The 137,181-nt window shown below is 39.3% G+C and overlaps 19 protein-coding genes, 1 long non-coding RNA gene, 2 other non-coding genes and 1 pseudogene across 28 annotated transcripts in view; 10 read left to right on the top strand and 13 right to left on the bottom strand.

Annotated features, from left to right (window-relative positions):
- The window catches only part of LOC116197813 (probable membrane-associated kinase regulator 5), a 1,670-nt gene extending 489 nt beyond the window's left edge, over nucleotides 1-1,181 (bottom strand). The window contains exon 1 of the mRNA XM_031528064.1: nucleotides 52-1,181. Within this exon, the coding sequence (XP_031383924.1) occupies nucleotides 52-967 (916 nt within the window). The 5' untranslated portion in view covers nucleotides 968-1,181. The remainder of the gene's footprint in view (nucleotides 1-51) is intronic.
- Nucleotides 1,182-7,875: 6,694 nt separating this feature from the next.
- LOC116195316 (reticulon-like protein B4) lies at nucleotides 7,876-10,379 on the top strand. Its single transcript, XM_031524420.1, has 5 exons — nucleotides 7,876-8,218; nucleotides 9,279-9,459; nucleotides 9,536-9,677; nucleotides 9,814-9,883; nucleotides 9,984-10,379. Exons 1-5 carry the CDS (start codon nucleotides 8,026-8,028, stop codon nucleotides 10,151-10,153), a joined length of 756 nt encoding a protein of 251 aa, XP_031380280.1. The 5' UTR covers nucleotides 7,876-8,025; the 3' UTR covers nucleotides 10,154-10,379.
- Nucleotides 10,380-10,894: 515 nt separating this feature from the next.
- On the bottom strand, nucleotides 10,895-13,386 carry LOC116195315 (F-box protein At5g52880). Its single transcript, XM_031524419.1, has 6 exons — nucleotides 13,039-13,386; nucleotides 12,338-12,492; nucleotides 12,158-12,245; nucleotides 11,826-12,025; nucleotides 11,559-11,704; nucleotides 10,895-11,394 (listed from the first exon to the last, which is right to left on the bottom strand). Exons 1-6 carry the CDS (start codon nucleotides 13,221-13,223, stop codon nucleotides 11,275-11,277), a joined length of 894 nt encoding a protein of 297 aa, XP_031380279.1. The 5' UTR covers nucleotides 13,224-13,386; the 3' UTR covers nucleotides 10,895-11,274.
- Nucleotides 13,387-13,523: 137 nt separating this feature from the next.
- LOC116195314 lies at nucleotides 13,524-19,298 on the bottom strand. Its single transcript, XM_031524418.1, has 16 exons — nucleotides 18,946-19,298; nucleotides 18,370-18,667; nucleotides 17,592-17,713; nucleotides 17,398-17,486; nucleotides 17,265-17,300; nucleotides 17,042-17,175; nucleotides 16,795-16,892; nucleotides 16,637-16,704; nucleotides 16,016-16,512; nucleotides 15,808-15,895; nucleotides 15,583-15,720; nucleotides 14,911-15,479; nucleotides 14,616-14,751; nucleotides 14,437-14,505; nucleotides 14,175-14,330; nucleotides 13,524-14,079 (listed from the first exon to the last, which is right to left on the bottom strand). Exons 2-16 carry the CDS (start codon nucleotides 18,582-18,584, stop codon nucleotides 13,966-13,968), a joined length of 2,529 nt encoding a protein of 842 aa, XP_031380278.1. The 5' UTR covers nucleotides 18,585-18,667; nucleotides 18,946-19,298; the 3' UTR covers nucleotides 13,524-13,965.
- Nucleotides 19,299-38,308: 19,010 nt separating this feature from the next.
- Nucleotides 38,309-41,172, top strand: LOC116197562 (S-type anion channel SLAH2-like). The gene is made up of 6 exons (XM_031527736.1): nucleotides 38,309-38,562; nucleotides 38,656-38,819; nucleotides 38,934-39,374; nucleotides 39,500-40,270; nucleotides 40,349-40,380; nucleotides 40,486-41,172. Exons 2-6 carry the CDS (start codon nucleotides 38,673-38,675, stop codon nucleotides 40,886-40,888), a joined length of 1,794 nt encoding a protein of 597 aa, XP_031383596.1. The 5' UTR covers nucleotides 38,309-38,562; nucleotides 38,656-38,672; the 3' UTR covers nucleotides 40,889-41,172.
- A 4,097-nt stretch (nucleotides 41,173-45,269) lies between these two features.
- On the bottom strand, nucleotides 45,270-46,198 carry LOC116197742 (probable membrane-associated kinase regulator 6). Its single transcript, XM_031527975.1, has one exon. It carries the CDS (start codon nucleotides 46,060-46,062, stop codon nucleotides 45,427-45,429), a length of 636 nt encoding a protein of 211 aa, XP_031383835.1. The 5' UTR covers nucleotides 46,063-46,198; the 3' UTR covers nucleotides 45,270-45,426.
- Nucleotides 46,199-52,367: 6,169 nt separating this feature from the next.
- Nucleotides 52,368-53,614, bottom strand: LOC116194672 (probable membrane-associated kinase regulator 6). Its single transcript, XM_031523540.1, has 2 exons — nucleotides 52,797-53,614; nucleotides 52,368-52,674 (listed from the first exon to the last, which is right to left on the bottom strand). Exons 1-2 carry the CDS (start codon nucleotides 53,446-53,448, stop codon nucleotides 52,667-52,669), a joined length of 660 nt encoding a protein of 219 aa, XP_031379400.1. The 5' UTR covers nucleotides 53,449-53,614; the 3' UTR covers nucleotides 52,368-52,666.
- A 3,002-nt stretch (nucleotides 53,615-56,616) lies between these two features.
- Nucleotides 56,617-60,922, bottom strand: LOC116195703 (protein CURVATURE THYLAKOID 1A, chloroplastic-like). Of its 2 annotated transcripts, XM_031525014.1 has the most exons (6): nucleotides 59,449-60,922; nucleotides 58,738-58,856; nucleotides 58,369-58,476; nucleotides 58,209-58,280; nucleotides 57,775-57,858; nucleotides 56,617-57,062 (listed from the first exon to the last, which is right to left on the bottom strand). In XM_031525014.1, exons 1-5 carry the CDS (start codon nucleotides 59,606-59,608, stop codon nucleotides 57,793-57,795), a joined length of 525 nt encoding a protein of 174 aa, XP_031380874.1. In that variant the 5' UTR covers nucleotides 59,609-60,922; the 3' UTR covers nucleotides 56,617-57,062; nucleotides 57,775-57,792. The 2 variants fall into 2 exon arrangements, with proteins under 2 accessions (XP_031380874.1, XP_031380873.1); XM_031525013.1 differs by lacking the exon at nucleotides 56,617-57,062 and having other exon boundaries at nucleotides 57,547-57,858; nucleotides 59,449-60,915.
- A 715-nt stretch (nucleotides 60,923-61,637) lies between these two features.
- On the bottom strand, nucleotides 61,638-65,169 carry LOC116195702. 2 transcript variants are annotated; one of them, XM_031525012.1, is made up of 4 exons: nucleotides 64,719-65,169; nucleotides 62,912-64,142; nucleotides 62,580-62,768; nucleotides 61,638-62,405 (listed from the first exon to the last, which is right to left on the bottom strand). In XM_031525012.1, the coding sequence occupies exons 1-4, from the start codon at nucleotides 65,137-65,139 to the stop codon at nucleotides 61,847-61,849; spliced, it is 2,400 nt and encodes a 799-aa protein (XP_031380872.1). In that variant the 5' UTR covers nucleotides 65,140-65,169; the 3' UTR covers nucleotides 61,638-61,846. The 2 variants fall into 2 exon arrangements, with proteins under 2 accessions (XP_031380872.1, XP_031380871.1); XM_031525011.1 differs by having other exon boundaries at nucleotides 62,912-65,169.
- Nucleotides 65,170-65,478: 309 nt separating this feature from the next.
- On the top strand, nucleotides 65,479-67,330 carry LOC116195704. Its single transcript, XM_031525016.1, has 2 exons — nucleotides 65,479-65,945; nucleotides 66,945-67,330. The coding sequence occupies exons 1-2, from the start codon at nucleotides 65,551-65,553 to the stop codon at nucleotides 67,048-67,050; spliced, it is 501 nt and encodes a 166-aa protein (XP_031380876.1). The 5' UTR covers nucleotides 65,479-65,550; the 3' UTR covers nucleotides 67,051-67,330.
- Nucleotides 67,331-68,703: 1,373 nt separating this feature from the next.
- LOC116194843 (hydroxyproline O-galactosyltransferase HPGT1-like) lies at nucleotides 68,704-85,451 on the top strand. 2 transcript variants are annotated; one of them, XM_031523742.1, is made up of 13 exons: nucleotides 68,704-69,014; nucleotides 81,727-81,935; nucleotides 82,089-82,152; nucleotides 82,545-82,594; nucleotides 82,774-82,967; nucleotides 83,159-83,222; nucleotides 83,343-83,415; nucleotides 83,624-83,747; nucleotides 84,186-84,273; nucleotides 84,373-84,423; nucleotides 84,534-84,605; nucleotides 84,690-84,802; nucleotides 85,009-85,451. In XM_031523742.1, exons 2-13 carry the CDS (start codon nucleotides 81,823-81,825, stop codon nucleotides 85,029-85,031), a joined length of 1,029 nt encoding a protein of 342 aa, XP_031379602.1. In that variant the 5' UTR covers nucleotides 68,704-69,014; nucleotides 81,727-81,822; the 3' UTR covers nucleotides 85,032-85,451. The 2 variants fall into 2 exon arrangements, with proteins under 2 accessions (XP_031379602.1, XP_031379601.1); XM_031523741.1 differs by lacking the exon at nucleotides 68,704-69,014 and having other exon boundaries at nucleotides 81,497-81,935.
- Nucleotides 68,753-72,585, top strand: LOC116194841 (hydroxyproline O-galactosyltransferase HPGT1-like). The gene is made up of 12 exons (XM_031523740.1): nucleotides 68,753-69,192; nucleotides 69,345-69,408; nucleotides 69,790-69,839; nucleotides 70,002-70,195; nucleotides 70,394-70,457; nucleotides 70,578-70,650; nucleotides 70,861-70,984; nucleotides 71,370-71,457; nucleotides 71,557-71,607; nucleotides 71,719-71,790; nucleotides 71,869-71,981; nucleotides 72,184-72,585. Exons 1-12 carry the CDS (start codon nucleotides 69,080-69,082, stop codon nucleotides 72,204-72,206), a joined length of 1,029 nt encoding a protein of 342 aa, XP_031379600.1. The 5' UTR covers nucleotides 68,753-69,079; the 3' UTR covers nucleotides 72,207-72,585.
- Nucleotides 72,715-74,813, bottom strand: LOC116194845. The gene is made up of 5 exons (XM_031523747.1): nucleotides 74,525-74,813; nucleotides 74,339-74,394; nucleotides 73,933-74,097; nucleotides 73,462-73,569; nucleotides 72,715-73,134 (listed from the first exon to the last, which is right to left on the bottom strand). The coding sequence occupies exons 1-5, from the start codon at nucleotides 74,688-74,690 to the stop codon at nucleotides 73,000-73,002; spliced, it is 630 nt and encodes a 209-aa protein (XP_031379607.1). The 5' UTR covers nucleotides 74,691-74,813; the 3' UTR covers nucleotides 72,715-72,999.
- On the bottom strand, nucleotides 74,970-75,041 carry TRNAM-CAU. Its single transcript has one exon. It is a non-coding gene; the product is annotated as a tRNA-Met (tRNA).
- LOC116194846 (transcription factor bHLH90-like) lies at nucleotides 76,693-78,383 on the bottom strand. The gene is made up of 6 exons (XM_031523748.1): nucleotides 78,102-78,383; nucleotides 77,844-77,988; nucleotides 77,557-77,739; nucleotides 77,394-77,472; nucleotides 77,171-77,252; nucleotides 76,693-77,094 (listed from the first exon to the last, which is right to left on the bottom strand). Exons 2-6 carry the CDS (start codon nucleotides 77,975-77,977, stop codon nucleotides 76,961-76,963), a joined length of 612 nt encoding a protein of 203 aa, XP_031379608.1. The 5' UTR covers nucleotides 77,978-77,988; nucleotides 78,102-78,383; the 3' UTR covers nucleotides 76,693-76,960.
- Nucleotides 85,452-85,645: 194 nt separating the features above from the next.
- Nucleotides 85,646-87,602, bottom strand: LOC116194844. 3 transcript variants are annotated; one of them, XM_031523744.1, is made up of 5 exons: nucleotides 87,301-87,602; nucleotides 87,136-87,188; nucleotides 86,728-86,892; nucleotides 86,259-86,366; nucleotides 85,646-85,915 (listed from the first exon to the last, which is right to left on the bottom strand). In XM_031523744.1, exons 1-5 carry the CDS (start codon nucleotides 87,464-87,466, stop codon nucleotides 85,781-85,783), a joined length of 627 nt encoding a protein of 208 aa, XP_031379604.1. In that variant the 5' UTR covers nucleotides 87,467-87,602; the 3' UTR covers nucleotides 85,646-85,780. The 3 variants fall into 3 exon arrangements, with proteins under 3 accessions (XP_031379604.1, XP_031379603.1, XP_031379606.1); XM_031523743.1 differs by having other exon boundaries at nucleotides 87,136-87,191; nucleotides 87,301-87,601; XM_031523746.1 differs by lacking the exon at nucleotides 87,136-87,188 and having other exon boundaries at nucleotides 86,728-86,873.
- A 116-nt stretch (nucleotides 87,603-87,718) lies between these two features.
- TRNAM-CAU lies at nucleotides 87,719-87,790 on the bottom strand. Its single transcript has one exon. It is a non-coding gene; the product is annotated as a tRNA-Met (tRNA).
- A 4,200-nt stretch (nucleotides 87,791-91,990) lies between these two features.
- On the top strand, nucleotides 91,991-98,349 carry LOC116194048 (probable inactive receptor kinase At4g23740). The gene is made up of 7 exons (XM_031522768.1): nucleotides 91,991-92,422; nucleotides 92,673-94,005; nucleotides 94,112-94,872; nucleotides 95,320-95,634; nucleotides 96,285-96,343; nucleotides 96,652-97,019; nucleotides 97,130-98,349. The coding sequence occupies exons 1-7, from the start codon at nucleotides 92,408-92,410 to the stop codon at nucleotides 97,681-97,683; spliced, it is 3,405 nt and encodes a 1,134-aa protein (XP_031378628.1). The 5' UTR covers nucleotides 91,991-92,407; the 3' UTR covers nucleotides 97,684-98,349.
- Nucleotides 98,350-99,430: 1,081 nt separating this feature from the next.
- On the top strand, nucleotides 99,431-100,278 carry LOC116194047 (putative inactive receptor-like protein kinase At1g64210). Its single transcript, XM_031522767.1, has 2 exons — nucleotides 99,431-99,593; nucleotides 99,752-100,278. The coding sequence occupies exons 1-2, from the start codon at nucleotides 99,431-99,433 to the stop codon at nucleotides 100,276-100,278; spliced, it is 690 nt and encodes a 229-aa protein (XP_031378627.1).
- Nucleotides 100,279-103,965: 3,687 nt separating this feature from the next.
- LOC116198277 lies at nucleotides 103,966-104,067 on the top strand (annotated as a pseudogene).
- A 3,541-nt stretch (nucleotides 104,068-107,608) lies between these two features.
- On the bottom strand, nucleotides 107,609-110,415 carry LOC116196949. The gene is made up of 3 exons (XR_004154934.1): nucleotides 109,975-110,415; nucleotides 108,381-109,891; nucleotides 107,609-108,303 (listed from the first exon to the last, which is right to left on the bottom strand). It is a non-coding gene; the product is annotated as an uncharacterized LOC116196949 (long non-coding RNA).
- A 144-nt stretch (nucleotides 110,416-110,559) lies between these two features.
- Nucleotides 110,560-112,752, top strand: LOC116196948 (ubiquitin-conjugating enzyme E2-17 kDa). Of its 2 annotated transcripts, none has more exons than XM_031526918.1 (5): nucleotides 110,560-110,705; nucleotides 110,816-110,894; nucleotides 111,693-111,820; nucleotides 112,175-112,279; nucleotides 112,420-112,738. In XM_031526918.1, the coding sequence occupies exons 2-5, from the start codon at nucleotides 110,825-110,827 to the stop codon at nucleotides 112,561-112,563; spliced, it is 447 nt and encodes a 148-aa protein (XP_031382778.1). In that variant the 5' UTR covers nucleotides 110,560-110,705; nucleotides 110,816-110,824; the 3' UTR covers nucleotides 112,564-112,738. The 2 variants fall into 2 exon arrangements, with proteins under 2 accessions (XP_031382778.1, XP_031382777.1); XM_031526917.1 differs by having other exon boundaries at nucleotides 110,593-110,705; nucleotides 110,811-110,894; nucleotides 112,420-112,752.
- Nucleotides 112,753-126,561: 13,809 nt separating this feature from the next.
- LOC116194257 (ethylene-responsive transcription factor CRF3) lies at nucleotides 126,562-128,730 on the top strand. Its single transcript, XM_031523022.1, has one exon. It carries the CDS (start codon nucleotides 127,213-127,215, stop codon nucleotides 128,239-128,241), a length of 1,029 nt encoding a protein of 342 aa, XP_031378882.1. The 5' UTR covers nucleotides 126,562-127,212; the 3' UTR covers nucleotides 128,242-128,730.
- The last annotated feature ends 8,451 nt before the right edge of the window (nucleotides 128,731-137,181 follow it).

The following is a 137,181-nucleotide window of genomic DNA, read 5'->3' as shown; positions in this document are numbered from 1 at the left end:
AACACTCGAGCTGACTTCTGTATATATATTATAGGTGGAAATGATTCAAACCTCTGGAAGAACTGAAAGATCTCTTGCAATGCAAAATGGCGCTCTCGATCCCATCGTGCTGCTGCAACAGGGAATCGTCCCTCCTCGCCGGCGACATGATACCCGTCGCCGATGCCGAAGCCGACTTGCTCTTCCCCAGGTGCCTGCATGCCACCACCCGGAACCCCGCTGGCGCCTTCCCATGCAGCTCCCGGTTCTCCGTGCCCGCCGGCGAGAGCTCTCCCGCTCCGCTGGTTTGCCTCCTCGAGACCTTGACGTACAGAGGCTTGACGAGCCTCAAGTACTTATGAATCACCTCCCTCGAGAACCGCTTCGAGTTCGACTCGCCCAGCAAGGGACTGTCGGAGCAAGAAGCAGGCCGGTTCCTCCTCAGACTGGAATCCCTCGAGAAGGCCGGCTCGATCTCCTTCAGCTTGAACCTCAGGGTGAAGAAATTCCTCCCTCTGTGTCTCAGCTCTGTCCCCTCTGTTTTCTCTGCGCTGTGGGCCGACACTGACTTCGACTTCCTGAACATGAAGACCCGAAATTTCGGAGCGGATTTCAACAGGGAAGCCGGGGACTGGGGCCTGGGAAAGGAGGATTCGATCGGGAGGATCTTCCTCTTGGACTGTGAAAAGTTGAACTTGGGGTCAACCTGTGTCTTCTCGATGCTCTGTTTTCCTTGGAGGGCGCCGGAGCTCGCAAATGCGGGACCTTTGGGCTTGTCATTGGACTGGGTTGTGTTTCTTTTATCATTGGGGGTGGGGGGACTGTAGATTTTGGGGTCAAAATCAGGAACAGTGAGCTCCAACTCGAAGAATGAGTCTTCTTCTCCTTCCTCATCTTCCTCTGGCTCTTTTCTCCTGGTATCACGGGGGCTTTCGCTTGAGAAGGAGGTGATGGGTCGCCGCAGCCTTTGGGAACTGAGAGCTTCCATGGCGGGTTGAGGAGCGAGAGAAAGGATGAGTGCGGTTTATGAAAGGTTTAATGGGGGGTAGCTTTGGTTTTAAGAGGGAAGGAAGGAGGGAGAGGGAAGACAGAGACAGACAGAGGTAAAGGTCTGCTCTGCCCAAAGGAAAGGTAAAGAAAGAGAAGAGAGTAGGGAACTTTTGCACGTCGTTTTATGGTCATGGTCTTCGCCGTATTGGAAGGGGGAGAGAAAAAAATTGCCCCCTCGAGGAAGAAGTTTGATCAAAACATACATATCCATATACTCATATAGTGTCACCGATCATCGATCAAATGTTACATAGACCAACCATCACGTATTTTAAGCGCATGGCAGGATGCTGATGTCTAAGGAATGATACATCAATCGTGGATTACCTCTCTTTAACTTATCTTACGATATTCTAAATTTATTCTAAAAGGACGTTCAAAAGGGATTTTTATTTATTAAAGGGTTGCATTTTAAGAGAAAAAAAAATGAATTATGATTTATTTGCGAGGCCGGCGGGTTGACTGAATGTTATATACATTTGCAAATCCAAAGCATAATATTGATGGACCCAAAAGAGCTTGTAAAATGTAAAGTTGAAAGTTGAATGGAAAAGGAGGACCATGGAATGAAAGTGAAACCATGCTCCTTTGAAAGCAAAATTCTTTTTAAAATTTTTTTCGGTGGACCTTTGAAAGCAAATTTAACAAACCCTTTAATTTTTTTTTTCTCTCCTTTATGGAAGAAAAGGAAAAAATACCAACCATACCAAAAGAAAGGTAAAGGGAATGTATGCATCCAAAAAAAGGGCAAATTGTTCACCGAGATAAAAGGCCAATTTACTGGCAAAAATTGCTCACATTTCACAAATTTCCAAACACCCATAATGCATCTTTAAGCTTACACGTTATCTATGCAAGGAAAAGAAGTGGGTGCATGAGTTGAAACTTCGAAAGTTTTTGAAGGTTTGAAAAAAAGAGCGGAACAATACGTTTTCATTTAAAATTAAATTCGATTTTCGTCGATAAAATTTCTCTTGTGCATCTATTTTCTTTCCTTTCACGTTATGAGACTAATCGATCTTCCTTCTAATTGTAAAGTCCCGTGGAGATTGAACACGTATATCTACCATTTGAAGTATCCAGTAAAAAATATCTGCCGTTTGAACTTATATTATTGCAATGAAATTTGAGGGGACGGAAAATGACGAGAAACTGCCAAAAAGAGGAGAGAAAACAAAAGGCCAAAAAGAAAGACACACGCATAAAAGAAAAAAAAAAAAAGGAACAAAAGCAAAGACATGTTACAATTCTGAGACTAGGACTAGAGACTACTTTATCTTTTCCTTTGTTTTCTTTCACTTTACTTTTTTTTTTTTTTACCGTAGCATCCGAAATCTAAATACACCCGACTAATTTAATTCGAATCGGTTCAACTTATTAAGAAATAAAATTCTTTTGACGTGAATTTTTTTCATTTTTAAGACTCAAACTCGAGATATTATTTGAACAAACGAGTATTAAGTCACTTAAATCAATCGAGATCAATTTTTTTCGACTTTACTTTGCCCTTTAAATTCTTTTTTTAACATAAAAACTTTCCTTTTGCAGAGACATTGCAGAGAGAGAGAGAGAGAGACAGAGGAGAGCCCTTCAAAGTTCAAAAGCTGTGGTGCTTGGGTCAGAAAAATCTGGGTCTTTTACAGGGCAGCTGGGTCACGCATGTTATTTGCCTTTTTAGACCTACATTACCCTATAACATTAATTTCCACATGCCCTTTCATATAAATTTTTCTTCTTTATTATCATTTTTTGGGGCCATTTCCTTCCTCTGATTGATAAGCTTTTCTTCTCATTTGGCTCTGCAAAGTTGCCCTAGTTTTACTACTAGGGAGAGAGAGAGGAAAAAAAAAAACAGAGAGAGAAAGAAAATAACCCAAAAAAACATAAAAGAAAAAGGTTTGACTTGTAGTTACAGGGTTGTTGGCCATGGCCTTCTGTTTGCTTTTCCCTCTTCTCTTCTCTTTTCCTGTGGTTACAAAAATGTTCATATACAGGATAGAAGCTCATAAAAATGGAATATATATATATATATATATATGTTGCAAGTGCACATATATACCATCCACGAGAAGTCTTTCATTCATGAATCATCTGATCTATATCCCTCTGAAAATGAGAAAGAAAGAGATCAGTAGGGTTTATCTACATGCGACAATATCGTTGGCCTACCCCGCACGACGATTTACAACTGTTGATTGTAGTATAAACTATAAGGACTGAATTCAAATGTCTGCGTAGACAATGAGAATTGTGAAAGGAGATGAATGATCCAAGGGCATTAACATGGACAATTAAAAGGACCTTTGAAACGAAGAAAGAGGACAAGGAGTGTGCATGGATAGAAAGTACATGCACGGATGATATACATTATTATCATTCTAAGCCAAGTTGTGGGTGCGTAATTAAATCATACATGACCGTTCGACAGTCTACATGACACGTCTAACCTTCAAGTTAATTAGATAACATTCCATAGGAGGTAAATATCCCCGACGCAAGAAGCCAGACAGAAATGGCAGAGAATATTTTGCAAAAACTGGAAGGCATATTTGTATTGATGAGTAACGATCATCGCCATATATACTATAAATTCCAGGGACTGCTCAAAAGCAAATAGCGAGTTGAGTTGGACCAATTTTATTTCACAGATAGGGACGTATGTACAGCAAACGGCAGCCTTAGACCTTCTTACATCGTGGTCCTAAATAACTGCACGTCTCAGCCTTTTAATAAGTTTTTCTAATTAGTAGATCATTAATCTGCTTTTCTTTCAATTTACAAAATGCAGCTTTTTCGCACGAATTATTGTAAGAATTTAGAGGGGAAAAAATCAACAAAAAATAAATAAAGGAAATCAAGGGCAATGATTATATAACGCTAAATAATCACAGTTTTTTTTCCTTTTTCTCTCGTTTATATGGGAGGAAGAGGATCAATCGTCTAGTACAATAGTAGAAAAAAAAAACGGAATAAAGAGGCACGAAAAATTCTATTAGTGAGGATCGAACTCGAAATCTTTTGATTTCAAAATAGTGACTGATACCATTGCAGCAAGTGATATTTTTCAAAATATTTCAGATTTTTAATCACAAAATATGATGCAATTGACAATAAACTGTACTTTATGTGAAATTATTTTACTTGCAAATATCAGAGTTCGAAATCCACTAAAAAGTCTATATCGTGTATAGTGTCAAATCGATGCATGAGCGATGATTAGTAGGTGTGATACTTGCATTCTCATGGAAAAAAAGGAAATCCTAAATTTCTATGGGGAGGGATGATATATAGAAGAGAGAGCATCATATATATTGTGGTTGTTCGAATCTGCGCCTAAAATTTATCTTTGGAATTTGATGCTTTACTTTTACTTTTGGAGGGCCACACCCCACAGCCCACCCTTCTTCATCATCATTCGTTCCTTTAATTCTCTTTTTGTGTTCTTGTTGTCATCGCCGGTGGGATGATACCCCCCTTCCTTTCCCTTCCCTTCCCTTCCCTTTCTAACTAAAATTCCACTTTTTAATCGATGCCATGCCATGCCAATCCCCTTCTCTTTCTTTTCAATTAGTTAATAATTATCTTTTCGTACGAATATATATTTCATGTTTCCTCGGTATATCATCCAGATTATGTCTAATAAATACACTTTTATTTATTCCCATATAATGTAATAAATAAAAAGTACATTTGATGTACAATGCATGTGAAGAAGTACTGTTCGTTGGATCTCGATTACGGGAGAGATGTGTAATTTCTTGGATATTCTCATCAATTCTTTCGGTCGGAGTCTCCTTATTATGAATTTTTCCGAAATGGCTGGCGGGTCAAACGATTCGTTGCCGGAGGAACTTTTTGTTTGTTCTGGGAGTGGGGCTGGGGTCTGGTCTATTTTTGGAATCCTGAATCATAATTGCTGATTGATACAAATAACCATCGCGACATCGATAAAGAAAGTACCGCAATTATTAGCATTAAGGAAAACAAGGAAAACACGACCAAGACCGACTCTGCTCCTTTCCTTGTCGACTGCCTTGGTGATCACGATACAGCTTGCATCGATGTAACCGGACTCGGGTATTCATTCGTCAATGCATGGAGTAAATTGGGCCGAATTGTATTGTGCAGCCACAAGGCCCAGTTCAAAGCCCAATATCATGCCTGAATTTGGGCCGGGTCGTATCGTGGATGTATGGAAGACTATGGGCCCCCAACATTGAGACAGACAAGATCAGGCAAAGACAGACTAGGACAGAGCAGAAGCGGAGGGCATATTCCTTTGAGAATGTTCGGATTTAGCGGGAAAAGGGTCGTCTTCCCCAAAATCCACACCGGCTAATGGCGATAATGATGGAGTTCACTTGTTTTGCCGAATTCCAAGCAACTGCGAGGTTTGCTTCACTTGGACGCCAGTCAAACTGCTTCTCGAATCTCGACATCCTCGGTAATCGATCTCTCTCTCTCTCTCCGAGCCGTCATTTGACACGTTCCAGGATTTCTTAATTACATCGATGGTGCGATCTTAGTCCGTGGTCTGTAGCTGCTTGAGCTTACAATGAATCATCTGGTCTGAGTTTGATCTTATATGTAACATTCCGTCCCCTCCCTGAAGCTCCTCGGAAATGTTCCACATCTGTTTCTGCAGTCAACATTGCATATCCGGGACTGTCTATTGCTGGTGTTTCAGTTGTGGTGACCTAATCAAGGACAGAGATCTGCGAGAACTTGCAATTGCAGTACTGTTTCTAGCTATGTCAGGTCAGGGCTGTGGTTTGAAAGCCTATGGATGTATAGACCGACTTTCGAGGATAGACATTTAGCAGATGAAAACAGATCGGAAACTCTCCGAGACAAGAAGGCTGATGGTATCATTAGTGTGTCCTCCACCCTTCCCTTTTCAGCCTCAGCGTCGTCATGCCGCCCGTGAAAGATCAGGAACTCTGATTTAAGACATGTGGTCTCATTTCACTCGGGAGCGTCCTGTCTTGGCTTCGCCTCTCTTTTGTTTGTACCTCATATAATCCTTTGCTTCGAACATTAATATTTGTCGTTTGGTTTCGATGATCAGTAATCCATCTCAGCCTAGTAATCACGAAACAATCGGATATTTTGTACGATGACAGGAAATTGCTGATATAGATGCATGCATGTCACGATATATATGATGATCTTGACGTAAGTTCCTTTCTGTTGCTAGGTTATTTTAAAACAAGGAGCACAATGAAGCAATGTCACGATCAAACACGATTGGAAGCCGAGCCGGAAGGAACAACTCATTGGACTTGCTGAGGTAAGTTACAAGCAATTTTCGCCTGCCCTTCTCTATATCGCGGTGAATCTTAACTTATGCTCATGCTCATGCTCCGATTTCACGTCAACTAAGACACTCTAATAGCCCATTAGGTAAAGATATAATGGCTTGAAAAGAGTAGCATAGCAACACAACTAGTATCGTGACGAAGTTGTGTTCTTTCCGCTTCTAACTTACGATAATATGTCGGATCAGCTTATAATCTATGTGACTGAATGATAGTATAGCTCTGATTGTGGGATCTAAATAAGGAACCCTCAACCTTCTCATCTTGAAAAACTAGAAAGAATCTTCAATAAGTTCCCATTTCGTAATTCAAACGATCTTTGCTCTTACACCCGTTTTCCCTTTTCGGTTTCAATGCTAGCCCACGGATCTAGTACAATAAAATAGAAGTCTTCTAACTTCCCACTTCGTTATAAATAGCTATAACCAGAACGGGAGTCGTAAATAACACAGATTGTGGGAAGAATTGGACATGGCTTGGTCCTTGGTCTCCTCTTTGCTCAAACATATGTAATGATGATACAGTTTAGAATTCTCAGCTCAATTTGCAGTTTTTTTTTTTCATTACAAGGACTCACGAGTCTAAGTGCAAAGAAATAGAACCCTAATAACTAATAAAAGGATGCGAACAATCTCCCAAATGTCGAACTCAATTTGCAATTTTTTAGATTTAATAATCAGGACCAAATTGGTGGTGCAGTTGAGCCGGCACGGCAGGTCTACCAAACCAAAGTACCAAACACCTTTAAAAAGAAAAAAAAAATCATAATTAGTGGCTAAATGCCATCTCACCCGTCGCCCTCTTTGGATCTCCTGCCGTCCCCGAGGAGGATTGCCCCGTTTCTGCCACGTGTTTTGGTAGCCTCCCTATCTCGCCATGACACCGTCGGTATCTATTTATTCAGAGAGCATTAATAATAATCCTCTTTAATATCCCTCCAATACCATTTCCTATAAAAATTGGTATTGCTTCCTCTTCTACAATGGCCGGCCAGATCATATTTTTAGATTCTTCGATCAAGTAGTTCAGTCCAGTGTTCAGAAATGTATCCCATGATCCATCCTTCCATTGAGTCATAAACTGTATCATCTTAAATTAAGGTCATTTATAATTATTGATTCGAATGCCGTGGACTTGTATTAACTAATCTCATTACGAATTGATTTCCACTAGAATTTTCAATTTAAAATATTCAACAAATTCTTAGTTACTAATAGGATTGTTTGTGCCAATAAGTCTTTTTCTTTCCGTAAAATTATAAGCTATTCTCAATCTATTAATTGAAAATTAAACATAATTCTTATTTGAAGGTCAGCTGTGACTCTTTCACTCACCCCACCTTAACGCCTGGAATTAACGTTCTTTTTTTTTTTCGATGATGAATTAACGTTCTTTAAATGATGGCACTTGTCCCCTTCATCTGTTTCCGTTATTTCCCATGCCCAAAGCTACAGGTTCGGTGCTCCGAACCTCAGATTCGGCTTTTAAGAATCGGACGGACGAGATTTCATCTCTGCCCGTCCAATCTCTCTCCTCCCCGGGTTTTTCTCTTCTTCGTAAACCTCGAAGACGCGCGCTCACGCACTTCGTTTCGCTCTCCTGTTTCATTCTCTCCGCTGTCCTTTCTCTCTCGCTCTCTGTCCCTGTGTCCCTCTCTCTTCTCTAGCAGCGGAGATCTATGGCGGATCACGCCGGTGAGGCCGAGCCGTCTCTCATGGAGAAGGTCTCCGAGATGATCCATAACCACGACGGTTCTTCTTCGTCTGACTCTGACGATGATAAGCCCTCCGCTGTCGATACCATGAAATCGAAAGTCTACAGGCTCTTCGGTCGTGAAAAGCCCGTCCACAAGGTCCTCGGCGGCGGCAAACGTACTCCTTTTTTCCTCCTCCTTCTCTCTCTCTCTCTCTCTCTCTGCATTCATCTGCATAGGTGGACTGTGATTTGATTGTTTGATAACTGTATGCAACCGATATAAGAGACTCTGGCCGCAAGATCTAGCAGCATTATCTCGATATAATGGTACATTGTTATTTAGATACGATGCGATTTTTCTGATGTTTCTTCAGTAACAGTTTGATGCGTAATAGAGATCATATGGCTGTTTCTTCCAGAAAGATCAGCGGACCAGATTAGATGTTGCTTCTAGATTTAGTACCAATATCATAATGGTCATTAGCAAATTAAGAGCATGTGATAATTGCAATGATAGGATTTTCAACGGCAATGGCAAGGCGGATTGAATGAATCCCTTGTCCAGCATCTGTTACTTATCTAAGGAATTGCGCAGGAATCATTTAATGGTTTGCTATGTGTCCGATTTCCTTGATGATGGTTGGCCATCTTTTGGATGACGCATTGGGCTTCTGATGTTCCATTTGTCAAACATGGAATCATTTATTTCCAATTGTATACTTTTCCTGAAGGAATATTCACAATTTCTGGAGTTGCTAATATATGAAATCTACGTGTTTGCTTCAGCTCAACTTTAAAGTTTCTCAACGAAAACAAACATTAGGAGCAATAATTTACATGAATGCAGCATATAGTTTATTCAAATTACCTTCGTTTCTAGTGAAGGATATTTTGCAGTTAATTTGATTACATTTTTGCACTCATTGCTTTTGATCTTTGAGCAATATAAGGGTATTGTTCTACAATCTAATGGTGGTGTTTCATTGCTTAGTTAAGTAGATCTAACAATGATTTGGCTTGGAAAGAAATCTCTTATGTAGATAGCGACTATGATTTGGTATTTGATAATGGCTTCTCACATTAAGTGATTCTCTTGCAGGGAAAAATGAAAAAAAGCAGCTTTGCTTCTATCATTATCTCTATTTACCTCCCGCTTTGGCAGTGATTGTTCTGTATCATAATTTTCGGGTGTTCCTTACTATCTTTTGTCTACTGAATGATGATTTGCTGTTGCAGCTGCTGATATTTTTCTCTGGAGGGACAAGAAAATTTCAGGAACTGTGATTGGTGCTGCCACTGCAATATGGATTCTCTTTGAGCTGCTGGAGTACCATTTGATTGCTCTTGTTTGCCACATAGCAATTGTTGCACTCGCTGTTCTTTTCGTGTGGTCTAATGCAACGAACTTTATCCACAAGTACGCTATTGAACTTTAGCATACATTCCTTCCTAGCTGAAATGGCATATTGACTTCACTGCTCATACATATTTAGGTCCGCACCCCACATTCCGGATGTTGTAATTCCTGAGAAATGTGTGCTGGAAGTGGTCTCTGCGCTAAGATTTGAAATTAATAGGGGGTTAGCTATCTTGAGGGAGATAGCTTCCGGAAGAAATGTGAAGCAGTTTCTTGCTGTGAGTTGATCCTGCTCATAGAATTACATTTCTAGCTTACAGATCTCTCAATTTGTCTCTTTACAATGCAATGCAATTAATACATAAATTTTGAGTGCTTATTAACGTTTAAATCTACCTTTGCTGCTGATTTCAGGTTGTTGTGGGCTTGTGGGTCGTATCTGTTGTGGGGAGCTGGTTCAACTTTGTTACCTTGTTCTACATAAGTAAGGGGCTATATCTCTTATCATGGGCGCTACTGCCCTTTTAGGACATTGTGGCTGCTTTCATTCTCAGCTTCTGATTATTTTTGTGCTTCTTGAACAGTTTTTGTCTTGCTGCACACTGTGCCGGTGTTGTACGAGAAATTCGAGGACCAGGTTGATGCCTTCGGTGAGAAGGCAATGATTGAGATCAAGAAGCAGTATGCAGTCTTTGACGAGAAGGTCTTGAGTAAAATACCAAAAGGACCGTTGAAAGACAAGAAGAAAGATTAGAGTCGCTCCCTTGGTATGCACTTAGGCTTTTAATCACCAGAGAGAGGGGAAAGGAAACTTTAGATATGTCCAAGTTCAAACACTCATGCTACTTGGCACAAGGCATGGAGCCGAGGCTTTTATCTTATTTATGACCGTTGGATGTTTGTCTTTCGCCGGTGCTCTCTTGCTATGTAGTTCTCTCTACAATGGATAAAATGTGAGTTTGGCTCGTGTAGTTGATCAATCGCAGCTCCCATTTGAGACATAAACCCCGAAAAGTTCTATTAGTTTTGGTGAAAACCGACAATATCAATAAAGTCACACTTGACGAATCAATCAAATTATGGCTAGTCACCCCTCCCGGCCACTTCCGGCCGTGAAAAGGCGTAATAGATCGGTTCATTAGGGGGGGGGGGGGGGGACTATAGAGATATTTGTCGGTTTTAACCGATCTAATATACCTTTTCAGACTATGTTACAGGGAGCCGATTGGGCTTGGGTTTAATGAACAGTCCTAGGCCCAATTCCCAGAATTTGAATACGTACCTCACTGGACCGATGTAGTCAGGCCCTGCACACAGCAGTGGTTTGTGAAAGGCGCAGCCCATGCCCATTAAGGGCCCATACAGGTGCGGTCAAAATTTCTAGCCGAAGCTTAATCGTGGGCTCCAGATGTTATATGTTCACCAGGCCTCTCTCTCCACATACCTTACCCCTAAATAATTTTCTGGCGAACTAGGCAGTATATATGCAGGCAGATTCAATCGCAATCGTACAACTTATGGAAAATCATCGGAGGGATCATATCTCATGTATCACAATGTGTCGAAAGTTCGTAATGACGATACAATAATATTGATCTCATCACTGTGGCACTGTGATCTCTATAACTATTGCATGCTCCCCTTACTTGATATGTCCCAATATAGCAAACCAAATTGGTTTGGCGAGGAAATCTTCATGGTTTTTTCATGGATTTTCCTCCTCTCTTCCTCTTACTTCACCGATTTGCTGAGACGAGTTCACAGCCGTAAAATCAGCCAGGTATGTACTCGTATATGTGAAAATTTTGCTGCGATCGAAGTCCCATGCATATTCATCCAAAACGCCGTACACTTTTTGCATTCCAAATGAAGGGCTTAGGATCTGTGATGAGTGGCCTTGCTATAGGCCCATAACCTTGAAACGGGATGCCCCTCTGTATCACTATCACTCTCACTATCCGAAGACGAAAACTCATCCAATAAATAGTTTACAACCTGTTCATCACACAAGACCAGATATCAGTCTACGAGTCAATTCGGAAAATGTAATTCGGATTGTTCCAGAGATGCAATTCCAATCCTTCCGGAAGAGATAATAAGTGTTGCACATCTAAGCAGCTCGACAGAATGCATGATGCCTTTGGACAAAAGGAAATTACCTGGTGGGGTTGCACAGGCTTGATTTGACTAATGCCAGATCTATGTTCTGGGTGTTGACTCGAGCAAACGGTGCACCTGAGCCAAACAATTGTTTTGCAGTGTCTACAATATCCCCTGTTTGATATTAGTCTTCTCGAGGATTTCCCTGGACAGTAGGCAGCAGTGAGAGAGACTCGATAAATTATTTGGAGGCCACGATATATATAGGGAAACAACCTAATTGTAATATATGGGTGCTACGCCTTTGTCCAACCGATAAGACATACCTGTATATGCCTTTTTAAAGGCCTCTCTCCAATTGATAAATGATTTATCAGAAATCTCGTCTAGCATGGCTCTACGATGAGCACGACGGGCAGTCTCATTACAGCTATTCTCAGTCTTCAAACTTGCATCTTGATGACCAAATATTTTCGTGTATTGTGCCTTCCATAGAGAGTCATCACCGGCTGCTAAATTCCATGACCTTCAAATGGAGGACCCAGTGGTATGTTAAAATGATAGAAAGCGATGTATTAGACATGACAATGCTCAGTAAATGTGCTGGCAACTAGAAATTCTTCTCAAAATTGATTGACAAAGGGAAACAAAATAATACCAGCAGATGACTCCCACAGAGACTAAAGACTGAAAATCAAGGAAACTCATTATGTGCATAAGAACATCTTGAGGCAGCTGAGCACAATCTGAAACATGGAAAACTTATAAGTCTCAGCAAAGGCTACATCCAGTCTGAATAGAAACTACTCAAGGACTTCGGTCGTAGGAGAAAACTGACCTTTTCCTTCCTGCTGCACTTTTGATTGCCTCTTCTGAGCAATTTTCGCATGCTTAAATTCTTTTGCAGCCAAGCTCTTCTTTTGCTTCGGCAATGCCACCTCTGCTGCTTGAGCGAGTAAATTTGATGCTGATACTGCAGTCTGTGTCTGCATCCTGAAATTGCGATTTGAGCCACACAATCATATGAGAAGTTAAAGAATTAAACGCACCAACTAAAATGAACAGAAAATTAGTATTGCCAAATTCACGGCATCATAAACTTCTCCAGCATCCAACCGGACAATTTTGCTTCAATTAACACGAATGTCATCAAGTTAACAATGTTCAAATTAATGCCTTGGGCATGGCTAACATCAATCCTAGACAGTCAAAAAACTGCTGATTTTCCTTCGGGGAGACTCCTCTGTTTTCTAAACAATTGCCCGGGACATGTACCTCTGAGTAGGCACGTAACGATGGCGATCCTTCCCCGTGAAGGATCATCCAATAGCTAGACTTTGGGTTCGATTCTGTCTATCAATTACTGATCGAATTAGGGCAGTAATCACAGCCCGACATATATCCCGTTTAAGAGCTTGAATTCGCTTCAATCAATTAGAGGATTGAATTTCACCCAAAATCATGAACAGAATTTCGAGGGAGGAACACGAATCGGACACCGGGAAGAGATGGAGACCGATAAATAGGAGGAGGACTCACCGGGGAAGGAGGCGAAAGGCGGCGAGGGTGTCTTGGAAGATGAGGGACTGAACGTTCTTGGGGAATTTTTTGTAAGCACCCCTGAGGATGAAGCTCAGCTCCTTACAGGCAATTGGGTATCTGTGGATTCTTGGCAGCGACTCGCCGATTCCCAGTTTCTGGTATCTCTCGAGCAGGCTCGCCATTGATTTGATCTCGTCCGGAGGCTTCGGAGCTCAAATGCTCGACCTATTTAACGTGAGACATCATCTATTACGGCCGGGCCGACAATGATCTATGCTCATGCGTCCCATCTTAGGATATGATTTCAAAGACATTCTTAGCCATGTCGGTGTAAATTTCTACTTTTTTTTTTTTCCCCCCACGGATATAACAATAAAAAGTGCACGAATTTGGTAATCCGGTTGGACGAGGTTGAAGCAGTCCAATGACCTTTATAGTCATCAAACTTTTGCAAATTCCGGCCTGCTGTGGCGTATCGAATATAATGAAGCAAACCTAGAACATCTATGTACTCTATTCAACATCACCCAAAATATACAATTTACAAATCTTCCACTCTTTCAAACAACGTCTTCAATAAGCCTATCTACAAATCGATGAACCAAAGAAAGGGCAAAAAAAAAAAAAAAAAACCTTCCGTTTGTAGCATTTCTAAGTTTCCCACACTCATAATCACATAGAATTAATTAACATCACCAAACTCCATAGAGTCCAGGCTAAAAAAATCTCCCTACTTAATGGCGTCTATGAGGGTCTGTCCTCTTCTTGCTGCAGAATTCTTCACTTGCTGCTCTATGTTACTGCATGAGATACATCTTGAGTTTGTTCTTTAAGGACTTTCTATGGTCGCTTGCTCGCCAAGGCATAAGTCGTGGAAAGACGTGGTTGCCGTGCTTACATTTTGCATGATACTTGCCGGAGAACCTAGAGGAAGTAAGATAGCTGTTGCTTCTTCCTGGATCCTCCTTCCCCGTACAGATCGTTCCACTGCTTCAGCTCACTCATTACCGAGCCTTCAGCTGCAAAGCTTGCGGCCACCTGTAAAAGGATCCATAATATATAAGCATTCGAAGTTCCCACGCATATAGAAATGTTATTTGTTTCGATATAGCTGATAAGCGTATTTCAATGACCTGATTCTTGGCCTGCCTCATATCTTCCATGTTCAGGGGCCTCAGCGTGATCACTGCTTCCTCTTTATCCTCTTTACTCTCTTCTTCTTTTTCCTCTTTCTTCTCCGTGGAATCCTCTGAGCTCTTCCCTTCATCGGCGGCTCTTTGCTTCCTTTCCTGCAGGCGGTAAACACGAATAAAAATGCGAGAGACAATCCAAGCATTACAAAATGTCAAGTGGACGACAAGGCGTTTAATATTGAGTGCTTGAGAGTTAATTTACCTTATCTTTCAACCTCTCCTGCTGAATTAGCTCCCTAACAGGACGATATGCAGCTGTCACGCACAGATTCTGTTTCCAGGAAATAAGTAATTAAACTTCATCATCTTGTAAAGACGAACAGGGACAAGAAATGAAAAGATACCAAGTATACTAATGCATTTTTTCAGATCAGAACGAACCTTGAGGTCGCTTCCGCTGTATCCTTCTGTCATGGTAGCAAGCTCCTTATAGTCCAGATCTTCAACTTTCTCCTTTGACAGAAGAGTTTTTAAGATCATTTCCCGGTTTTCAACTGATGGGAGACCGACCATTATCCTGCTCGATAAGAAGACGGGGTTGAGCTAGTTTTCCATCTATGTAATTATTGCTCAATGTATCAAGCTAATAGGAAAAAAAGCAGATATTTTTCTTGGAACAATATGACGGAATCTTCATGCTTTGCAATAATTAATGCATCTATAACAGTGAATATACCTCCTTTCAAACCGCCTGATAATAGCCTCGTCGAGGTCAAACGGCCTGTTTGTTGCTGCAAGAACAAGAATGCGCTCCCCTGGCTTTGTCAGCAAACCATCCCAATGCGTCATGAACTCGTTCTTGATCTTACGCATAGCTTCATGCTCCCCAACCCTTGTCCTTTGTCCTAGCATGCTATCAACCTCATCCACAAAAATTATTGTGGGTGAAACTTTAGCTGCAAGCGTAAAGAGCGCTCTCACGTTCTTCTCATCTTCCCCAAACCACTTTGATGTGATGGTGGACATGGAGACGTTTATGAAGCTTGCTCCTGCCTCATTTGCGATTGCCTTTGCGAGCATTGTCTTGCCTGTGCCAGGGGGGCCAAAGAGAAGTATGCCTCTGCAAGGCTTCAGGAGGCCGCCTTTGAAGAGGTCGGGCCTTCGGAGCGGGAGCATGACGAGCTCTTGGAGCGACTCTTTGATCTCATCTAAAGCACCAATATCTGCGAACGTGACTCCGATCTCGTTCGCTGGGATGACCTCGGGCCTTATGCGCTTCTCGAACTCATTATCTGGAGGTACTTCCTGTGCAGTAATATGCTTTGTTACATTCCGCAATGGATCAAATGGAGTTGACATGCCAATCTCGAACTTCAACCCACTGAAAAGATTAATAATTTAGATGTACCGGAGCCTTGGGAGGGGGATTCTCTGAGTCTTTCTTCGCAGCAGAGCCCGATTTCTCTGCCTCAGTCTTGCTCTCAATTGTCAAGTTATCAGACTTGAGATCAGTTTTTGCGCCGAAAATATCTTCCCCTTTGGTTGCCTATGTCAACATGGTAACAGCTATTAATGCACAAATCATATCTCCCCGATTTTTCAATTAGTCAGAACTTCCGATTCTCGAACTAACCTTAGAAGATTCAGCATTTTGCTCCATCTTTAAACTCTCCTTGTCCCCGCCTTTCCCTTCCTGGAAGATATTCAGCCCATGGGACAAGCTGTTCCATATTCAAGGCAATTAAACATACAAACTTAATTTATCTGCCACAAGAACAATACTTCTCTGCAAGAACTGACAAAAGGAGACTAGGGGAAAAAAAAAGAGAAAATCTTCCAACCTTTGTGAGGTTATGACAAGCTTTCCATTTCGATATTCCGGATCCTTGTTATTCATAAGATGATAAGAGATTGCAGAAACAACGATCTCTTCAATGTAATTGCTAAGAGAGATCGTGTCTGAGTGACAGAATGATACCAAATCATCGCAAACAATATCATTTGCTGCTAAAACCTCAGCAATGTGGTTCCTGTTGTCTTGGACCTGGAGCATTTTCATATCCTCTTCCAACTGAGCCTTCCAGCTCATGAGATGAGTCTCATCTTCGGGTGGCTTTATCACGATGTTGTAAGGAAACAGAGAGCTGAGCCTCTCATCAACTTCCGCACAATCATCCTCCTCATCAAGCTTCCGAGAACCAAGAATTAATACAGATCCCGAGAGTCTATGAATCATTCTGTGGAACAATTTGTATAGCCTTTCTGATTGAAGAAGAAGCCTCTCAGCATCTCTGAGGTACAAAATGACCGAACTTATCTCTGACACTGAAACCAAGACCTACGCAAAGTAAATAATCCAGTCAGCTGAGTTTAATTGAGAGACAAGCTATCCTGCTTTCATCGGAAAAACGCATCTTCCGAATTCAAACCCAAAACTTTGAAGATGCACATGAAGTTTTTACCTTGTAAAGTGATTGTAGAAACAGTTTCTCATCAAAACACCATCGACTAGTTCGCTTGGAGAATGATGCTGAAAGAATGAAAGCAGAAACAGAAGTAAGAATCTTCTAACTACAAACTGGATAGATCAAATATTTTGCAGAAGAGAGTTTGCTACAACCTGAAGTCATAGGATTGAAGTCAGAGCAAATACTGCTCTCAGACGTCATCGAGGTGTTCCTACGATGCTTGGAGGGATTACTAGATTCTTCCAGACCCCTAAGCATGTAGAAAAATAATATCAACTGCTGAACATGACAATTAATCCAACAAAAGGGATCTCAAGAGGGAACTACTTCAATTTCAATTGAATTTAGCCATTAAAAAATCTTTTTCTTCTTTTTTTTCCTCTCTAATAGACAAGCTACCTTGATTTAACATCGAAGCTGCTGGTTTGCCTATGTAATGTGCCTCTTTTCTCCCTTGAAGGTGAAACTGAGAAGGAACTGAACAAGCTGGACATTCGCTCCAAGGTCACCTCCGAGATAGACCTCTTGAAAGACTATATAAAGGAAAAGATTGATTGAGAAATTACACTCTCAAAGCCTTTGGTTTCGGTTCCACTGGATAATCAGATATTTAGAGGCCTACCGGTTCTTTGGTGGGACACCCGTACTTGTTTTGCATCTATAGAAAGGTGAAAAGAGTGTCAGCATGCAGATTTTTTTTTTTTTTAAAAAAAAAGCAGTGTACTAATGATCCAAAATCAAACTAATCTAGTCACCTTAAGTGAAAACTCGGAGATATCCAAGATCAGCAGTTTTGATCCGAAGTAGTGAGCTAAAGCCTTGGCAAGCATTTGTTGGTAAAGTTCTGCAGACAAGAAAGCATCTTATAATTGTTAGGTCAAAGTGGGTCTAGATTCATATACATAAGGGAAAAGAAATTTTCAGGGGTAATACAAAGAAAAGAAATTACCAGCTGGCCCAGAGAGCAGTATAGTCCTACTCGCAGCTGAAAGGTTCCGAGTGTGCTTAGACAAGTCGGCATGCTTTAGGTGAACAAATGCCGCACTCGTCAACAATGCCCAAGTTTGTTGGCTGTGATCAAGTTCGAAAAAAGAACTGTTATCTACCGGTTCCAAGAGTATTCCGAGCCACTATTGCTGAAAAGATGTACGGCGAAAGAACTGCAACTTCTAGAGATTCCAACTATCCAAAAGCAGATAACTCTTAACTACTGGGAACCAGCATGAAGAGTTGTTAAGAGTTTGAGCTGATTTCAAGGAAGCAACAGATATGCCGTATAGAATCATAGTTCCATAAGAAATGGCCGAATTTGAGTAGTGTTGTATGTTTTCTTTCAGCGTCAACATCAGAATCTTGGACGAACCCTCTCAAAAGGGTTCCGTGCTGGCAGACAAAATAAAAATATGTTGGAAAAGGGTCAACCAGAGATACGATGATACAAAGGACCAATAACTGATTTCTGAATCAGGTGTAAGAATCTCAAGCTGCAAAACAAGATGATGGATACCTGGACAACTAGTTTGGTTAAGAAATCAACATTTACCACTTAAAAATCCTATCTCTGGTTGCAAGACACGCCAAAAATGAAGAGAAATGCACTTCATATACCAAGTGACACAAACGAGGAATATAAACATGAATATTCTGGCTGAAGAATGTAACACGATGAACACGCGGCAAGCTAAGACAGAGGATTCTGCAGGAAAGAATGGAAACATCGAGTTTACCTCAGGTAATAGGGGAACTCGTCGAACTTAATATTGGTTTGTTTGCCATCAATGATCTGTTTCAACAACTCCTGTTCAATCTGCTGAGACGTGATCTCATCAGAAGAGTTCCCACTCATCCACCTGCCCACCTTTTGCCCGGAAGCCAAGCCTAAGCCCACACCGACCCCAACGCCGACGCTCAATGCCGACAAGAGGACATTCTTCTGCTCCATTTCTTCTGCAGAGATCCCTGTTCGCTTCCAAAACCCAAAGAGCTTCACACCGATATTATAAATGTTGTCGCGAGTCCTGAGTCCTGGTACGCAACGTAAATAAATATGAGAGTGAGCAGAGATTCAGAGTCGGGGGAACAGGACAAGAAACACCCATAAAGGAACATTTACCATACGTATGATCAGTACAGAATATACTCTCTCTCTTTTTTTTTTTTTAACAAACAATAATGATAGCAGTGCAGAAACAGAGATGAGAGGGAACGTAGCAGCAGAGCAATGATCTGCATATATTATTTTATTAAGGGGACGGGATGGGATGCAGAGTAACAGAGACAGAGCCAAAAGAAACAGAGCATACCGTCCACACGAATGGTTCAAGAACTTGAATGAAAGATTCAATGGATCATCATCGTCGTCGTCGTCGTCGGTGAAAAGGGGAAAGAAAGAAAGAAAGAAAGAAAGAATGGGGAAAACTTGGATTCAGGAGAGAGAAAGAAGGAAAGGAAAAAAAGAAGAAGATCTGTTTGGGGGAATGATATTTGATGGATTTGGAAACGATTAAAAATGGAGGAGGAGGAGGAGGGAGGGGGGGTGTGATGGATTTGTGTGCTTCTTCCTTATGGGATAGAGAAAGAGGAGGGAAGGGAGATATGAAAACGAAGGTGGCCGGCCCCTCCCTCGGCTATATATAGCGCCTTTCTCTCTCTCTTTGTCTGTGTTTTCTGACATTGGGTGGACGTTAAAGTGCCGCCCCTACTCATCCCATTTCCTCCCCCCCTTCGGTTTGCCTTTTTGACACACCGGGGACCCCCCCTCCCTTCCTATTGTTGGCGGCTACCAACCCAAATAATAATAATAATAATTCTTGGGCCAATATTTTATTTCAATAGAATAATTAAATGAACTCGAAATTCACTATAATATTACGTTTGATAACGAAATTAAATTTGATTTAAAAAGATAAAGGTAAAAATAATTTAAAAAAAGTATGTAAAATAATTTGAGAAAGAATATAAAAAAGTAACAACTGTGTTTATTAAAAAAAATTATTGAATAATAATTTAATATTAAAAAATTAATTTAAATAATAGATAAAAAAATATACGAAAGAGAATTTGAAGAAAAAATATAAAAGGAATTAATGATTGTGTTGTTAAATTGATGAAAAATTTAAGTTAAGTAAAGTTAAATTAAATTAGGATTTGTTACCAAACAAAGTATTAAAATATCTTATGGGCAAAGTCAAGTTTGGTGCGCAACTGAACCTAACGAGTCTAAGTTCATCTGTTATTTCACAAAATTAATTTACGCATTGCTTCTTCTTTTTTTCTATGTGATTTTTTTTTGGGGGTAAATTGGGGGCCAAAGTCCAATTGCATTACAAGAAATAATCAAGCAATACAATATCGAGGCATAGTGGCCTTTACGAGTTCACCAAATAACAAGGAATCGAGTTCAGGCGGGCAAACACCCAACTAATGCGTCTCATTAGGGAATGTTAATGCATGATTCGCCACACAATCCGTACATATATTCCCCTCCCTGTAGACATGCTCCACAACCACCGTCCAACTCCGTTCCATCAAACTACGAATATCCTTCTCTAGAGCCTCATTCCAACCCACATGATCGCCATTCAAACGAAGCATGCAATGTACTGCTTCCAAATCCACTTCTAGAATGAGGTTTCGAGTGCCTAAATTCCATGCCATATCCAAAACCTATTTTGACTGCCCATAGCTCTGCTACAATAGAATTAGAAAATACGATATTGTGAACAAAACCTCCCATCCTCCTTCCGTCTTCGTCTCGTAGCAAACCCCCGGTACTGGAGCACCCCAGACTGCCTTTTGCAACTCCATTGGTGTTCAGTTTATGCCATCGATGGCCTGGTTTGGTCCCCCGACCCTTGGTAAAGGTGTCCGAAGCTTCTCCATTCCATAATACTTGAAGAACTGGAGTAGATTTGCAGTCCATTATTTAACACCGGAGACTATTTGGAATGCCCACCAAACGGAGGGTATCATCTATAAAGCTCTAGGAGAGTCTGTCATAGGCTTTATCTAGATCCACTTTCACAGCCATGAACCCCTTCTTCCTCGGTAAAGACCTCATAATATGATCGATCTCCTTTGCCACGACTATATTATGTTGAATGCGTCTTCTGGCACAAAGCTAGCATGGTTCGGAGCTACCCAATATGGCATATATGGTTTCAACCGATTAGCGGTAGTTTTTGTAAGTATCTTATAAGACACGTTATATAAGCTAATCGGTCGAAAATTGTGAATGGTCTTCGTTTTTGCACCTTTTGAATAAGCACCTTTAATTAAAGAAAAAAATGATCCTATAAGTTTGGCCTTCCGCCTTAGGTTAGTTTTGGTTCTATAAGTTTTAAAAGTGCTAATTGATCCGTTCCGTAACCGATCAAACGGAATTGCTGACGTGACTTTCACGGTGTTAAATTTATCAATGTGGCAATGTATTATTGGCTGAAAAAAAAAATACGAAAAGGGGGAAACCTCAACCTGTGGTTAGGGTGTCGCCTGGGGGGAGGGTCACCGGAAAGAGGCCTCCCACCCCTGTACGGTCTCCCCTACCTCCGTCTGTTTTCAGCAGAAGCAGGGAGGGGGAGGGAAGGGTCATCGGAGGGGGCCCCCACCCCCGATGGCTGGGGTTTCCCTTTTATTTTTTTTTTCAGCTAAAGTCACGTGGATAAATATAACGCTATAAAGTCCATGTCAATAATTCCATTTGACCGGTTACGGAACTAACCAAAAACGTCTAATGGATCAAACGTATAAGACTGATTCGGCACTTTTGAAACTTATAAGATCAAAACTGACTTAAAGCCAAACTTATATGATGTTTTTGTCTCTATCCTGTTTTTTCCTACGAGCTTGGACTAGGAAAAAGAACCAAAAGAAAATTTTCCTATTATTAAAAGGGAAAGAAAAGGAGGAATAGTCTTCTTTGAAATGTTTACCCATATTTCATAATCGCTACTCGAAAGAAATGAATAGGAAGAAACCGAAGAAAAGAAACAGCAAAAATAGAAAAATGACGGCTAATGAGAGCTACTTGTTTGACGGAAGGGAGTGCTGCAAACTTCACGTAACCTTCATTGACAATTTCTCGGATATATCGGTCGCCTCGATGGCGACTCGATTCTGGCACTTCTGCCGAGGAATTTTTCCATATTACTATGTCATCCGGTTTATATGTATTCATATATAGAAAAATAAAAATATTGATATCAACTTTGACTGCTTGAGCTTGTCCGAGATGGCATACATACATGTATACTGAAATTTCAAATTGACACTCGATGCATACTAGCTTGGAAATCGGAACTAATTAGACTCAATCGTTGCTTGGCCTAGCCACCAACGTCGAAGACTAGCTAGTTTTCTTCCTTTGGAAGGAATATCTCCCCTCCTTTTTTATTTTTATTTTTCTTATTTTTCTGTTGCACGAGCTCGAGCACATGGGAGGAAGAAAGAAGGCTCCTAGTAAAGGGTATTCATTGTGCACGTTTCTCCCTTTTTTTATAAATTTTTTTTGAAAAAAATTTCTTTTTTATTTTCACATTTTATTGTTTTCCCCTTTGTCTTTCCCCTGTCATAGGCAATGCTTTCGCTATTGCGCGTGAATGCAAATATTGGGACTGTTCCACACCTTTAAAAAAAAAAAAGGGAAAGACAAAAATTGATATGCAAAAAAAGACTAAAAATTTGCATCAATTATTTGGTATAATAATTATAGTGAGAGAAATTATGGATGTGTCCAATCTCGATCGAAGTTACTATTGATATGTAGCAATATACACTGATCATAGATAGATGAAGCAACAACCTTCTATGTGCAACTTGTAATCGACTTTGTCTTCGTCGGCATAATTTCACGACTAATAGTAGTTGTTGCCTGCTGGTGGGGTGATCAGGGTCCGCTAAGAACGTTGGGCGCCCTTCCTCTCCTCCTATAGCTAGTCTACTTGAACTCCCAACCCAACTGGATCTCTTTCTTATTTTCGTTCTTTGGAAGAGATCAGAGCTAGCGAACCTTCCCACTTTGCCTTCGGGATGTCTCATTCATTACGTTAGACCATGTGATGATGACACTGGAAACAGGCTGCAATTGGGAACTGACGAAGACGGTGACGTTTTGCAAGAAAAATAAATACTAGTATTCAGAAAAACTCCGCGGATGATCTTATTCGAGTCTTTTTCATGTGATCAAACTTCTTTGTTTGGGTCGTATTATCCGGACCGCGGATACATATTGCTGTTTCGTTTTCAATGAATAACCAGATGAAGATCCCAAATCTTCCCAAAATTCACAAGGCATAGAAGTCAGAGCTCTCTCTTTTTTTTTCCTTATGAATATAAAAGCCAGAGCTGTTTACTAAAGAAAACACAAACATTCATATGCATGGAATGGCCTCCACATGCTATAATTGATCGAATAATAATGAAAAGTAGAAAAGAGAAAAACAAAATAAATAACAAATAAAATCATACCTAACCCCCTATACACCACCTTCCCCTTTCTCCATGCTGGAATATATTTCTTTTTCTTTTTTTAAATTTTTTTTATTGGTGTGGAAATGGTGGTTTGTATTTCAAGACTCTAGCTTTTGGCCTGTCTCAACTGATCACTTTCCTAAGCTTTTTTCTCAGCAAAGCCATGGCTTTTTGATACCTAAAGTTAGAGCCAGTCTCGATCATCTAATTTGCTCCAATAATAATCAGGCATTTCTAGCTTGCTACAATCCCTATTATTGATAAATCATTCATGTCCAAATCCTAATTTCGATCAAAGTGGATGTTGTTGCGGAAAATATACGATAGTAGAAGAAATTTAGAACGAAAAGCAAAAAGGACACACGAGAGATATAAGCTGCTACTTATAAATGAAATCTCCCTAATTACATCACTAATGAGCCGAACTGAAAAATAGAACGATCGCCGCTTTCGATCTGGAATCACAGTACTTTAGGCTCCATAACTCAACAGATGTAGCGCAATTGGGCACGCCGTTATCTATTAACCAAGAGGTTTCGAGCTCGATACTCAGGTGGAATTATTCACGCTTTTCTATTAGATATTTATGATTTTTATTTTATTATATCATATTCATAGATATCCTTATAATAAACCAAAAAAAAAATCCCATTTTCAATGCCCGATGATAGCTTTTGGCTTTTTGAGTGCGAGAGATTGCTTCATCACCAATTAAAGGAGGGGGGCCCATTTGCACATACATTGGCATTTCAATTAGATCCTCTCGATTGCGAAACTCTTGTGCAGTCTTATATGTATATATTTTGCAATTAGACAATAAAATTAATCATGATCTCAACTTATTGACTGACACTAATAGTGATCCTTTCTTGAACATAAGCTTGGACCAGGTATGACAAATGAATCATTGCTCGTGAAAGACTGGAGATAACGTGTGGCAAGCAAATTTGAGGACAATGAAGCACAGAAATATTTTTGCGCCCTATTGCAGTGGTCACTTTGTCATTTTACAAGGGGTGTGTGAGTTGGACATGAGCTGGGTCTATGCAATATCTAACTGGGGATTATTGGCCTTTTGTCTAAATGGGTCCAACATAAAGTCAGTATTTGACCACTATAGTGGCCCTCTGAATCTCAACATGTATATTTTGTCATGAAGCCATCATCGTTGCGGTACGTAAAACCCCGGTCTTAAAGATCGGCAAGACAGTAGCCTGAGCAGTCCTTCGATCCTCCATGACCTTGACAATTACAGATTTAATTAAGGACTTGCTTGCTGCAACATAGAGAGAGAGAGACAGTATACGACTATAATTCTATTATTAGATCCCATTTGATATGCGAAAATGAAAGGAATTAGTTTTATACCGTAGAATGAAATGTAATGGTATTGAGAGAACAATTGTGAATTTTTATTTTTATTTTATAAGTGTTTGCTATTTCATTCCATCGGCAGGTATTTAAAGATACACACTTACTCAAGAACAGTTGCAAACCAGCAACATCACGAGGCACGCGGGCCTTCTACATAACCCAAACTCTTTACACATCAATCTGTAAACCCAATCTAGCAGCTGATAGAGGATTAACAATCCTATAATTGACATTAGACAAGACCATAGTATTTCTTTCACACTCTCAACGTCGTGATTTTTATTATTATTATTTTTTTGGGTTGAACATAACAATATAAGGAACATAAGCATATAGCATTGGACTTATTTATCAAGATATTATCCTATATATATTCTTAGATATATGGAATTAAAATACATATATATATATATATATATGTAATACTTACAATGAAACTAGTTGACATGAAGGATTACCATTACTCGTTCCATCATATTGAAGAAAAAATATTATCACGATAAAATACTCTTTGTAACTCATATAAGTTAATCCAAATGAGGGAATGGAGTGAAAGGATGAAATGTTGATTTCATTTCTGGGTACTGAACAAGGTCTCACATCATTGGAGTTCACACTCATCCACATTTTAGTCATTCCACTATATTGCATGGGACAAACAACAATCCTACGCACAGGCATATCAAAGAGGTATATATATATGTTTGCATAATAAGGGTCTAGCTCTGGTAGCGTACGCACTTTCCTGTACTACGTGCTCTAGAGACGAATCGAGCGTCTCAGGTTAAGTTATTGGGGGGATTATCATGACTTTGAAAGTGAGAATATTGTCAGTAAAACCATTTCAAGAGAGAGAGTAAAATAAAAGAAGAATTTACATGCCTCAATTATTGAGTGAAGATCTTCAAAAAGTTTACACGACGACAGTCCCTTTCAAAAAGAACTGCTTGGTCGTCTATTCCATTTTACCTTAAGGCAGAACCATAATATTGTCGAGCAAAAAGGTTCACTTTGGTCCAAAATCTGAGGGAGTGGTGAGAGCACTTATCAGCTATCAAAGGCGGGGGCCAAATATAAGAGAATCTTAATAGGAAATTGAGTTGTTTTTTTATTGTATAATTCAATTTAATTTAATAAAAGTTAGCACAATAATATAATAACACATCTCTCTCGACTATCGACATAGAGAGGTCGCAATTCAAAACCTTGCTGACTCGGAGTCCTTGAGACTGCTCACGTGTGTGGTCACCCTTCGGAAACCTTTGATTAATCGACACGAAGACATCCGGTTTCATGAGTTGTAGGATCGGACCCGAAGAAATAAAACCTTTGTCATCAAAAAAATTTACAAAAGAAAAAAGATGAAAATTGGGAAGAGATTCCTTGGGGGTGGTTTCTAATAGGTCAACTTTATTTCCACCTCAGCATCACATGCTATGGGACTTTTGGGGATCTGCAAAAGATCTTTTCTTCTCTCTTTGTTTTTTTCAAATATGATTTTCTTTTTTTTTTTGCTGCATTTTGATTGGTGGATTACACGCCATACCACATTTACTTTTATTTTTTTTTCCACTTTGCTTTATTCGTCATGATCATATGCAAGACACTCCACATAGTACAACTTCCCTTTCCCGACCAAAAAGATTTGTACCAAAAGGGCATCGCCATCACAAATGAATACTATACACACACATATTTCAAAAGCATTTCTCAGTAATGCAGACATTCTTTTGGTTCTTCTCGCTTTCCATCAATTGCGGTTTGGGCATTGCCGCCTGGTCCACTGTGTCAGTATATTCTCCCCCATTCACCTTTACAACATCGGTATATCCTTAATTATGCGCTCTTCATCCTCCGTAACTTAATTGGAAAAATGATTTCCTTGTGCGCCCTCGGAAAACCGAGAGTGACCGAGCATAGATGTTAAAAACGGATGCAGTTCAACTCAATCCGATTGATGTGTTATCATATCCAGTTATGGTTGAAACTTTGAATGCGAAGCAAACTCTGTGATAAAAATATCGAAAAATGGAAAGAAATTGACAAAAGCTCTTTTTTATTCTTTTTTTTCCCCACTTTTTCTTCACTGTTCGTCTTTACTGATTAGCCAAGTAAACTGCATTGCAAGCGAATGAAAGCAAAAAAAAAAAAAAAGCAAAAGACGCACAGCCACACGGAGGAAAGGCGAGCCTGCAACTTTATGAGGCTTTATTGATCAGAAAAGCATTTGTTGATTGGTTAATTGATTATTCAGAATAAAAAGCCTTTGACTGAATAATTAAATGTTACATCGAACAAAAATAAATAAATAGATAACTGTTACGAACAACTTTTTCGAGTAAAGTTCACAGTACCCATCTCGACAATGGAGACGTCAACCGGATATGTTAACACTTTAGTTTCTTTCCATCCGTTGATCTGGACTTACTATTTAAATTATGATGTTTTTCGTTTTTTGGGTGAAATTTTGTGATGTAGAAATATAATTGACAAAAACTAAATAAAGGAATAAAAGGAAATATAATTTTTCAGTGCAATCTCATTTTACCATCCAGTGTTTGCGTTAATGAAAAATCAAGATGAAATTAATGCCCGTATATATATACATATACATATATATATATATTGCAAATGCTCAAGCTGTTAAGTAGTGAAATCCGTCCTTAAGCGTCCGCCCTTGACAAGGGATGCGAGCGCGCACGGATGCATGTAACTATGGCTCTAATAATATCGTAAATTTTTATTGGATTTTATACGAGCTCATGCCTATTTTCACTTAAAAGTTCAAACTGTGAAGTAGTATAATTCAAGTCACATATAAACTCATGATTTTTACATTGATTTTTTAATATGGGATAATAATTCTCAACATGTTAGACCCTAGAAACCTATAAAAGATTCAAACTCAGAAGAAGTAAGTCGTAGAGCACGTAAATAAGTCTTATCGAGGTCCTCCAAGTGTCGATCGAAAATTATAAGAAGCTGAGCATTTAACATACAATGCGACATATGGGAATTAAAGGCCCTTATATTAATTGTTTCTTCTTGCAGATATGGCAGTTTGTTCATGTTATTTTGATCATCTTGTAGCATGTTTGGGTTGGCCCGTTTCATCGGCCTAAGATTGAATTATGGGCCGTTGGGTTTTACTCCTTCAAGCCCTCCTAATAGGATTTTGAGTATTCATTTTTGCCATGAGATTTGAGTTTGAAAACGGATTTTCCTTCTCTTTTTTTTTTTTGAGTGAAAATATGAAAACAGAATTTCTATGCGTGCACTATCATATCTGGAAGTCCAATGGACCTCAAGCCCAACTAATTTAGTTTGAGCGGTTGATTCATGTCCGTGAGGGGTAAAACTTTCACAATAATTTTTCGGTGTGAACCATGGTATCCGGAAGTCCAATTGCGCCCCGACTAATTGAGTCGAGTCGGATCGACCCATTAAAGAATAAAGTTCTTCCAACATGAATTTTTTGGGTTCACAAGAATCCAAAAATTTATTAATTCTTTGAATCCAAACCCTTATTGATTATATGAAATCCCATTTGATTATGTGTGTCTGACTCTTCATCAATTGAAGAGAATTCTTTCGCCGCCGTCCAGTCAAAGAACAAAATTCGCTTTGAACGAGGAGGGGCAGACTGGTTGGGCGCTCGCATTGCGGCTGCAATAGTTCAAGTTGGACCCAAAAGAGGTCGAAAAGTTGAATTTCGTACTGAAGATTGGATCAAATCAACATCTCGTATCAAGCACGGGCCAATTCTCCTCCACTGTTAAATGGGAACAAAGGCACACAATCCATAGTACAGCTCGATTTCATTCGACTTGTCCGATAACCTAAATCGAAACCTCAACTGGATCTATTTAAGTCTTTTCTCTGTTCATGCGCGAGATTCACAAGTCGAGACAATTATGTTTGTTGGGCCAAAGTCCGGTTCCTTGTGGAACTTGTTCATTCAGTTTTTTTTTTTTTTTGAGTAAGTAAGTGTTGATCTACCATTAAATAAAACCGAAAATATGTACAACAGGGTCAAGCCCGATTAATCCACCCATCCAAGTACAACGAGAAAGGATTGTCGTGTTCGGGCTGAATTCAGGACGTCGTATAGCTGTAATTTATGAGAGATTAGCTAGCACTAGTCGGAAGTAGAAACTTCTAAGCTCTTTCTCTTTCTCGTAGAATTTCAATTTCTTCAGAAATTATTGACTGTTCAGACAGAGCCTTCAGACCGACGAACAAGAACCCCACAAAAAGTATATATGGGCACCAGCTGTTGCCCAAGATTCAATATAAGCTTTCCACCTTTCAGTTTTTTTGCCCGCTAAAAAGTTAAAAAAACAAGAAAAAGAAAATGGGAACAGTTGGAAGTCAGTATGGACAAAAAGGGATGCCCATGCCATGCATGGTCCATCAAGTACGTAACAACAGTAAATGAAGAGTCGATATATATATATATATATATATATATGTGTATATATATATGTCGCACTGTCGGTATTTGTTTTGGCGAGAATCGCATCCTGCCAACGTAGCTATGTTGATATTACAAAAGGAAGGAAAAAAAATAAAAAAGAGTCGAAATCTGAGGAGCATGTCCACCGCGGAGATCGAACTTCATTGTTTTTCCTCCATAAAAAAGGGAGAGTCGAATTCAAGATCCAAAAAAAAAAAAAGTAAATAGGATGCAATGCTGGTGGGCCCTTTATTAGAAGATAAGAGCTTCTCCTTTTCATCTTCAATTTGACAAGACACGAGCTCGTGAGGAATTTGATATCGTGCTCTTTCTGTTGCAGTAACTAATCAAATCACTTTCCTCTAAGCAAAATAATAAATAAATGAATTCACTTTGCAGCCAAAAAAAAAAATTAATCAAAGCACCGTTTTATGATAAAACCCAAAAAAATAAAAAATAAAATAAAAAAGAGTTCGCTGGAATTTGAATTATAAATCGGTGTTCACTTGTAACCCCAAAAGATAGTGCAAGCAAATAGGACTTGCGTACACTTCATGGATGGTCTATGAAGTCGTGGATCGGATCACTCTTTTGATGCATATAGAGATCAAAATTAACATACATTTTGAGTAATAGGAAGTGATTTTTAATCAAAGATGACGGAGTTCAGTTCAATCAGCATTAAAAGTCTCACTATGGATCAAAATATAGCTAGGGAGAATAAGCAAGATATAGAGAGAATAAGGAAGATATATATATATATATATATATATATATATAATCTGATAAGTTGCGAGCTGGATTGAAATTTATGTGATGCAATGCTGAAAAGGTTGATGATAACGACTTATAACTAGCTCGCTAGCTATCTATATCAAAGAAGAAGTAAATCAAAATTCGCAATTTTCCAACTTGAATTCATTAATAGTCAAACTCCGAATCCTTCCAAGCTTAACTTGGTATATGTATATATATACAGGTGTATACATTAATGAGGTATATATATATATATATATTTAATCTGCATCACACGTATTATTTATTATTTGGCGAGATCGATCACTTGCCCGTAATTCCTGTGTCTTCGCAGAAATATTTTACTCCGACTTCTATCATCAGAAAGCTGCGGCAAATGTAGAATTTTTCAATATGGCTTTACCTCCATAAGGAAAATGATGTATATTGGTAGGAAACGTTGAATTTACAAGATAGCACTAGTGATGAATTGTAATGTGGTAAAAGAAGAAGAAGAAGATAAATGGTAATGATTCAACTCATACATACATACATACATACATATATATATATATATATATATACACTCACACGTGTAACTATATATATATGTCACTCTTGTCCTTACTATCTTAATCTCGGATTTAATACATAAAAGTGTCGTGCGAGATCATAGACAGAAAAGGAGTTCGAAAGCAAGGATAAGAGGACATAATATATATCCATCCATCAGTTAGGTCATTTTAGGTTCATTTAGGCATCATGGATCACCTATTACTCTATACAACTTTCTTCATATATTTTTGTTATGTGAGCCTCATCTTCTGATTTTGTTATATATAATTAATCGCGATTTCCACCGACTGAAGCATGACCTGACTATGCCCACATCATCCTAGGGAACACTTTTGCTCCACCTTTTCGTCTTTGTTTTTCGCCCAACGAACCGTATTACGTTTTTAGCTTTTCGGAAAGATGCAATATGAGTGACAAAGATTAGGTCCTGCCATCATAGCGCAACGGCAATTGAAATTATTCTTGATATCATATCATTAATTTCCTGAAACGGCATGCATCCCCCTGCTTTCTAATATTGATCGCCAGAGTGTTCTTTTGGGTATGGCCAAATATAATGCAGTTCGGAACTCCTCTTGGCCACCGCTCCTCCCACTTGTTTGTGATATATATTCTTTATACCATATGTCCTAGTCATGTTTCCACCTCTGAATATGATCACACGCATACAGCAAAGGTATAATATTGGTCGGGAGCAGGACATAATTCGGGGAAAAAAGTAAAAGTAAAAAAGACGAAAAAAGATTGAGAACAATACACCAACAAACAAACAAGGACGACATTTAATGTGTTGACAATTAAAATTTGGTATTCGAAATTTCTTGACCACTAGTGTGGTTCTATATGAGCCGCATCTATTTACGGTTTCAGTGGCTTGCCGATTGATAATAAAGTTCCGTGTTCTAATTCTATATATTTGCGACTTGTGATATGCACTACAGAGAATTTATATTTTATATCATCCATATATCGCCATTACCTCCAGCCAATTTGATCACATGCTGATTAATAATTGTAATTAGAATTGTACGTCGAGATATATGCATAATGTCTGTCGGTGTCACAATAAGCAAATGCGATACATATGCATGAACAAAAAAGAATGAGATCTGCATATATCTAAATCAATTCACACACACACACACACACACACACACACACATACACACTACCCTTTCCGAGTGATATAAATATTAATAAACACACAAATAACTCTCCATCATGCGAACCGATAAACTCAGTTCTAAAGAGTATTTGAAATTAAGATGCTTGGCTATGCGTTAAAAGTGGTATATTTTAAGAGAAGGGATGTATATCTATCTCAATTTGAAGCAATCATATATATTTGACCAAGAGAATAGCTCGGAGTTCTTTTACTTTCTCCTTTTGCAGCTTTGGCTTTTTGGCTGGCTTACTTGTGATCGTGGAAACTAGTCATCACCACCATTGACGGATTGAGGATTTAGATGGAGGAAAGAGTTCTTGGAGGTTTATAGGAGGGGTTTTTGGGAGCGCGAATATCAGTAATAATTTCATTAAAAATATATAATTGCTTAAAGAGCATTATACATAAATTATTTTCTCATAATTTCAAAATTTTATTAGAGGCAATCCGAGGACACCAGAAGTTTCCAAGGGCTGTCTTTCCATGTTGTAAAAGCAGCAATATTTTATTTTACACCTGACTATCGTTCTCACTCGGAGGCGAAGAAGAAAAGTTTCCTTTCAACTACACCATCATCTAAATCCATTCAATGCGTCAGAAAATCCTTATCTGATTTCTGAAATATATACAGTTAAGGGACAAGTCCACAGCAAAAATTATTTATAAGTAAATTATTTATCGGCGTGTCTCCTCTGCATGTATATATTTCTGCATGCATATTATGTTCCAATGATGTATATCATGTCCAACTTTTATCTTTCAAGCCTGTTGGATTGCGGATTAGGAAGAGTTATAAAGGGATGAGTTATAATTCAAGAGATTATAATACAAAGGATTAAAATTTTGTATAAAAAATTAAAATTTTGTGTAATAATTTTTCATAACTCACCCTTCCCTCAAATGGTTAGAGTTATAACTTGTTTGGAATGCAGATCTGGGAGGATTATAGAGGTCAGGTGTAAGGGTTATTATATAAATGACGTCCCTCCACGACCCAAGCCTCCCTAGTTCGCGATCCAAACAAGCTATTAGTTTTTTTTTATAATGACTTTTCCTGGTTGGTAAAAGAACCAAATAGATTCTATCAATCCGTAATATATGTGAGGAGGCTACTATATTTATCATATATGCATGAACAACACCCTTTATTGATTCAAATGCTATTGATCATTTAATATTCATGTTTGATAAATGCATGCATCTACATATCCATCAACTTCACCTAAAACATTCATATTTAATTACCTAATTTCGGGCATGAATTAATTGGACTCATTAATATAGGTACTTCGCCTTACTGAATACGACCAAGCGTTAGAATTCACGGAGATCATCAATCAATCAATTATCAATTTTAATATATAAACACCATAAAGCAATAAAAGAGCTTTTTTTTTTTTTAAGAATCTCAACTCATGGTTTAATTTATTCTCGGTTGCTCGAGGAATATAATATTATTAATGAAATTATCGTCATTCTTAGGCCCTGTTTGAATTGTTAAACTGATTTTAGAATCATGATTTTGATTTTAACTCAACACACTACACACCAAAAATACACGTTTTCCAAGTTAAATTTATAATACTATCTTATTTGTATTTTTCCACAATCAAAATCAAAATCAAAATCAAAATCATGATTTTAAAATCACACTAACAATTCAAACGCAGCTTTAATTATTGTAATAAAACTGAAAAAAAAAATCTTGAAAAATAGTAAAGTGTATCAGTTTATGAATAACTATATAAAAGTTTCTCCTTAAATGTCAAATGAATTAAATTTAGCTACTTTCTTTTCAAGTTGCATGGGGCAATACCTAATCAATATATAATATAATATAATATATAAAAAACGGAATCACGAAATGTGAGAGCTCTATTTGATAACCCCTAGCTCATGGTAAGACTCCTCAATTGCTCGAGTGAATTCATTTGATAACCCTTAACTCCACGTTAAATTGATCTATCAATTCTAATTTAATGAATTTTACTATATTTTATTTGTGCTATATTTGACTATTTTGACTATTCTTCCATATTATTTGTACATGATGATATATAGTTAATCATTTTTTTAAAAAATTAGGAGTTTTCTCAATAATTCAAAAAATACTCCAGAGTACATTACATTTTCCAAATTCATTTTTTTTTGGTTAAATGACATTTTCCAAACTCAATGTGGTCAGATACTCTATAAAAACAAAATGAAAATTCATTTCATTTTCATCGACTTTCAATTTTACTATAATTTTTCGTATGCTCTAATTCATGAACGATATTTCACATTTTTCTTGACTCCAATACGCATAACAACCTTTTTTTAATAATTAATAATGAATAGTGTCCGAGCTTGTCTATTTCCTAACAACCCACATGAATTCTACACAAGCACATGGGACAAGTTGCCTGTCATCATGCCAACTCTATTGGGTTCATGTTATAAGATTATGGACTCTATGCATATATCATATGTATTTTCGTACGACTAAATTTCGCGTGTCTTTGCTATCACTAATTTATTTTTCAAAATCTGTAATATTATTATCAATAAAATGTATACTTTTAACATACATTATTTCTTTATATCTATATTCATTTATTGGTTTATTATCTATACTTTTAACATACATTGTATGACTAAATACTTTTATTATTTAATTTTGGTCATACAAAATTTGACAAAAATTTACCACACAACATGCGAGGATCAGCTTGTATATAGTATATACAAGAGTTCAAGCTGCAAATTGACTTCAAGAATGCAACGAGACATTAATTCGCGAATACCGTGAACAATAAGGTGAATGAATATGCCGAATATATGAACGTCATCAAACAAATGTAAATTTGAACCATAAACTTCTCTCGTATGAGATGTATGTATATCCGGCTAGTTTAGAAATAAAATGAATATATATGTAAATGTATTTCCGCCAACCCACGATCGTTTAATGAGTAATACATTGAGCCCCATATTCTGATATATAGTATATCTGCATGTTTAAATATATTCTCAAAGACGATTATTTTGTTGTCGTAATTTACTAGCTCAGGCTTTTTTCAGCTATTCAATCGCCCGCGTAATTCCTTAAAAATGGTTACATTATTGAGAACAAATTTAAATAAATATTTAAATAAATATTGTAATGGAGCTCTTTCATTATACGCCTCTGACTTTACTATAGAGAAGAGCAAATTAATAAACCCATGAAGATGATGCATGCAATGGGCACCTCCAGATGTGTGGACGAATAAAAAGGAATCCCACAAAAAAATAAATATGCATTAATTTTCATAACCTAAATTTTTTGTTGCCACACTGTATATAATAAATACACCCTCTACAATAATCTTGTAAGAACCACAAAAATAATAGTATAAATATCTTAACTCCAATTGCGCTCTTAGAAATTCTTGAAACATATGTTTATATATACTAGTAAAAAAGCCACGTGCGTTGTACGTGATATATATTTTTAGAAATACAAGTTTCTAGAACAAAGAACGTAACAATATGATATATCCACGGGAGGCATATCAAGTGCAATGTTCCAAGTAATGGAGATCATAAATCTAATCAGACATATATGGTGGCTATCGGTGAGAAAACAAGCGGGGTAACTACGCATTTTTTATTATAGGTATAGATACATACATACATATATATATATATATATATATGAAATATTTTCTCCTTGGCCTCTAGTACAATTTATATAAATGTCACACCCGTCGTTATAGCTAGCTGTTTGTGGGGACTGCTACGCTTACGTATATATAAAAGTACTATATATGAACCGTGTAATACATATAATATATATATATATGTGTGTGTGTGTAATACCAGCATGAGATTTTTCGGAAAAATAAAGAATTGCAGAGCCCGGTTATAAAAGACAAAAACAGCAACACATGTTTGACTTGCGCCTGTTCTCTGCTTCCAAGGTTTCCAGGTGGTCCGGAATTGACGGTGGAAAATGTTGGCTGATTTTACAATTGCTAATTAGTTAGCTTATCTCTTATCAATTTATAAATATTTACTCAAATAAAAAGAAAAAGCTCTCATTTTTAAGCTTATTAAAGAAAATAAAATTATCGGCATATATAAATATTCATGCATTGAGGAAGATATCGATCCGATGGCGCAGTTGAAATTTATTAATTTAATGTAGTGTTCAATGGGGTTGACATTACACATTATACAGATTGATTTTGATGTTAATATTTGACATAATTAACATTGATGACATCTGTCTCTTCAGATTTTATTCGTCGGGCAGCAAACTGATATTGACGCCCTCGGACACACATTGATAGTGAAAAATCCCTTCTTCTTGTTTTTTTTTTTTTCCCGGTAGGAAGTCAAAAGTCCTTTTTCTTCTTCTCTTTAAATTTCTTCTATACATACATCTCTTTTTCGCGGCATGCGGTCATGCTTTTCTTGTCTGATGAGGCTCTGAGTTATATGAGAATTTTTTTCCTAGCGTAGAATAAATTTATATATTATTGTTCATGTGGAAGGATAGCTTGTAGATAAAAATTAATCTTTAAATTAATTCTTTGCAGAGAGATATTTTATGGTCGCGGGATGTAATCCACGAATAATGGAATCACAGGGGCAGTAGTATCCTTGTAAGGATATTGTAAAACGCGGAGTTTTCTGGTATAAACAACTTAAATATGATCTCGATATTAACAAATCAACAAGAAGATATGATCTCGATAGTTTTCTTTGGGCTCTCTAAACTATTATTAAATTTTCCATATTTGGTCACCAAAAGACATATAATTCCTCCCTTATCACATTTTCAAGAAAAATTAGTCTAGACATACTCACTGTGACTATATTTTTTTTTTGACGAAGTGCCGTGTGTTTTTTGTCCATGTATATGATCCGTCACATTGATTACAATGTATAACATAAATAACTCGCGAAATACACTGAGGATCACTATCGAATTCCTTCATTTTTTTTTTGGTGATAATATATTTTATATGAAGATAACAATTATCTTAATTTAATTAGTTGATTTATTTTACTTGGTAGGAATGCGCTGGAATCAGCTCTATGGGCGTCGAGCGATGGGGAGTGAAAACTGGAGTTTTTTTTTTTGGGTGAAAACTGGACTATATATTGCTTAGCTGTCAGCCACGGCTTATGAAAGACAACCCGCAGACAATTTCATTTTAAAATTAATTATTAATTAATCATCATTAATTTTTCTCCTTGTTTGCTGAATGTTCAAATTATTTTAGTCACCAATCTGTGCAAATTGATGATTTTTTTCTTTGGCCAAAAATTGATGACATTGAAGGCAACCCTTTTTATCCGTTACTTTTTATTTTATATTTTATTGGTCAAACCTAATTTGCTGATCAAAGGAAAAGAAAAGAGGTGGCGGGGTGACCGTACTGTATAGCTAGCTAGGTGGAGGACATATCATTTATAACTTGTATTTGTTTCGTTCACCAACCCTATAATATATGTAATTATGTATAATTCTGAGACATGTTGTAGTCGGGAAACTATTCGGTCGTTCGATAGATTTTATTTGCAATGTAAAATTTCTAAATCTAATAATAGCATTTTATGGTCATGACCCAGCAGCATTTGAATAAAAATTAATTTCAATAAATAGGTAGGAGATCGTATTCTCATGAAGGAAAAAAAAAGAAAAAAAAAAGACACATATATATAGCATCTATTCTCACCAACAAATGGTAAAGGAAGAAGAAACTCCATGGAACGCTCTCCTCCATTGTCGTGTTGGTGAAGGCATTATCGTACAATTCCATCGGCTTATGAAACTTTTGTTTGGAAATTAAAGGGAAGACGACAACCATTAATTTTTACGGATCCGATCACAATTCACACCAAAAATAGTTATTAATGAAAAAGAAAATGCATGTTAAGATCCGTTTATCCAATAATTTTTTCCATTTAATAAGGACGATCCATTTGTATTGTTTCATTTTGTATCAATGATGGACTAAGACATGAATTTCATGCGTGATTTTTGGGCAAAATTGATATTGTCCATTATGTGGATCAGAAGCAAAGCCAATCCGATCCAAGAACTCGAGAAATTAGCACATTGAGCAAGTTGTAACATGCCCGCACATCAAGCTACTGATAGGAATCACTCACGCAATTTTGCAGTATTAATCTCTTATTTGGCTTGATAAACTCATCTACGGATCATATGACATCGGACCAATAATAATTTCCACACAAGCAGGTTCCGATGCAGAAAATTGAATCGGGAATTTATCATCTGGCTGATCCCGCATTGTTTACCATCACAGACTGGCATTACCATAAACATAAGTTTAAAATTTGATTTGTTTCTGTTTTCCTATTTGTGATGTTCTCTGCATGGACGAGTCATTCTCACATGATAAAGCAGCAAGCAACGATTAGGACGCGAAGTGGCGGTGACGTAACTGTCTTCTTTTTTTTTTTTTCTTTTTCTTATTTTTCTGCGTGTTTGGGTGGGGTGGGGTGGGGTTAGGAATGACAAGACAATAGAAGTAACAGTACACAAACTTCTGCATCTGCTCTCGTATGGATTATTAGGTAGTCTAAATCCAAAGAGTCCCAATTATATTGCATAAAATATATGTTGTAACAAAAAAAATGAAAAAAGAAAGAAAAAAACTTCTTTGGTCTTGGGGCGGACTGTCTAGAGGCCTCGAAATTGTGGGACTAGGGGCTAAGCAGTTCAATTCATCACTCATTATCTAAATTCGGACCCGATTTCATTATGAACATTCCTGCCCATGACCACAACGCGTCCTGGAGTACCCTGGGTCTGTTCGTGTATATATATAAATAAATGACGGCTCATCCTCCTCCCATTGCTGGGAACCCCCCCCCCCCCCCCCCCCCCCCCCCCACATGTATTGGTTGGTTGGTTTGGTTTCAGTTCATTTTGATTTCCACATATATTCGATTTCTTTAGTTTTTTCCGCGAGGAAAAGGCTCTCTCCTCCTTCCCGACCCGGCCAGCTCTGTCTTCTTCCTCCTAACTCCAAATTAATCATAAACAAACAATCGAACAGAAGAAGATAATCACTGGCATAAGCTGCAGTGACACCATTGTTTGGTCTTGCAGCTGAGTGATCTTTCTGGATTCTTGGTTTTCAGGTCAGAACCTCATTAGTTGATACCCCGCTTTATGCTTCGATGTCTCTGTTTCGTGTGTTCTTGTGTCTGAAAGTCTCCTCTCAACTCTCCTAGGAGGCCTTTGCTCGGAAATGGAAAATCACGGTAACTCGGATCCCATCAAGCAAGACTCTCCCGAGGGACTCCCGTCCCTCATCCAAGTTATCTCGTCGAATGGCGTGTCGGGCTTCGACAGCATCGAAGGTCGCAGTGATCAGTTCCTCGGCCCGTCAGTTCAAGTTAGTTCTGATTTCGATATTTCCTCTCGCCCTTCGGATTTGCTTTTGACTAAGAGGAACAAATATAAGCTGCTCTGCTGGTTATTTATTATTCTACACTGATTATCATTCCAGGAGACTGCACGGGGTTCCAATTCAAAACTGGTGCATGCTGTTTCCATCAGCATGCCATCTTCCCCCCGGGAAGCTGACACGCCGAACGCGAAGAGAGTCCTTTTCGCCAATAACGATGAGCCAGCCAGTGGAGATGGTAATCCTGATTCTACGCCGTCAGGGCATCCCAAGCGGACCACGTTTTATTCTCAGCCAATGCCGAGAAGATCAGGCGAGAACCCCCCGAGACATCCTAGAGTTCACGCACTCAAGGATAAGAGGTTCGACTCTTTCAAGACGTGGTCGGGAAAGCTCGAGAGGCAGCTGTCCAACTTGCGTGGGAAGCCGCGTCCCACTTCTCCTGAGGACGGCAGCAGCACCACTCCCACGGCGCCGGAGAGAAATTTGCCCGTGGACCGGTTTTTCGATGCCTTGGAAGGGCCCGAGCTTGACACCCTCAGGGTATATATATATATATATATATTGGGCCTTATATACATATATACATACATATATATATATATATATATATATATATTTGCAGCATCTCTAGCGAAACTCTTAGTTAACATACTCCCTCGTTGCAGGCTTCTGAGGAAATCGTACTTCCGGATGACAAGCAATGGCCGTTCCTCCTCCGGTTCCCGATCTCATCCTTTGGTATCTGCCTCGGAGTGAGCAGCCAAGCGATCATGTGGAAGGCGCTGGCTACCTCCGAATCCACAAACTTCCTCCATGTGAGCACCATAATCAACACCGTGCTGTGGTCCATCTCTCTTGCCCTTGTTGCAATTGTCTTCCTCATTTACCTCCTCAAGGTGATCTTCTACTTTGAAGCCGTGCGTCGAGAGTACTACCACCCGATCCGAGTCAACTTCTTCTTCGCCCCCTGGATAGCACTTCTCTTCCTTTCCATGGGGGTCCCGCCTTCGGTCACAAGCAAACTCCACCATGCTCTGTGGTACGTCCTCATGGCCCCGATCTTCTGCCTCGAGCTCAAGATCTATGGCCAGTGGATGTCAGGAGGCCAGAGACGGCTCTCGAAAGTGGCAAATCCCTCCAACCATCTCTCAATTGTTGGTAACTTCGTAGGCGCCCTGCTCGGAGCCACGATGGGGCTAAAGGAGGGGCCGATTTTTTTCTTTGCTGTCGGGCTGGCCCATTACACCGTTCTGTTTGTCACGCTGTATCAGAGGCTCCCGACCAACGAGACTCTCCCCAAGGAGCTCCACCCGGTCTTTTTCCTCTTCGTGGCAGCTCCGAGCGTGGCCTCTATGGCCTGGGCTAAAATACAGGGCTCGTTCGATTATGGATCGAGGATCGCTTACTTCATCGCCCTGTTCCTCTATTTCTCACTGGTAAGTTTCAATAACCTCTTATAAATATTGCATCAAATTATTCCTTTTCCTAACCCAAACTATGCCATTACATTTCAGGCAGTCCGGGTGAACTTTTTCCGAGGATTCAGGTAACATACCAAGCCACCTATAATTGCCGAAAACAATCAATTTAGTTCCTCGTAATTTATTTGTCGAGTTAACACATTTTCCTTTCCGGAATTTCCATTTTACAGGTTCTCACTGGCATGGTGGGCCTACACTTTTCCGATGACCGGTGCAGCAATCGCAACCGTTCGTTACTCAAACGAAGTGACGAATGTGGTGACACAATCGCTCTCAGTGGCGCTATCCGCCACGGCTACACTTACAGTGTTTGCCCTGCTTGTAACAACGATCCTGCACGCATTTGTCCTCCGTGACCTTTTCCCGAATGACATCGCCATCGCGATCAGCGAGAGGAGGCCAAAGAGCCACCACAGCCACAGGAAGTGGTTCCATTTAAGGCACGGCAGCTCTGATACCAGAGATATCGAGAATTACTTGAAGTTCGCAACCTCTGAGGGGAAAGACATTGAAGCCAGTAATTCTGTGGATGCTCCAAGTCCAGACGGAAACAATCCCAACGTTCAAGCGTGATGTTGAGATTGTGCTTCCATAGACACATGCGAGGGGCATCAATCGTATAAGGTGTGGTCCGATGAACATGTGTATAGCTAGTGAGACGAAACTGAATGCGTAACCATTGTACAAAAATCGTTCAGTCGAATGTTGCATACGTGAAAGGGTATAGCTCATCATGTTCTTTACCGGTGTTTGCACCATGAGAAACATCTTCTGTGTCTGTGCCATGCCCTGAACGAAACAACTAAGAAGGTCTCAGGACTTTTGCTTTGTTCTATGAGATTCAAGAGTTTTGTCAACCGGCATTAATTTCTAGAATTCATCAGATTACATATTTTATATTTCAAAACATCTTGAACTTATAAACGTGCAAAAATATAGACAAAAGCGGACACAGGCATGTGTAGGATTTCAAAGGCCTGCCATATGAGGGGTTCATGTTCCGTATCGAACAATATATACCTTTGATGTTGCATACAAATCTAATATACCTTCGCGTGCCGTCAATGAATGATCGATCTATTTTTTTTGGTGAAAAACTCGTGGGAAACATTACTCTTGTAATTCCAGAGTGTTGATGAATGATCGATCTAGTTTACGAATTGAAAATCGTCGTATCTATTTAAATGACAAAAAGAAAAGAAAAATCGCATTCCTACTGCCAAGAAAATACAGAGCAGCCGTTGCGAAATTTATCAATAAAAGGTTTTACCAAAAAAACACACTATTGTCCGTATGGGGGAAGGGAATATCAAAAGTCATGCGAGAATGAGATTCATGCACTAAAGTAGTTTGTCAATAACAACGTCGGTTATTTCAAGTTGTTTAGCGCTATTCGCCTTCAGTAAGGTCTTTAGCTCGAGTCTTGTGAATAGAAAAAATTCACGTTGGAAGAGTTTTCTCATTTAGTGAGCTAATCCGGCTTGACTGAATTAGTCGAAATCAAATTAGATTTTTAGATATCATGGTTCACAGTGAGAAATGGTTTGTGAATAGAAAGAAAGGCGTGAAATATGACGACAGATGGCCTTCTTCTTCTACAGTACATGTTAACCACTATTTGACTTTAATTTTATTTTCTTTCTTATGTTTTCTTCCTTAAACTCCGCTGAATGGCATGAAATATTCTCTGTTTTGTTTTGTTGGTCTAACAAAAGGGTTCTTAGATTTTATCAGTGCGTTCACATTGCTCTCCTAAAGACAAAACAAAACAACGCGACTCTGGACATATTTTGACTCCTAAAGCCATGTTAGTCAGATATATTGTGCTTACGAAAGACCAATTACCCTTTTCCTACCGGAAAAAAGAAAAAAAAAAAAGAAAAAAAAAGGACCAATTCCCCTTCATTACTAAAGAAAAACAGAGAGAAGATATATACCAATTTTCTACTGTTGTTTCAATTTCAGCGTACCTGGTACTGCGAGTTAAGTGTGTATAACCAGAGACAGACCCAGAGTTTGAAGTTAGGGGGACGAGGGACTAGGGTGATTATGACCATATGCTACATTGTCAAGTGGTGATTATGATTATATTCTACATTGCAAGTTGCCTTGGCTTTCGATAGGTAGATCCCGGTCGAGCCATTTAGTCTGCAGTCCGCATATGGGTTCCCTTCTTTGCACATATGAGTGAGAATGCAGAACAAGGTTCTAATACTTAGTAGACATCCAAATGCCTTTGGTTTTATGGGGTTGAAAGAGAGATCGGAAGGTGAGGAACCTGACGGCGGCACGGCATAGCAGGAAGTCAAATTCGATGAATTTCTAGACGAAGAGGAACCGAACAGAAAGAAGCATATATTTCAGCCTCATCGCTGTCTGAAGTGCTTCTCCTACCTGTGGCATGCGGTCCATGACGCCCATGAGAAGCTCAGCCAACGCTTAATCGAAAGAAGGTTTCCTTCATCGAGATCCACCCAAAGATCACCACTCTGAATGGCATTAATTGGTCTTTCATCTTGACTATATCTTTCCATAATACTATGACTATTCTATATCCTGAGCGATAAGGGGTGGCAATCCATCGGGTCCATCTCGATGAGGAGCCTTAGAGAGATCAGAAACAGCATTGTGTTAGGCTGGCCCCAGTAGGAACTCTCTCTCTGTTTTTTTTTTTTGGTGGATCTTAGTAGGAACTCTTTAACCAAGAAATTAAGGCTAAGAAGCTTTTTCTTCCCTTCGGTTGCACTCCGCTCTAGCACAACTATTTGCACCGCAATTGCAATTAATAGATTTCATGGAACAGTTACATGGAAGCGAAAGAGAATGTAATGAGCATCTTAATCTTCCGGTTATACGTGAGCATCTTAATCTTAATATATTAAAACTCGTCCATCTTATGGACACAGCGAGTAGGGTGTGTTTCCCCACCCGTGGAGACCCACCCTCCTCTTTGTATTTTTTTGATTACTCAATATTTTTTATTTTTATTTTAATTTAAGTAGACAAATTTTTCTTCCCGATGATCACTATCCAGTATTTGGAATTGTATATTGGGTCGGATCAATCTATGTTCGAGTTGTATACGTGAGCATCTTAATCTTAATATATTAAAACTCGTCCATCTTATGGACAAGCAAGTAGAGTGTTTTTCCCCCACGATGTTCACAATTATCCAGTATTCGGAATTGTATAACGGGTCGGATCAATCTATGTTCGAGTTGTATATGTGAGCATCTTAATCTTAATATATTAAAACCCGTCCATCTTATGGACACGGCAAGTAGAGTGTTTTTCCCCACGATGTTCACAATTCGGTATTTGGAATTGTATGATGGGTCTGATCAATCTATGTTCGAGTTAGATCGACCCCATTAAGGGATAAAATTTTCCCAATCATGAATTTTTTAAAAATCATAAGGCTCGCACCCAATACCTTATTTAAATGGAACAAACGTCGAATCGTCTAAAATACTCATATTTGTAAAAATATTATTTCAAGTTATCACAAATAACAAATTTAAGAAGTATCTTTTTATTTGTACCATTAGAAATGTTCTTATTTTCTTGGAGAAATGCAAGTTTACTCAAACCTATTGACTAAGACTAATTCTAGTTTGAACTGACTTGGTTGTACATGAGATATTTTAAATTGATATCGAACCCCTGTAGCAGGTAAAGTTCATCCACGTAGAATTAGGGGTCTACTGAAGGTTTATTATATTGCAATCATCATTTTCTAATTAGGAATATTAAAAATTCAAATGAAGATTAGCGAGAGAAATATTAGTTTTATACCATATGAAAAATTAATTAGTACAATATTTTGAAAATTCTGGATCATTTATTGTCAATTGAGTTTTCATAGTTTTTATGCATAAATAGCTTTATCGTTTGCTTCGGTCGGTATTGATTACAATTACAAACTGCTATAATAACAAAAAAAAATTGATGAAAATATTTTTCAACCCGCAGTATAGTGTTGCACCCTAGTATATACTCATTCTGGACAATGGAAAAGAGGTGGGTGTGTACACATTGGATTCAGAGATTAGTTGGGCCTCATCGATTGCTTTTCTATTCAATAGCAATAAGAGATTACACAATTAAAAGGTAAAACATAAGAAAATGAATAATGATGGAAACAAATCTCCCTTTGGAAATTGCTGATGTTCATTGAAATGGTTCATCAATATCTTTTTTCTTTTTTTAAAAAAAATTTCCGTGCATTCCCTATTTATAAAAATAATAGAAAATGAAATATATTTGGTTCAAATCCAATCATCCATTAGTCGACGAGCTGACAATTCCATTTTTGGTGTATACATATTACACATTAACTAGGTAAATTTTGATCACCGAAGAAACATGGTCGGTGAATATTGCTCTATATATATATATGTGTGTGTGTGTGTATGTATATATATAAACACCGACTTGGTAAATTTCTCCACATACCATCTTTTTTAATTTACTAATACATTCCGATATTTGACAAGAAAAGAAAAAAGTCGCCACCTTTGTGGATAGATCTTCCTTTTAATAATGCTACTTCACCGTTCACCCAATTATTCATCACTAATTTTTAGTTTGATTTCTAAATTTCACGCTATGAGACCACGTTATATATATCGATTCTATTCCATTCAATTTCCAAAATTGTTTCATTCCAAAAATTCCGTGACGAATTACGAGATTCCATTATTTTATTTTATTTTCAGTAAACTACGATTTTCCATTAAGCTTAACTGATTTCCGTTCTGTAAATTATGTAAATCCATCCCACTTTCTTTTTTAATTCTTTAAATCAATTTCCCTAACAAAAGCAAAATTAATGATTCATATTATTACATAATGGGAAATGAAAGTCTCTAAATTGGCGTGAAATCATTTTTGCAACAAAGAAATTACAAACGTTCATCAAAGAACTATAGATAGGGAAAAAAGGGTTTATTTATTTAATACGAACGTCCATCAAAGAACTATATGCAACGATTTAAAAGGAAAAAAAAACAATTTCAATCAAAAAGAAATTGCAAGTGAAGAATTCCATTTACATTCCTCCTAAATTAGCATGCAGGAGACCCAATACTATGTCATATGTCGCTCACTAGCTAGGAGAGTGACATGGAACTTTTGCAATGCAAGATTGCCTCTTGGATCAAATTCTCAGAGACAGAGATGGAGCTAAAAGAGCTCGCGACCGACAAAGCGTGAGGATGAACTGAGCTCTTTGTAGCTTGACCCTTCTTGGTACCACCTCGGCCCATAGCCCAGTACAGCGGCCTCAGGATATTCAAGTACTTTCGGAAGAATAAGAGCGCTCTCGTTGGTTGTCTGCTCACAAAACACGATGGCATATTGGACTTGGACTCGCGCTTGCTTCCTGATGTGAAGGGTTCAGGTGAATGTGGCTCGGGGTTGAGGCCGAGGCCCTGTTCTTTTGCCTTCAAGATCGACGGGTCGAAGAAGCGAGGGAGGATGATTCCATCATCAAAGAGCTCATTGGCAGACACGACAGAGAATGGAGATCCCGACATGGTAAAATCGAACTCAAGTTCCCGAGAACCGGAATCCGTCCTCCCGATGAATCTATTAGAGGGTGGGAATCGGGGGTCCTTCTGGATGAAGGATCCTTCTTCCGGTACGTCAACAGAGTCTCCAACGGAGTTGTCGGGCCACCAAAAGGTCCGGAAGGAAACGCTGTCAAGAACCTGAGAAGCTTCTTCAATTTGGCGGTTCCGATCCATTGCTGGCACGTTCGTACGTACATGATAAAATGTTAGTAAAAGCTATTAACGTGCGTGTACAAAACAAAATGCAATGAAATGTGAAAATGACGACCTGTTGAGCTATATATTAACGATGATACATTTCTAAAGTGTCGAATGTACTAACGACTTCAAACGAACATTTCATTCACTTTTCTATCTGACGATGGAGAGGATACTAATGAATGATAATTCTTGATATATAGAAAATTATAAAAGCATCAGCCAATTATAAACAAAAAGGATGACTCTCATTGAAACAAAATTTAGGAAGACAAAGGAAACGTTAAGCAATAAGTATATACTTACATTTTTCCAAAGGAGAGATGCTTCCCTTTGTAGGTAATGCTTTGCCAAATGTTTGATATTGATGAAAACGCAGAAAAAAAAAAAAAACTGGGAGAGATCGGGAGCCTTTTTTTTTTTTTCCCTGTGAATTTCACGATGAAACATTACATTGTGTAGGGCAAGGCAGAATATATATAGAAAAGATAAATTTATGGAAATGATATACATATAGAAATATACCTATGTGATTTTGATAAATATAGCCCCTTTTCACCTTGCCTTTGATTACGGAATATATATGCATTGACAATTATCAAGTTTCCATTATCTGTGTATATGCACCCCTAACTTTCTATATCCACAAGATCATTGAAAAATCACGATTTTGGCTTTCCAAAATGCAAATGTAAGAAAAGTTTTTCTCTTTTCAATATTTGCAAAGTGCGTATATTTTGGTGCGAAAACAGTGGCGATCCCACCGTGAAATTGTTCAAAATGGGCCGACAGCGTCCATCACGTGAAGGCCCCCATATATTCTTAAAATCACGAATATAATAAGTCTACAAATTGGATATGGGTCCATGTTCAAAGTGAGCCCAAACTTACTCATTTTTTAACTTATATTTATATATAGCAACATACAAAAATTGCACGAATAATGAAAATAATTGCAAAATTCTGTTGAAAATTAACATTAAAAAATCGAAAATAAAATGAAGAAAAAGCCTTGCCAGGGCTATCACATGCAATTTCTTTTATTTTGTTTCCAGAACTAATAGTTCACTTCCATTCAAAATACGACCCGTCGATCTTTTTTTATTCGGTTATTACAATGACAAATTTTCAGAAATGACAAGACTGAAAAAACGCCTTTCGTACTGCATAGAATGAGATGCATGCACTAGCTAAAGCTAAACCAAAGGCAGGCAAGAAAATTCGAAAACACATGGTCTTTTCTATAGTACATACAAGCCTTTTCTTTGTAATTATTTCTTTTTTTTTTGGGGTAAATTGGCCCGGTTTTATGTTGTTTGTTTGGTCTGCTATAACTAAATATGGCTTCAATTCTTTTTTTTCTTCTTACGTCTGTTCATATTTTGTCTCAATTGAAAGACAGAACAAAACAAACAACTCATCTGAAAATGATACCCAGACCCCTTCGTGAGTTGCTAGCCAATAGATACACACACACACACACACACACACACACATATATATATATATATGCGGCGTCCCTTTCGTGCCATTATAGATTAAATTTTGGCCCAGTGTGTGGCCTTATTTATTAAAATTCCATATGTCTGAACATGATTTATATTTGAGTTTCGTGCCTCGTTCATCGGCTTCAAGAACATGTTATGTCTGCTGCCCTGCCTGTTTTTGTAAAGAATAAATGAGTGTACCTTTTTGCCTAAAGCCCCACCCAACACATTTGCCCACAAGACGCTCCCTATTGCTCTCGCGAGTTTTTCGTGTTTTCGTGCATGCATACGGTTGAAGTTTGCCTCTCGGTTCATATCCTGATCTGTTGCACCAATAAAACTCGGAGGTGTTTGTTTAAATTTGATTTTAAGTACTAAAATTTAAGTGCTTAATTAATTAAGTAAAAAGCGCTTGATAAGTAAAAAGTCGAGTGCTTTAGATTATTTTACGTTATTTGACTAAAACTTAATATCCAGAACTTATTCCTTTTCAATAATGGATAAATATGAAAATTAAAAAGAAGAAAAGGAAGTAAACGGATGAACAAAGATGATGAGAGGGGCGATGGCACCACCCTTGACAAGATGGCCGGCGGGATTTGTGCTCGCCGGTAACACAGGCCACTACCGCGGAGATCTCGCCCCCACTAGCTCTCTGTTCGAATAGAGAGAGCGGGGGGCCAGGTCTCTGCAATGGTGGTCGGCGACATCCCACTACCGTTTGTTCTCCCAATCGCACTCTTGGCCTCTGTTCTCTCTCTCAATGTTAGGAAAACAAAACTATTTTAAATTCTGTAAGATATAGGGATTTCGCTGCAAATTAACAAACATGGGCTGAGCCAATTAAGCTTTGAGGTTGATATCCAACCTGACTTTATTTTGTGCAATGATTGCAACAAATATATTGATTAATAAGAATATATATATATATAAGTATATATAGATGTAAATTAATAGCAACCGAATATGGATTGATTTAAACAGTTAGACTATTGTTCCGCGTAAGTAAGATCATTGGTTCGAGTCTTTGCGAATGTAAAAAATTCATGCTATGAGAGCTTCACTTCTTAATGGACCGACCTAACTCAACTGGATTAGTCGGGACCCAATTGAACTTCCGAATATTAGAGTATTAGGGATAGACCTTAGAGATGGATCGAAAACGGAGTTGATGAAGAACTTCGAAGTTGGTCGGTGAAGAACTCGAGGCACGGATTATACTTTCCAAATAGAATTATTTGCCCCCACACAAAATTACTAAGGGTTGAATAGTAAGTCTCTCTTGGGATACAACAAGCCTTATAAATTCTCTTGGGATCCCTCACGATCCAATTTTTCACGACTCCAATATATACATATACATGCGTGTACATATGTGTTGTGTATATATATATATATATATATATATATATATATATATATATATATATCTATATATAATTCAACAACCCTCCTCTTTGGTTCAGTACTTCATACCGATCCAAGGGGTTTTCCTTTACCCCGTCATGAACCCCATATCCTCCGAGCCTTTCACTAAGCATAATTTATTCATCATTTTCGATAACCAAATAATCTAATTACACAAAGTAACTGATTAAATAAAACCAAAATGAATTTGCAATTTAATTTCTCAATAGGGTTCACCGAATAATAATAATAATAATAATAGCAACTGATGACAAAAAAAAAAAAAAGTAATGACGCGTGAATAGCATTGTTATCATCGATGGAGAGTACGATTGGATGAGGTGAGAACTTGGAACCCAGAGACAGACGACAGAGACTACGGATGAACTTGGATGGACGACTTGACTTGAGCGGGGAGGGGACAAGGAGCATGTCTGAGGTTTCTGGTCCCCCACCCTACGATCCGACTCCTGAATATGTTAGCTAGCTACAATACAAAGACAAAACCTCCCAACATCCATTTTATTTAGTGAATGAATGAAAACTACTCCCCGGCCTCTAACGAATTTAGTATAGTCTGCATGTTTTGTCGGGTTATCGAGTCGAGGTGTTCCTACTGTTGGGAATTGATGTATGCCCTAGAGGCAATCTATAATCAGTTTTGTAATATGATATCTATTTCATTATAAAACGAGGCATATCTGTTATTGTGTAGATTGCGCTAAATATGATTTTATACAATAATGTCCTTGGAATAGTATGTTCAATAGGCATCAAGTGTGACTTGATTGTGAGATCCTATAATTACCGAACATTATTCCTAAATGTCCATAGTCAAAGTATTATCGTTAATTAGGACAACGATAATACGGTTAGACTAGTGTGGGTGTTGATTGATGACCAAGTCTCACAGGTCATGGATATGGAGATATCAAATCACATCACATGTATACATTAAGAGTAATGTGTATTGGACTGATCCGCCATGAGATTGCTACATGGGTTGTTACGTGACTGTCATTAGCATATCTCAAAGTGACTATAGTGTAATGGTCCTTTGACTTGAGGTCACCATAGATTCCTACATGTAATGTCATATACTTTGATACTGTCAAACGCCACTGTAACAGGATGGTTATAAAGACAGTTATTGGGTATACCACAGAGCATGGAGAGGAATGTGAGTGATCAAGATAGGATTTGTCCCTCCTACGAAACGGGAGCGATATCTCACGGCCACTTGGTGGTTAAGTCTAAAAGTGTATGCATACCCAAATGAGTCGATATAATGATATCGAGCTCATTTGTTCTGATAGACTTAACCGGTAAACCAAGAAAGAGAAATATTGAGCCATACAAGGATGTCATCGACCATGCCTTGGGCTCAATAGAGATATAGGGGACAATGGATTATATTACACGGTAACGTAGGTCACGAGGTTCGTCGAGAAATTGACTTTCCGATTACTTGAGTAACATTGATGCATTGCTAGATGCCGCTCACTGTTTGTAATATTGAAATAGAGATTTCGATATTACTATCAACGTAATTGGGAACCTACAGGGTCACACACTACGACTAAATTGACGAGATATTTTGAAACAATAAAATCGTCTAATAGAGATTAGATGATTTATGGTGCGACTAATTAATCGGATATTTAATGAGATTAAATTTGTCGATTAATTAGACTCGATTTATTAGATTAAATGGACCAAATTGATGCACGATTAATACGGTGACACATGGGCCATACATATGTCTACATTTATACATACACATGAGCTAATTAAATGATGCCATTTACCTAGACACATGTCATGTAGGAAGCCCATGTAATTCTAATCCCACATCGGTGGGATTTGAATTTTCTTCCCTTCCTGTTTGTTATATAAAGGGTACAGAGCATACAAATATAATATAGATGAGATATATATGTATGCATGTGTTTGTGTACGTTTACATACACAAATATATAAGATATACATGTATGTATATAAATGGGCATAATTGAGTTGAATTGTTCAACTCATTAGGTCCAATTAAGTCTAATAAATTTCGAGAGTCGCACCAGTGTTTCTTTCGAGTGTTGGTCGCTAGCACCGCCGATCTCGAAGACTCGTCGACAAAGTCGGTGTGGATTCCAGTAGAGGCGTCACGCGTGGGACGCTCGGTCGACAACTTTAAATATTCCAGGTACGTTTTTATTTACTCTTATTCTTCTAGTAGGTCTTGAAATTAGTTTCACGGGTTAGAAATTTTGAATTTCTGTTCCTTTTACGCTTCTGTTAGCCCCGTGGAACTAGCACCTACCTCTACCGCGCGTTCCGGTTTACATCTCTCTGCTCACTTGCTGCGCGATTCACTTCCTGAATCGGTGTGCTTCTTTCTGAGGCAAAGCACAGTAAGCTAAAAGGTTTCCTCCCCAGAAGGAAATTATTAAGACAGGAGGGAGATAGAGGAGATCGTTGGAAGAGGAAGGTGCCTAAAATTTGTCACTTGCGATAACAGTTTTTGTCCATGTCCCCTCGGTCCCCTGTCCGGCTTTCCCTGTTGACATGTGACCGACACCTCCCCCAGCTCCCATCCATTTCCTCCCCTAGCTTCGTCCGCATTGTCTGCCGATTCGTTCATACACGATAGATGCATATCAACCATACATATTTGTACTGACAATGCAATATCCGATAGGTGATATACGTCATGTCCATAATATATGTGGAGAAACAAAACATATACACTGTAAAACATATATGGACCAGATCTGTTACATGCATTTTCGGCTCATGCGAGCCCAGACAACATATTACTATCGAAGGGGTGAATAAGAATTAAGGAACCCATATTTTCAAATGGGTAGAGCAGGGGGATGGGCTAAAGGGTTGGAGAGTCAACAGCCAAAGGCGCACATGGAAGTACTTCTGAAGCAGATTCTCTCGTACTTGTCTGATTCAAAGTCTTTTTGCCCGCTTTGCAAGTGATCTCTCACCAGTTCAATTTTTCATCCTGATAAGATATCTCATTAGTTGAACCAAGGTTGACCGAATAAGACCAATGCCGATTTAGTCTATTCTTAGTCCCTTTTCATCGTCCAATGACTACGTCTGCCAGTGTACGTATTATTTGTTAATAATTCAGCGACGTTTATGGCGATTACATTGCCGATCAGAATTTCTATCAAATGAAGCGATGGTTAAATACAATAATCAACCGATCCAACGAAAAGTTGTTATAACAATGAGTTCGCCTTAAGAATCCCGAGAGGAAGATTTGAGTCTGATTTCCTCGTTCTTGAATTTATTTGTTTCGGACGAAGATGTTCAATTACCTCATGATGAATTCACCACTTCACCAACATTAAAATATACTGAGAAAGAAGTCTTGAATAAGTTAACAAGATCTCACTCGATCTGTTGAGGATGTAAATCAAATGTTACATTCATGTCCATATGTTTGTGTTCTTTTTACATAGAGACAGCCGAAACAGGATTATAGACACTGTCAAACGTAGAAAAGATGATTATTTGCAGTATCATCAGAAGTGTGTTTCTTCGGTTGGTATTCCATTCCGGTCGTTTCTTCTATTCTTTTCGCTCTCGGTTTCTGGGGGTATTCGTCTCCTCTATTGGGTTAACGTTTTCCTTCTGGTTCTCTTCTTCTTTCTGTGATTTCTTGCAGCGTCACTTCACTGTCCTGTAACAGACACAGTAATATAATTGTGACATGTCAGAACACAGACAGTTGAAGCACAGAAGGAACAAGTTAAGGGCAATAAATTTGACTAACAAACTATAGGAAAGATTCGTGTTGCATACCAATGGATCTTTTGCAATGGAGAACTGCCTCGTAGATCGAGCTCTCAGAATCAGCCGAGGAATGACGCCAATCATCAACAGAGTAAGCACAGCTCGTCTTCGGAGAATCGTCTGCTGGATAAACCGAGTTCTTCGTCGCCCGAGTCTTCCTGGTACCACCTCGAATGACGATGAGATACAGCGGCCTCAGAAAACTCAAGTACTTGCAGAAGAACCGCCTCGATACTGACAGCCTTCTATTCCGCCTCCTTGACGATAATGAGACAGGCCGGGCCTTGCTTCCGGAAACTACCGGTTTGGTCAAATGAAGTTCGGGTTGCAAATCTGAGCATTGAAATGCCTCCATACTCGACGGGTCAGCAAAGAGAGGGAGAACGAATCCCTCCGCAAAGAGCTTGTCAGCAGGAACGAGAGAAGCTGGAGACTGTAACACGGGAAAGTCGAATTTGAAGTCCAGGGAGTTGGATTTTATCCGGCCGATGAATCTCTTTGACGGAGGGGATCTCGGGTCCATCTCGATGAAGGACCCTTCATCAGACACGTCGAGGGAAGCTCTTAATGAATTGCCTCGACTTTCCTTGGACGTTTTCTGGTCCACGAGCCATCGGTAGGAGAAGCTCTCGAGCGATAAAAGCTGAGAAACATCTTCCATTTTGTTACGCTCAATCGAGGAATGGTGTTCGTAAAACGAAGACAAAAGAAACACCAGGAAGGATGTAAAGAATAGTATGCAAAAGCTGTGGAGGAGAAACAATGAATATAATGAGCAAACTCCACTCTGAATATATTCTATATACTTCTCTTCTGCTTTCAGACACAAAGGTATGTGTTGTGGGAGGGTCTACTTGTCTGGACCAAGAGACAAGGAATTTGAATGACTGATAAGGAGAAAGGGGAGAAGACAAGAAATGAATTTGGGCCCCACTGCACTGCCATGAATGTGCAATTCATTAAGTTGGTCCGGGACCCTGTACACGTAGCATAAAGTATTCATCATGTTAGATCTGCAGTCCATTCGAGAATCGATTTTAATACTCGATCATCCGACAATTTAATACATACTGTACTGCACCGATACTGCAGATGCTTGGTCTTCATTTAATCATTATATTAGTGCAGGTGGTCTTCCAGCATGAGGACCAATCAATCAGAACCGAGGAACAGATTCTTTCATATGAGGCAGCTTCCCAAGGTCTGAAACGTATTAAAATGAATCGAAAAAGCTAAAAGTATTTAGAATTCGAGCATTCTGTTATTTATTCCAAGCTGCATACTGAGATTGAATCAGTCTTCAGAAGAACAGTTGATGTTTTGCTGCAAATTTGGTTAAAGATATAATATAATAATTACTGGTGGGTGAGACTAACTGGGGGGGATTTTCTTTCACCTTCCCTACTTCTGAAATCCATGTCCTAACTGCTGCAACAAATTGGATTGAGGTCGACCTATCGTATTCGTAGTGATTTTAAATTGTTTTGTACCTGTGAGGCTTAAATGCAACCCGAGAAATATAACAACACCAAGAAAATAAACTGCAATGAAATCCAAAAATAGAATAAAAAGCAATCGGATGAAGCAAGAAATGCCGAATTGTGTGTATTGCTTATTATTCATGATATTCTCTGTCATGTCAATGAAAGTGCCCCGGTTCATCCATGAGAGTATACTACAAATAAGAGAATTCAGTCGGTCGGTTCAAAATCAATAGGTCGAATTTTTTATGCGGCTAAGATAAACTCTTAAGTCTTGATGCAGGGCACAAACGAGGTCTTCCTCATGGCTAAAAGGCAGAAAAAAGAAAAGATAGAGACTCTGGTCCGTGAAAGAAAGAACAATGATCATGAGGTTTTGACATGAAGAGCAGAATATTTTGTACGTGAGAAATTTCATACTTTGATCATGACACCCTAGAAATTTCACATGTTGACGCTGATAAAAGGTTATGGGCCGCCAAGTCGACGTTACGATTTTGTGGGAGGAAGAAGCTCGGCTTCCATGATCTTGTATCTTTACACGAAACTGGTATTCATTTTCTATAGCATAAACGATGAAAGAAATGGAACAAACTGACTTATTTTTCCATGGGAAATAGTCTAACAGATCCACGGGGGAGCCGGTTGCCCGCACTATGTTGGATGATGGCGATTTTTTGGCGATCGTTAATCAATCAATTAGGTGCAGCACTGGTGAAATCTTGCAGATAATGCTCTAATAAATGTGGTCACTGATATAGCAAACAGGTGGAGTTTAAAGCCCATCGTGGAGACGTCAATGATCTTCTAATAAACAGCAAAAAGGGAAACAGAGAACTAAGAGTTGCAAAGGGCAGAGAAGGTGAGGGAAGAAAATATCCTAAGTTTTGCTGGCAAGGAACCCCGAGCTTCGATGCCCACCAATTTTCAGCATGCAGGTTTTAGTACTCTTAAAGCCGAAGGAATTAAAAGTCATTTTCGATGGAGTAACCTAATAAACAAACAGACTGGCAACCTCGATGGTCCTAGAGACATTAGCAGACACAGCATACCCCACAGATTAGCAAATAAAGTTGGCATCGAGAAAGGCCCAATGCACATGCGCCACAAGATGAAAGTGCAGCCTAATGGTCCCTGCTTGTATTCTCTATCGAGATATTAAGCAATGCCTGAGAACAGAAGCACACAAACACTGTCTGCCAAAGTTGCTGCAACCATCACATTGATATAAGAAATGAACACATGTATCACTCAAAAGCTGCGGCATAATATACACAAATTGAAAGTGCCGGTTTCCCAAAAGACCGGGATTTTTTTGATAAACTGAAGTCTATGCCCCATGCTGTCTCCAGCAAAATTCTCATGTAACCGAACGAGTGAATCAAGAATTCGCATGACTCTAACATGATTTTTGTCATATAGGTGCTTATATGTCAAACAAGAATCAAATAAGGGAACTGATAGGCTACAATTTTTGGCGTTTATAATCAGGTACATTCAAATCAAAACTACGAATGGTCCATGATAACATCAGTACCAGTTTAGGTTAAAAATCTTATCTTGGAACAGTCATCAGTTCACAAAATTTGTACTGGGGACAGTATTTCCCTTTTGGCTAGACTAGACAGACGGCTATCTGCAGATCCCTTGCAGACTGTTGCACAAAGAGCTTGGAGTAAGAAATGCTTGTGCCGATGTTTCATAGTAAGTCCTCCTCACCTGAATTGGTTGTTCAGCAGATTTTTTAAGCGCTTGATATCTAGAATAGCTACCATCCCCGAGCTTGCTTTTAAGTCGGATCAGTGTTGACCCGCGGATAGCTTAAGGCTTTAGGGATCTGTAACTTCTTTGAGTGTCTCTCTTAGTACCTGTTAGGTCATTTGCCTTCCTTTTTTGTCAGTTTATTCATTTTGGTGGGTATATTGCAAAAGAGTTCTAAAGCTTACGCTTTGTGCTCTTGTTGTATTCTTTGGTCATATAGCAATCGACTTATAACAAAATGACTCATTTAGTCATTCTGTCGATCGGTAAAACCTCTTAAGAAGAATGCCTTCGCATAACGAGGTTGTGTTATTACTTACATCTGGCCTCCAACAGTGGCATTAACTAGTGAATGTGAACGCTTTGCTCATCGAGACACCATTTAATAGCTATTTAGAAGTTCAAAATGAATCAACTTCCGGTACAGAGGGCTAGCTCATCGATGAACTATTTCGAGCGCTTAGCTTTTCATTTTTTTGGGGCCAGGAGCGCCTAGCTCATTGTGCATAATGTATTCATCTGCACATAATAAAGGGCCTCGAGGTTTCATATTCACTGAATTAAAGCCAGTTCCCGCATTACTTTATTAAACCTTTTCTAATAAAACATTCACCAATCAGTTCTACAGTCCATCAAAAGAACATTTATGTTGTTGCCTCATCGCACAAGAATGACAGACATGCATACGTACAGAGTCGCACCCTCGACGACCAGCAGACACAGAATTGTCACAATACGCAAAACTTCCTCCTAAATAACCCAGCGTCATCAGGCTTCACTGCATAGAAGGCGTCTCTCATGATCGCTGCTTGCACTCATTGCTCTATAGATTCTGATGCGGATAAGTTCCAGGTTCCACTCGGTTCACATCAAGCTTGTTCTGAAAGTGCCAATTGTACATCCTCGCGGCTTCACAGAAGGGCATGAAATAAATGACAGACTCTAATAGCGACAGGACGTTGAAGGGAATGGAAGAGGCCTGGCATTGCCTGAGGGATAAATGGGTTGAGATGGTGGAGTAGAGGATGCCCAACTACAGGAAGAAGAGGAAGAAGATGGTGAGATATGCGGCCACGTCAAGGTGAGATGAGGTTCTCTTCTCTTGCTTTGTCTTTTGATATCGTTAAACTCCATAGCGTCTCTTATATGCCCATCTTTCATGTCCATTCTCTGCAAGTTTGTTTCTAGCTGAATTTTGCAGAATGCTGGTAATGGAGGAATAGCAGATGGCCCATTTTGTGATTTTTTTTTTTTGCCCTGGTATATATTGATCTTGTCATGGCATCTCCAAAGAACCGGTTGTATTTCTAACTTAATATCTTTTATCATAACGGGCGCAATGGGAGTAAGTTCTGAGTAGACATTCAGAGATTGGAGCGTAAAAACTGCTATATATAAAATATGAGCTGCCACATCGATTTCACAAGTTGATCTTTATTTCTGATTAATGTTATGTATCTACTTGTTAAACAATAAGTATTGCGTAACCATGACTGATTGACCAGCCTGCACATAAATTTCTATGAAATTTCTTCCAAGGCTTAACTTTATTATGTCGTAGGCCTCAAGGCCTAATTATATAAAGTTTTGGACATCCAAAAGGTGTTGAATTCAAGTGTTCTTAGATTCATCAGTTGCAATTGCAAAGACCTATGCAACAAAACAGACTCGTGAAATGTTTGACCTGAACCTAGAAAAGGTAGTGGAATGTCAGCTAAGATATTGAAAGACTACAGAGGTCTCACTATTTCGTTGCTGGGGCTTCAATCACTTCCAGTGATCTTGCTCTTCAACGCTTCGATTTCACTGGCTAGCTCCTTTCTGGTTGACTGCAAGCAAACGTATATTAGCCCGTTAGCATTGAGAGGCCAGTTAATTAATAGGACGGGGGAAAAAAAAGAATCTAAGAGACACGGAACTAGCAGCTTCAGAAACAGAGATTTATCTCAGTAGTTTTCATATCCCTAGAAACAAATATAGATAGGCAAAAGATTGCTGGAGCCGAGTCAGAGAGTTATTTTGTTACAGCAGCTACCCTACCTCAGCATCATACTTCTCACATCCTCTAAAATCAGGAGTCAAACAAAGAATGTAAACGCTCTTTTTTTTCTTTTTCTTTTTTAATTTCTATCTAAATGCTCTTAATATGACACAATGCGCTTGGATTTATCGAGTTTACCTTAAAGAGAAGATATCTGTAAATAAACCATCCCGTGAATCCAAGTCCCACCAATTCCATGAGCGTGGGGACCTGCAGAAAGGGAGCAAACAGAAATTGTATTGAGGTCGCAAACAGGAAGAAAAGTAGAAAAATGCGGAAGACGGAAGGATAACCCCACCAAGGGGACTGAGTTGATAGCATCAACAAAAACAGATGACAGCCAAACTGCAACTACAGCTCCAGTTCCATAAACTAACAATGAGGACTTGTCTTCAATAGCATCCCACTGAAAAGGATAAAGATCCGTTAAGCTTTCAATATACAGAAAAAAGTCGTACTATAAAGACACTAGATGGTAAAAGATAATCCGAAAATTCAATCCAAAGCAATTCAAAGACTAGTCTCTTCAAATATCCAAATTCTAAGGTCTCAGTCTCACATCATCTCTAGACACCAGAAAGGCATGATCGATCCTTCTCAGCAACAGGCATTAGATAATGGGGGTTAGAAACACCAGAGAGTGGCTGAGTGGGTATTAGGGTTGTACCTGCTCCTTCAGATCAGTAAACACCTCTTCAACTTCAAGAGTACTGGACGTCTCTTCTGAGGAAGAAGCTTTGATCATGGTAGGTTGCAACTGGGTGGAATCTCTCGACAAAGTCAACTCTATCAGAGACAATTTGTCCAAAATGATAAGAGAAGGTTAATCCAGTCAGGCAACCTCTTAGTTGAATGGGATGATTCATAAGCATCCAGTCCTCGTTTCATTACAAAATATATGCTGCGACGCGTTGGCACTTATGCTACAACTCTATGTTGGAATGCCAGCTTCTGCTATCCCATTATTCCTAGTATAGTTCAGCTTTAGATTTGAACTCCAAATAAGATTTAAAGCTCAAAATTACACAATTGGGGAAATGGGTGGAACTCATGGCAGATTAACAAACTAAAGCTTCAATTTTTAACCTCATATAAGCTATGACACTCCCGCTTCTTGTAGTGTTTCGGTAATACTAGACAAATCAGGTCAAAGAGATGGTCGGGTCAGTTCACGAAACTCTTTTCTTGTCCTTTTTATAGATTCATTCCTTAGCTCCGATATATCTATATGACAAAAACGTCACACTCAAAATTCCTACGACTTAGATTAACTTTATTCAATTTCGTTACTCCTGAGCAAATAAGGATGAACAAATTCGAGGAACCAACGAAAAAATGCAAGCAGTTCCATTTCCGCTCGAGATGAGCAAAGAAGTACCTGAGAAGAAGAAGCGCTTATTAGAAGGAGAACAAGAAGGCGGCCGCGGTGGAAGATGAGGCAAAGAGGAGGCGCGGCCCCGAAACGGTGGTGCCGAGAAGCGCTTGCCCGAACTGGTGGCGACCGCCATCAAAGTCGAAGTAGCTGTTAGAACTGCCATGGCCTTCCCTCTCTTCTCTCTCTCTCTCTCTCTCTGTGAAGGGATGACGTTGACTTCTCTTGACCCGTACTCCGGGAAAGTTTTGGGTCTTTCCTTAGTATATCATTTCATTTCCAGGGTTAGTGCACTATATAAAAAGTGTTATAACAAGAGTCAGGAGTGGTTTTGATACTTAAAAAGATTCCATTATCATCGGTTTTGGTCTCTCAAAAATTTTTGTCATTATTTTCGTCCCTTAATTTTCATTTTATCTGATATTTTAGTTATGCCATCATTTGACATGTGTCAACTATGACGGAAATTTCACGTGACAGATGAGCTCCGTTAAGCACCCCCAAATTATGATCTAAATTGAGGCGACAATTCCACCGATCCCAAGTAACTTTCAGGCCATGCCCTGCAATCCTCTTATGGACAACTCCATCAACATCACCACCCACTTCTTTGTGCCACGTGCTACTCTTCCTTCCTCATGCAACACAGATTCTTGATCATCTCAGTCCCTCTTTGTCCTCTGAGCATGGCCCTTCTTTCCTCCCTGCGACAGCCACTGTGATGCTTCAGAGCTTCTCCTAGCTTTTGCGGCAGCCAACTCCATTTTTCTCTCTCTCTCTCTCTTTCCCCCACTGGCTCTCTTCATCTCTCCCTCTCTGAACACTTGTAGACACGCCATCACCAGCTCACCGTCATCACAACCACCTTGCTTCTCTTCTAGCTGGTTCACAAATTCACGAACATGATCATCTCAGACTCCCTCTCTCCTTCCAGCCGGCTACCTTTCCCATTCAGATCTTGAGTTGGAAATCTCACAATTTGATTTCGATTTGTTGAAATTGGGCGGAGAAGATTTGTTAATCGCAGATTGAAGATGCAGAAATTTCAATTGTAGCAGCAATATACTTGATCGAAGCAATTTGGGGGTGAGGGGAAGAATGGTTGAGCTTCCCACTGTCTGTCTGTTACTGCTCAAACCAAAAAAAGAGAACGAGAGAGAGAGAGTGAGAGAGATGATGCAGAGATCTGAAGAAGGAGATGGTGCCAAGTGATTGATGGATGGTGATCTGTTCTCTAATGCTGTCACTGTTGCGTGTTGAAGATGAGGTTGAGCAAGATGCCGCGGATTCAGGGTATGGGTGTGAGCTTCGGTTGCAGGGTGGCTGCAGAGTACGGGTGCCCAGCAGAGACCTCCTGTAGAAGAAGGATTCAAGAAGAAAAAAAATAGAAAAGAAAGGTAGAAAGCTAGCAGGTTGCAGGAAGGAAGCAGGGAAAACAAGTTGCAAGCTGTAGAAGATCCAAGAAGTTTAGCCGAGTAGAAGAAAGAAAAGAAAAGAATGAAGGAAAGCTGGTCAACTCGGTCTCAATTAAAAAATTCACATTTTAAGGGCGTTACGTCCAATTCATCCGCCACATGAGATTTTTATCATGGTTGGTACTCACAAGATAATGGCATGATTGAAACATCAGACGAAATGGAGATTGAGGGACGAAAATAATGACAAAATTTTTTGAGAGATCCAATCCATGATTACGGAATCTTTCAGAGACCAAAACCACTCCCGACTCTTATAACAAACTATACAGCTTCGTGCTTATTTAATTTCGACTGACCAACTTCCCGATTCAGCGCGCGCTGAGACTACGTCCAGCGGGCGTTTCTCGCCGGGTCCCTGACGCCATGTGGCGTCTCGAGAGACGAGGGGGAGAAACCAGCCCGCAGTCAGCTGCTGCCGCTTGGCAGTGCGGCCCATGCTGCAGAAGCTGTCCCCATTTATATATATATATTTTATAAAAAAAATTTCTTAAAAAAAATCTACCGTCCCCCATCTCTCTTTCCTTCCCATCCTTTGCTTCTCTTCACAGGACGATGCTGCCATTGAAGCCCAGCTCTGGAGCTTCATTCCTCATAGGAAAAGGGGTTTTTTTGGTTCTGGATTCCGGCTTTGATCTGATTTGAGGTTCAATCTGAAGGAGGAGGAAGGAAAAGGGTTTCTTGTTTGATCTAATTTGGAAAATGTATTGAATGGGAGAATTTTACGGTACAATCACTTTTTTTTATAAAATTATTTTGAATGGTCCAATACAAAATAAATTGGATTGTTAATTATTAAAGATGGCATTGTAAAATTAACTGGTGCTTTACATTTGCCTCCGAACTGCAGAGCAGTTAGTTGCTCCTTGAGTATGAACAGTTAAACACCGAAGCCCAATTCCATGATTGATTATGGCCTCTGTTTTTTCCTAATCAACCGGAAACAAAGCCTTAGGAATTGGTCCGCTCCGGTGCACCACCGAATCCTGATCAGGGCTCTCATTCCTTTGTAGGCAGGGCCGCTTATTCACGGTCAATGGAGTCTCACAAACGATGTCTCGTGCCACACTTCCCTTACCCATCCTCTTGGACTGCTTAGTAGACGGCTCTGGCTTCGCCTTTGTTGCATTCAGTTGCTGCTTCGGGGCCCAAACTCTCTGCAAATCGGGTACCCAACTGGTATATGATGCAACTCTCCGAGCCCTTTCCCTTCTCTCCCGGGCCTTGATCAATCTTTCATCACGCTCCTCATTCCTCCAAGTGAATCTCTTTCGGGGTCGGGGCTGGGATTCACTTTCAGCTGAGATCAAACCTCCATTTCTGCCCACCTCACCGTTACCTTTCTCTGTTATGTCTCTCCAGGATTGACCACTTTCTTCCTCGCTGTTGAGTAGCGAATTAGGCACTTCATCATCCTCCTGGTCAAACAACAGCAGATCCATTTTCGAGTAAATTTGGTGCACTACCTCCTCGAGGTCCCCAGAATACCTGTAAAAGCGAGATAGAACATAAATCTGCAGCCTTGCTTGTTCTCATTGAATGTTAGCAGACCCAAGAAAGTTCAACGAGAGAAAAAGAAAGGATCATATTCTAACTGGGCCTGACAGGAAGCAATGCAGATCACATGTTCTGCGTATCATCAGAGAACTAGATAGCACATACCTGCTCTTTATGATCTTCTCCACGTAATTATGAAGGCTCCAATCACTGAAGAATCCCTCAAGATGAGATTGTATGTACTCTAAGAGTGAGCAGATTTGCTTTATAAACTTCTGCTTGACAGAATCCTTGATGGCCGCTGAAATTTCTGACCGCAGTATTTCCATTCGGAATAATATCTGCAATTCGTATCTGGTGCTTACATTAAGGAAAATAGGGTGTCATACTGATAATCTCATTCAATCAGCTAGAGAAGGGAAAACTGCATTTTTGTTTTTACTTTTATTTTTAGTTAAATTCAAGGCAAAGCGGAGAAACGTGATGATAAAGGATACTCTCGGACTACACATGCCAATGTGTCTTGATCCATTGCCGGGCTCAAGATATCCCTACTTTTGTTCTTCTCAGACAAGTCCTTGGCTTCCCTCAGCAAAAGTCCAGTTACTTCAGAAGTAACCTTGTTCAAACAATCGTCATCAGCATTGACCGAAGGAAACTGACCTTCTGATGTGTCCCTCATCTCTGGTTTCTGATATAAACAGTAAATGGAACTGTTTACAAGTCGTTGTGCTAGAATCCCCAAGTCCACCTCCTTGGACTCGAGTCCTTTCCAAATCTTATTGGGTATATCCCTCAGGACATCTTCTGGGTTTTCTACACCGCAATCAATGGCAATTTCACCCTGGACCCTTGAAGCTGCTGTCAGAGAATCAGATGCAGAAATCGGCTGTTCACTTGCTTGATGTGCCTCCCCGGCTGCATTTCCCATCTCTTTGGGAGTTTTTGTTTGTGGCTTGGGCCCATCTGTTATGGATGTCCCAGAACAAGTATAACTCTTAACCTGTTTCGCCCAGCACTTCAAGAATTTCAATTTCTTTGAGTTCCTTCTTTCCCGGGCAAAGTATAACTCATCTATTCTTACATCTAAACCTTCAAGTTCCACTTTTTGAAATTCGCTCCATGTTAGATCCTGAAATAAGCCCAAAGTTCTATGGCTCTTTTTGCTTTTCGTAGACACAAGTCTGTCGTTCTTTTTATTAGCCGAAGGCTCAACCTTGAGATTAGTGGATCCATTCTTCTCAACAAGCACAGCATTTTTGGATCCAGAAATCTGGTTGCCCACTTTCTGAATAAACTGCAATCTGCTACCTACTCTGATATTCTTCACCATATCATCCAAATTGGGCTTCTCATTGGTAAGAGAGATGAGAGCAGAGAATATACTGAATGGCTTAAGGACACCAAAGCATCTATCCCCATCCGGTTTTGTAAGTGACACCAGAGCCCAATAGCCTTCTTTGTACATGAAACCCAAGAAAATCTGCCAAATTGGAGGTGATTTTCTCACAAACTCCCCCATTTCAGAAGCTAGTAACTGGAGCATCCCATCTACAAAGAACTCACTACCACCATCATCCTCTTGATCTTTCTCAGATTTGCCAGAACATTCCTGAACAAGAATCATTTCTGAAGATGATTCTTTGATCTCTGCAAATTTTCCATGCTTCTCCACTGCCTCTACCTTCACTGTGCCTCCCATGAACTGTTCCAACCATGCACCACTTCCTACATGAGGCCCGACATGAGAATTCCCAGATTCCACGCATAGAAAAAGATCATTATTCTTAAGCGTAACTGAATTTTTAAGGCTAACCAATTGTAGCCCACATAACTTGCATTCTAAAGGTTTTCCATCCACATCTGTAATCTCAAGACCCAGACTAGAACGAACTCTGGCCTGAGCGCCACAGAAGCCGGAAAATTTAGAAGGCAGACCAATACTTGGATAAATCAATCCAAATGGCACAAGCATAGGGCCGAAAAAAATGGATTGAGTTGAGCAAAATCCCCACCCTAAACTCCGAATCCCGTTCACAACAAGCTCCAACCCTTCAGGTTCCGCACACTTGGGTGCATATTTCACGTCGACCCAGCTGCAATGAATATCCTTACTAACAAATGAACTATTCACATTCTTGAAAACCCCACAAAATTTACTGCCAAATTGGTCCACGCTGCTCAAAATCTCATCTTCTGTCTCTACACCAATCAACTGAGACGCCCAATCCCTAGTTCTACCGATTGGAGAGAATAGAACAACCAAATTAGACCTAATAGCAGAATTACATGGAGAGGAAGTACCTAACAGGCTATCTTCGACGATGACGGGATCCCAGGTGTAGTCATGCAAAACCTGGCGCAGGGAGGCGGCAATGTTCAAGGCCCGAGGGGAAGAAATGGTTGTGGAGCTTTGAGAGAATTCTGGGAGCGAGCTTAGGCATTGAGAGAGGGATAGGAGAGTGGTACAGGGATCGTTGAAGGAGAGGTGGAGAGAGGAAGCGGGGAGCTTTGAGGAGGAGAGGATAGGGGAGAGAGAGGAGAAGAAGAGCTTAAAGGAAAACAGAGAGGAGGAGAGGGGAGGAAAGGAGAGGATTGTCTTGGCGGAGGAGACGACGGAGGTCAGGTACTGGTCGGCGTTCTGGAGGCGGAGGAGCGGGTCGAGGTCTATGAGGAAGACGACGCGTTTGGTCCGGGAGAAGTCCGTGATCGGATCAGTCGCCATTGGTGAGGAGAGCGTTCTCGATCGATTTCTCCAGTAGATCTGTTGACTGACAGTGAGGGGGTTTGAATCTGATGCTCCGCCGGCGGGAAAAGTCAGAATGGCGCCATTGCTGTCTGCGCTCTAGAACTCTTTTGATCTTATCCTGTCCCCAACTGTTGGAAGAGCCAATTCTAGTCCTCTAACTTTGGCTAGAGTTTCCATTTTCGTCCCAGGAGTTATTTCCGTTCATGTTGACCTTATCCGTCATCGTCACCGTCAGCAGAATCCACGCCAATTTCACTGGGAGAGACGACGAAGAGCAGGAACAGATAACGTCTCCGTGCTCTCTTCCCTCTCCGATCAAGCTCCGGGACTTTCCCCTCCCCACTACCGCCGAACTTCCGTTCCTCGGGCAAAAACCAGTGCTCGAAGATGATCACAATCTCTGCTCCAAAGCTCGTCCCGATTGATTTGAACTCCCCGAAGCTTCCCGTTCCCTCCTCCCCGCCCTACCGTGCTTCTTGTTCCTCCAAATTCCTTCCTTGTCCTCACCTTCCTGCGTCCGTGTTCCGAGGAAGAGACCTCAGACTCGCGGTGAGTTGCTCGAAGTCGCCGTCGGAAGCGGAGCTGGCGGCGGAGGAAGACGAGTGGCTAAAGAGGCTGCCGGAGAAGACGAAGCCACTCTACGCCCACAGCCTGCCCTGCGTCGAAGCTTGGCTGAGGAAGTTGGGTTTTTGTCAAAGTATAGAGGACCGAGCCGTCTGGTTCATTGAATTGCCCGAGTGGCACGCTCAGCTTTCTCTTGATGTCACCGACCTTTACATTAGGTCAGTAATGGTCCCCCTCTCTCTCAGCTTAGTATGTTGTATGTATATACAGCTTCAATTCCTAAGCCTAGCGACGGTGCTGAACTATTTTGTTCTCGGTTTCGAGGCTCAAATTTATCGAAATCCGGCGTTTCCCTTGCCAGAATGTGCTCTGTGAAAACTTTGCAGTCTTCTTCTCTATAGGAATCCGCATATTTGAAATTACAATTGGAGGAGGTTACTGATGCTTTTGGTTATATGTTGTATACTTGTACTGCATTCAGATGAAGAAGGAGATATCTAAATCTATGCATTGTCAATATTAGTGTTGATATCTCAATGATCAGGGCTACATATGTTGTTTGGAACGTCTGTCAGGTTGGTCCTATATCATAGGCACATTCACTTGAGAGTGATGAACAGCTTCATTATTGTTTTTGTCGATAGTATGTGGGGGCGGCAATATTTTGACCGAGTGTTCTCTCCCTGTTCCTTTGTTTTGATCATCGCGGTATTGTAGTTCTCCTCACTGCCTTGTCTTGACCTTTTTTTTTTTTCACTTACATGCTATGTATTCATGTCCCCTGCGTATTAGGCTGGGGATTATTGCTGTTGTTAAGGTCTTTGTGCTTAGAAGGATGACGGCTCCTAGAGTTTAGCCTTTACACATTCATTTCAACGAATGAGAATGGAACTCTGCTATCCTTTTGAGTATGAGAATAATCTGCAAAATATTGATGTGTAGGAGTTTGAATTGATTGCCTATTCCAAGAATAGGAGCACTGTGGTGTGAGAGATTATTGATTGCATTGATTCACTGGCTCTTAACTGAAATGAGAGCTTGAAGATCCTGAGTGCGAGGGTGCTTCCCCTTGTAGTGACTAGTGAAGACAGTCAGCCTTGTTTTTGCAGCTACTGATATATCTTGTCTCACTTGATCGCGTGATCATACTGTGCAAATTTACAAGTGGGAGGAGGCAAGTCCCAGTGCTCTAACAATTGTAAAATTTTGCATTGCAGGTACCTAAAAACTGGACCGGGGAACCTTGAGAAGGATGTCGAGAGAAGATTCAGTTATGCATTGAGTAGAGAGGACATAGAGAATGCTATACTTGGAGGACCATAAACAGTTGTCGTGTTCATATCGCGGCTTCTATCCTGAAGCATTTAATCATCTGTTTGTTCTAACTAGGAGATTCTTATTCACCTTTCCCGTATTGGAACCAAATGAAACCTGTGTATTCTTAAATTCAACAGGCAGAGCCCCCTTTCCCGCTGGGTAGTGTTCTTGAAAATATTCTGTGGCAGAGTCTAGTGTCAAACCGAAAGTTGGATAGTATTTTGTAATAGAGATGTATGAACAAAGATATGGAAGATGCAAGAAGTTTGGTTTTTGGATAATTCAATCCTGTCCGACTCAACTCTATTCTTTCATAAATTCAACTCAACTCTATTCTTCATTGAATTCAACAATATAATGATTATTGTTTTGTCTTTTTTCTTTTAATAATACTTTATCATTCATACTTTTTCTTAACTATTTTAAAATTTTTATTTAATAAACTTTCTTGTTCATACTTTTTCCTTTTAAAATTAATTTTTAATAGTAAATTATAATCTACTTTCACATATATATACATATATATATATATATTATTACACATTATTATATTTCTCAATACTTGCAATCACTGCACAATATCAAGTTGAGATCTATCACTTAGCTTATATTGACAAATATCTTGATGCGTGAGAATATATATATATATATATATATTTATATATGTGTGTGGAAAAATTTATTATTAAAAATTTATTATGTATATATAAATGTGAAAGTAGATAGAGAATTAATTATTAAAAATTTGATTATAAAAATGATTAGAAAAGGTATGTGAGAGGATTTATTATTAAATTAAAGAAAAAAGTAATAATTGTGTATTAGTGAATAATAGAGTTGAGTTGGGTTGCTCGAGCAAACTTACTCAAAAAACAAATGAAGCCGCGTTTGCTTAATCCAAGTCCAATTGATTTTTTTCAATGATTTTAAGTGATGACAAATATATTGATGTATGAGAATATATATATATATATGTATATATAGATGTGACAGTAGATGAGAAATTTATAATTAAATTTAAAAATGATTAGGAAAAAATATTATTAAATGGAAGTGTAAAAGTGATTAGGAAAAAATATAAGTGTAAAAGTATCATTAAACAGAAGAATATGACAAAATAATAATTATTATATTGTTGAATTTGGAGAAGAATATAGTTGAATCGGATAGAGTTGGATTATTATTTAAAATATAAACAAAGCGTTATCCAACTCTTTTTTTTTTTTACTAACCCGAGGTGTCCAGGCTACACCCGATTAATCCCCGGGGCTCTGTGAACCCCCGGCGGTGCACAGAACAGGTAATCACGTCAAAGGCGCTCCAGTGACCTTAAGGGAATTCGAACCCGGGATCGGATGCAAGTTTAGGCGTACCTCAACCGTTAGGTCAAACCTCTTGGGGTTAAAGCGTTATCCAACTCGAAAATCAAATCTAGGCATACCTAACCTGAAAACGAAACGCAAGCTTAGGCATGTGATGTTTGACTGGGGGACTCGGAATTGGTCCGGAATACCAATTCAACCAAACGGACCAATTCCTTCATTACAGGCCCAATGGACATGGGCTCGCTGCCACTAACGGACCCGTTTCCCGGTTCTTAACTGGACCAAACCGAAAAGCAACCCATCAGCAACGCGGGCCCCACGAGTCACCAAACGAACAAGAGCAAACGTTGAGCGACTTCACCGACCGACGGAGCGGCGGAGATCTCCAATACCAGTTCGCATCCGATCCCCTCCGCATCTCTTCCTTCTCCGGCGAAGGCCGCCGTAAACCTCTCTGCATCTCTTTCCTCCTCTGGAAGGTTTCGTTGTTTGTTGCGATATTACGGAGCTGAATCTCTCTCGCCATTCCAATTCCCGTTTGGAGCTACCAGCTAGCATCCACAGCTAGCAGTGGCTATTGCATCTCCTTCCTCGGGGACTGGAGATCTCCGCCGCTCCTTCCTCGGGGACTGGAGATCTCCGCCGCTGTGAGACCGTGCCTGACCTTCGACCATTTGAAGCTCACGCGAGGACTAGAATATTGTGGAGGCATGCACAGCAAGGGATCGAGCAATCGGCTGTCCGGGATGGTGACGCGGTCCCGGATTTCTCACCTGATGCTCTCAATGATCGCTGCCTTCGCTACGATATACGTGGCCGGCCGGTTCGTTCTCTGTCCCTACACTATTCTGATTGGAGTAAATCCTAAGATACGCGTGTCCTGAAACTGCTCTTCAGTACAGTGGACTGATTCTGAGGTTCTCGTTTTCATTTATGAACTGTTCGGCGATGCAATGCGTCTTTCCGGGTATTCAGACTGTGGCAGGATTCACAGAGCAGGGTTTTTTTGATAAAGGAGCTCGACAGGATAACTGGTCAGGTGAGCATCTGATAAAGCCCGGCATATCTCTGATATTGACATGATGTCCTGATATTCCGGTAAAAAAAGCATACGCTAGCACGCACTTGATGGATTTTCATATGCAAATTTCCGACTTTTATCTTGTGGCTTGCTTAGAGAAACCTTACTAGGATTCCGAATTTCTGTAGCGGTACTCAATTCACGATTGTGCAGTTAGCAAGCTTCAAGCTTGCAACTGTTTTGGTGGTTCCAAGGAAAGAACCTCCATTACAGGCATCAAATGAAAGGATATTCATGAATTTGATAATATTAATTCGCCTTATTCATACTTGTAGTCACTATGCTTGTTTCTACGCTTTCTGGTGACTATTAAGCTGATGACTGGTCCTTCATTTTCAGAGGCAATCTGCTATATCAGCGGATGACGCACTGAAAATCATTGCCTGCAGGTAAAAGGACACCCGCCCGCCCCCTTTGGTACTCATTCCAATTTAGGTCCTTTCGTGTGTTTCCCTTGTTAGCTGTGACTTGTTTATTCGATAATTTCTCCTTTCTAGCGTGCTGGGGTTGCCTCCCTTTTGTATGTCTTTTGATTAGCTCTTGCTTTATAGGGAACAGCAAAACAAACTATCAGCTCTTGAGACAGAGTTGGCTGCTGCTCGTCAAGAGGGCTTCTTGTCGAAGCATTCAGCAGACACCTCAGGGAATCAGTCTAAGAAAAAGCCGCTTTTAGTGATAGGGCTATTTACAGCCTTCGGCCGCAAAAACAATAGGGATGCAATCAGAAAGGCATGGATGGGAAATGGTATGCACTTGTGACTTGCCTTTACTACAATTATGATCTTAGTGAAATGTTGTGCTACTTAATACATATAATTGAGATCCAAATGACTGCAGCAGTTTAGCGTATTCCAAATGCATACCAGGATAACATGTAGGCAGAAGCTGATTAAGCATGCATTGTTAAGCTGGAGATTTATGTCTGAGAGCTCTCTCTTTGCAGGTGAATCGCTGAAAAAAATGGAGAATGACAAGGGTGTTGTTGCAAGATTTGTCATTGGAAAAAGGTTGTTTTGCCTCTATAGATTTTCCTTTTTCCCATCTAATTTTAAATAAGGTATAACCCAGAGTGGAAAAATTATTGTAATGGTTGCTTAATGCTATATGTTTTCACAATTAACTTGCAGTTCCAACCAGGGGGACAGCTTGGACAGGGGTATTGAGGCTGAAAACAGGCAGAGCAATGATTTCATCATATTGGTGCGTGCTGTGAATAAGTTTTGAGAGTGAGAAGATTCTAGTTGCCATAAACAACAAAGTTAGCTGCTATAGAATGGCATGTACTGTCATGGTTGATCTTTCAAGTTAGACTTTAAGCTATGAAAAACCTGCTTCTACATTTGTTATAACAGTGTTCTCGATTATATAAGCTTAACACCTGTCAATCTTCCGGTTCTGTCTCTGTAACAGGATGACCTTGTGGAGGCCCCTGAGGAAACTTCCAAGAAGGCTAAACTATTCTTTGCTTATGCTGCTGAAAAATGGGATGCCGAATTCTATGCCAAAGCAAAGGATGATATTTATGTATATATTGGTTAGTAAAATCACAAAGTAGGAATATTTTCTGAATCCAGTCCATTATCCCACTTCTAGTATATTCTGACACTACTTATCCAAAAAAAAAAAAGAATGAAAAGAAATTTATATCCTGACACTGAGGGGGAGGCCTATTCCAAAATTTTGGCTTTGTCTCTGTGACTACTTCCAGCCTTTCTGCTGAACTTTGAGCAATAAAAAGTTAATATTGCTGATAACCACCAACGCCACCCACCCTTCCTCCCCCCTCCCCACCACCAATCCAAAAACAACCTCCTGGTGATGACTAGTGCAGATTAAACCATTATAAAGCTCACATATCTAAACAATAGATAAATCTTTAATATGATGGATGTGGCTATGATTATGCTTTCTGGACACAGATCCCTTGGTGGCTTCTCTTGCAGCACATTTGGACAAGCCTCGTGTTTATGTTGGGTGCATGAAGTCAGGCGAAGTTTTCTCTGAGCAGTAAGCTTCTCAGTGGATGGATGAAACGTCCAACGGATAATTGTATGCATGAGGACAAGCTCTATACATTTCTGACTTAAATTTGCTTGATGGTTTCAGGGGTCACAAATGGTATGAGCCAGACTGGTGGAAATTTGGTGATAAGAAATCGTGAGTGCTCCCTGAAATTTACCAAGCCATTTTCATTTACTTAATCAGAATTTCCATTTCCTACTTAGCATTACAGACTTCTCATATATTAGAAGATTTATTGTTTTACAGATATTTTCGCCACGCATCTGGTGAGATATATGTTATATCACAAGCTTTGGCAAAGTTCATATCTATAAACAGGCAAGTTCCTTTCCTCTTTCTTTCTTTATAACTTTTCATCTATTTTGCATGTCTGATATTGGTGTATTGAGCATGCAGATATATTCTCCACACCTATGCTCATGATGATGTCAGTGCTGGTTCCTGGTTTATTGGGCTCGATGTCAAGCATATGGATGACTCGAAGTTCTGCTGCTCCTCATGGTCATCAGGTTCCATCTCTCTCAAGGCATAAGAACCAGATATGAATTGCCTATTGTATTTTCACCCCTAAAATTGACTAAAAGGGTGTCAAGAGTACTTTCAAGCTGCTCCTTCAGCTGCCATGAAATGCAAAACAGTATAAAAATTTATCTCGGACAGATTGATCTTATCATATTTCCGTTCTGATTGTTAATTCCTTTACATGTTCAGGAGCAATCTGTGCAGGCATTTAGAGTCGCCATTTGAAGATATATTGACATTTTACCAAAGATGACAGTGAGCTCGTTCCTTTCAGAGCTCCAGCCCCTGCCCTTTTATTGCTTGGATGTATGATCATATGTGCTTCTTCCCCTTCACCAGATGACTTATAATGTTGAATGATTCAAAAACAGATAAAGGGATGATGATTTGCTTATAGGACTTAACCTTCAGCCATGGCTTGATCGCGGGATCAGAGAGGAGTGTTCGGCACCTGACCTTATGTACAAATGAGTATCATTCTTTCATTTAGAATTGGGCTGAGAACTGATTCATCTTGATTGTAATTGAATGTCACAAACCTTGTTTCCTATATTGTAAGCTATGAACAACAGAGAGATTTTTGAAGAATTATACTCCCAGTTGTGAATTCTGAGATGTTCTATATGACAGGTCATCACATTCCGGGAATGTACAACTTGGAATCCATTGTTCATCGACATAATTATATAATTCAATCAATGTGAAGGTAGGTTCCCGATCTAAGGGGATGAACAAACCAACTTCTATTAATCAAGAAACCGTTGAATTTTCATCCACAAAAAAGTATAAGCAAGGAGGGAATCAACGGATTGAGGCTTCCATCTTGAAGCCAAAACCAAAAAAAAGAGAGAGCTAAGGATGTATATCTCCAATAACTCACGCTCACACTGCATTCCATCTACAAGAAACTGAAACCTTCTTCAGCAGAGCACAATGGCAGTGGTTCCAACAACACCACTTTGATCAGATCAAGAAGAGCTGTTGAGGAAGTGAGCTTTGATCAGATCAAGAAGAGCTGTTGAGGAAGTGAGCTAGGGCCTTGTCCGTGTCATTTTCATACATGATTAAGGCTTCAGCAATGCTGGTAGAAGGAAATCCCATTTCCCGCAGGAGAGTGTAACCATTGACAAATTCTCGAACCTATACAGATCGACAGAAGCAACTCAGAGAGTTCAAAGTCAATTCCAGTAGCCACTTTGCAAGTTTTCATAGAGATTATGTTGCAAGATCAAGAGCTTGTTCAAAAGTTGAACGTTACGTCAAACTCAAAACATTCTCAAAAAGCAGTAATAAAAGTCCGAGGATGTTGTGCGATTACTGGACAGTATGCATCATTTCTTCCATATGTTGTATAAAAGATCAAATGATAAATGCTCATGAATAATGTCATCCACTGTCAATTTCCAGTAAAATAAAACAGTATGCTCCATGACTAGATAATATTATCAAGCCAAGGTAGACATATACCTTAGCTGGATTGTCCCCATGAGCTGAGACTGCAAAAGGAACAGCTTCCCTGCTAAGTCCCGAAGCAAGATATTTGCTCAGGATCGGATCTTCTCTAGGACCCGGACTCTGCGTGAATATAATTGGGCATTTCTATTAACAAGTACCAACTCAATGATAATACACAGCGATTAACCTATACGGATAAACAAGCGATAAGACCACACGCATCACAATCAAGAAAAAAATAAATGCTTATCAAGTATAACATCTTTCATGTGTATAATGTTATATCATTTCACTTGTAACACACTTCAATCAAGGATTTTCTCAGGAACAATAGTAGAAGCTGTTCATACATCATACCATCATTCTCCCACACTGATTTCATTATGTTTAAATAAGAGGTATCGAGTCCCATTCAGTAAATTGACTACGTGACCTGCCAAGGCAAAAGTAAAAAAGCAAACTTCTTTGGGAAGAATTACATACCGGGGAAGGACATGATCTTGAAGCTCTTGACGGAACATTTTCAGGTGCAATCTTGCTCCAGTTCTGGCTTTCCTTCTCTGCTTCGGCGAGAATTTTTCTTTCAAAATCGAAATTAAACTGGAAACTGCTTCGTGGAATATCTGCCACTTGGGGAGACAATAGAGGCTACAGGTGAATAAATAACCACCACCATTAGACAGTCACTACAGCGATGAAATATTTGAACAGCAGCTGTTCGCTTCAAATTCATGAAAATCAAGCGAGTTCTCAACTAGCACGCTAAGGAAAACAAACATGTCAAGCTCGGGAAACCACGCATGTCGGAGAACGAACAATTAGTAGTAGTCTGGAATTTGACGGTTTAGCAACACTAAAACGATGAACATTATTCAGATATGAGCCTCACCGGCGAATTGATCCGACACTCCGGCTTTATCGCAACCCTAACGCCCAGCTCTGCAGCTAGAATCACAATTAGCACACACAAAATTAGCTTACTTAATTTCCCGCCGAGCTCGAAACATGATGATTCCACATGGCGAGGACACGATCGCCTCTCTAAATTGATTCAGAGATAAAATGGAGAACATACAGGAAGAGAGAGGAGGAAGAGGAGCCGTGTGGCGTGAAGGAGTGGGACGGCCCGCCGAGGCATCTTGGCCGTGTTGACTCGCCACCCTCGGATACATCGAGTTTCCGTACACCGGCGACGGCCGGTACGACGGATGCTGCGCACTGGTTCGGTAGTCGTAGTTCATTCGAATCAACAAGATACCGACACGGGAAAGGAATTTGAGGGGGCGAAAGATTCAGACGAAGAGAATGATCGGAGAGAGGAAGACGAAGAACGTAAACGTAGACTAATCTAATAATTCATGATGGAGTTGTAGTTGACAAGCAAACAAGCTTAGTTTATACAAGAAAAAATAAACGACGTCGCATATGGAAAAAAAAAAAAAAAAGGAAATCAAGGATTTTTTTTTTAAAGCAAAAATAAAATTTTTTTAAAAAAAAGGCGAAGGAGAAGCCACTCCGAATATCAGAGACAGGTTTCGATCCTGTGACCTGTGGGTTATGGGCCCACCACGCTTCCGCTGCGCCACTCTGATTTGGCGTTCATTGATTCCAACAGTATTTACTAGTTCCTTTATTAGACTCTGTTGGGCTTAAAGGAAAACGGGCCTCGGTCCAGTAGTACGCTTCTGAAATACCTGGACTTTCAAGGTCCGAGATTTACACGAATTTCTAACCCTTTTTTATTCCTTTAATTTTTGAAATACGACATTATCGCAGAGCTTTGATGCCCTAGCCATATCAATATGTATAAAAAGATTGTTTACAAGTATGGCAGATGGTATCCACTAATCACTAGTATTTCGTGCTCGAATATAGTAGTGCAAATTTTTGGCATCCAAATGTTAAATTCGTGTGAAGAGAAAGAAGATAGAGTGAAAGTATGCTTAAACACAACGAGTCTAAATGGGCCACTAATTTGTGTAGATGGGCTTTTTGTGGGCCTCTAATCAGCCAATATCGGGCCTCCCACGGGCATGAGTGGAACAATAATGAGCATGAGCAGTCATCCGATGGGTCTTGCTAGCTGGCCGACGAGAATTCCATTTCTTGGTGCAGTTCAGAATCTTCAGGGCTATGTGTAAGGCTGATCTAGGGATGCAGTATGCTGTTGAAGTAGTTTCGAATCAACCTATTGAGATGCTGGTAGGATTATTGCCTTCTGGAGTATGTTGTTTTAATGTGGTAAGAGGTGTATAACCATTACCCTTTCCTTTTGTCTGGGTATACAGAAAAGCCTAAGGCTGAAACTCCTATTGTCACAGCTACCGACCGGCGCTCCAATGAGCAACAGTTCTCCGCCAACCACTATTCTAAATAGTGGTCGATCTACTTAACTTAAAAGTTAAGAGAAAAAATAAGCTTAACAGAAAAAAGACTTCTTTCTCATTCTACGACGAACAATATCCAGAGCACACAGCCTTTATGTGATTACAGGTTTTGCATTACCAACTAAGGAGTTAATACGGTCCTACTTAGACCTCATTTTTTCCATCGTTTGAACAAAACAAAAAAAACTTGCAGAAAGCTAAGAGATTGCCTAGAAGATGAGTTGTACTGGTTGTTTTTCTTGGGCTATAATTTAATTAGTAACAAGATGTTTGCATATGCATTAAATGGGACCTCATATTATGACATGTTTTGCTGTTCATCTCTCCCGTTTCATACATACTAATGTTTTTCTATGCCATTTCTTACATACGTGTAGAGAAAGAGAATGATGTTAACTCGTAAGTGTAAGCTATTGCAGTCTTGGTTCAGTTGTGAAAGATTTTAATAAACTTATCTGCTTGTATTATTATGCTTATTATTTTTAATCATAAGCGTAAGCTATTGCAGTTTTGTGTCATTCTTGTATTATACTGCTTAAGTTTTCCGAAGGTTTTCTATTTCATTTATTGGATTAGTCATAGCTAATCCTCCTCCTAAAAGATATCCATGGCTGTGAGGTGGGTTTTTTTTTTTTTTGGCTTCTAGAAATAACTGAAAAGACATTAGAAACAATTGTGAATGTTCGATACTCCTTACGGTTTCATTTATTGCAGATCGTCCTGGGATGAAATTTTTCACTCCCGAGATCAAGGTAGTCTGAGTTGCTCGAGAATTATTGTTTATTTTTGTTCTTAACTGTTATACTTCCGCGGGTTTTCTATATCTCATATTTTAGGATAAAATTATCATAACATGTAAATCGAAATGCATGACGATATTTTCCATTAAAATAATGATTACGTCGTACTACTTATAAACAAAATGCTCCCTGCCTTTCATTGTTCTCTTTTCTCCCTCCTCTTTTCTACGGATTTTTGTCGTTAAATAAGATGAAGCATCCAGCCCATAAAAGTTGATTCTGCCCCTCACCATGCGACTTAGATTATATGCCTTTTCACTCCGCTTCTCTTTCAGCTGTGTACACTTACGTACCCTATACAACTGTTTAGACAACTACCACCAGTTAGCAAAAAGGAAAGCTTTGTCCCCGACTCTGTCCACTGGATCCTGGTAGATGCCTTCCTGATGAAATTGGCCAAGCAAAAGAGCTAGCATGCTCAGAGCATGCAGGCCCTGTTAATCGACAAGCAATGGCACCTGAATAAGAAGCAACCTTGTTAAGCAAAAAAAAAACTAGTCATTTATCTCATGCATCAATGAGTACGCATTTTACCAAGATTCAAAAGGGGCATCTCCAGCAGCTCGACAATGCCTCCGGCAACAGGGATCAATACCCGGGTCCCTGCCGATTCCTGCTGAAAAAATTTTGTTCCCGATTAACAGCATTGTATTACTCTTGCTCTTCTAACGAACAAATCATTCAGCATAAGATCAGATTCTAAGACTCAATACTTATAGTGACCCCGATTCAACGAGATGAATAGCTCATAACTCACCTGCGAGGAATTTGAATCTGCGGAGACTGCAAGGCGGATCCATCTGTGTTGGTCCAATATCACGACTTCTCCACGAATCCTGGTTCCGATCAAATATCAACCTCTTCGGTTGCTGTTTCGGATTTTGAACGAGGGGAATTTACGGAACAAAATGTAGCTTTACCCGGAGTAGAGTGGCATGAGAGAAGGGAGCTGAGAGAGCGCCTCGCAGGCTCTGCTGCGCACCAAGTGCTTACAGTATCCGTCTCCGCAGAGCGGAGCTAGATGTCCGTACGATTCCTTCTTCTCCTCCTCCACATCGCCGCATCTAAACCTGCTGCAGCAACACCATACCCACTGAATGAACCTGCAAAACGATCACACAGATGCCCAAAGGTTATCGGATGAGATTGAGATTCTCATCGGCACATTGTTCGCGTAATTTGGGACAGCTTCTCAGTGACTGATTACTTCAAAGGATCATCGCCGAGCTTCAAGACGGCCACGTACTCCCACTCCATTGTCTCCACGAAGGGCCTGAGCCACTCCAGAGCTCGGTGGAGAACTCTCACGTCCATGGCCGCCGTCTCCTCTACTCGGAGCATAGCCGTCTGCTCTGCAAAGGAATGAACCACCATTGGCATTGTTCGAATCAACTCAGCTTCCTCTTTATAACAGACTCTGAAATCGAAGAAGCACATGGCGATTATTGGGAGAGATGGAGCAAACCTGTTCTGAAACGGAAGCAGAGGAGCGAACCTAAAGCAGGCTCATGGCAGTCGCATGCTGACCGACCCACCAACAGAGTGGCAAAAAATACCAGAGCACAAACCCTAATCTGAAACGGAAGCAGACAAGCAGAAGCTGAAACGTAACATGTTTCCGGATACCAGTCGTCGTAGAAGAAGGTAGTAAAGGCTTCAAAAAATGAGAGTGGGAGAACGATGATAGCTTGAAACCCAAAAAACGTAGACGACCCTAAAAATTGGACCGGGAAACCTTGAGAAGGATGTCAAGAGAAAATAATGGTTATATCGTGAAAAAATAATAATAAATAGTTTAGATAATTTAATATTAAAAATTAAATTGAATGTGAGTAAAAATAAAAAAAATTAAAGAAAAAATGATAAAATAATAATTATATTGTTGAATTGAAGATAAGTAAAGTTGAAGTGGGGTAAAATTTAAAAAATTATTCATTTGCCAAACAAGATCTCAGTTCCGCATTGAGTAGAGAAGACATAGAGAATGTTATTCTTGGAGGACCATAAACAGTTGTCGTGTTCTTCATATCACGGCTTGTATGCAATCATCTGTTTGTCCTAATTAGGAGATTCTTATTCGCCTTTCTCATATTGGAACCAAACGAAACCCGTGTATTCTTAAATTCAATAGGCAGAGCCCTCTTTCCTGCCGGGTAGTGTTCTTGAAAATATTACGTGGCAAAGTGTAGTATTATACCAAAAGTTGGATAGTATTTTGTAATGGAGACATATAAACAAAGATAAGGAAGATGCAAGAAGTTTGGTTTTTGGATAATAATTCAATTGAGTAAATAGATAATTTCGTCTATAATTTTCGCAAGTTGCATCAATTTCGTCCCTGACTTATTTTTTACATCAATATCGTCCCCGACTTTGCATTTCTACATCAATTTCGTCTATAACTTTTCGATTACATCAATTTGGTCATCGGCTTTGCACGATTACATCAAATTCGTCTCTAACTTTACACGGTTACATCAATTTAGTCCCCGACTTTTGCAACACAAGTCCCTGAGTATCAGATCGATCCTCAATTACATCAATCTAGTCCGAGTGGTTGAGGGATAGAAGGCATTACCATTCCGTTAATTTTTTGAGGAACTGAATTGATGTAACGCGTGGGCAAATTGATGTAACTCCAAATTATCATCTTCTTCATTTGCCTTCTCTCTCTCTCTCTATATATATATCTTCTCTCTCTCTCTCTCTCTCATTCTCTTTCATTTCACAATCCTACTTCAAACGAATTTCCTCTCATTCGTTTTCGTCTTCCTCTCCTTGTGTGAGCTTCCATTTCTCGCTCAACTTCTCTCCACTCTGCCCCTGCGATGAACCCCGGCTGTTTTCCAGCCTCTACTCCATCCCATTTTTCTCTAAAAAGAAAAGGAACCCTTCCCTTATCCCAACCACCCATGCCCCGTCATTGCCCCTCTGGAGATGGAGTTTTAGGGTTTGCTCAGTTACCTCTCCTTCCGACACTCGGAAATCCACCTTCAGGTATGGATGAAGTGGAGTAGCTTCTGTAGGCCACACATGACGACGTTCTTTTGAAGCTTACCCTTAACTCCCACGTTGCCCACTCTGCTACCCAAAAAGGTGCCAATCAGTATCATTATGGAACAAACATCATTAAACCAAGCTTTGTTTCAACTGATTAGCTTTAAGGATGCTCATTCGATTCTCTCAATTATGCAGCAGAAACAAAGAAAACAGGAAGAGACGGAGAGAGACAAAGGTAACACGGTGGCTTTGGAAGCTGAAGTGTAACTCATTAGGTTCTAGAGAGAGAAAGTTTGAAAGCTTGTTAATGGCATATCACCATAGCTATGTTATTTGACCGAAATTGCTTAATTTCATTACTTAGATTAGTAAGATGCTATAGGATCTTACATGACCGAATTTTGTTGAGTCGTTTGAAAAATATCGCATTCTAAAGTTAGTTGTGGACATGATGAACATAGGATTTGAGCTAATTTTTCGACCAGTTTTATCCATATTTTTCACTTCCGTTTGATTCTAAACTGTAGCTTGTTGTTTGAGGTTTCCACAGATACCTAGAACACAGAAATCCGAGTCATATGGAGATAGGCACACTCTCCTGAAGTTGGCCCAATAGTCTGTCCAATGATGTTTGTGCTTGTGACGCCCAGTAACTTCGGGAGGCTTGCATGACATGCTCCGATCTTCGTTTTTAGTGATTTTTGCGCCTAATGACTCGCATTTCAATTTCCTATTTTCCGCAATCTTCTAGGATTTTTCTGAAAATATAAGTATTTAACGTACTTTTGGAAATAAATGAAACCCTGACGAGGAGGAGGATGAAGTCAAGAAGATCATCCAATCGGTCAACGACGCTGTGCGTATCGATCCCTCTTCTCTATTTGATGAAGAGCCTCTTGACAATGACTAGAATGAGGACAGACACCTTGAAATAACGTAGGGACTAATTTGATGTAGCACGAAGACCAAATTGATGTAACAATTTGCACCATTTAATACCGTCAGGGACCATACTCAATGGCATGACCAAATTGATGTGGCATTGGGACTTGATCGATGCAATCACCCCACAGAAGGATCAAATTGATGCAACTGTTGTACTAACTGATGTAACTGCACAAAGTCAGGGACTAAATTGATGTAACCGTGCAAAGTCGATGACCAATTTGATGTAATTGAAAAGTTAGGGACTACATTGATGCAAAAGTGCAAAGTCAGGGACGAAATTGATACAAAAAATAAGTCAATGACGAAATTAATGCAACTTGCGAAAGTCAATGACGAAATTGTCTATTTACTATAATTCAATTCTATCCAAATTCAACTTTATTCTTTCCTAAATTCAACAATATAATAATTACTATTTTGTATTTTTTTTCCATTCAATAATACTTTTTCATACTTTTTTCTTACCACTTTAAAATTTCCATTAAATAATACTTTTTTTCTAACTATTTTTAAAATTATTTTTTTAATAATAAATTTTCCATTTACTTTTCTTATCTATATTTATATATATATATATATTCTCACATATCAATATATTTATCAACACTTATAATTACTATATAAAATTAATTTGAGTTGGATCACTTATCTAACTCGAAAATCAAACACCAGCATCTAACTTGAAAACCAATGCAAGCTCGGGCATGTGACGTTTGACTGGGGGAATCGGCATTGGTCCGGAATACCAATTCAACCAAATGGACCAATTCCTTCATTACAGGCCCAATGAACATGGGCTCGCAGCCACTAACGGACCCATTTCCCGGTTCGGTTAAGTGGACACGACCGAAAAGCAACCCATCAGCAACGCGGGCCCCACGAGTCACCAAACGAACAGAAGCAAACGTTGAGCGACTTCACCGACCGTCGGACTATTCCGATCTCAGAGAGTCCCAGTTCACATCATTCTCTTCTGATCCACTCCGCATCTCTTCCTTCTCCGGCGAAGGCCGCCGTAAACCTCTCTGCATCTCTTTCCTCCTCTGGAAGGTTTCGTTGTTTGTTGCCTTATTACGGAACGAATCTCTCTCGCCATTCCAATTCCCGTTTGGAGCTTCCACCGGAAGCAGTGGCTATTGCATCTCCTTCCTCGGGGACTGGAGATCTCCGCCGCTGTGAGACCGTGCTTGACCTTCGACCATTTGAAGCTCAGGCGAGGACTAGAATATTGTGGAGGCATGCACAGCAAGGGATCGAACAATCGGCTGTCCGGGATGGTGACGCGGTACCGGATTTCTCACCTGATGCTCTCAATGATCGCTGCCTTCGCTACGATATACGTGGCCGGCCGGTTCGTTCTCTGTCCGTACACTATTCTGATTGGAGTGAATCATAAGATACGCGTGTCCTGAAAACTGCACTTCAGTACAGTGGACTGATTCTGAGGTTCTCATTTTCATTTATGAACTGTTCGGCGATGCGATGCGTCTTTCCGGGGATTCAGACTGTGGCAGGATTCACAGAGCAGGGTTTTTTTGATAAAGGAGCTCGACAGGATAACTGGGCAGGTGAGCATCTGATAATTCCCCGCATATCTCTGCTATTGACATGATGTCCTGATCTTTCCTCCGATATTCTGGTAAAAAAAGCATACGTTAGCACGTACTTGATGGATTTTCATATGCAAATTTCCGACTTTTATCCTGTGGCTTGCTTAGAGAAACCTTACTAGGATTCCGAATTTCTGTAGCGGTACTCAATTCACGAAAGGCAGTTAGCAAGCTTCAAGCTTGCAACTTTTTTGGTGGTTCGAAGGGAAGAACCTCCATTACAGGCATCAAATGAAAGGATATTCATGAATTTGATAATATTAATTCTCCTTATTCATAATTGTAGTCACTATGCTTGTTTCTACGCTTTCTGGTGACTGTTAAGCTGATGACTGGTCCTTCATTTTCAGGGGCAATCTGCTATATCAGTGGATGACGCGCTGAAAATTATTGAGTGCAGGTAAATGGAACCCCCCCCCCCCCCCCCCCCCCCCCCAAACACGCACACACACATTCCAATTTGGTCCTTTTGTGTGTTTCTCTTGTTAGCTGTGACTTGTTTATTCGTTAATTTCTACTTTCTAGCATGCTGGTGTTGCCCTCCTTTTATATGTCTTTTGATTAGCTCTTGCTTTATAGGGAACAGCATAAGAAACTATCAGCTCTTGAGACAGAGTTGGCTGCAGCTCGACAAGAGGGCTTTGTGTCAAAGCATTCAGCCGACACCTCGGGGAATCAGTCTAAGAAAAAGCCGCTTTTAGTGATAGGGGTATTTACAGCCTTCGGCCGCAAAAACAATAGGGATGCAATCAGAAAGGCATGGATGGGAAATGGTATGCACTTGCCTTTACTACAACTATGATCTTAGTGAAATGTTGTGCTACTTAATACATGTACTTGAGATCCAAATGACTGCAGCAGTTTAGCAAATTCCAAATGCATACCTGGATAACATGTAGGCAGAAGCTGATTAAGCATGCATTGTTAAGCTGGAGATTTATGTCTGAGAGCTCTCTCTTTGCAGGTGAATCACTGAAAAAAATGGAGAATGACAAGGGTGTCATTGCAAGATTTGTCATTGGAAAAAGGTTGTTTTGCTTCTATAGATTTTCCTTTTTCCCATCTAATTTTAAATTAGGTATAACCCAGAGTGGAAAAATTATTGTAATGGTTGCTTAATGCTATATGTTTTCACAATTAACTTGCAGTTCCAACCAGGGGGACAGCTTAGAGAGGGGTATTGAGGCTGAAAACAGGCAGAGCAATGATTTCATCATATTGGTGCGTGCTGTGAATAAGTTGAGAGTGAGAAATTTCTAGTTGCCATAAACAACAAAGTTAGCCGCTATAGAATGGCATGTACTGTCATGGTTGATCATTCAAGTTAGAGTTTAAGCTATGAAAAACCTGCTTCTACATTTGGTACAACAGTGTTCTCGATTATGTAAGCTTAACACCTGTCAATCTTCCTGTTCTGTCTGTGTAACAGGATGACCTTGTGGAGGCCCCTGAGGAAACTTCCAAGAAGGCTAAACTATTCTTTGCTTATGCTGCTGAAAAGTGGGATGCCGAATTCTATGCCAAAGTGAAGGATGATATTTATGTATATATTGGTTAGTAAAATCACAAAGTAGGAATATTTTCTGAATCCAGTCCATTATCCCACTTCTAGTATATCCTGACACTACTTATCCCCAAAAAAAAAAAATGAAAAAAAAAAGAATGAAAAAAATTTTACATCCTGACGCTGAGGGGGAGTCCTATTCCAAAATTTTGGCTTTGTCACTGTCTTCCAGCCTTTCTGCTGAACTTCGAGCAATAAAAAGTTAATATTGCTGATAACCACCAAAACCACCCGCCCCTCCTTCCCCGCCAAACCACCAACCCAAAAACAACCTCCTGGTGATGAAAAGGCTGAACTAGTTGTCTGTTTAATACCATCAAGTATGCATGACTAGTGCAGATTAAACCATTATAAAGCTCACATATCTAAACAATAGATAAATCTTTAATATGATGGATGTGGCTATGATTATGCTTTCTGGACACAGATCCCTTGGCGGCTTCTCTTGCAGCACATTTGGACAAGCCTCGTGTTTATATTGGGTGCATGAAGTCAGGCGAAGTTTTCTCTGAGCAGTAAGCTTCTCAGTGGATGGATGAAACGTCCAGCAGAGAATTGTATGCATGAGGACGAGCTCTATACATTTCTGACTTAAATTTACTTGATGGTTTCAGGGGTCACAAATGGTATGAGCCAGACTGGTGGAAATTCGGTGATAAGAAATCGTGAGTGCCCCTGAAATTTACCAAGCCATTTTCATTTACTTAATCAGAATTTCCATTTCCTACTTAGCATTATATACTTCTCATATATTAGAGGATTTATTGTTTTACAGATATTTTCGCCATGCTTCTGGTGAGCTATATGTTATCTCACAAGCTTTGGCAAAGTTCATATCTATAAACAGGCAAGTTCCTTTTCTCTTTCTTTCTTCATATGTAAAACTTTTCATCTATTTTGCATGTCTGATATTGGTGTATTGAGCATGCAGATCTATTCTCCACACCTATGCTCACGATGATGTCAGTGCTGGTTCCTGGTTTATTGGGCTCGATGTCAAGCATGTGGACGACTCGAAGTTCTGCTGCTCCTCATGGTCATCAGGTTTTATCTCTCTCTCTCAAGGCATAAGAGCCAGATATGAATTGCATATTGTATTTTCACCCCTAAAATCGTCTAAAAGAATGTCAGAAGTACTTTGAAGCTGCTCCTTCAGCTGCCATGACATGCAAAACAATATAAAAATTTATCTCGGACAGCTCGATCTTATTGTATTTCCGTTCTGATTGTTAATTCTTTTACATGTTCAGGAGCAATCTGTGCAGGCGTTTAGAGTCGCCATTTGAAGATATTTGGACATTTTACCAAAGATGAGCTCGCTCCTTTAGAGCTCCAGCCCCTGCCCTTTTATTGCTTGAATGAATGATCATATGTGCTCCATCCCCTTCACCGGATGACTTATAATGTCGAATGATTCGGAAACAGATAGAAAGGGATGATGATTTCCATATAGGACTTAACCTTCAGCCATGGCTTGATCGCTGGATCAGACAGTAGTGTTGGGCACCTGACCTGATGTACAAATGAGTATCATTCTTTCATTTAGAATCGGGCTGAGAACTGATTCTTGTAATTGAATGTCACAAAACTTGTTTCCTATACTGTAAGCTATGTACAACAGAGAGATTTTGAAGAATTATACTTACAGTTGTGAATTCTGAGATGTTCTATATGACACGGGATGGTCATCACATTCCGGGAATGTGCAACTCGGATTCCATGGTTCATCGACATAAATATAAAATTCAATCTATGTGAAGATAGGTTCCCGATCTAAGGGGATGAATAAACCAACTTCTATTAATCAAGAAACCATTGAATTTTCATCCACAAAAAAGTATGAGGAGGGGATCAACGAATTGAGGTTTCCATCTTGAAGCCGGGGAAAAAAAAAAAAACTAAGGATGTATATTTCCAATAACTCATGCTCATCTTTGTACACAGCATTCCATCTACAAGAAACTGAAACCTCCTTCAGCAGAGCACAATGGCAGTGGTTCCAACGACACCACTTCGATCAGATCAAGAAGAGCTGTTGAGGAAGTGAGCGAGGGCCTTGTCCGTGTCATTTTCATACATGATTAAGGCTTCAGCAATGCTGGTAGAAGGAAATCCCATTTCCCGCAGGAGAGTGTAACCATTGACAAATTCTCGAACCTGTGCAGATCGACAGAAGCAACTCAGAGAAAGTTCAAAGTCAATTCCAGTCGCCACTAATGCAGCCTCTCCTAAACTTGCAAAATGAAGCTTTCGTAGAAAATATGTTGAACGTCTCTGGATGTCTTTTATGCATCAAACCCACAACACTCTAAAAAAGCAGTAATCAAAGTCCGAGGACGTTGTGCGATTACTGGACAGTATGCATCATTTCTTCCATATGTTGCATAAAAGATCAAATGATAAATGCTCATGAATAATGTCATCCACTGTCAATTTCCAGTAAAATAAAACAGTCTGCTCCATGACTACATAATATTATCAAGCCAAGGTAGACATATACCTTAGCTGGATTGTCCCCATGAGCTGAGACTGCAAAAGGAACAGCTTCCCTGCTAAGTCCCGAAGCAAGATATTTGCTCAGGATCGGATCTTCTCTAGGACCCGGACTCTGCGTGAATATAATTGGGCATTTTTATTAACAAGTACCAACTCAATGATAATACACAGCGATTAACCTATAAGGATAAACAAGCGATAAGACCACACGCATCACAATCAAGATAAAATAAATGCTTATCAAGTACAACATCTTTCATGTGTATAATGTATATCATTTCACTTGTAACCCACTTCAATCAAGGATTTTCTAAGGAACAATAGTAGAAGCAGTTCATCCATCATACCATCATTCTCCCACACTTATTCCATTATGTTTAAATAAGAGGTATCGAGTCCCATTCAGTAAATTGACTATGTCAACTCCCAAGGCAACAGTAAAAAAGCAAACTTCTTTGGGAAGAATTACATACCGGGGAAGGACATGATCTTGAAGCTCTTGACGGAACATTTTCAGGTGCAATCTTGATCCAGTTCTGGCTTTCCTTCTCTGCTTCGGCGAGAATTTTTCTCTCAAAATCGAAATTAAACTGGAAACTGCTTCGTGGAATATCTGCCACTTGGGGAGACAATAGAGGCTACAGGTGAATAAATAACCAACACCATTAGACAGTCGCTACAGCGATGAACTATTTGAACAGCAGCTGTTCGCTTCAAATTCATGAAAATCAAGCGAGTTCTCAACTAGCGTGCTAAGGAAAACAAACATGTCAAGCTCGGGAAACCACGCACGTCGGAGAGAACAAACAATTAGTAGTAGTCTGGAATTTGACAGTTTAGCAACACCAAAACGATGAACATTATTCAGATATGAGCCTCACCGGCGAATTGATCCGATAATCCGGCTTTATCGCAACCCTAACGCCCAGCTCTGCTGCTACAATCACAATTAGCACGCACAAAATTAGCACGAAACATGATGATTCCATATGGCGAGGACACGATCGCTTCTCTATATTGATTCAGAAATAAAATGGAGAACATACAGGAAGAGAGAGGAGGAAGAGGAGTCGTGTGGCGTGAAGGAGCGGGACGGCCGGCCGAGGTGCCTTGGCCGTGTTGACTCGCCACCCTCGGGTACATCGAGTTTCCGTACACGGACGACGGCCGGTACGACGGATGCTGCGCGCTGGTTCTGTAGTCGTAGTTCATTCGAATTAACGAGATACCGACACGGGAAAGGAATTTGAGGGGGCGAAAGATTCTGACGAAGAGAATGATCGGAGATGGGAAGACGAAGAACGAAGACGTAGACTAATCTGATTTATGGAGTTGCTGACAAGCAAACAAGCTTAGTTTAGTTTATACAAGAAAAATAAACGACGTGGCGTATGATAAGGAAATCAAGGAATTTTTTTTAAAGCAAAATGAAAAAAAAAATTGCGGAGGAGAAGCCACTCTGAATATCAGAGCCAGGTTTCGATCCTGGGACCTGTGGGTTATGGGCCCACCACGCTTCCGCTGCGCCACTCTGATTTGGTGATCTCTAGTTGCAGAATTAGTCATTATTTCCTTGTCCACTCTCAGTTGGGCTTAATGGAAACCGGGCCTCGGTCCAGTAGTACGCTTCTGAAATCTGTGGACTTTGAAGGTCCAAGATTTACACGAAATTCTAACCCCTTTTTTCTCCTTTAATTTTTTAAATACGGCATTATGGCAGAGCTTTGATGCCCTAGCCATATCGATATGTATAAAAAGATTGTTTACAAGAATGGCAGATGGTATCCATTAGTCAGAAGTATTTTATGCTCAAATATAGTAATGCAAATTTTTGGCATCCAAATGTTAAATTCATTTGAAGAGAAAGAAGATAGAGTAAAAGTATCCTTGAACACAACGAGCCTAATTGGGCCGCTAATTTGAAGAGAAAGAAGATAGAGTAAAAGTATCATTGAACACAACGAGTCTAATTGGGCCGCTAAGTTGTGTAGATGGGCTTTTGTGGGCCTCTAATCAGCCAATATCGCCCCCCCACGAGCATGAGTGGGGCAATAATGAGCATGAGCTTTCATCCAATGGGTCTTGCTAGCTTGCCGACGAGCCTGAATGGGCATGTAAGGTACTTGACTAGGTCACTGACCGCCCTGTAGGTGCATCTAATGGGCCTGGGTAGGCTACTCGTGGACCTCATCGAGCCACCAAATACTACTTGCAAGTTTAAAAAGCCGCAAAAAGGTTTTTCATTAACATGAGTAGGTCCATAATAGGGCTCTTACGAGTTTGGTTAGGTCATCAACAGATCTGAGTAGCCACTATTAGTGTAGGTGGAATTTAATGTGCATGACTGGGCTTATTATAGGCCACTATTGAATCTCTAGGGCTTGAGTAGGCCAATAATTGGCTTGAGCAAGCATCCAATGGACCCGACTAAGCCATCAGTGGGCCTAGTTAGGCTAGTAATAGAGCTAATTATGCCATTAACGAGGCTGAGTGGGTATCTAATAGGTTTTGGTAAGCCACTCATGAGCCTCTACGAGCCACCAATGGTCTACTTGCAGGCTTGAGTGGGGCATAGAAGGGCTTCTAGTAAATATGAGTGGGTTCATAAGAGGGTCTTTTACGGAATTGTGGATGGGGCTTGGTAGGCCACTTAAGTTCAGGTGGGTCGTGGGAGGGCTTCTTGTGAGTTTGAGTGCATCCACAAATGGCTTGAGTGGGCTATTGGTAGTCCTTTAGTAAACTTGCAATGCGTCACTATTGGGCTTTTCACGGGCCTGAGGGGCCCATAATGTACTTAAATGGGCCATTAACATGTCTAGGAAGACATTCGGCAAGGGCAGGTCATTCACGGGGCCATTATATGTTTGAGTTGGCCACTGGCGGTGTAGGTGAACTTTAATGGGCATGAGTGAGTTTATTATGGGCTATTATCGAGCCTTTCAAGGGCTTGAGTGCGTCAGTAACATGTTTGAGCAAACATCTAATGGTCATAACTAAGTCGCCAATGAATCTAGTTATGCTAGTAATAGACCTAATTATGCCATTAACAAGGTTGAGTGGGCATTGACGGCCTCTGCGAGCCACTGGTGGTCCACTTGCAAGCTTGAGTACCCTATAGGACTTACGGTGAATCTAAGTGGGTCCATAAGATGGCTTTTTAGGGGCTTTGTTGGGCCACCATGCCGCTGGTAGGCCACTTAGGTGCAGGTGGGCCATAGAAGGGCCTCTTGGAGGTTTGAGTGCATCCACAAAAGAGCCCCTTGCAGGCTTATAAAGGCATAAACGGCTTGAGTGGGCTATTGACGAGCCCTTACTAGGCTTACAACACGTCACTATAGACTTCTCGCGGGCATGAGTGGGCCAACAATGAACCTAAATGGGCCATTAACATGTCTGAGAAGGTATATAACTGGTCGGGATATGCCACTCTACAATGGCATCGGCCTGTATTTTATCCTATTTTCCTAAAGCTGTGGGGTTTGTCCCCCTTCGGGCTTATATCTCGGGTGGACAAGGATGGCTTTAATGGGGTAGGGGCCTCACCCCCTTAGACTCGGAAAAAATTGTAAAACTTACCGTATATTTTTTCATGTTTATCATTTTTTTTTCCATAAACTATTCAACTCAATTCCTTTCGGCTTTACGATTTTACTTCTCCTTTATATTCTTCTCCTTTATTTTCTTTTGAGTTTTGCTCTATTAGACCAAACTCCTATATCTGTCCCAATCGTATTACATCGTGGAAGAAGCATGCAATGCACAATAAAAAAAGGATAGATAGGAGGACGACTTTAATTAGTTTTATCCTAAAATATTGATCAATTTGTCTTCTTAATCCATCAGTTCCATATCTCCACAACTTGCCACCTCTATTCTTTGATTATGGGTAGATTTCTGCATCATATATTTCCCAATGAAATACGTAATAGGATTATGTGCTCCACCATATTATATTTTACATTTATACTTGGCTCACCTTGCAACCTATTTATTTGAAAATTAATATATTTAAAAAAAAACAAAAAAAAGAAGAAATTATAAAACAAAACAGATGCAAATATTTTAATAATTAATAGCTTCACTTCAAATAAAATGCCCAATTTTGTTTTCTATTTTATAAGTTATACCTTCATGAATTAAATTGCGTTTCTTTTCTCACAAATCCTTACAGTCTAAAGTTAGGGAAGAATCTGTGACAAATCCAAACAACTCCTAGTCCTACAAATCAAGATTAATAAGCAAAAAAGGGTCTCTAAATTCTTCTCGATTATAAGGATGACTCCTAGATATAATAAAACAGAAAGGGTTTGCAAATCAAACTCAACTTTACCATTTGGTGTTAAATAATGTCTAAGTAGGGAGATAATGTATATATTTTGCACTTCATTGTCAATGATTCTCCTCCAAAAAGTCAAAAGTCTGAGAGACAATATGAACACGTGGCTTATTTTATTCGTGTGACTGTTGGTATTTGGTAAACTAATTCGTTCTTCTTCTTCTTATTCTATTTACTTTCGGCGCCTGTCTTGAGTCTTCGTTATGATGAGTCAACGTTTCTGGAGGTCGATAGTTTTCCGGAAAATTGTGTTTTCCGGAAGTGAAAATATACTTCTCCATCTCAAGACAGAGAGGAAAACAAAAAGATTTATTCGTTTCTTGGAGGACATATGAAATTTTGGAGGCAAAAAAAAAACAAAAGAAAGGAAATTTTAATGAGCAAAACATATGCGGACCTTCCATAATTAATTTGTCAATGATGCAATTTTCAAATCACTTCTCGGCATATTGAAGTGATGGTTTCGTAATCTCTATAAAATTTAAGAAAAAGGGCAATGAGGATCGACTTATTCTCGTGTTCTCCATCGCGCCATACATTAATATACTTAGAACCACAGTTTTTAGTAAGAAAAATCGTTCTTTCTATCGGGACATGTAAACATTTATTTTCCAAAAATTTCCTTCCGTTTGAAGACCGATGAATTGAACTTTGGCCCCCATATTCAATGCATTTTCTCAATTAGTCTAAATTTCTAGAGAACGGGAAGAGTTTTATAATCACACGAAACGGATGGCTAGTCACATGAACAGAGTATTAAAATAATAACCCCATTTTCTAACAACTTATCTTGTCATTATAATTCTTTATAGATAGTCTGTCTCGCAAGAGAGTTAGGGAAATTAATATGATGAATAATTAATTTCCATCCAAATTATTGCACTTTCTATGCATGAAATCAAGTAAAATTCTTCGCATTTCCCTTTTCTCCTTTTTAGTTTTGTGAAATTGCTATGATCATCCTTCATGCTTTAGTGTCAATAATTGAGGATTAAACAAACGAACAATCAAACAAACCATAATTAATATATTAGCACATGTAAATAGGTGACGTAGCTCTCTACTCTGCATCGTCTCTTCTGGTGGCCTCGCCGCCCCGTCCAATTTAATAAATAAGTACAATTTCCTCTACGTGCCCTTGTATTATGTGTTGCACTTCCGGTTCGTGCTAAAACATATTAGCATGGACGATCCGTTGTTTCTCATTTCACTGATCCCACATCGACAGCGTCGAGTCTCCAATTGTAGACGGTTTCGATAATTTTTCAATGTCATGGATTAAACGTGGTACCGTGAAATACTTAGGAGTCAAATTAGACACCGCACCACAAGATAGACCAAACTGAGAAGAAGTAGTTGTCATATAAATATTTCTTTCTACGTAGTGATCCATATTTATAAGGAAAGGATCTTCTTCCGTCTCTGCTCTGTTCTGTTCTTCGTCTGCCAGTGTTTGTCTGCACATGGAATCCCCTGTTCCTGCGCTACACATTTCTTTACATTATTAGAACAAAAGGAACAGAGGACGTAATGGAGTGTATTTCTTTATGCGCTCTTACTTCTTAGCCATGTGATGATGCCTGCTTTTGCAAGCAACAACAGCTCACCCTTCTCCACCTTCTCCTTCTCCTTCATCATCAACTCCCCCCTAGCCCACCACTCACTCATTTCCCTCAGCCCCACAACTCAGCAGTGCGTTGCCCTCGACATCGTCCGGTCCATTTCTCGCCTGCTCCCTCTTCTCTGGTTAGCCGGGTGCTGTTGGTTTCAAGTTCCGGGGATGGAGGTTGAAGAGTGATGATTCTTTCACTGATGTGATGCAAGCTCGGGAAGTAAGTTCATCTATGTTCCATGCTGTTCTTGTATACTGTCACTATACGTATATATATGTATACGTATTAATTTTCTGAATAATAGGGGTCAGAAGGATCCGGTCAATTTATTGCACTATGCTCTGGTTGGAATTTAAATTCATTATTGCAAGACTTCCTCATTATGGATGTTAGATAAATGACCCGACAAAATCCGGATTCTGCATTCACGATTTCTCATGTTATATTTATACCTGCAATGAATTTGCAGGAACAGCTCCTTCTTCAGCTCTCTAGGCCGATCGACTCTTCTCGAACCACCTGCCCTTTGCTTTCCAAGAAAATGGAGAGAAAGTTGCTAGTTTTCCTGGTTGTTTCCTCGATTTGGTCGGTCTTCTTACCCTTCGTATTGGCAAACCCGGTTGAGGACAAGCAAGCTCTGCTCGATTTCCTTGAGAGTATCTCTCACTCTCCCCGACTGAACTGGAACAAGGACTCCTCCGTTTGCCAGTCTTGGACCGGAGTCAAATGCAGCGCCGATGAATCTCGAGTCATCGCTCTCCGATTACCAGGAGCCGGCCTCCGAGGCATCATCCCACCAAACACTCTCAGTCGTTTAACGGCAATTCAGCTACTGAACCTGAGAATGAACAGGCTGTCAGGTTCTTTTCCTCCAGATTTTTCGAATTTCAGAAACTTAACTGGCCTGTATCTGCAGCGGAACAATTTCTCCGGCCCACTGCCTCAGGACTGGTCTGTATGGAAAAATCTTACTGTTCTCGATCTGTCCTACAATCATTTCGACGGTAGCATCCCGTCTTCAATCTCAAACCTGACGTACCTTACGTACTTCAATCTCGAGAATAACTCTCTCTGGGGCGAAATCCCCGACCTGATCCTTCCCCAACTGCTGCAGCTAAATGTTGCGAACAACCACCTCACTGGCCCTGTACCCCCTTCCCTTAAGAGGTTCCCGAGCTCAGCGTTTCTTGGGAACAACGTCTCGTTCGACTCGGATGCTGTTCCCCCTGCTCTCCCTCTTCAGCCCCCAACAGCTCAGCCAAAGAAGGAAAACAAGAAGCTCACGGGGTCCGCACTGCTAGGAATCGTGATTGGAGCATGCGTAGTGGGTTTTACAGCATCCGCAGTGCTCATGATATGTTGCTGCTCAAACAGGACAAGCAGCGCGGATGGGCCCAATGCAGGTGCTACGGAGAAGAAGCAGAGGAAGGTTTCTTCTAAGAAGAAAGGAGGAGCAGCCCTGGAGAAGCCGGACAAAGAGGAGAAGCAGCTCGTGTTCTTCGAAGGGTGCAATTACGCATTCGACCTCGAGGACTTGCTCACAGCCTCAGCAGAGGTGCTTGGAAAGGGGACCCACGGGACGGCCTACAAGGCGGCTTTAACGGACACAACCACGGTAGTAGTCGTGAAGAGGCTGAAGGAAGTGGCTGCAGGGAGGAAGGAGTTCGAGCAGCAGATGGAGATGATCGGAAGAATTCGGCATGAGAACGTGGTCCCACTGAGGGCGTACTACTGCTCCAAGGACGAGAAGCTGCTTGTCTATGATTACTATAGTCCAGGGAGCGTCTCGTCTCTTCTGCATGGTTAGTAAATTGCTCCAACTATACTTTCATGCATTGGGATAAATACCTAAAGACTTCGAGTTTCATATATATCGAGCTTATACGTGTTCTGATCTCGTTCGTGCAGGTGGTAGAGGAGGGGAAGGGAGAGCCCCACTGGAATGGGAAACCAGGCTCAAGATTGCCATTGGGACTGCAAGGGGTCTTGACCTCATCCACAAGCAGAATGGCGGGAAGCTCGTCCACGGAAACCTGAAGGCCTCTAACGTCTTCCTGAACTCCAAAGGGCATGGGTGCATCTCTGACGTAGCCCTTGCCCCAGTGATGAATCAAGTCCCTCCACAGCTAGTGCGTATCACCGGGTACCGCGCCCCAGAGGTGACAGATTCTCGGAAGCCGACCCAGGCCTCAGATGTGTACAGCCTTGGGGTGATTCTACTGGAGCTTCTCACTGGTAAGTCACCTGTGCATGCCACCGGCAGCGATGAGGTGGTCCATCTGGTCCGTTGGGTCCATTCTGTGGTGAGAGAAGAGTGGACCGCGGAGGTCTTTGATGTTGAGCTTCTTAGATATCCAAACATCGAGGAGGAGATGGTGGAGATGTTACAGATTGGGATGGCATGCGTCGTAAGAGTGCCCGAACAGAGGCTGAAGATATCAGATGTAGTTGGAATGGTGGAGGGTATCCGTCGGATGGGCTCCACTGACCCGCCAACATCTGAGATCAAATCAGAGCATTCGAGCTCGACTGCCACGCCGGTGGCAGCTGAGGCAGCGTCTTCTTCAGCTTTGCAGGCTCAAATAGCATCAGCTGTGATTATACAGCCTCAAGTAGGCTCCTCGGCAGCTTCTCAGTCTCAAGCAGGATTACCTTCAGCGACTACACATTAACATTGTCGTGCATTTGATTCACATTCTTGAGTTCGCATATAGTTTCTCATTTTTGATCCCTTTTATGTTCAATTGAAACCTATCGATGATTTCCTATGGCTGAACTTTCCTTGGCAACTGGGTCAAAATAATGATTCATATAGGACACAAAAATTGTGTTCGACAATGTGCATTGCAGCCCATACCGTTTCCTTGTCCAACGAGTTTGACGTGATAAAATTGAAAAATATCTTAACGTATAATGCCGTTCCCAATATAAATATTGTATGGATTCATCATCAAAAAGCCAAATTTCCTTTCATTTTGATGAAATTATGAGGAAATTGGCAGAAATCCGTTAAATGACTAGTATGAAACTAAGGTTGAAGAGACGAGCAAAGAAAGAATAGCTAATGCACTTGTTTTGCATACCGTGATTAGTCTGGGTATATGCAGCATATATAGGTATGTATGGACATCGTCCTAGTTCAGCCCTGGAGTCTCCTGAAGGAGGCTCTTCAATTGCGTGTAAAGTTCCTCTTAGATATCGCACCTGCTTTGGTAACTGTACATCTGCAGAATGCAATAGCTACTTCCTTGTCAAGGACAAATCGGCTAGTTGATGCTTCAGATCATACCGTCTCTGTTAATCCACAAGAACCAGACGATGGATTAGACAGCAAAGCTAATCTCAATTTTCTAGTGGAAAGATGTTTGATCCTGCAGTATCTTCATCACTCCACCATCTCATTTTTGCCATTGAAAGTTTCTTGTGACAATGTAAAAATATGGACAGCAGTTCGTAGGAAGAGCACCTCCAATCTCTAGGAGTGTCTCCTAAGGGTCAATGCCCCTTTTTTTTCTTTTTTCTTTTTTTCTTGTTCTTTCTTTAAGTGTTTTTTGTCCCCTACCCAAAATATATATGCCTTCCAATGCAATTTCTCAGAATTTTACAGACATAAAATATTATTTTGGCTGCAAATCTCGGTTGACTTGCATCTTCCAATGATAAGCTCCCCTTCCCTTGAAATATCTGTGCGTTGACCGAAAGCAGAGTAGATTAGAGAGGTGTTAAACTTCAGCGTGCCTTCCCATGTAATCTACCATTCTTTCCCATTCCCATTCCCTTTCGGATTCCGCCATCAACATCTTCTTCCTCCTTCTGCATCTTTTTGTTCCTTCCCCAGCAAGAAAGCCTTCAAAACATAAGTTGGAATTGAACAACAATCCTCTCCCTTCTAGGACATCAATATGGTATGCCATTAATCTTTCTTACCTGCGTGTCAATTCTCACTATGTTTCTGTTATCGTCATTCTCGATCCTGAGATGTGTATGTGTGTTTTCTACTATTTGATTGTCTCATCTGATAGGAAGATTTACATCATGATGAAATTTGCGATTTATTTTCTTTTTCAACTAATTCTTACAGGGACAGAAGATCTCTCTCGGAAGGAAATCCCAGGGACGGGGGAGCTACTCACGGCTCAGGTAAACATATTGCTCTCTTCTTGCCACTGTAGGTGACCTTTTATCGGATTTAAATTTTTCTTTTTGGTCGTTAATATAGTCTGCTCGAGGTTTTCATTGATTATCTACGCTTGTCTCACTTTTAGCCTTCAATGGTCTGGTTTTGTCTACCCACACGAGAGATTTCCTAGTTGGATATTCTCGGACTTTTCCTTCAATGTATTTAATCCCTAATCGTATAAGAAATCTAGCTGCAAAAGGTTGAGGTCGTCTACTCGGGTTCCCTTAGTAATTATTTCCAGTATTTATGACCATTTGCCTCCCAACAGTGGAGGTGACATTGGGCCTGAGCCCCCTAAACAGTCTACAAAGCGCGAACTCGGTAAGCTCATGTTCCCTCAGGACTGCGGTTACAAATTTGAAATCGAGGACATGTTAAGGGCATCGGCAGAGGTGCTTGGCAGAGGCTCTTTCGGGACATCATATAAGGGGAACCTGGAGGATGGGCCCACGATTGCTGTCAAAAGGTTGAAAATGGCAAATACAGCCACAACCGAGTTCGAGAAACTGACAGAAAAGATATCGAGTATTAGGCACGAGAATGTAGCTACCTTGCGGGCGTACTACTGTGACAAGCACGAGCGGCTTCTTGTTTATGATTACTATGATCGAGGAAGCATGTCATCTCTTTTACATGGTATCACCTCATCAGACTTCCCTAATCCCCTATCATTGCATCTGCATATGCTACTGTGTGGCTTCAACCAGTTAAATAATCTCATCTGTTTTTTGCTGTTGACTATATAGGTAAAGAAGGTAAGGTTGTGGCTCCTATGACCTGGGATAATAGGCTTAAAATGGCCATTGGAGCAGGCAGAGGCATTGTTCACATCCACAGGCAAGAAGGTGGGAAACTCTTCCATGGGAACTTAAAGCCCTCGAATATCCTTGTAAATTCTCAAGGATACGGAATTGTGTCAGACGTCCTCTTCCCGTCTCTGATGAACCATGTTGAGCGGCAACCAACCACCAAATACGAGGCCCCCGAAGTTGCAGTGAATGGGCGGTCCCAGCAATCAGATGTTTACAGCTTCGGGGTCCTTTTGCTGGAGCTTCTCGTTCGGAAGTTTGAGCCCGCCCCGAGCAATGGTGAGTTGAGAGACTTTGTTCAATGGGGGAAGGGTGTGAGTAGAGAGGTGGACAACGGAGAAATCTTTGATATCCCTCTAAGGGATCAACCGAGTATACTGAAAGAGCTGCAGGAGGCATTCCATTTAGGGATCCTGTGCGTGCAAAAATTGCCTGAAGAGAGACCAAAGATGGTGCATGTGGTGTTTCTGTTGGAGGAATTCTTGCACTGAGGACGAAGGAGGGAGAGCTAAGGAGGAAAAACTGTTATTATAGTTGTGATTGGAAAGTGCTGAATGATGCTGTTGTAAAATAATAGCAACTCGAAATACAATTCATGACCATCGCGGCGTTGTCCAATCTTTTTGGTCAAATCCAACATTGGAATTCCTTTATCATAAATTGTGCAAAGTCCAAGAAAAAAAATGAGCAGCATTCAAGCAAGCAAGCAGCGATTCATGAAACCCAACAGCATCTGCTGAAAATTTAAGCACAGCAAGAGCACTAGACTGTCGAGAGCATGAACACAAGATGCTTCGAATAATACAGTTGCAAAGTTGAGACATCGTATCCCTCGACCATTACCGTGTTGGGATTGTTTATGTGGGAGGAGCCGCTTTGCTGTGTGATGTTGCCAGGATATTTCAACATCTTAATCACCAACTGTTGTGTTTGATGTGCAGTGATCAAGCAGAGCAACAACATTCTTTTGCTCCTGTCTTTGATCTGCTGTGATTAGCAAGCAATAACATTCTATTTCATTTTTTCCATTGAAGGTTTCTTTTAACAATGTAAAATCATTGACATAGCAGTTGGTAGGAAGAGTATCTTCAATCTTTAGGAGTGTTTCCGAATGGTCAATGCCCTGTTTCTTCATTTATTTTATTTTTTTTCACTTTTTTGTTGTGTGTGTGTGTATGCCTTCCAGTGCAATTGCTCAGAATGTTACAGACATAAATATGTTATTTTGACGGTGAAGTTCGTTCGTTGACTTGCAACTGCTAAAGATGACTTCCCCTTCGCTTGAAACATTTGTGCGCTGACCAGAAGCTGAGTAGACTACAGAGAGGTTAACATTCAGTATGCCTCCAGTGTAACCTGCAATTCTTTTCAATTCCCATTCTGTCATCAATATCTTCTTTCTTCCTCCTTCTGCATCTCCTTGTTCCTTCCTCGGCAAGCAAACCTTCACAAAATAAGTTAGAATCGAGTGCCGATCCTCTCTCTTCTAGGATATCGATATGGTATGCGATTAATCTTACACACATATGTATCATGTCTCCTGTGTTTCTGTTATCGTCATTTTAGGTCCTCGGATGTGTAGGTGTTTTCTACTATTGATCGTCTCATCTGATCGGGAAGATTTATGTGATGTAATTCTCGGTTTATTTTCTTTCTCAACTAATGCTAACGGGGACAGATAATCTCTCTGGGAAGGAAATCCAAGGGTCAAGGGAGCTACTTGCAGCTCAGGTAGACATATTGCTTCCTCCCTGCTACTGTAAGAGGCCTTTAATCGGATCTAAATTTTTATTTTTGGTCATCAGTATAGCCTGCTCAAGGATTGCACAGATTATCCGATTCTCATCTCACTATAGCCTTCAATGGTCTGATTTTGTCTACCTACACGAGAGATTTCTTAGTTGCATATCTTCAGATTTTCCTATGTACTTAAGTTCCTAATCGTATATGAAAGCTGCAAAAGGTGGAACTCATATACTCGAGTTCCCATAGTAATTATTTCCGGTACTTACGACTATTTGCCTCCCAAACAGTGGAGGCGAGATTGAACCTGAGCCACCTAAACAGTCTGCAAAGCGCGAACTCTGTAAGTTCATCTTCCATTGGGACTGTGGTTGTAAATTTGAACTCGACGACATGTTAAGGGCCTCGGCAGAAGTGCCTGGCAGAGGCTCTTTTGGAGCATCATACAAGGCGAAACTGGAGGATGGGCCCGCTATAGCTGTCAAAAGGTTGAAAATGGCAAATACTGATATAACCGAGTTCGAGAAACCGACAGAAAAGATCTTGAGTATTAGGCACAGGAATGTAGCTCCCCTGTGGGCGTACTACCACAGCAAGGATGAGCAGCTTCCTGTTTATGATAACTATGATCGAGGAAACATGTCATCTCATTTGCACGGTATCACCTCGTCGGTCTTCGCCAATCCCCTTTTGTTGCAATAATTTGAATATACTATTGTGTAGTTTCAACCTGTCAACTGCATCAAGCGTTCTCATTCCCTTTTCCTGTAAATAACAATTGCATTGCTTTTTCTTTGTTACCTATGGTTAAAGAAGGTAATGTTGTGGCTCCTATGACCTGGGAGGATCGACTTAACATGGCCATTGGAGCAGCGAGAGGCATTGATTACATCCACAAGCAAGAAGGTGGGAAACTCTTCCACGTGAACTTAAAGCCCTCGAACATCTTCCTAAGCTCTCAAGGATACGGAATTGTGTCGGACGTCCACTTCCCGTCTTTGAAGAACCATGTCCCACAGCAACCAACCACCAAATACGAGGCCCCAAAAGTTAGTGTGAATGGGCGGTCCCAGCAATCAGATGTTTACAGCTTCGGGATACTTTTGCTGGAGCTTCTTGTTCGGAGGTTTGAGCCTGCCCCGAGCGCTGGTGAGGTGAGAGACTTTGTTCCATGGGGGCAGGTTGTGAGTAGAGAGGTGTACAATGGAGAAGTCTTTGATGCCCCTCTTATGGATCAACCGGGTATATATACTGAAAGAACTGCAGGAGGCATTCCGTATAGGGATCCGGTGCGTGCAAAAGTTGTCCGAAGAGAGACTGAAGATGCCGGATGTAGTGTTTAGGTTGGAGGGAATTGTTGCACTGAGGACTGAGAATTAACGAGGAACAACGGTTTATTTTTATTAGAATATATTTCGTTGTAATTGCCTATATTAGACGATACGCTTAATTATGTATGATCATGTATAGGGACACTTTCTTGTAACACACTATAATTATATATACAAGATAGATCGACCCTATTGGGTCACCGCCTTGCAATTCTACATGATATCAGAGCGCAGGTTCGATATGCCGTGCACGCGTTTGCCCCCAATGTTTATTAATTCCACGCAATGAGTTTTCAAAACTAATCAAGCCTAAGCATGAGAGAGGAGTATTGAGTAATAAATACATAAATCACGCCGTATCTAACAAGATTAACCTTTTATATTTAACTATTATGGTACCTCAAAATATCACAATTTCAGTTGTGATATATAGGGAAGTCAGAAGTGCTAAATGATGCTGGTGTAAAATAATTGCATCTTGCGATGCATTAATATTCATGGCCGTCTCCAAATCTTTTTAAAAGGAAAAAAAAAAGAAGAAGGCAACATCCAGTAATTCCTTTATCGCGAGTTGTGCAAAGTCCAGCAACATTCAAGCATGCCGTGATTCATGGAGCTTTACAGCATCCGCTGAAAATCCAAGGACAGCAAAAAAACTAGGCTTTCAATAACAGCAACACGATGCATCAAATAACACAGTTGTTACAGCGTCGAGAACATCATATTACTTGACTTGACTATGAACTGATTGTCTGGTATATCATTAAGAAAAGGAAAAAAAAAAAAGTATCCTAAGGGCCTTCAAATAGGAGTTCTTCTGTCCATATGGCGTATGATGCGCAATAAGGAGCCGGTTTGCAGAGCGAGCCGTAAGGTTATTGCACGTTTGTTTTGTTTTGTTTTTCCTTTCTTTTACAGAAAGGTCAATGAATTTAATACAACAAAATAAAAGTTTTTATAGCTAATAAAAGAACAAGTATTGACCAAAAAAATAATATAGTCCTACCTAGATAATCGAACCTAAAACATTTTAATTACCAAACAAATGTGTATGCCACTACGTTATACTTTCTTTCTCTATTCCTTATTTAATTTAATTGACTATACTTCAAAGGTCCGACAAATATATCACATTTTGATAATGCGATATTTCATACATTTATCATATACGCAGAATTAAAAAAATTTATAAACTCGCATGTTATGATAACCTTTTGAGTTTCATATTAAACTGATCGAGCATGGGAAATCAGAAATTTATCGCATGCTTTTTTTTAATTGTCCATGTTAATAGTATATATTGAATATATCAAATTCTATATATGTATCAATTAATAGCGGAACTCTCTAATTTATTAGATATTAGTATTTTTTAAAATATTAGGCCGTACCAAATCTATTTTATTTATTAAAAATTGTGCCATTTATATTTCTCTAATATTTTTCATGAATACAATTTTTAGACTTTTACTTATCGAGGATTACTAATTTAATTAATATGCAAAGTGGGATTGAGTTTTCCATCGTTTCCATTGATATTGTTCTTGTATATTTTTACAAACATAATGTGACACATAAAATCGACTTAATTATATATCCTTAGTTTTGGTAAGAACAATTATTTTTGTATCTAAATAAAAAATTTACCAATTGATTTTAATGGTTAATTAAGGAATTCATATTCAACCGTAAAATAAGGAATTCATATTTATTGATTTGGTATGCTTAAACTAATCAATAAGATAATTAATCATGTCATGGATAATTATTTATAATTTTAAAAAAGATTTTGCATGTATTTCAATATCATAGCGTTTTCATACTATCTATTACGACTCGATCGAAAAAACTTTCATGTGCAATGCGTGTATAGATTCACTAGTCGGAATACATGGACATCCTCCTCTTTCAGCTCAGGAGTGCCTGCAGGAGGCTCTTCGATTGAGCGTATTGTTCCTGCTAGTTATCTCACTTCACTTGCTTGGGTAACTGTACATCTAAAGAATGCAATAGCTACTTCCTTGTCAAGGATAAATCTGCTCATTGATGCTTCAGAATCCTGATCATACCATCCATGTATATTACTCCACTAGAACTAGACGATGGATGGATTAGACCAGCAAAGATAACCTCGAATTTTCTGGTGGAAAGATGTTTGATCCCGTGTTTTCTTCATCACATAATAAGCAGTTACTAGCATTATAGATATTTTTGTATATATGTTTTAAGAAATTGAATAATATCATAATCTATATATTGAGATAAAACCAATATCTTAAGGATTTATTTTATGATGATTAATATCCATTTTGGTCCAATTTGTTTGGATTTAATATCTTGATTTTTATTCTTTCAATTGGCCTATAAATAAACTGCTAGTTTATGTGATTTTCTGAGTGCTTACTTCGAATAACCTGACTATTTATAGGCTCGGTGAGTGGGTCTGTTTTTGCCGAGAAGTTTGGCCTGCGTGCCATCCATTGTGAGTGTAAGATAAATTTCATCTTGGATGAGTGTTGAGTTTTGTATTTCTGTACATAAAATTGATTGGTATACGATCTTACTCCAAATATTTCTGTTTCCTAATATAATAATAAAATAATATCTCTAATGGGTAGGAAGAGTAGCTTCAATCTTAAGGAGTGTTTCTAAATAAAGGTCAACTCCTTCTTCATTTGGTCTCCTGCGGCAAATATATATATGCCTTTCTGTGCAATTTCTTCGCTGGAATCATCGACATACTCATACTTATAGAGATAATTGACTTGTCATGGAAATCCTTAAAGCTTTTTTTTTTCTTTTTTTTTTTCGGTGAATTAGGCGGCCGAAACCCGAGTTCCTTAAAGCTTTATTGGGAACTTCTTTTCTCCATTAATTAGAAGGCATTCAGAACCTTCTTTCCGGTCTCCATACCCCGTTATTGTGTCGTATAATTTCTTTCTGTGGCGTTGGCCTCTTATTCACCGAAATAAAGATAGTATTTTGGCGGCAAAATTCGTTACTTGCAACTTACAACGTTAAGCTCCCCTTCTCTTGAAACATTTGTGCGTTGAGCAGAAGCAGAGTAGACTATAGAGGAGTTTAACCTTTCAGTGTGCCTCCCATGCAACCTACAATTATTTTCCATTCATGCAATCTACGATTCTTTTCCATTCACATTCAATATCTTCTTCTTCCTCCTTCCGCAGTTTCTTCCTCAGCAAGCAAGCCTTCACGGCATAAGTTGGATTAAATCGGCCATCCTCTCCCTTCTAGGATATCGATATGGTATGCGATTAATCTTACTTATCTGTGTGTGCCATTTCTCGCCATGTTTCTGCTATCGTCATTCTGGTTCCGGATGTGTGTGTTTTTTCTACTATTGATCGTCTCTCATTTGATTGTTGAAGATTTACGTGATGTATCCCTCGGTTTATTTTGTTCTTCAACCAATGCTAATGGGGACATAAGATCTCTCTTGGGAGGAAATTCCAGGGACAAGGGAGCTACTTGCAGCTCATGTAGACATATTGCTGCCTCTCTGATATTGTAGGCGACCTTTAATCGGATCTAAAATTTTCTTTTTGTCTCGTTTTAAGGTTCAATGGTCTGATTTTGTCAACCTACATGAGACATTTCCTAGCTGCATTATCTTGGAGTTTCCTTTCTATGTAATTAAGTTCCTAATCATATAAGAAAGCTAAAAGAGGTGGAGTTGTGTAATTTTCTCGGCCTTTTGGCCAAGATCAAGCATAGTACCTCTTCTTATCTGTTTAATACTTGAGTTTCCTTAGTAATTATTTACAGTAGTTATGACCATTTGCCTCTGCAGTGGAGGTAAAAATGAGCCTGAGCCTGCTGAACAGTCCGAAAAGCGCGAAACACCTTAACTCGTGTTTCCTCAGGACTGTGGTTACAAATTCGAATTGGGAGGACATGTTAAGGGCATCAGCAGAGGTGCTCGGCAAAGGCCTTCTTGCTACATCGTACGAGGCGTATCTGGAGGATGGGCCCATGATAGTTGTCAAAATGTTGAAATTGGCAAAAGTTGCTACAACCGAGTTTGAGAAACTGATAGAACAGATCTCGAGTATTAGGCACAAGAATGTAGCTACCCTGCGGGCATACTTATGTGGCAAGGATAAGTGGCTTCCTGTTTATTATTACTATGATCGAGGAAGCATGTCATCTCTTTTACACAGAATCACCTTGTCGATCGTCCCTAATTAATCCCCTTTCATTGCATCAGCATGTACTGTTGTGCGGCTTCAACCAGATAAATAATATCTTTCCCTTTTCTCTGTTGACTATACAGGTAAAGGAGGTAGGGTTGTGGCTCCTATGACATGGGAGGATCGACTTAACATGGCCATTGGAGCAGCAAAATGCACTGATTACATCCACAAGCAAGAAGGTGGGAAACTCTTCCATGGGAACTTAAAGCCCACAAATATCTTTTTAAACTCTCAAGGATACGGAATTGTGTCGGCATCCTCTTCCCGTCTCTGATGAACCATGTTCAGCAGCAACTGCAACCGTTCACCAAATACGAGGCCCCCGAAGTTGCAGTGAATAGGCGGTCCCAGCAATCAGATGTTTACAGCTTCAGGGTACTTTTGCTGGAGCTAATGGTTCGGCAGTTTGAGCCTGCCCAAGTGATGGCAAGGTGAGAGACATTGCTCGATGGGGACAGGTTGTGAGTAGAGAGGTGGATAGTAGAGAAGTCTTCGATGCCTCCCTTAGGGATCAAGCGAGTATACTGAAAGAACTGCAGGAGGCATTCCATATAGGGACCCGGTGCGTGCAAAAATTGCAGGAAAAAGAGAGACTGAAGATGTCGGATGTGGTGAAAAGGTTGGAGGGAATTCTTGCTTTGACGAATGGGAAATAAGGAGGACCAACAGTTTATTTTAGTTGTGATATACAGGAAACTGGAAAGTGCTGAAAGATGCTGATCATGTAAAATATATAATTGCGACCCACAATACAATTCATAGCTGCTGTTTGCGTATTTTTGAATCTTTGCAACACTGGAATTTCTTTACGATCAGTTGTGCGAAGTTCATTGATGAATGAGCAGCATCCAAGCAAACAGTGATATTCATGAAACCCTACAGCATCTGCTGAACATACAAGCACTGAAATAACACAAGACTGTCAAAAAGCATTAACACAAGATGCGTTATATAACACATTTGTTGCATAATTGAGACATCATATCACTCGACAATCACCAGATTGTTCGGCTTCTTCTCCAAAATTTGTTCAGTAAGCGGCGTTCAACACAGGAGTTTCCATGATTATATGATGCGAGGTCAGAGAGCGAAATTGTTGGGCTCGTTGGAATGGTAGGAGATGTTTTGCAGAGCAATTTTGCAAGGATATTGCAGCATCTTATTCACTGAACGTTGTGTTTTGTCCTTTTCTTTTTTTTTTCCCCCCCCTCAGAACTGATTACTTGTGTTTGCTGTGCAGTGATCAAGCAATTAATAACATTTTGTTACTCTTTGATTGTTGAGCATTTGATATCACGTCTTTGAGTTATAGATATAGTATCTTACTTGCAGCATATTTGGGATATTGTGGCTGATCTTAGGCTCAGGGAGGAAAAAAGCGATAAAATTCTATGGCAAATTGGTAGGGAGGGTATGTTTTCAGTAGCTAGCACTTGGAATATGCTAAGGAATAAGAGTGCAAAGGTGGCGTGGCATAAACTACTTTGGGCTCATCCCAGCATTCCCAAGCACAGTTTCATTGCCTGGTTAGCTTTGCATAACAGGCTTTCCACATTGGATCGTGTCTCACAGTGGATAGAGGGAGTTAGCAGATCTCTTGCTTTGTGTGCAGTACATAGTGAGAGCAGAGATAATTTATTCTATGAGTGTGACTTTGGTAAGACTTTATGGAAGAAAATCCTTTACTGGAATGGTTTTGACAGAGAGCATATGGGATGGCATAATGAGGTATCTTGGGCTGTCACTCATATGAAGGGCAAGGCTATTCAAGCTATTATCTACAGGCTTGCTTGGAGAGCTCACATCTATGCTAGTTGGATGGCTAGAAATGAAAAGGTTCATAGTAGTGTGGAGGCCCCCATCGATCTGCTTGGATTGTGAATGTGGTTTGCTGCAGGCTTATGGGATATCAGCAGTTGCAGGGAAAGGCAAAAACTGATCTGCAGATGAAGATTCTTAGTAACTTGGGGTCTGCCCCAGTAATCAAGTGTAATTGGAACCCGTGTGCTCTTCTTTAGCAGTTGTTTTGAGGATTTGATCCTCTCTTTTCTGTGTTTTTGACGTACTGCTGTGTATTTGTACTCGACTGTTTTTTGGAGTATGAATAAAGAGCATCAAAAGAAACCTGCCGACAATTTCCATTGGCTGAAATTTCCTTAGCAATTGTATCAAAATAATAATTAATCTGACACAAACATGGTGCTTGTCCTTGACGATTGCCGCCCTTTCCTGTTTCCTTGTCCAACGAGTTTGAGGTGATCAAGTTGATAAATTTCTTAACGTATTATCTTATGCTGCTCCCAATATAAAAGAGTGTAGAACATTGTTCATCAAAAACCAAAATTTCCTTTCCTCATGACAGAAGTCGTGAGGAAGTTGGCTGAAATCCGTGGAATCACTTGTACAATCTACGCTTGGAGAGACAAGCTGAGAGAGTATTAAGTAACGCAATTGTTGTGCATACCATGACTAGTCTCGCTATATGCGGCATATATAGGTATATATAGATATTTCACCAGCTCCGGTAACTGTATATCTGCAGAACGCAATAGCTACTTCCTTTTATTTTCATGGGGAAATCTGCTCATTGAAGCTTCAGATCATACCATCTGTATATGTTACTCCACGAGAGCCAGACGAAAGATTAGACACCAAAGCTAGCCCAGATTTTCGGTAGAAAGAAGTTTGATCCTGCAGTTTCTTCATCACCAAAGCTCCACTATTTCATTTTTCCATTGAAATTTTCTTTTGACAATTTAAACTTATCGTCATAACAGTCGGTAGGAAGAGCATCTTTTTTTTTTTTTTTCCCCCTGTCCCCTAACAAAATATATATGCTTTTCAGTGCAATTGCTCAGTATGTAAGAGACATAAAAATATTATTTTGGCGGCAAAGTTCGTTGACTTGCTACTTACAATGATAAGCTCCCCTTCACTTGAAGCATTTGTGGGTTGACCAAAAGCAGAGTAGACTACAGAGGGGTTAACCATCAGTGTGCCTGCCACGCAATCTATTTCGTCACCAATGTCTTATCCTTCCTCCTTCTGAATCTCCCTGTTCCTTCCCCAGCAAGCAAGCCTTCACAACCTGCACTGGAATCGAGCAACGATCCTCTCCCATCTAGGATACTGACATGGTATGCAATTAATCTTACGTTCCGGTGCGTGTCATGTCTCGCCATGTTTCTGTTATCTCCGTCCTGGGTCCTGAGATGCGTGCATGTATTTTCCACTATTGATTGTCTCATCTAATCCTTGAAGATTTATGTGATGTAATTCGTGGTTCATTTTCTTTCTTGACTAACAGGGACAGAAAACCTCTCTTGGAAGGAAATCCCGGGGACAAGAGATCTACTCGCGGCTCAGGTAAACATATTGCTTCCTTCCTGCAATTGTAGGGGGGCCTTTTCTCGGATGTAAATTTTTCTTTTTGGTCGTTGATATAGCATTCCTGAGGATTGCACTAACCATCCGAGCCTTGTCTGATAGCCTTCAATGGTCTGCTTTTGTCTACCTACATGATAGATTTCTAGCTGGATATTCTCGGAATTTTCTATGTACTTAAGTTCCTAATTGTATAAGAAAGCTGTGATCGTAAACTCGGGTTTCCTTGGTAATAATTTCCGGTACTTATGACCATTTGCCTCCCAAACAGTGGAGGCAATCAGAATGAGCCCGAGCCCCCTAAACAGTCTATAAAGCAAGAACATAGGAAGCTCATGTTCCCTCACGACTGTGATTAAAATTCAAACTCGAGGAAACCTTAAGGGCATCAGTGGAGGTGCTCGGTGAAGGCTCTTTTGGGACATCATGTAAGGTGAACCTGGAGGAAGAGCCCACAATAGCTGTCAAAAGGTTCAAAATGACAAATCTTACTATGACCGAGTTCGAGAAACTTACAGAAAAGATGTGCAGTATTAGGCACGCGAATGTAGCTACCATGCGGGCGTACTACTGTGAGAAGGACTGCAAGCCGCTTCTTCTTTCTGATTATCATGATCGAGGAAGCATGTCATCTCTTTTACACGGTATCACCTCATCGGGGCTGCCCTTATTTACCTTTCATTGCATTTGCATATAGTTACCTTTCAACCCATTGAACCATCTCATTCCTTTTCCTCCGTTGCCTATAGGTAAAGAAGGTATGGTAGTGGCTCCCATGACATGGGAGATTCGGCTTAGCTTGCCATTAGGGTAGCGAGAGGCATTGATTGCATCCACCAGCAAGAAGGTGGGAAATTCTTTCCCGGGAACTTAAAGCCCTCGAACATCTTCCTAAGCCCTCAAGGATACGGAATTGTGTCGGACATCTACCCGTCTCAGATAAACTATGTTGGTTGCACTAAGTAAGAGGCCGTTGAAGTTATATTGAGTAGGCGGTCCCAGCAGTCAGATGTTTACAGCTTTGGGGTAATTTTGCTGGAGCTTCTTGTTCGGGAGTTCGAGCCCACTCCAAGCGATGGTCAGGTGAGAGACTTTGCTTCATGGGGGCAGGTGTGAGTAGGGAGGTCAAGGCCGGAGAAGTCTTCGATGCCCCTCTCAGGGATCAAGCGAGTATACTCAAAGAACTGCAGGAAGCATTCCATATAGGGATCTGGTGCGAGCAAAAAATTGCCTGAAGAGAGACCGACGATGTCAGATGTGGGGAAAAGGTTGGAGGGAATTCTTGCACTGAGGACTATGATTTAAGGAGGGACCAGGACCAACTGCTTAATTTATTTGTGATGTAAAGCAAGGTGCTGAAATATGCTGATTGCTGATGTAAACTGATTGCCACCCACCATACAATTCATGGCCGTTTTCGTGGTTTTCAAATCTTTATAATCAAATGCAACATCGGAGATCCTTTATCATAAACCCGGGCAGCATCTGCTTAAACATCAAGCACAGCTGCAGCAACACTAGACTGTCCAAGAGCATTAACAGAAGACGCGTCAAATAGTACTGCTGTTGCAACTATTACCATATTGTTGATTTATTATCAGGCATCTGTATGTAGGCGGCTTGGCTTCTGATGTAGGAGCTCTTCTGGTCATATGATGCGCGATCAGAGATTGAAGCTGTCGGGCCCATTGGAATGGTACGAGCCGGTTTACAGGCGTTGCAAGGATATTGCAGCGTCTAGTCACTGACTGTTGTGTTTGAAGTGCAGTGATCAAGCAAGCAATTATAACATTCTTTTTTGCTCTTTCACTAGTCACCGACCATGCTCAGATCAATGAATGAACCAAATGATGAAACAAGAACACGACCAGCTGAACGTAGCCTTGGACTGTAACGGGCTGAAAGCTAGTGGCTGGGGACTGTGATCGAGAAGTGTCTCTCTTGGCCTCGCTTATTTCGCCCACCTAATCCAGTTGTGCATCGAAAGGATCCGATATTTGTGTCTCAATAATAATTCACGCGTAAGCCTAGTATATACCATCATCCCGATTAATTAAGGATTAGATCAACTAGCATTATGGCTGGCTATTGGGCATAATGGAATTCACACCTGAGTCTAGATGTTGACATGCTGTCGCCACGATTGGACCATTGAATCGAAACCTTCCAAGAAAGGCAACTCGTCTCATCTGATCATGGAATTGGACTCCTTCAAAGGCCCCGGCGACTCCGTAGAATTCACGCAGACATCCCGATGGGCCCAGCCAGGAGTCAACCCCCAGGCTCCCCTGCCCCATCTACATACCGACATTCCCATTCCCACTCCATTCAGGAACATGAATCATGACATACACCCGGGCGCATGCACCTCCCAGAGGCCAGAAGGAGATGGCTGGGTCCCACCACCCACTGAAGCCGCGTGAAGGCGCATGCACCCGGGATTTGCTTGCGGCCATGGCCAGACTTATTTCGGCGGTGCCTTTCGGTGAAAAATATTGTATTTACGGATGGAATGGGGGGAGGAGGAGGAGGAGGAGGAGGGAAGGTGAGGGGGAAAGGCGTTTCCGTTCCGAATACGTGTGGGTCCCACTGGATTCCCAAATTCCAATAATAAATAATTACTCATTACCAAATCCGAAGGCGCTCTCTCTCTCTCTTATAAATCTCGTCATCACACGGAATCCCTCTTTCCTTCCTATCATCTTCTTCGTCTTCGTCCGCCTCTCCTCGCCGACCTTCGCAAGCAAAGTATAACCCTCCTTTTCTCTCTCTCTCTCTCTCTCTCTCTCTCTCTCTCTCATCCTTCCACACCGCGTCTGCCTCCTCTTCCTCATCCTTCAGGTATACGATTACGCCTCAGTGGCGTTGCATGTTTGTTTTGCAACTGTTGATTATTGTCCCTTTTCGATTTGGTCTGACGGGATTTTGCTCTGGTGTGGGTGGAAGACTAGGAGCTCGCGATGGCATCGAAGAGGATTTTGAAGGAGCTCAAGGACCTCCAGAAGGATCCTCCCACCTCCTGCAGTGCTGGTAAACTGATTCTCCTTCCCCAAATTCTGTTTAATTTTGCATAATCCTGCCTCCCAGTATGATCTCTTCGAGTTCGGGGAGGATATCTCTGTGTTTGAGTGCATATAGCATGATATTCACAGGCTTTAGTCGACGAAAATAGTTGGGAAACTGCCTATTCATGTTTGATTGGGAAATTTCGATCAAGTACTGAACTTTTTTGCATGTTGTTAGGCGGTATTGTTGGATACCAAGGTATCTCACCACGATTATTGTATCTGCGCTTTATGCCTACGCTCATCAAGCTCGTTTTATGTCGAAGTCCTTATTTAGTTCCTTGTATTAACAGCAATAGATTCTCCTTTCTTTTGACTGATTAATGATTATACATGTAAACATTACATTATACTTATGTTTTTTCCTAAAGATGTGTTTAAACTGAATTTTGCTGTTGATAAATTTAAGATTCACCTACTGATTGCGCAAAGTAACGTTCTTGTTACCTGCATCGAATTTGCAGCTAACTGGTATATCATCATCACCGAGTTGTATCCTCTCCTCCTCTAATGGGGAAACTTGATTGCCATGTTTTTAAAGTGAGAGAGTTGTTTAGGTTTTAGCTGTCATATCTAGTTTGTGGTCCTATCCGTGCCCCTCGGATTTCTGCAGATCTTCGATCTTGTAGGAAACATATTTTCATCTTGGAGGGTTCTAATTTTGACATAAATTTGCACGGCCCATGACTGGCTATCATCCTTTGTCAGTGATTTTGTTAATTTAGTTGTTGAGACACCTTTGTCTTTTTGGGAAACCTCGCAGGTCCAGTTGCAGAAGACATGTTCCATTGGCAAGCGACAATTATGGGTCCTCCAGACAGTCCTTATGCTGGGGGTGTGTTCCTTGTATCCATCCATTTTCCCCCAGATTACCCCTTCAAGCCTCCAAAGGTATTAAGCTGTTAGGCTGCTGTGTCTATTATTACTCGCAGTTTCGCAAGTATATTCCTCTAGAACTAAAAAGAATGATTTGAACGCCTTTTTAATCATCGGCAATTGATTGTTTGGTCTGGGAAATATGTTTGGTACATCTGCTTATCATTATAAACAATGACAAAACTGTTCAGTCAACTTATTAGAGTCTAGGGTGGCTTGTAGACTACTTTGCCGAGAGTGAGGTTGATTGTCTGGACTGATGTGTGCTTCCTGGAATATTCTTTTATGGAATGCTTCTTCTAGCCGACAATCACAAGAATTGCTGGTAGAAGATTGTCTGATATGTCTATGGTTGTTGACATGTTGTAGGTTGCCTTCCGAACGAAGGTTTTTCACCCAAATATTAATAGCAACGGGAGCATCTGCCTCGATATCTTGAAGGAGCAGTGGAGCCCTGCCCTGACTATTTCCAAGGTTAGTATCCCTGTTCAAGCTTCTTATAATCTTGCGATTATATCAGACAATATTATTATTTGACTTCATCTTGAGATTATATGCCTTTACGTTGCTCAACATTATCCCGATGAGCTGAAGATGGATGTTCTGTAAATCAGGTGTTGCTCTCAATCTGTTCTCTTCTTACCGACCCGAACCCTGACGACCCATTGGTGCCGGAGATTGCCCACATGTACAAGACGGACAAGAACAAGTACGAGACAAATGCAAGAAACTGGACCCAGAAGTACGCAATGGGCTAGTAGTGAAATGATGATATATTCTTGTGGGCCAAGTCTCCTTCCTTCCCCTCTTTAAGCTTAAACTTCATTCTTCCATGGAAGTGTAATATGTGGTGAAGTCCTTGAAATAAACTCGAGAACCCTTTTGACGGCAAGAAGCATAAATGGTGACATTGCTTTGTTATTAATTATCATATATCTATTCTGCCATTTCTTGCAAGTATTTACCCATCCTTGGGTCGCTCTTATTCCATGTGCCCGAGTACTCCTCGTCTTCTTTGTCAACTTCTTCCAGCGGCTATAGGTACTAAGAGGGATCTAACTCGGAACACTTAGGATAACAAAACAGTGAGATAGAGTGTCCAAATTTGAGGTTGGGGTCGAGTTAAGCATGAGATGTGGAGTGACTTCCTTTGAGGATACGGTTTGGGTCCTGCCCATGTTTCGTTTCGTTTCAGTGTCGATTTGTTCTATTTGCTAAGATCAAGGCCCGGTTTCGGCCTGGAAAAGCTCTCTGCCTCGGCCCAACTGTCTTCGTGTCTCCCTTTGCTTTTGGGCCACTACGCTATCGGTTCCTAGCTGGACAATATTTCAAGAGCAATGGCTCATAATCGAGTATGAATGCCTGCCGTGCTAATAATTAGTCATATCATATGTATTGCTTGCTGCTTGACGACTCCTCTCAGAACTGAGGAATCTCAATGGACTTACACCTTGTTCCTCTTATATGTAAACACACGTTGTCGAAGCTTTAGAAAATTTCTGGCGCAATGTTCTGATGTCAAATGTGCGGCAAGAATGACAAGGATGTAGTCTGCGTTATTTATTAATGAAAGAGCTAGGCAGCTTTGAAGTCAACTTTGTCGGCAACGCCACTTAATAATGCAAGTAGATAGCTAATTAGATCTTCAGATTTATTACTTAAAAATCAACTGATATAATATATATATATATATGTATGTATGTATTTTTGTATGTAGCAATTTATAACTTCATCTTCATAACAACGTGTTTGGCCTTTGGCGAGTTGCTGCCTTTTTTTTTCCTTTTTTTTTCTCGAGGTGGGAGCAACAATTTCTTTTTCTTTCGTTCCCTACTTGTTCACAAGTTGCCTTTTTATTTTTTGAATTGTTGGCTGAGGCTTTCGTTCAGAACATGGAAAGAAGATACATGCTTGGAATTTTTATTTAACGACTCCGAATAATAATGTTGAAGTAGATGCGAGGCTACTAGTCACCAAAAAAACGAAAAAGAAAAAGCGAGGCTACTGTCAATGGACATATGCCTCTTTGACATGAGTATATGTTAATTTCATACATGTATATATTGAGGTAAAAGAGGCAAGAGTACTAATAAAGTTTTTTACGCTAAATGGTAGGTATGCAGTAAAAATGTAATTTTTAGACACATGAAATGACACGTACAATTATGCGCTATGGACTTATATTTCAAAACCGTTTGCAGAAATCGTCTTTCTTCCACTGCCCAAATGTAAGAAAATAACTATTCAGCACCAAAAAAAAAAAGATTAAGAAAAAAACTAATTTATGCCCACTTTTCATCATATGAAATAATGGAAAGCTAATTGGCGGTCACCTTTTCATCTCATTTCTAAATGAGATGCTTTACTCTTTATCGGTCGATTCGACTCGAATTGAATTAGTCGAAATTTATTGGGCTTCTAGATATCAGAGCATATAAAAAAAAATTGATAAAACATTTTTATCTTTAATCTTTCTATATCAAAAAATATATAAAAGGTTTCACTTGACAAATATAAGATGTTTCAAAAAGTTATAAGCTTTTAGGCATGTACCACTTGATATTTAGAAGACTAATGAGTCTTACTAAACTATGTTCGAACCCAATCGATGTATCAAGGGATAAAATTTTATTTTTTTCTATTTACAAAATTTGAACTTAAAATGATATATTAGAAAAAAAATATATCAGATCACGTGATAAATAATTTTTTTTCGGTTACAAAGGGGCATAACGCCTAATACACGATAAATAGAATTAGAAAAATGATAAATGTATTCCGTACACTAAAACAATTTTTAATGGCCACCTTGCTCACCTCTCTCTCTCTCTCTCTCTCTCTCAAGGGGCGAAGAACTGAAACTATTCCTTGGAATTCCAACACTACTATATTATTATTAACATCACAGAGATTACACAGCACTAAACCCTTGAACTTTAGCCTTTAGGTGACCCTAATATAATAAACCCCTAAAATATCTTAGGACATGGTGACCCATGTCGTATCTGCCGCAAAATATTTTTTTATTTAATGAACTTACAAGCGTCGAATCTTCAACTATGTCAGTATCTCACTCACACTCACAGAGATATATAAATATATATTTTTTAACTAGACCAAAAAAGGAATAAAATAGTCATGGACAAATTGGTCGTGCCCACGGGTGGGGGACGGCAGGGTCCCTAAAAATCAGGTTCATTTAATTCTATTAAGACTTAATATTTGTATATCAACACCCAAACCTAATCTCAGTTTCATGTATCTCCAGGGTCTGTCGAATATTGTCTCTTCCGAAGACAAGATAGGCCCAACTGATCCCCACTCAATTTCTGAAAAGCATGATTTTCTGAAAGAATAAAATGGAAGATACATATGTAAACGTTAAATTTAAGATCTTAAATTTAAAATTCAAATGGAAAAAGAAAAGAAAAGAAAAGAAAATGGAAGATACATATGTAAACCTTTACAACCTCACCGAATTGCTAAATTAATAGCTTACTGTAACATGTATTTTTATATCAGAAAGGTGAATGTGTTTGTTCTTGGAAAGGAATGGCTCGAGCAGGCAAAAGGCACAAATTATTGGCATTACATGTCGATAATTATTTAGGGTTGTGACTATAATTTAGTGGCTAGTGTACGTTTTAATTAGATTGTTAATTATATATTTGTATATACATATATATAAATATATCAGAAGTGTTGAGCATTATAGGTCAATCATGGAGGACTCTCACTGGCAACCTGCCACTAAGATTTGCCGGACGGAATTGCGACAGCGTTTTTAACGACTCCGCTGTACGCTTTCCCTTTTTTCCAGGTATATTATTGGCTATATTATAATATATATATATAAACATACATTTATATCGATCATTATCATCATGGAAAATTCCATAATTAATTATCTCGATCGAGTCACATTAATCGGACTCTTGCGACATTGTTTTCAGGAGGCTACAATAGCCTATGAGATCGTCAAATTTGCAGTTGATATTTGTATTTTACTTCTTAGCTAGTCCTCTCATGCACCGGTTAATTAAACTGAATGCTCGAAAAATTTAGGGAAAAAAAACTTATACATCCTTCCTAATTGATAATCGAAAAGATTTATAAAATATTTTATGACCATCCGAATCAAACGATGCAACAATACCGACCTTCAATTGTCTTTTAATCATAAAACTATGCATATATATATATATATATATCTTCAATTGTGTTTTATGATTAAAACTATGTGTATATATATATATATATATAGAGAGAGAGAGAGAGAGAGTCATGCATTAATTTTTAGCAACTCCATTGTTTCAAAACATGTATATCTATATGTATATTTATCTGTATATACACACACATAATTCAAGAACAGGGTTATTGTATAGACAGAGACAAGAAGACAACCAAGAAAGGATGATCGACCAGAAACATTTTCCAATGTAAAACCCACAATTTGAGGGGCATTCCATTTAATGAGACGCAATTTCCAAAAGCTCCTTTCTTAGCTAGCTAGTTAGCTATTCCTATTTGTATAATCTCCCACTCCCACAATTCGTAGCATTTTTTGGACTTCCAAGCCAATTAGAAACAAATTGCATTTGTCGCATCTTACACATATACCACACATATACCCCCAACAGAATCAAGACCCACGTAATTTCAACAATATATTACGCCCTAGGATAAATATGCATGTTTGTTAATATATATATATATATATATTATAATAAATATTAAACTCTTTTTATGAATTTTATCATTTACGCAATGTGTGCTTGAATTGAGTTTGTTAATCAATTTATTACCGTAGTAGTTCACTGATCTATTAGGCCCCGTTTGGATTGAGAGTTAACTGATTTTAACTTTAACTTTAACTTTAACTCAACACACTACACAACAAAAATACACATTTTCCAATTCAAAAATTTTAACTTTAACTTTAACTCAACACACTACATAATAAAAACACACGTTTCCCAAGTCAAATTTATAATCACATCTCATTTATCCTTTTCCAAAATCAAAATCAAAATTAAAGTGACTTTCACTTTTCTCGAGCAAATAACCAAATTTTAGTGGATATCTACAAGTCACAATTAGTGTTAATAATCCACAAAAAAAAAATGCTATACGCAGGCTCCTGATATATATATATATATATATGAAATAAAGACATAACTAATATAGATAAATAAGATGGTATCTAATCTATAAAAATAATATATATGCATAGGGATAGTCCAAATCACCCCCACATGGGGAGGCACACGTGGTGGTCATCGGTCAGCGCTAGGCCGGTAAAGGCGCCGGTCACCGGTTCAGTCGACCAGTTAAGTGTCTCGGTGGCGGGACCCGCTGGCTGAACCGGTCACCCCACTGTCGTCCAGTCTCGAGACAAAATCCCACAAATGGGCCGGTTTATGAAATGTTTTATAATATAATCACCACATATTATGAGAAAGATATGTATGCGTCTCGTCCATTGATTAAACCATCGTGTTATTTATTAATTAAAGGAAAATAATTCATCGTCACTGAAAAAAAGATATACCACAGAGGAGATTCAGTACAATGAACTTGTCATCATCGACTGCAAAATTATTCTCATTGGGACGTATGTATGTAACGTCCCGCTGCTTGGTGAATTAACTACATATAAAAAGTACGATTGATGTACGTTGAAACCATAAAGGCTCATATGATTATATTGGGATTGGATTCATTGAGTCTTTCGATCAGTTTATAAAATCAAGTCTCTCTAGCTAGCTAGATTATCTGTCCGTAAATTCTTGATCCCTGCCAGGCCATACACATGCACGTGTAATTGCATGCAGCACGTAAAAGGTCGAAGAAAATACTTGGTAGGGAGGAGATTGCATTCTTTTCTTCTAAGAACCCTAAAAAAGGGTTCCCGATGCAATGCGATGAATGCATACACGTCTCTTCCAATACACAGAAAGACAGATTATTACTATATATAGTTATTATTCTATAGGGAAAACTTATACATTCCGTCCTTCAAATTACTTTTCTATTTTAATTATTTTTTATAATTTTTTTATCGTTTACATCCTATAATTTTGAAGGCTTTTCTATTACAGTTCTTTTCCTTTTTCTTGGTTCGGTTTCATCTAATTCCTTTGCTTACTTTTCTGTTTTCATCCTTTTATTAAATTTTTTATTGCAGAAATTTTTAATTTTGGTCCTCAACTTTTTGTAACTACTTTTTTTATCATAATTCCTTTTTTAGTTCATCTTTTTCTTAATATTAGACGTTTTATGCTTATAATTCTACTGCTTAATTTTCCGTAAAAATGCTCACACAATATTTTAGAAATAATTTTTTTAATTTTTTTTAAATAAATCGAAATAATAAAAGCAAAATCATGAACCTATTTGAGTTGATGAGAGGGATCGAGCCTTTAGATTGTAGGCAATCTTGGCAAGGGCAGTTTGTGTTGGAACCATCAGTACCCAAATTTGCAAGCAAAGAAACGGGAAAATATAGAAAAAAAAATAGAGGCAATGAATTATGCTTGTGATGGAATGAATGATGTCGTAAAGCACAATGATAGCTGTGATTGCAAAGAGAAAGATTAATAGATCTATAAACTTAAGGTGACCTCTCCTAAGACGGTGGTGCTCGGCGTCATCCTTTACCATCGCCTTTCTCCTTCTCAAATTATCATCATTCATTTAACGGTTAGCACCACTTTAGTTGAGGTTACTTATACCTCAAACTTCGAGTAGATTCAATACTTCACGTTATTATTTTAATTTATTATTATTATTTTAATTTTGAAAAGTAATTATTTTTGGTGGACTAAAATGAATGAAAAAGTAGTTTTTATTTCAAGAAATGTCGTGTTGGTAAAACGTTTAACGTTGAGGCAATATTTGACTAACAAAAAACAATTCAGGCAAAAGGAATAGTAAAAAAAATGTTGAGCACCAAAATTAAACTTTTTCTTAATAATTATTTTGATAAAAAGATCTAAATAGAAAAACAATTAAAGGTATTGGACGAAATCGAACCAAGAAAAAGGAAAAGGTTTGAAACATAAAAAATTAAAGGTATAGGATGTAAACGATAAAAAAAGGACTAAAACAGAAAAATAACCAAATTTAGAGGACCGAATGTATAATTTTTTCTTACTTTATATAAAATATATGCGCACACTGATTAACTGTCCTGATCAGTCCAATATAATGAACATCGAGAAAGGGTAGGGGAGGGGCTCGCTAGGGCATATGAAGTCCGGTTCAATTAAATTTTACCGCTTGATGATATTAAAATGCTGCCCTTTACGGAAATCAATGTTTATATATACATATATAATTAACCCGAAAACCCCCCATTTATTTTTCTTTTGCTAATTTCTAGTAACTATATAGTAGAAAACCTCTTCCTAGGCTAATGTGTCATATATATAGCCTGGTTTTAGTTTCTCAGTTTTTTCGACATGTTGGCAACTTATTTGGTCGGCATAATTAATCAATTTCTTCTCTCCCAAAATATAATTCTCGGCTTTCGCAAAAAATATTATTGCTTTAGTTTATAATACCTTTGGGATCATTACTTATATGCATAACTACATAATGTCAATGTAATTAATTATAGTCGGTGGTACGTTGTTTAATGTAATTAATAATATGTCCAAAGCTGAATTTCCATTATTCTTTTCCCTAGATTTAAAGAAACATATCGGTTTCATTATTAATATTATACCTTCGGATCATTATTACTAATAGCCAGAAATAGTTACATTTCATACGCAACATGTATGTACGTCCGAAGTAGAATTTTCTTTTTGTCTAGATTTTATTTTGTGTTGACAGCAGATATACATATATACATATTGTTAGGATCTCGGTTTTCGAACCTTGATCTCGTGCAGATCACGAGTCTCGAGCAACTTGCAAAAAGGGAAAGAACGGGAGGAAATTCCGATTTCCCTCTCAGATGCTTAAATAAGATTTTTTTTTAGAAAGGTAAAAGAATTGTACCCGAGGTTTAGGAGTACCTGGAGAGGTATTTATAAGTGTCTCGAGATATGTATATCGGAATATCGTAATATGTGTAGTATATTTGATAACAAATAACAAATAGATATACTTGTCATATATAACATTAGCGATAGGGAATATTGTCTTATGAATAAGATATACATATCAGTAGAATATTCAAGAGATAATATCAAAAATATTATGAGATATAGATAGAGAAATATTCTCAATAGGATTTAGTTATCCAATTTAGAGTATCAATGTGAACCAGAACGGTAAATCAGGCCAAACAGGTCGGGCTAATGTTATGGTCCTTAACACATATATATACTTGTGCTCTCGTGCTTTCGCGGTTCCCACTAATTTGGGTGTGAACGAACTTATTGTTACACAAAGCGAAGTTATTAGATATATATATATATATATATATATAGATATAGTCAAACAGGTAATAACATAAATCATGTGCATGTGTATGTTTCATTGTTTTTCCTTTTCATATTCAATGATGAATATATAATGGTAATGAATTTCTAAGAAAAAGAAATGAGTTTGTATATGAATATGAGATTTTTGTCCTTCTTACCTTTGGAGACATTGAAAGTCTAGTAATAGATACAGACGTTGATCTTTGTAGCCATATGGATATATATATATATATATATATATATATAAAGTTAATACGCATTAATCTACTCAAGTCTGTTGACAAAATTTACGGAGCTCGTGTTTATTGCTTTAAGGACTACTACGAGTGGCACATATAATGCATGCACGTACAGAGATACATGCATAAAATATTTATGTATAAACTATCAATCTTAATTGCAATAAATCTGAAAAATGAAGTCTAAACAAGAATATAAATATTGGTTAATTAATAAAGTTCCTACCGCCGGTATCAGTGCTTAATTATTAGTTTAAATTAAACTTTTTCAGAAGTGGGTCTTAATTTCACCCTGCAAGAAGGGGAGAAGAAGTCAAATATTTAGTGAATTCTCCGATTAAACTCGTCATTGGGCAAGAATAAATCCAATAAGATGGATTGATTAATTAATTAGTGAGAAAATCAATGAATAGTCAACCTGCCTGATTTTAAGTCAGAAAAGAAGTCGCATGCACGTCGTGAAGTTCAGGTTCGTATATATGCATGTACAGGAGAATTAATGCCCTGATTTATTTGTGGTCTCCTTATCTTTCTTACTTAGTTAATTATTATATTTTATTCTCTAATATGTTTGTAGTAGAGACACACATGATGATCATCAAAATTATATTACTCTATATATATTCCTAAATCAGAAAGATTCATTAAGGTCGAGTACTATATTCAGTACTTCCCAGGAGATGAAGTATTTCCAAACTAAGCATCTCCGATTTTTAGATCCAAATATATTATGGTTTCCGATGCTTTTTGATTACTCACCAGTCACCGGGATATGTCAGCCTTGGACCTTAGGAACTACATTATCGATGTTAGACGCATATAGCACTATGTACATATGCAATGTTTTTCTGCCGTCTAAAAAGAAGCTATTGATTTGGGAAACCTCTTAGTCTAATTATATACTAATGTTTGCTAGATAACGTCCTTATATACCTATCTATCATTCACATATACACACGCCTTCACACAATTAATTATAAATAATTAAGATAAGACGAGAAGTTAGATCATGATCTATACAAGTGTACGTGTTTTGTTCCATGACAACTTGCTTAGTATAGCAACCCTTACACTGGGCAAGCATGCAAATGTTATGGAATTATAGGAAGGGGATGTATAGAGAAATCTCATCATTGATCTTGAACCCTATCCTTGATTAAATATTAAAAAATATATATATAAATAAATTGTAAATTCATATATATGGACAGGAAGAGCCTGGACGTCCTTGAACAATCTAATGGCACAGCTTGCTATATGTATTGATTCAAGCAAATATAATGATTGAAAATTCTCGAGAATAATTAAATCAGAGAGAGAGAGAGGATGATATAATTGCAGCGGAGTGTGCGTGTGTGTGCGTGAGAGTGATAATTAATTTAGCAAAACATCTCTTGCTTCTAAACGAAGCTTTATGACTAATTGGTTCTTTCACTCCCAATTTAATTTTTTTGGGTGTGAACTCTGGTATTCGAAAATTCAATTAGGTTTCGACTAATTCAGTCGAGTCAGGTCGGCCCACTAAGAGGTAAAACTCTCATAGAGTGAATTTTTTGCATTCATAAGGACTCGAACTCGAATCTTGTTTAAGTGGAATAAATACTGAACCGTTTGAATCAACTCACATTGGTAATTTAATTTTTATTTCGTAATAATTATGTAAAAAATTTAATGTAGATACTTTACTAATTTAATCCGTCTCAACATTGAATATTTTGTTTTATTAATTACTTCCCCGAATTAAATTTTAATTTTAATTCGCCAGCTACATCAAAGTTCGAGCTTCGGCCACACTCACATATATTTTAGCGGGGGCAATGCACATTTCAAGAAGGGCAGCTGGTTTAGGAAAGCTTCAAAGGTCGTGTTTCGAAATGGCCCATCTTTTTAGATTATATCTTATTAATTGGGTACATTTTCATGTTAATTTCTCCACTTTTTTTTTCTTCTTTTTAAGATTATCACTGATTGGAAATATATGCATGAGGAGAATTATTCCCCCTTCCTTTCTTTCCATATAAATTTAATTTGTTTCCTTTATTATTTCCTTTATTGTTTTCTTTTATCGCCGGTCCTTGATGTTGTTAACTGTTAATTTACAAAATGACAGTCGACACAACTGTTAATTTTCTCAAGTAATTAAACTGGGAGCTGAATTCACAGCTGAAAATACGTACAGAAACTAAAACTTAGTTGGTGGATTTTACGCTAATGACATCTTCCGTAACTCAAAAATGGCTTAGCAAACATCCAAATGCATGTGACCAAAACAATTAATTTATTTACACATAAACAAGGAGTTGATATTTTTCTCACCTATATAGTGTGTGTGTGTGTGTATATATAGAACTAATTAAGCTAGCGAATGGAGCAAAAATCAAAACACTGCCATGAATATTATTAATTTAATTTGAAACGCGTAGACCATCAATATCTCCTCATCGGGTTATTTGTCGAGCTTCATGTAGTTTGATAGCCTGTCCTTTTGTTCATGGCTCTGATCATCACTTGCCTCCAAGTTAATTATATAAGAGTATTCCCCCGACCACACCCTTCGAAATTTGTCCTCTCTCTCACGTTAGCATGCAGTCGCAAATTTATGCAGTACTTAGCTAGCTATTTTATCTTAGTTTCTGATCGGAAGACGGTTTCTTATAATCAGTACACATGCACATACGGCTCATCTCTTTCTAACGTGCATGCTTAAATTACATGTAGCATATGTGTGGTGGAGATTATTTCTCTAGCAAAGAGACATAATAAAAAAAATTTCAAAGCCCCTTTCCCATCACAAACGTCAAAAGTTTGGCGGACTGGAAGGGGCAACATACAGTGACAAAGTTAGGTGATTTTTTCCCCGCCATCGATTCGACATGAAAAGGAAATAAAACTGAAGTCACCGTTTTTGCTTTTCCCTTAAAATTCACGAGTCTCGTACAGAAATAAATGAGAACTGAAAATAAAGAAAATGCCATTTTTTAAAAATTAATTCTTTTGCAATCTTCTTTTCGGTATTAGCTTTCTTGCAGTGTCGATGAACATAGTACTTTAAGTTTCATGGAGTTCTTCTCTGAAAAATGAAAAAAATTATCTTGCATTTTTTTGCTTGCTGAGAAACACCAATAATCGCTTTATCTATTAGTTATAACCTCGTTAATTTGACAAGAAAGACAACAATATGCCTAGTATGAGCAGACACCGGAGCTAAAGTAGTGGGAAGATATACAATTCTCAGTCATCGGGACAAGACCCTGCATGCATTTTTTCATAGAAGCAGAAAAATAACATATAGTTAAATCGAAATTTATGATAAGAAAGAAAACCATAAATATATATAGACGACAACAATGATCGATATTTTCCTGTATAGTTCATCATATGCAAAGTGCAAACCACACAAAAACAATTAGTAGGTGCGAGCTACAACAACGGATTTGAATCCTTTTCGAGCTCATAACATACAAGAGGGCATAGTGTTCTTTCCATTGTGTTATCAATAGGGGTTCATGTGACAATGTCTGATGTTAACACGCATCATCATCATCATCATCATCATGTGCATTGTACCTTCTCAAGAACATCTTCCCAATTATTAGCTCCACTCTCTTTTAAATCTTACCTTCCAACGTGCTAAGCCTTTCCATACCATGTACTTCCTCTTGTTTGCCCACAAAGTATCAAACTCTAATAAATGCCATTGCCACTTCCCGAAGAAATTAAATTAAATAAAAAAAATTAGACCAACATTGCAGAAAATGCAGGGGGAAAAGAAAGATATATGGAATGCATGGCCGTATGTATTGGGTTGACTACAACACTCTAAACAGAAGCAAATGACATGTAAACCAAAAGACCTCTCATAATCCAAAACGGCAAAACTCTATTGCTCAACGCTGAAATAATTATAGGAGCATATATACCTAATGGCGAAGATGCTGAGAGCTCACCAACCAATCATTGAGCGACACGTAAGGACAGGGAATGCCGAGCTGGACTGATGACGGCCGGGTCTCCACATCACATGTAATGACAAATTACTTCTTTTTAATCACACTCTAATATATCGGATTGTGTGGGTGATTATGGGTATTAAGGGACAAAAAGAGTCGGCTTCTTTGTTTGATATAACGTTGGGGGAGTCTTTGATGATTCGCATGATTAATTTCGAGTTAGGAAAGTGAGGAATATATATCGAAATAAATCTTAAATCGAGCTCGAGGCCGGTCTAACCCCATTGGTTGATTTTCAAGTTGGTGGACTATGAGATCATAATTAATTAAGGACAATCGAATTTTTATTAATATTAGTTAAGTTTCACCTTTTGTTTTATTCATGTCTTCAAAATCAAAGACAAGTTAGCCAAAATTTAATGTCTACCTTCAGAATTTTCGCCGAGTTCATTCTATTAATTAATTTGTTCTTCTTCCCCAGTCGTTGGATGTCTAAGTTGGATGCTGACAACACAATAAATGGTAGTGCAAAACTTCGACACTGTTCAAATCCAAAAATGAGACAAACTCCCCAAAAAAGAAAGACAAAATAAATCATTATGAGACAGTATTTTCGTTGTCTAATTAAATTCCCCTACTTTATTTGGTTACTTGATTTAGCAGGACAATCCAATTCATACAATTTGGAAAATACATGGTTTGCACATTATTGCAGAGTTAATTCCGACTTAATTATGTGTTCTGGATAGTACAACCACTCTAATCAATTCATTTAAAGTGAAAGAATTTTACAATTTTTATTTTCTGAGAAGGCTATTGTTTATAATTAAGCGACAGTAATAACTAGCAGACTTATGAAGTTCCCATTATGGCATTCTCTATTAAAATTTCAAATGATTGGCATACGATTCTCGCCCCAAATGAAGAAATTGTTAGTTAATTTTTTATGGCAAAATATTTCATACCGACCATCTATTTCTTGGATACAAAATAAGACTAGAAGTAAAGGAATACGGCATTAAAAAGAAAAAGTATATAAAGGGGTTTGATACATTACCTTTTTCTTATCGCAATTTGGTAAGATTTACGACTAAGAAAATTTTATTTCTTACCAGTCCGATATGGCCTGAACCTAGTGTTCATTGGGCTTTGGGTCACACTGATACCGAAAGCAAAAAAAAAAAAAGAAGGAAAATCTTTGCTTTTGATGCGACTATTACGTTTAGATGTTCCCATACAAGACATGTCTATGCTAGCGAGAAGACATGTAACATAGTAAAAGTGTATGCACAGTATGGAATATTGACGCTTCATAGCCTGATTTTTTGTCGAAAAAAGAAATGACACTGCTGGATATATACATATGATGTGAAAAACTGAAAATGGTAATCAGCTTTCTCGGGGTTAAATATACATACCATGCGAAGTTCACCCCAAATAAAAAAAAAAATGCCAGCTTAGTATGAACTGGTTTGTGACAAGCCCCTAGGGGAGTTACCAGAATTAGTTCAGGGGCATATTTGGAATAACAAAGCTGGGGTTAATTTGAGCCAGTTGATATTACGGGTGTTGGTCAAAGTAAGGGGGGGGGGGGGGGAGAAAATATTAAAAACCAATTAATAAATTGTTTTTTTTCCTTATTTTTTCACCGGGAAAATAGTTTTCAACGGAGGGGCCAGTGACTGTGTGGGGGAGGCCGGATATCTTGGGGCTCACGTGACTGGTGGTCACGCTCCCCTAGACTCGCACTTGCTGCTGACTCACCACCCCGGTGGAATCGCTCCCCGCTGGGGATATGGTCCCGGGTCCCACTCGACACGTGTCCTCCATCCAACGGGATAGACGTTATGCGGCGGCCCGCACAACACATAATCCTCACGGCCGTTGCCGGAATCTTCGGCTCCGGCGAGGTGTGAGTTCACTTCCCAAAACTGCCCCTCTCCCCTCCCCTCGGAGATATTTTTTTTCTTTTTATGTTTTTCGTTTTCTGGAAAAGTGGGGAACAGTAAGTAAATAAATTTGTGGGGTTAAATGGAAGGAAGGGAAAAGAAAAATAATTAAAGGGGGAAATGACAATTCCAAAAAGAAGAGAAATTAATTAATTAATGAAAATGGGATTAGCAATTCCGGCTGGTCGAGATCCTATAAAACAACCTATTAAAAAAAAAAAAAAGAGATCCTATAAAACAGCGATTTCAGTGTTCTCCCTCTCTCTCACTGTGAACACTCTGCTCTGCTCCCTCGACACATTTCTCTCTCTCTCTCTCTCTCTCTCTCTCACCCGCACAAACTCACTGTGTTCTCTGCTCGCAACAACTCCTCCTCCTCCTCTTTCTGGAATCTCATCTCCTTCTCCCCGCCCCACCATTGCTGTTTGTTTGATCATCCGAAGATTTAAGCATAGAAGGCGGTTCCTTTCTTGAGAATCTTTTCCTTTTTTTCCAGATTTTTTGTCCCCGTCTGCTGAAGAAGTTGAGCTTTCGAGGTCTCTCTTTTGAGCAGATTTTTGAACCGTCCCTGTCTGTGTTGTCTGTCTTTGTGGTTATCTCCAAACAAGGTTTTTGAAGCTTCTTCTTCACGGCTCTCCACTTCACCTTTTCTGGGTCTCCCACCACTGCTCTCTTTATTCCCGTCCATAGCCACGCTGATCCTCTGGTTTCCATTTCCGATGCAAGAGTGAGAGAGAGACAGAGACAGAGAAGAGAATCAATATATCTTCATCAGAGATCATCACTGAGAGACCCAAAAAAAAAAAGAAGAACGAAAAAGGAAGCTGAGAAATGGACCGAAGCATCCTATGCCCGATCAAGTACACCGAGCACAGAACCCTCTCCAAGAAACTCACTAAAACCCAGAAATCCTCCGGCCCTCGGAACCCTCCCTTGCCCAGAACCGTCCGGATATCCGTCACCGACCCCGACGCCACCGACTCCTCCAGCGACGAGGAGGCTGACCCCTTCTTCTGCCGCCGTCGGGTGAAGCGCTATGTATCCGAGATCTCCATCGAGACCAGCTGCAAGACCGCGCCCACCCCAAGCAGCCGCAAGAGGAGCTCCAGTAGTATAGGAGAGTCCCCCGCCGCTACTTCGAGGAAGCCGCTGAAGGTTCCCTCCGCCGACGGTAATGGCAAGAAGTTCCGCGGTGTACGGCAGCGTCCATGGGGAAAATGGGCGGCGGAGATTCGGGACCCGGCTAGGCGGGTGCGCCTATGGCTGGGAACCTACGATACCGCCGAGGAGGCTGCTATGGTGTACGACAACGCTGCTATCAAGCTTCGTGGGCCCGACGCGCTGACCAACTTCGTTACCCCGCCGTCCAAAGACAAGGCCTCTGAGGGGGTTAACGTCGACGTTAGCGTTAAGGTTAACGTTAGCGATCCATCAGTCTCAGGATATGACTCCGGCGAGGAGTCTCACAACCTCTCTTCCCCAACTTCAGTACTGCAGTTCAGGACCCAGTCCTCCAGCGACGACGCCGAGCCGGTTCACGAGCCGAGTCAGTCCAAAACAGTCGAGGAGGTTCAGGAGTGTCAAGGGGAAACGAGCCTGTCAGAGTCAGCCGAGTTCTTGCAGCTCGACCTGCCCCCGTTCATGGACGATTTCTTCAACTTCCAACCGCCGGACTGCACGCTCTTCGACGATTCCGGGGCGCTGCACAGTAGCCTGCAGAGTGAGGATTACTTCAGCGACTTGTTCCTGGAGACACTGCCTGACGATTTCCCGTCGCTGTGCATCGACACGTGTCCGGTGGATGACTACTTTCAAGACATCGGCGATTTGTTCGCATCGGACGCTCTCGCGGTCCCATGAGAAGCTGGAAATGGGGCTCAGGCTCACCCACCCGTATTAGGAAGGGGGCGACCCAGTGAGAGTGATCGTTTGAGTTGAGGCGTCGCCGCTGCTGGCTTGCCGGTTGGTTTCTCGGCAGATTTTGTACCGGCGGCGACCGTTCATGGGCCAGTTTTTTTTTTTTTTAAATGGGGCTTATTATTATTACTGTTGCCTTTTTTTAAAAAAAAATTTTAGGAGTTTTAAATTATTTATTTTTTGTTGGTAAATCTCCGTTAAAACTTAACTGAGATCTGAGAGTGGGAGAGAGCAAGTAGTCGTCGTGAGAATAAATAAAGCTGTAAAATCTTTTTTATTTTTATTTTTTTGCCCAGAAAGTAATTAATGCTTAATGTGTAATCGAAATTGCATTGTCCGTCTGTCCATTTTGTCAATTCCCACGTGGCAATGGTCTTCGTGTGTGAATGACGTGGCTTGAGTCAAACGTCCACGTGGCATTCCCTTTGCCTCCCTTCTACTTTTCCAAATAAGGAGGCGCGATTTGCGGTTGGGGCGGTTCGACCGACTCAACTTGGTGAGACTCGTGCGCTTTTAATTTCTTTATATCTTCTCCGCTGTATTTGCTTTCTTTAATTCCCTCTTAACAAACTTAATTAATGGGGTTGGCCGTTTCTAGTTTCTAATCGAACTTATATATAAGAGGTAGAGTTGTGCGAATGGAGTCATTAGTTACCAGCAGCTGGTTGGACAAACAAGGGGCTCAAATTCATTAGGGACAATTCATGGTACGTATGATCGAATAGGCCGGCCATGTCTCCGATCTTTAATACTAAGGGCAGGTGGTTGGTTGAAATGGATCGTGATACCGCCCATCTTGAGAAATGTCAGTCGGAATTCGATAAAGCTTCCAAAGTGGTAGGAGAAAAAATGTCGAAATATTTAATTCCTAACTTTAAAATTGTTTAAATGGTCTTTTCAAGGATTGCCGGATAGTTTGGAACAAATGCACATCTCTATTCTTAGTCAGTCGATGTTTTCTTTGCCGCTCTTTCATTTATTTATATTGGCTGTTTATAAGTCAAGGCCATGGGAATAGCATCCGGGAGAGAGAGAGAATTAGTCAAATCTCTCTTGCTCTCTATATTTTATCGACGATTCCATTCTCATATCTTTGATTTTAACCTTTTTTGGTTTGGGTCAATGATTTTAACTAATTTTCCACACAAAGGAATTAACTGTTACGAGGTTGGCTTCTTTTCCCTCCCACAAGCTTGCCAATTCCGTTGATTCTCCCAACCCGACCTTGCAAACTTTTCAAACAATTGCATGATGTTTTTAAATAATCTCGAGATGTGATGCAGGTGATGAATTGCACTTTCATCGGGGGAAGAATTTTATTCTTAATATACAAGTTCGAAACCTACAAAAAAATAATTTGTGGCCATAATAACTTAACATCCAAATGAAAAAAAAATCGCAATCTCTCTGAAAAAAATTAAAGAAAATTGTCGCATGGTAGACATAGAAGAAGAATCTAATGGCTTGTGTCTAGATTACATGTGCAGGCGTCTATCTGATCTACCTAAATATGGCAAGAAAGACTTTTACTATGCGACTGCTTGTCCCATCTTTTGCAGTTCATAATTACATGTTGGTGCCGATCTATGCAAATTTCGACTCTTTTTTTTTATGTTCATTTAGTTTTCCTAATTAATGAGCTGGAACAAAGAAGAATTTCATCAATGTGAGATCCCGTCTTTGCAAGTGGAATCCTTTCGTATACTTTGCAAATGCAACATCTTGCATAGATCAATATTCATCGTTCCTCCGCGTAGTTAATTGCTTCTCGTATGTATGAGTCGCTTCTTACAAAAATCTGTAGCCGCCTTTTGCTTTTGACTTGGATCTATATATATATATATATATATATATATATAGAGAGAGAGAGAGAGAGAGAGAGAGAGAGAGATCACATACACACGAGAGATTGCTTCAAGTATAATCAACAATGAACAAAATTGTTCAATGACAATTAAAAATGTGGTCGAGGAAGAATTAATGTTCCTTTTGCCTTAAAAGGGCCCTTCAAAGATTTTATTCTACACTGGTCGGAAAGTAGCAAAAAAATTATCTTATCTTTAAGGTATATACAATATATGCTTTGGTCATGGATATATATATATATATATGTGTGTGTGTGTGCATATATAATTGGGCAAAACCTGCAGAGATATGTTATCGTTGTTGCTTATGTCTTACTCAAAGAGCTCAAACACACATGAAATTCCTGCAGGCGGGGGCCCTGCTTGAAGCCACCCCCCTAAATCTATAATTATGTCCCAGCCCCCACAACATATACTATAATTCTTAATTAATTTTCTTTCTATTTATATATATATATATGAATATGAATACATATATTTAAAAGAAAAAATGTGGTTTGAAGATGAGTTGATTTTTTCATGGATTGTGATCCACGCGCCTTCCACACCTACAGGGAGGGTTTGTGTCGTGTTGTATGTGGGAAATGTTTTTTTTTTTACATACATACGTTCCATAATAATAATTATGTCCCTTTGGCTTTGGAGAGATATATATCCTCACACAGCCTTAACTTTTTGCCACCGTAATGATGTCGCCGGTGCACATAAAATTCTCCTTTTCACTTTGCGCTCGTGGAAAGCTCTGTGTGAGCAGTAGTAGCACCCAACAAATATTCAACCTCGCAGTACATCCTCTATATTTCACTTCCATCTCTTAAGAAGGCTTTTCGACCCTGTCACGACTCACGAACCGAGGACATTCAGCAGCAGCTTGCATGTCCAAGTTGAACTTATCATCAGCCAGTCAATTGCAGCACGTAAAGTGCAACGATAAATATATAGTACGATGCAATTTGCTTTTTCTCCATTTGACTTATAGATCGATAGACATGGGATTCGATAATTATAGCTAGCCAGTCACGTTTATTTATATAGTTTTACATTGATCTGGGTTTATCTTGCATATATAATTACTTACCAGTTTCTAAATGTGAAGAGTACATTGGTGAATGATGATCATCAGCAGAAGCCTTTTCACATTTGAAAATCAATTGAAGAGTGTGGTTCTGTGTACACCTACTAACAAAGGGAATGATATTTGCATGAAAAAATGGAAAGTAATATCCAATTTAATTTACTCTAGTTTAGAGGAAAAAGACATAGTGTTGGCTGATGCACTTGCTTAGAAATTAAAAGGTTTCAAATCTAATCCTTGCTAATAGTATTAACTGTGCTAATTTATTTAAAATGTGGATTATATTTTATAATACCCTTAGCCTCCTTTGTAATCGAAACAAATTATTATGAATTAAATGAGATGAAATAATAGACAAGATTAGTTTTTTCAATGCGCAACTCGGTGTCCCAAAGTCCTCTAAGCTCATACATATATATATATATATGATATCTGTACTTTCTTTGAATCAGTATATCTTTTGAATATTATAGAGATTAATAAACCAACAAAAATAATCCTACGCCACGAGAAGAGAGAAAGAAGCTGAACCCTGGCTAGGAAATTGATTTAATTAGGAAAGGTTACAGGGCCTGCTAATTGATAGACAAAAGGAGAGTACTTGAAATGATCATGAAATGATTGTAAGGAGCGGCTTTTCACACTTTAAAGTTTAAATACATTATCTAGATAGATAGCTAGCCCTCTGTGTTTATAATTGTGTATGTGCACTCGATGTCTCGACTGATGTTCTACTTTAATTTTTATTTTCCCCTCTTCTCTATAATATCTCTCTAATTTATTTATTAAAAAGCAACTTGGCATGATTTCCATAAATTTCGCTCGTCATACCAATTGGACAGGTAGAACATTTTTCCTCCGAACAGCTCGATCAGTGTCTTCACAGACAATGAAGCAGTACCCAACGACCTTGACTTGTATGTCCTGAAAAGATCGCATGTCGTCTTGACGTGGTGCATACCATATAAAGATTGAACTGCGCACAATGTGTGTAAGTTTGGGGATTTATGTGGAATCGAGGAGAAATGAGGTACTGGAGAGTGAAAAAAGTTTGTGAACAGGTCGGTTGGGACAATAATGACCATTAACTACCTACTTGGGGCAACTTAACAGCAACCGAGAGTACCACGAACACGATGGTCTAGTGGTTAAGTATTAAGCGCTTCACTTAAACATCACGAGTTTGAATCTCACTGAGAATGTAGAGCTCACCACTATATGGGTGTATCATGAAATGGCGATGGCCGGCCCATAATACTTGATCCAGTGGGCCTTGAACTTAATTTACTAGTGTGTTGGTGGGGTTGCGGTGATCAAGTTGGGGCTAAAAGTCTCAGCGAGCTATGGCGAAATGAACATTCCGTGGCGGTTAGGTTCCCTTAGTTGGGACAGCCACAGTGAACTAATAATTAGATCTAACCTTTTTTATTCAGCAAAAAAAAAAAAAAACAGCAACTGACAGTTTTCTCAAATTACTTAATTCTCGCCCAACAACCTTCTGTTTGACGTATTAACCTCATTGTGCGCTATTCCCTCCCTACTTCAAATTTTGGTACTAGTTTTATATGGCAGATTTATAACACACAGTGGCTCTTGTTCCATCTTGGGTAAATACGTCGAGACCTTGTGCTTCAAATGAATCCAACAATAGATTTATGGCTTTGATTTGACGGACGCTGCTGATGAGACAAAATCCACCTGTTTTCACGTTCGGATCCCTATATTGAGGATTTCTTTTACGAGCATTCACCTCACTCGTACGAATACAGAGATTATATATGCGGGTGTTAGATTCATAATTGAACATAAGTTTAAAATGTAAATGTATTTAATCAAACTAATAATATGTGCTTGTCATTTTCTCAGCACCGCACCCAGAAGACCAAACTGAACACAAAAAAAGTCAGAATAAAAAACAAAAGAACCGTTCAAAAACTTTGGCGTATGTATCGACAGCTATAGGAAACCAGGAGGCAAAAAAAGGGAACAGTATATGTATATGTCCACAGTACGTGTATATATGGTTATAGCTCATGCACCATGTATATATTATACACACACGTAGGCTATCATATATCTGGGACACTTGTTCAATGTCTTTACTGGGGTTTATATTAATTTGTGCCTGACACGCGTGGGTATATTGATGTTTCTTTTGCCTTATTAGGCGCCCTCTCTCAGTAAATTGATGGCATAATCGGGAATCGGCCCAGTTTCAACTTTGAGATCTCAACCCCATGCGATATCGATTCGTGGCACGATAGATATTATTCTTTCTCCTGGGCAATTAAGGAACAAGAATTATAGAGTTTTCAGGAATGAGGACATAAAAAGAGCAGCAAATAAAACCCTTACTTAATTAGGACGTAGCAGGTGTTCCGAATCAGGCGGCATTGATTCAGTCAAATCATGACTGAAAAACATTATTCACTGTTGTTAGAAGGAAGAAGTGATTATACAATATGAACGATTAGCAGATTGAATGAATAATATAAATGTGAATGGCCCTTCAACGCGACTACACCCCAACTTGATCTATGTAGAGATAGACTTGGGATTTTGATTTCGGGGGGAGGGGTGGCGGCAGCGAACTCCTTGAGGGGCGCATAGAATACTATACTTCCTACTTAAGGGGACAAACTGGAAGAATTTTTCATTAAAATTTGTACTATAATGCATAAATTTCCTCATAAAATGGGCTACTGTCCGTTCGGTCCATCCTTGGATCGAGCCTAAATTCAGGCCTTAGAAAATATATACATCTATCATGAAAAAAAAGGAATATGTACACACACATATATATATATATATAGGTAATGGCTATGTAATATATATATATATATATATATATGAAATAGTCAATACATGAAGCGGTATGATGTAAATTTTATATATGCACGTGCTGGCTACAACCGATTAAATTGAAAAATTCTATAGTGCAATCATAAAAAATGGTGATATAGTGCAATTAAATACTTTACTAAAAGTTTTAGTAAAATTATGTCGAAATCCATATATTTAACTAACAGTTTAAGTATTCACCAAAAAAAAACTACTAATTTAAGTAGTCGTGTCATTTATATTTTAATTCTAAATAATTTACTAAAAATCTAGATATTTTACCCCAATTAATTTTCTTAAAATGCGTGCTCTCTTTTCTTTCAGTGAAGAAATAGGTACTTCCAATGAAATTGGAATATCTTTGAGGAGTGGGATTTAGCCAAGTAACGCATAACTTGTGTATATTTGTATCTGCTATTGTATACTTGTATCTGTTATTGCTACATTGGAGAAGGGGGTAGCGGTCTAACATTCATTTTTCAAAAATGAAAAAAAAAAATCAGATATTAGAATTCATACCGAAAAAAAAAGTTCATAACTTTGTATATATTTGTACTCAGATTTGTAAGAGCAATATTTCTCAAAATTTTATTAAAAAAATTTCCTTAATATAATATTTATGATAAATTCCACTATTATAATGGTAAATATACATAAATAACTTCCTATTTTCTCGCCTACTCTTGCCCCGTCTCTCCTTTCTTCCGATATTCTCTCTATCGCTCTCTCTCTTTCCTCTGAATTGACCGCACATATCGTGTTTTTTAAAATCAAATTTATTTAATTAATAATCTTTAAACAAACTTATTAATTATTTAATTTACAAAATATTAGCATTAGTTGGTAATCTACTATATTATTAATTTAAATTTATTTATTAGTGACTCGGAGTCAATATGTAAATTTCTATACATAGCGTGGATATGTGCCTATATTAATAGCGATAAATAGCTTTTTCTTTTTCTTTATGACAAGATAAGCAGAAATATGCAATTCCCGGTGGCTCTCCTCTTGCACGTCCCTTTTTATTTTATTACATTTCATGACATTTATAAATATATATTTAGGTTTTTTTTTGCTCGAATAAATATATATATTAGGTAGTCACGCTGCTCTAGATTAAGTTTGATTGCTGATTTCCTTTTGCTTCTTTGAAATAAGAATATAGGTATCTACATGTATCTATAAAGACTAATATAACTCTGCAGTTTCGGGCAATAACCGGGAGAGTGGTAAAAGCATTATGTGCTCTCGTTATTGTAATTCATTTTAAATTACCGATGCCCCCCACATTCTCCAAGTTGTTAATCGAGCTAATTAATTGAGCTGGTTCGAATCATTATTACTCCTTGGATAAGTAGCAAGATCACATTCATTAATCATGGGGTCACCATGTACTACTAATTAGACCCACAAAGCATCATGCACATTGCTTAATCGATCAACAGCAGCCATATCGTTTTAGCCAAAAACGCTCTTGTCCTATCATTTGCGTACCATAAAAAAAAAAAAAAAGGAGGAGGAGGAGGAGGAGGCTCTTGTCAAAGGTTTGACCCATTGAGCGCAACGGACCATGACTGCCCACGTTTCACCGTACGGAAAAGCTCCACGGGCCCCACCAAATCAAAGCCTTTTAAATTCCGTTAGAGTAAGTCTGATCCGCGGCACATGTCGGGACGACCTTATGGTTCCCTCGCAAGTGAGGTGGGGTAGCACGTGAGCTGCGTACGGGACTTCTGCTTCACCCTTCAATATCCTCAAATTATTACTCAGAGAAAAGGAGAGAAAAAAAGCGTAACGGAATAACGCATATTTTTACATTGTAATTAAGAGATTTTAAGTTATATTCATGTGATGGGATTACTTGTTCTCATTTATTAATTATTAAAATTTCTATTTTATTATATTAGTCTTATGGATTTAATTGAAAAAAAAATTATGGGAGAACAATTGTCTTTTGCACCCTGTAGTTTCACGGACGATTCACCTTACTCTTCACTCTTTGCTATTCTACCCATTCGTCCACCAATTCAACCTTATCGTTCCATCAGGGACGGCCAAAGAGAGTTGGGTGCCTAAAATCAACTTTTGATATGAGATCTTTAATATATTTAATAAAATTAATTTATCTATTATTGAAATTTTTTGTTATACCCTTTTGAGATGCAGAATCTATTTGTTAAAATTTTACTAGTTGATATATTAAAATTCAGGAAAAAGAAGCATAATATGTACATAACAATTCTAAATTAAGAAAATATGAACTATGACGATACAGGAATTGAACAACAGGACTAAGAGTATGAAAACGGGTTCACTTAATTATAAGAGAAATTTAATATATGTGAGGGCTTCAATGTAATTTTATTACTTGAATATTTGTCAGCAAAGAAAAATAGAATGATTTGATTTTCTTTATTATTACTAGATATTACCAAGAAAATAAGAGTTAAAATTATTAATAGGGTACTTATTTTCCAAGAAAAAGGAAATTGAATGCTACGAAGAAAATGAAAATTAACGAGGATCATTAGCAAGGAGAATAAAATTGACCGTTGTGAATAAGGTATAAAGATGATGGTATATAAAGAGGAAACTGAAAATCGAGACTGTGGGAATAGTAAGAGATAAATTGCGGATGTTTACAGAGAAAAATAGGGCTAGATTGTAAGCAAGTTGAGTAGAGTGCAGGCTATGTAACGGAGTAATCGATAAGACGAGGGAGAATAAGATTATAAGTCTAAAATTCAGAAAGTTAATACTTGAAAACTTAAGTGATGTTTGATAAATTAAGTACTTAAGGGATGAAATGTATAGGAGGTGGGGATAAAGGATATGGATGAAAAAGTTTTGTGAAGAGCAAAGAGCACCAATAAGTGATAAATGATTTATTTTATTAAGTTAAAATTTTTTACTTATTTCATTAAGTGATTTTGTACTTTATAATTAAGTAGTTTAGATCATCATCTCTCTTCTTTTTCTATTTCTTCTATTCACTTTCCCTTATAACTAATCTATAACTAACTTTTAAACACTTATTTAATTAAGTGAAAACAAATACACTCTTAGTTTATTATATAAAATATAATAATTATAGCAATA

The sequence above is a fragment of the Punica granatum genome, chromosome 2 (assembly GCF_007655135.1).
Source record: "Punica granatum isolate Tunisia-2019 chromosome 2, ASM765513v2, whole genome shotgun sequence".
In the NCBI taxonomy this organism is placed as follows: domain Eukaryota; kingdom Viridiplantae; phylum Streptophyta; class Magnoliopsida; order Myrtales; family Lythraceae; genus Punica; species Punica granatum.
This window is presented reverse-complemented; position numbering and strand designations above follow the sequence as displayed.

What these genes read in the sequence shown, in the direction of transcription:
- LOC116195316 (XM_031524420.1), top strand. Translation starts at nt 8,026, where the DNA reads ATGGCGGATCACGCCGGTGAGGCCGAGCCGTCTCTCATGGAGAAGGTC. An exon ending in ATGTGAAGCAGTTTCTTGCT is followed by an intron (nt 9,678 to 9,813) that starts GTGAGTTGATCC and finishes TGCTGATTTCAG; the next exon opens with GTTGTTGTGGGCTTGTGGGT. An exon ending in TGTTACCTTGTTCTACATAA is followed by an intron (nt 9,884 to 9,983) that starts GTAAGGGGCTAT and finishes CTTCTTGAACAG; the next exon opens with TTTTTGTCTTGCTGCACACT.
- LOC116195315 (XM_031524419.1), bottom strand. Translation starts at nt 13,223, where the DNA reads ATGGCGAGCCTGCTCGAGAGATACCAGAAACTGGGAATCGGCGAGTCG. An exon ending in CTTTAAAAAGGCATATACAG is followed by an intron (nt 11,705 to 11,825) that starts GTATGTCTTATC and finishes CCTACTGTCCAG; the next exon opens with GGAAATCCTCGAGAAGACTA. An exon ending in AGCCTGTGCAACCCCACCAG is followed by an intron (nt 11,395 to 11,558) that starts GTAATTTCCTTT and finishes TGTGATGAACAG; the next exon opens with GTTGTAAACTATTTATTGGA.
- LOC116195314 (XM_031524418.1), bottom strand. Translation starts at nt 18,584, where the DNA reads ATGGAGCAGAAGAATGTCCTCTTGTCGGCATTGAGCGTCGGCGTTGGG. An exon ending in TTCTACAATCACTTTACAAG is followed by an intron (nt 16,513 to 16,636) that starts GTAAAAACTTCA and finishes TACTTTGCGTAG; the next exon opens with GTCTTGGTTTCAGTGTCAGA. An exon ending in ATCAGGCGGTTTGAAAGGAG is followed by an intron (nt 14,752 to 14,910) that starts GTATATTCACTG and finishes CTTATCGAGCAG; the next exon opens with GATAATGGTCGGTCTCCCAT.
- LOC116197562 (XM_031527736.1), top strand. Translation starts at nt 38,673, where the DNA reads ATGGAAAATCACGGTAACTCGGATCCCATCAAGCAAGACTCTCCCGAG. An exon ending in TCCTCGGCCCGTCAGTTCAA is followed by an intron (nt 38,820 to 38,933) that starts GTTAGTTCTGAT and finishes TTATCATTCCAG; the next exon opens with GAGACTGCACGGGGTTCCAA. An exon ending in TGTTCCTCTATTTCTCACTG is followed by an intron (nt 40,271 to 40,348) that starts GTAAGTTTCAAT and finishes ATTACATTTCAG; the next exon opens with GCAGTCCGGGTGAACTTTTT.
- LOC116197742 (XM_031527975.1), bottom strand. Translation starts at nt 46,062, where the DNA reads ATGGATCGGAACCGCCAAATTGAAGAAGCTTCTCAGGTTCTTGACAGC.
- LOC116194672 (XM_031523540.1), bottom strand. Translation starts at nt 53,448, where the DNA reads ATGGAAGATGTTTCTCAGCTTTTATCGCTCGAGAGCTTCTCCTACCGA.
- LOC116195703 (XM_031525014.1), bottom strand. Translation starts at nt 59,608, where the DNA reads ATGGCAGTTCTAACAGCTACTTCGACTTTGATGGCGGTCGCCACCAGT. An exon ending in TAAGCGCTTCTTCTTCTCAG is followed by an intron (nt 58,857 to 59,448) that starts GTACTTCTTTGC and finishes TGTCTCTGATAG; the next exon opens with AGTTGACTTTGTCGAGAGAT. An exon ending in ACAGATATCTTCTCTTTAAG is followed by an intron (nt 57,859 to 58,208) that starts GTAAACTCGATA and finishes GTTTGCTTGCAG; the next exon opens with TCAACCAGAAAGGAGCTAGC.
- LOC116195702 (XM_031525011.1), bottom strand. Translation starts at nt 65,139, where the DNA reads ATGGCGACTGATCCGATCACGGACTTCTCCCGGACCAAACGCGTCGTC. An exon ending in TTGGCATGTGTAGTCCGAGA is followed by an intron (nt 62,769 to 62,911) that starts GTATCCTTTATC and finishes TGTAAGCACCAG; the next exon opens with ATACGAATTGCAGATATTAT. An exon ending in GAGAAGATCATAAAGAGCAG is followed by an intron (nt 62,406 to 62,579) that starts GTATGTGCTATC and finishes TCGCTTTTACAG; the next exon opens with GTATTCTGGGGACCTCGAGG.
- LOC116195704 (XM_031525016.1), top strand. Translation starts at nt 65,551, where the DNA reads ATGATCACAATCTCTGCTCCAAAGCTCGTCCCGATTGATTTGAACTCC. An exon ending in GTCACCGACCTTTACATTAG is followed by an intron (nt 65,946 to 66,944) that starts GTCAGTAATGGT and finishes TTTGCATTGCAG; the next exon opens with GTACCTAAAAACTGGACCGG.
- LOC116194841 (XM_031523740.1), top strand. Translation starts at nt 69,080, where the DNA reads ATGCACAGCAAGGGATCGAGCAATCGGCTGTCCGGGATGGTGACGCGG. An exon ending in ACGATATACGTGGCCGGCCG is followed by an intron (nt 69,193 to 69,344) that starts GTTCGTTCTCTG and finishes CCGGGTATTCAG; the next exon opens with ACTGTGGCAGGATTCACAGA. An exon ending in AAAGGCATGGATGGGAAATG is followed by an intron (nt 70,196 to 70,393) that starts GTATGCACTTGT and finishes CTCTCTTTGCAG; the next exon opens with GTGAATCGCTGAAAAAAATG.
- LOC116194845 (XM_031523747.1), bottom strand. Translation starts at nt 74,690, where the DNA reads ATGAACTACGACTACCGAACCAGTGCGCAGCATCCGTCGTACCGGCCG. An exon ending in AGTGTCGGATCAATTCGCCG is followed by an intron (nt 74,098 to 74,338) that starts GTGAGGCTCATA and finishes ATTCACCTGTAG; the next exon opens with CCTCTATTGTCTCCCCAAGT. An exon ending in ATGGGGACAATCCAGCTAAG is followed by an intron (nt 73,135 to 73,461) that starts GTATATGTCTAC and finishes CGATCTGTATAG; the next exon opens with GTTCGAGAATTTGTCAATGG.
- LOC116194846 (XM_031523748.1), bottom strand. Translation starts at nt 77,977, where the DNA reads ATGCTCCGAGTAGAGGAGACGGCGGCCATGGACGTGAGAGTTCTCCAC. An exon ending in CAGATTCAAATTCCTCGCAG is followed by an intron (nt 77,253 to 77,393) that starts GTGAGTTATGAG and finishes AAATTTTTTCAG; the next exon opens with CAGGAATCGGCAGGGACCCG. An exon ending in GATGCCCCTTTTGAATCTTG is followed by an intron (nt 77,095 to 77,170) that starts GTAAAATGCGTA and finishes CTTCTTATTCAG; the next exon opens with GTGCCATTGCTTGTCGATTA.
- LOC116194843 (XM_031523742.1), top strand. Translation starts at nt 81,823, where the DNA reads ATGCACAGCAAGGGATCGAACAATCGGCTGTCCGGGATGGTGACGCGG. An exon ending in AGATTTGTCATTGGAAAAAG is followed by an intron (nt 83,223 to 83,342) that starts GTTGTTTTGCTT and finishes ATTAACTTGCAG; the next exon opens with TTCCAACCAGGGGGACAGCT. An exon ending in AAGTTCATATCTATAAACAG is followed by an intron (nt 84,606 to 84,689) that starts GCAAGTTCCTTT and finishes TTGAGCATGCAG; the next exon opens with ATCTATTCTCCACACCTATG.
- LOC116194844 (XM_031523743.1), bottom strand. Translation starts at nt 87,466, where the DNA reads ATGAACTACGACTACAGAACCAGCGCGCAGCATCCGTCGTACCGGCCG. An exon ending in ATTATCGGATCAATTCGCCG is followed by an intron (nt 86,893 to 87,135) that starts GTGAGGCTCATA and finishes ATTCACCTGTAG; the next exon opens with CCTCTATTGTCTCCCCAAGT. An exon ending in ATGGGGACAATCCAGCTAAG is followed by an intron (nt 85,916 to 86,258) that starts GTATATGTCTAC and finishes CGATCTGCACAG; the next exon opens with GTTCGAGAATTTGTCAATGG.
- LOC116194048 (XM_031522768.1), top strand. An exon ending in CGTCTCGTCTCTTCTGCATG is followed by an intron (nt 94,006 to 94,111) that starts GTTAGTAAATTG and finishes TCGTTCGTGCAG; the next exon opens with GTGGTAGAGGAGGGGAAGGG. An exon ending in GGGAGCTACTCACGGCTCAG is followed by an intron (nt 96,344 to 96,651) that starts GTAAACATATTG and finishes GCCTCCCAACAG; the next exon opens with TGGAGGTGACATTGGGCCTG.
- LOC116194047 (XM_031522767.1), top strand. Translation starts at nt 99,431, where the DNA reads ATGGCAAATACTGATATAACCGAGTTCGAGAAACCGACAGAAAAGATC. An exon ending in CATGTCATCTCATTTGCACG is followed by an intron (nt 99,594 to 99,751) that starts GTATCACCTCGT and finishes TGGTTAAAGAAG; the next exon opens with GTAATGTTGTGGCTCCTATG.
- LOC116196948 (XM_031526917.1), top strand. Translation starts at nt 110,825, where the DNA reads ATGGCATCGAAGAGGATTTTGAAGGAGCTCAAGGACCTCCAGAAGGAT. An exon ending in TCCCACCTCCTGCAGTGCTG is followed by an intron (nt 110,895 to 111,692) that starts GTAAACTGATTC and finishes GAAACCTCGCAG; the next exon opens with GTCCAGTTGCAGAAGACATG. An exon ending in ACCCCTTCAAGCCTCCAAAG is followed by an intron (nt 111,821 to 112,174) that starts GTATTAAGCTGT and finishes GACATGTTGTAG; the next exon opens with GTTGCCTTCCGAACGAAGGT.
- LOC116194257 (XM_031523022.1), top strand. Translation starts at nt 127,213, where the DNA reads ATGGACCGAAGCATCCTATGCCCGATCAAGTACACCGAGCACAGAACC.